Raw genomic sequence first — 144,179 nt, forward strand, 5'->3', positions numbered from 1 at the left:
CTAGTGGCATCCCCAGCACCTCATCCAGTTCCATCTCATGCCCTTCCAGCTCAGGCAGCAATCTATAAACCTCAAGCGCAGACTCCCAGACTAGAGATATTCTGCCTATGGTGTTCCAAAACCCGTCATACCAACCTTTGAAACGGCGTGAGAGTAACTTTGCACTGCTCAAAATGGCATTGGTCAATCTAATGAATAGCCAACAGCACTTAAGTGAACAGTACAAGTTTTAAGTGCTCCTAGGTCACTTAAAGCTTCCCAGTATTTTTCAGCTTGCCAAGGTGTATATGCACGATCCCCGGCTGTACACAGCTGTACAAGCACTGCAAAATAAATATGGTCAACCACGCCAGCTAGTCCCATATGAGTTAGGTGCCATACTGAATGCTCCTGCTGTAAAGTTTGGAGATGCTGAAGCTTTTGATGACCTATCCATCCATTCATTGTTAGGGATGCTCAAAACACTAGAGTTTCAACCGTATTGTCCTTATTGCAATAATAAGGACCATTTCCTGAACTCTTGCTCTAAATTTAAGTTACTAACCACAGAGCAAATAATGAATTGTATAATGGAAGGAAAACAGGGTTGTAAATGTGGAAAGGCACATGCTACAGACCACTGCACTCTGAAGCGGGGATGCAAGACTTGCAAAGAGCTGCACCTTACCATTCTCCATGAAGCAGCCTTGCAAACACAAAAGAGTGATCTTCTGGTCAATGTTTCCCCTTCCCAGGTGTGCTTAGATCATCCCAATCGATCTCCAAAGGTGATGCTAATGGTAGTCAAGGCTCTACTCCATCACAGAGATAAAGCCATGGAGACGTATGCAGTGTTAGACGATGGCTCTGAGCATAGCATAATACTTCCACAGACTGTGGAACAGTTAAACCTTAATGAAACACTCAGCCTACGTACAATACGTCAGGATGTACTTCACTTAAATGGACCATCTGTTTTCCTCTTTGTGTCAACTTTAAACAGACAAACTAAGAAGTTCCAGATTAATCATGCCTTCACTGCAGAGAATCTGAGACTGTCTGAACACTATCCAGTAGCTGCTCTCCAACGCATATATGCCCATATCCGGTCCTTACCATTGCCACAGATTGAGCGAAAACAGCCCTTGATGTCAGACATGCCTCACATACTCTTGCCAGTCCAGCCCATACGAATGAGACCTCCTAATGCACCCATAGCTGTTCACATTAGATTCGGTTGGACTGTCCAAGGCCCTGTTGGGAATAGCCTGCTCCTTGTGACCAATAATGTCTGAACACCTCTATATATACTCAGAATGCTGAGCTTCTTAAGAATGTTGAGGTAGATTGACACTCTACCTTACATTAACGAAACAACAGCCACTTGTTTCAAACAGGACCAGCACACTCTCACACTACTCAAATCCCACACTACTAGAGTAGAGGTAGACTGCATTCTACAATATACCACTTCTTTGCTCAGAGGTCCGAACGCTAACACCCTTAAAGCCCCAAAGGAAACAGTATTGGCATCCCTCCGCAGCACTGCACAGAGACCGAGACTTGCCAAAGACCCAAACTTCTCTGAGGCTGGCTATGTGAAAGAAATCTCCCCTCAGGAAGCTGAGAAGTCCACTGAATCCTGGTACATTCCACACCGTATGGTGAAACACAATGGCAAAAAAAGGGTTGTGTTTAACTGTTCTTTCCAATATCAGTGTCAGTCATTAAATGAACACCTTATTCGTGGTCCGATACTTGGTCCATCTATTCTTGGAGTTCTGCTTTGGTTCAGACAGCACACCGTTGCTGTGAGCGGAGATGTGAAAGGTATGTTTCACCAAGTTCACCAAAAAATAGGACGACGAACTGAAAAGAGATGGGGAATAGTCTTCAATTGTATGACCACCTGTTGCCTCCATCTGGATCTACTTGAGAGTTTCAACACTGATGCCTTCTTGATGTCTTTATGGAGATATATAGCTAGAAGGGGCAAGCCTGTTCTCATTGAAGTGGAAGGCATCATGAATGCTAAGCCTTTAGGCTATGTATCATTCGATATCGCAGACCCAGACCTAATCACACCTAACATCTTGCTCATGGGTCACCATGACTCCTCTCTCCCACAGTTAATGTATGACTTAAGCAATCTTTTGGGAACCAGGAGGTGGAGGCATAGTCAAATACTTGCAGACTAATTCTGGGCTAGATTTATTAATTACTACCTGCCAAGTCTTCAGGAAAGACAATGGCAAAGGGACAATGACAAACTCAGGATTGACCAAGTAGTGCTAATCATGGACCCACAACTTCCATGAGCCCTCTGGCTAGTGGGCAATGTGGCCCGTACCTTCTCTGGACAAGATGGATGAATAAGGACAGTTGCGGTTCAGGTTCAAGAACTTATGTTAGACTGGTGGCCCAGTTGATCCCACTTCCCAAGCTCGTGGATGATGACAACTTCAATCCTGCCACTTAGGAAGGGCTTTCTACCATGTTCAAATGTTCAGAGTAACATTTGAGGGCAGCTGTGTATGAAAGCCCAATGATGCCCCCTAGAGGTATCTTTATGTATATACATTTTTATTATTAAGTTAACATTTTACATTCTAAGCTGTTCAACTTAGATATTTTGTACATTTTGTTATTGTCATTTGTGAACTGTACTAGTTCAAATAATAATTTGAATAATATGTATAATTTTATTTACTGTACTACTGCTGTATATAATGTTATTTTTTTTCATGCCTTTTGTAATACTGTTTATATCAGCAAACTTATATTGTATTTTGTTTTCTGTTCATTATAGACCACACATACCCCTATTGGTGAATGCCTGTAATATTTCAAACATGCAGCTATAATTCGAATAAAATATTTTAAATGGGACCTTCTCTCTCGCTCCAGTTTCTCTAACTGGAAACTCCTACCACCATTTCTACTAGTGTCTAAACGAACCATATATTAATTTACCATATATTAATCTAGTGTCTAAACGAACCATACATATATTAATTTGGAGCAGTCATAAGCCTTATAATCAGCTGTTCATGCTGTAAATAAATTCCTGTTGTTTCTTTTCATCCTCAGTTAATGGTGAAGGTGCAGTTGGAGATCTGAGGATCGTCGTCTTTTCTTCTGAATTCATCTTCACTTTAATTCTGATGGTTTTACTGGTATTTGAACCCTGTGAGTATAACCTGCACTTAAAGACATTTAAATTAATTACATTCACTTCAGCTGTTTTGATGCCTCTTATATTTGTTTAAGGGATTTTCATTTAAAAATATGACTACATATGTGACCAATCATCTGTCTTTTCAGGGATTAAATGATCAGTTTTGTGTTTTGATGATTGAATCTCACATGTGTGTTTATTGACTGTGATCTTCAGTCTAATTCACTGACAGCTGCTCACAGTTTACAGCAGAAAAACACTCAATATATTACTCATTCACAACCAGCATTTTACTGCTATTTATTGCGGTCTTTGAGGGCATCATTTCATAAAGATATTTCTGCTGTTTTTATAATGATTGTGACTCATTGACTCATTCTAAACTGAATTAAACTGAAGCACTTGATCTTCAACACTCACTGAACACAATTGAATTCATTCAGATGTATCTAGACTGGATATATAGAGCCAGAGCACTCATGGTGTGAGTAACCTATTGGAATTGCTACGTTTATTATTGAAGGTTTATTTTTCTTTGTTTAAACCAGGACTCATCTATTATCAGATGTTTTTTGAATCTGAATAATCCTGTAAATCTCTTTTCCTTCTCTGTCTCTGACTCACAGGGATCAAACCATGTCTGGAGTCATGTCAGGTTAGTGTCATATTTAATGTAAATCAGATTTTATTAATTCACTTGATGTTAAAGGTGCACTCAGTGATTTATGTTCATGTTTCTCTGACTGAAGTTTTCATACAGACACACATCACTGTAAAAATATGTATTTATATAAATTAAAAGATCTTGTTCAGTACAGCTCTGTTGAGGTGTTTCTGAGATAAAGTGAGCAGTATTCAGCTGGTCATGTGATCTCAGTATGGCCACCATGAGCCGAGAGAAAACACCTTATGTGGAAGAAACAGTTTCTTCCTGACTACATCATTTAAACTGGATTTGTCAAATGTGCTATTCTTTACTTTAAACGTGGACAGAATTACTGACTGCACCTTTAAATAAGTGTCAGAAACACATTTAGTGTAGATCTGAGTAAATTAATGTCTTGTCGTGAACACAGAAGTCAATAAAGTCTCGTCAAACTCCAGCCACTGGATCACAGAATCAGGAATCTCAGGTCAGTGTCAGAATTATGGATGATTTCACTTTTCCAGAGATTATGTGTTTCTCAATCCTGCTCCTGGAGAACATCAGCACTTTATCTGACACAAACCACTTCAGATAATGACAGACATGTTCGCTTCACTTAGTTTTGTCGTGGTCATGAGATGTTAATGCATGGGAATTGGCTGCCTATAGCAACATTCAGATGAAGTCCATCACTGAAGCTTCAGAGCATGTATTGAGTACACAGAACAGTTTCTCATAAAGATCGGTGCCAGAGCGCATATCGTTTTCAGAGAAACACGTGTTCAAGGAAAAACAAAGCCTCACTTTCTTTCTAGTCACGTGAATGCTTCACTTTTGTGTCAAAATGTTTGAACCCAGATCAAACATGGCCTGACAAAACTAAGTGAACCGAACATGTCCCCTCCCGCAGCTTACTGACTCTAATACCTGAAATATCTGTAACACCACATCCTGATCATCTGACAAACAGTCCCACAAGTACTACAATATGTTATATACTAGAAAGTTATCGGCAGCAGGTCATGTGATTTTGAAACAACATTTCCTTCAATTTAAAAGAGAAAGTGCTTCTATGTGGTAAAACTGTTAAAATAAGGAGACTCCAGGAGCAGGACTGAGAAACACTTCTGTGATTCTGTTGAAAACATGTTAAAACATGTCTTATTCTGAACCCAGAATGCAGCAGCTTCTGATGAAACTCCAGCCGCTGGATCAAACCAGAACCAGAACACAGCAGAATCACTGGAGATGGAGCCTCTACCAAATGAACAAAACCAAGAGACTCAGCTGGATTCAGTGGTTTCACAAACATGATCAACAATCCGACAAAAACACTCCTGAAACAGTGATTTAAGAGTTCAATATCATTCTTCATTTGTTAATGAAACAGGATGTTTAACACTCATCACACTTGTTCTTTGTATTCATGTAATAGTGATTTGCTTTTATAACTATTTCTAGCTGTAAACCAACTTCAACAGTACAAATTGAAACTGAGACTCTTCAAGATCAACAGAATGAAAAATCAGTGTTATAATTTTTATTGTAAGAATCGATTGAGGTTTGAGTCTCAGTTCAGGATCAGGATGTCAGTAAATGTTCAGTTCTCTTACACCCTTCAGAATCACTGAGATTTAATATTTAAACCTTCAGATGACAGCTCAGATCCTTCATGTAATATCAAAACTCCTCTGAGTTTTTGTTACCTACCTCTTCCTCTTGTACTTCCTCTGCTCATGATCAGCCATTCTCCTCCATAATACTGACTCTGGAAATCAGATCAAGAAATTAATACATTTATAACTCTAAATTGTATTGTAATTTCTAGACGGCAATCAAAACATTAGATTCTTTATGTGAAAAAGAAAATAAGAGGTTTGGCTAAATGTCCACCTATTGTTTGCATTTATAGCAGAGATTGTCTTATTATAGGGAGATGAGAGGGTCTGTATCTCTTAGCATTGGAGAAAGTGTAACGGCTAACATGGATCACGTGCGGCACCTCTCTGCCTATCATGTAACGTCAGTGCCCGCCATTCAAAGTTTTATGACAGTCAAGTACAGTTTACAATAATCAGTTTCTTGTGAATAAATGTTCTATATTTGTTGTTATATCACTAGTAAATGTAGAGTAGGACTGCACTGTTTGTGGAATGTGCTTTACTTAAGAGTACACTAAAAACTTATTTGTAATTTAATTGTTGAAAAGGCCCAGTATTTTCCATACTGTTTTCTGATTTGATGTTGATATGTGATTGACAGTTTAGTTTGGCCCGCCCATAAGAAGGACGACATTTTAGTTCTTACAGCTCTGTCAACTGCTCTCTATAAAGTTGCTTTCATTGGGTGTGCATTCGAAAGAAGTACATGTTTTGTTCATATCATGCTTATATGATTCTATCATCTTGTTTCTTGTCTTTAGTGTGAGAATTTGAGTTTTAAGCTGTTTAAGCGAGTCCAGAGCAAATCCAGCCGTCTATAGTTTTTTGTATGTAATACTGCAAGTTTGTGTATTACATTATGATTATTTAAATTATATTAATTTGTTTACCAGCATATAGGGTTTTTGCTTGTGTATAAACCTCTTAGTCAGTATTTTATGGCATGTTTTTGACTGTTGTTTCTGCTTATGCACAGTAATGCACCATTAGAAAATGGAGATCTGTCTAATCGTCTTATTTAAATGTTTACTGCTGTTGATCTTATGTATAGTGTATTTATTTCAGTTGTGATTTATTATGTATATGTATTTGTTTAGACACCCCACATGTGCCATATGTATGTGAGAGCGTGCATAATAAATGGAGCATCAGTTGAGTACCAACCTCTGGCTTTGTCCGTTCTTACCGACACCCCCTGGTGATCACAAACCAAAACAACAATTCCAATGCAGTTCTTTAAAAACTATTCAACATGGTCCTTCAAGCCAGATTGTGTGTGATTGCCATGGAATAAGATGTCCAGAGCCAGTGAAATGACAGTCTGATCCTGATAGAACCATATGCAGGCAGAGAAGAGAATCAGCAACTGCATCAAACCATTAGATTATGAGATATAGGATAAAAAATGGTTGAAACAGCCTCAGTTCAGAGTCCCGTTCCTCTGCCCCGTACCAAATCAGTTGCTTCTTGTGGTTCCACCTACGCGTTTAAAATGTAAAGGTGATCGGGCGTTTTCTGTTGCAGCTCCTAGGCTTTGGAATGACCTTCCTCTGTCTCTAAAAACTTGTCCTTCATTGGGTGTTTTTCAGAGTGCGCTTAAAACGTATTTGTTTTCTCTAGCATTTGACAATGCTTTGTAAGTGTGTATGTCATATGTCTGTTTTTTGCTTTTTATGTTTCTCTTTTATACTTTGTGTACAGCACTTTGGTTCCACTTGTGGTGTTGAAAGTGCTTTATAAATAAAGTTGAGTTGAGTACAATCTATAATCTATAAAGAGGGAAAACATAAATAATAAAAAGCAGAGGGCCCAAAATTGATCCCTGAGGCACTCCAGATTGAACAACTTTAACCTCAGATCTAAATCCACCCATGGCAACAAACTTCTTCCGATCACTGAGGTAGGACTTAAACCAATTTAGAACAGTATCAGAAACACCAAAAACAATTTCACAGTCCAAAAACAATGAACACAGTCCATACAGGGTGAGGCACAATGACAAGCACGCTGAGGGAACGGCCACTGAGATCAGCCCAGGTTGTAAACAGGCCGGTGAGCATTGGCAGGTGTGCAGCATGAGGCCCAAAGATGTAGCGGGAGCCAGACAGGATCAAACAGCACACATAGTTAGATTCACGAGACACAATCAGGCACTGAACCGGCCTTGCTGCTTGGCAGGAGGAGAGAGCAGCCACAGGGATGCTCAGCCTGCAGGACAGGGCAGGGGGAGACCAGAGACACAGAACCAGGACTTGACATGACAGGTGGTTAGATGGTTTGGAACAAGGAATGACAACAGGGACAAAATGGATACAAGAAACTCCTACAAAAATGCTATGAGCTTAGGTGAACAAAAGAGTAGTATACAGGCATGAGGTTTAACGAACTGGCAAAGACATGAAGGAAAGAGTGCACAATATAAAGGAGCAAAGAACGTGAGGAACAGGTGACAACACTCATAACAAACGAGGACTGAACAATGACTAAACAAGAGGGCGTGGTGACAGCAAACAAGGAGGTGGGAACAGAGGAGCACATGGCAAATACAGACAAAGCCATGTGCTCAGACACAACATAAACAAAGACGCATTAAACAAAGACAAAACAAACAAGGCTGTCAGGGCAGAACCCTGACAAGGTGGCCTAAATTTTATTAATTTTGGCTCTCTAAATAACACTTAAAATAAACTGTCTCAGACAATATTTTTGAAACCCATTGTAGCAAATTAGCTCAAAATAAATATGAATAATTAATCATAACTCATTATAATTAATTATAAATATTTGGATCAGTTAATAAAATTAACTTAATGTAATAAAATTAATATTACAATCAATTAACCTGTTCGTCCAGTGGACACTCAGTGTTGATTGCTTATTAATTCTCAGAAATGTTAATTTCCATGTTATGGAAAAACAACATTGGTATTGTACAGTACTACTCAGAGCATGTAGTCAGGATCTAAATCACTAAAGAGGCAATTTATTAGCAGACGGAGTCAGAACCAAACATGTGTTGTGCACAATTCTTTATTAACTAACTCACAAACACATAACATACACACAGGTCACATACACACATAGGTAAGAATGAGCAATGATAGAGTTGAACCGGAAGGGGAAACATTAATGGAGCTATAGGAAAAAGTCAAAGACAATCTGGAAAAGAATCATCAGTTTCCTCAGTAATAAAACACCTTTGCTGACAAAGGTAAGTTTTACAAATCAATACTAAATCGCTGTTTAGTGTTCAAATGTACAATGCTTGCAAGATGCCTTTAGGCTGAGGAGCATCGGATCTGCAGGCTGAGGAGAAATCTTGATGATTCAGTCCGAAGTTTTTGCCAGTATCTTCTGCGTTAGATGAAGTACTATGAAACAACTTATCGATGAGCACATGGCTGGGTTGTAGGCCGAGGCCTGCAGCAAGAAGGGGGTCTCTTCAGTCGTCCAAGAAGCAAGGAAAGAGAGGGAGTGGCATTTTTCACTGGCTTTTAACCTCTGGTCAAAGTCACACCTCTTAGTTGTTGACCGGACCAATGAAGATGTTGTATTTCCGGGTGGCAATACGCCTCCTGTCAGGGCTTTTATGACCGAGCAACATTAACCGGCTGAGAAGAACTATTAAAGATTCTTGTAATACTGATGTGTTGCACAGGTATGGACATTTAAATCTTCTCGATACAAACCCATAGACACTAAACATGGCATAATTGAAGTTACCTTGAATTTCATAAAACTTAAAAATCATAAAACGTGAATACAATGAGTGCAATACAACAGTAATAATGGATACCATTTCCTGGGGATATGCAGGTTCATTTATAGAACAGTCTGTCTATAAATTAATGCAGGAACGTCTGTGTTCTGTGTGGATAATGCAGAGAAGATGCAGATTTTCTGTGTCTCTTCTCTGTTCTCAATGTGGCAACCACATTCTTTAGCGCAATAAACTTGTAACTGAGAACTTCTCGGGGATGGGGGACAGACCCCAGAGTGAGCTTTAAACAATTATTGGTTAACTATAACAAATAACTGTGTCTGATTTGTCTCAGTCGTTACACCATTGTCTGTCTGGAATGTAACACCCCAATATATTTTCTCTCACTTGGGTGGCATTGAATTCCTTTTAATGTGCAACTATAAAATTGAAAAACTTCCAATTGACCCTTCGCAAAGTTACTGTTGCTTTGTCCGACAAGCCGTGGCGCTGTCACACCACATGCAGTGAAAAATACATCGCAGAGCAAAGAGGACACTGACAACACGTCGACAGACAAACCAGGTTACTTATGATATTAAACAAAGTCCCAGCTTTCAAACCCAGCTTTCTGTGTAGTTTTTAAAGAAATTCAAACAACAAAAACAGTTTTGTGGCTCTTTAATTTGCTGTGACCATGGTCGTGACAGATTGCTGTAGCGCCTCAGCTCAAGAGGCTCGTAACCTTCCTACTAGTCCATTTATAGTATCAAATAAACATGAATGAACATGAGAATGAATGTTGTTTCAAACGCGAAACTTGTTGTTGTTTCAAGTGTTTCAAGTGCTTGTTGATAAATTTTATCAACAAGCACTTGCTGCTTGGAGTCTACAAACACAACTTCTCTCCCCAAAGGTTTTTTTTTAATTTTTTTATTTTTTATCTGGAATAATGGAAATATATTGTGTATGAATAAATGTTTATTTTTTCACATTAGGTTTAAGAGCAGGCTGATATTAGCCAATTATTCAATAATGATGGGATCTCAAAATACCTATTACACTAGAAGAATTCAATGTTACCAAGGCACAGCCAGCGTTCACCATTCTAATATGTTTTTAACTGTATAATATAAATTTTAACATCTTCCTCCACTATTTCCCAGTCTCTACTGTACTGTCCGTGACCTAATGTCCCAGAATGCAATGCGCTGCTGACGTCACGTTCCCAGACTCTATTCATTCAGATTGACCTGTATGATGCAGTTAGATCATACGACATACTGAGAGGTAAACACTGTAAAAACGTAGTAATGTATAATAAATTAAGATAATGTGTATGTGTTTGCAAATATAGTGAGTAGACTGCGTGTTTATATTTCGAGTTTACAAACCTTATAACGGATAGCCCAACAAACCGCGGATGCTGCGGCAGGCTTTGATGAGGGGAGCCGTTACTTTCAAATCCGATGATGTTGTTGATGATGAGGTGAGCAATATCGCGCGCGAGGAATCATTTTTATCCTCCTCTTGTTTCTTCTTCATATAATAATACTAATACTACTACTACTAATAATAATAATTATTATTATTATCATCATCATTATTATTATTATTATTATTATTTAAGCTTTAAATTAATCTATAAAATATAAAGAATAAATGTAGGCCTAGGCTACTTAATCAAATTTAAGTATAATAAATAAATAATTAAATAAATAAATAATAATAGGCTACAAGTTCAAAGCTGTACATCTTATTGTGGCCTCACTGAACTTCCGGGTTCCTCCAGATGCTGGCTTTTTTAAAAAAGATCTTCCAGGAACCATGTAAATGCTTACAGATCTTACAAGAACCCTTTTATAGAATTTGAGTTCCTCGAACTTCCCCCAAAGCACTTCAAGGTCTCGTGGTAATGAACAGGTGACTCCAGAACCTCAGAACTGAATACACAGTGCTTAAAGGATCCTATAAGTTCCTGCAAGAACTGTAAAGACTGTCAATGGTTCCACCAGTAACCCCGCTATTGGAGAAAGAGCTTTGAGGCACTTAAAATACATTTTGAAGTTCCTTGAGTATCCAAAAGGATATTTGAGGCACCTTTAGTTTTTACAGTGATACATATTGTGATTTTAGCTGACTGTTTATCATGATCATATTATAACGGTTATTAGGTTATTATAGTAGTTGGATTTGATAATAAGATAATGTTATATCCTACAGTGTAGGCATAAGTGTATAGTGTGGTATATTGCATATGATCAACATATTATCCATATAATGTCTAGGCTTGATAATTGCTGCTGTTATGATTATCATCGTCATTATTGTTATATCAATATATAACAATGTATAACAATCAATTTGTGATCAGGAGCATAAATTGAATCAACTTAAGAAAGTGGTGACAGTGTTGACGGTAATAAATATAGAGATAATTACATGGAAAAACAATTATAAATATCTTAATAATTGAATTTATTGCACACAACATAATTCTTAGATCAAGGCTGGCAAGTGGTGGCTCTGTTGCTCGGATAGCGCCCCCTTCTGGCAGCTGACTCGCCAAAGTCTTGTCTCTTTTAATGCACAGCATAGACAAACAGGTAAAGGGTGGTCCTGTTGTTTCTCTCTGACAGCAGGTTCACAAGAACACCTGACCTCCGTTAATGAACAACACACACAATTTAACTGATTATTATAACTGATTATTGTTTGTTTTTTTCTTTACCCAATGTGGGTATAATGTTTAATACTGTACAATGTATTCATTTTTCTGTGTACAATACTTTTATTTCTATGGCTCGAAATAAAGTAATCAATCAATAAATATATAAATGAGGTTTATTGTGATCTATAATCTAGTCTGAGAATCTCATCTACACTATATTTAGTTTTGGGACGCCTGCCTTTACGCACACATGAACTTTAATGACATCATTCTTAATCTGTAGGGTTTAATATGGAGTTGGTCCACCCTTTGCAGCTATAACAGCTTCAACTCTTCTGGGAAATCTTTCCACAAGGTTTAGGAGTGTTTTTATGGGGATTTTTGACCATTCTTCCCAGGTGAAAAAAAGTACACTTCTATAATATACTTAAAGTGCTCTATTTCTGTGCACTAATTTTGTATTTAATATACTAAAAATTCTTCTTTAGTACTTCTTAAGATCATCTAAGTGTACTCAACTGTGCTATTTCGAGACAGTATGAAATATGAACTAAAATGTGCTTTTAATAGACTATCTATTAGCTACCACTTGTAGCATGCATCTCTTACTGACATCTCTCGACATGATTAACCTTTTTTGGTGAAATATTGAGGAGACAGGAGCTAATGTGTGTCGCACATAATCCCCAGCAATTGTTTATTCAATGTCTTCCTTTACATTGTAGTTCAATAAAGCTTTATCAAAAGTATATTTCTTTTTTTTTTCTTATTAATGCACAAACGTCTTTTTTTTTTCCTCTGTCAAAACAATGCACAATGCACATTTCACATTTATATTTCCCCCCTTTTTTTCCACACACACACACACACACACACACACACACACACACACACACAAAAAAAAACACATTTGAGCTTTTCACTTCTTTAAATCTACTGAGACAATTCAAAAGTTATCTTATGTATATAAGATCATCACACATGACTGGAAATGTAAGGCCTAAGAACCGTAGAAATGTATGTAAACCATACACATTTAACAAGTTACTGATTTTTTTTATCAGATTTGCCATTATGTTACATTACATCTTCACAAACTGGAATATTCATATACAATATATTTGCAACATAAACATACGCATAGGAATTAAATGACTCGTGTGCATATTGTTTTGTTATTGACCTGTTAAAGCAGGAAAAATTGAGGAGATAGGAGCAAATGTGTGTGTCACAAATAATCCCCAGCAATAGAGTACCTCAGGGATGACGTGTTTTTGTAGGCAAAACCCGCATTTTAGGACTTCCGGTTCCATCGCCATAAAGTCTATGGGTTTTTTGAATGAGTTTTTGCTAAATCGCCTGAAATAAGGTCTGTGGTTAACAAAGCCTCTAAATATGTTCACATTTTGATCTATGACATAAAACACACCAGTTATAACCTGCTTGTGATTTTTTGACTGTGTCTTAAAATCGGCGGTTGCTAACAAAGTGCTAAAAGGGACTACTTCCTTTGGTGGGGACTTTAGGCGTCATCATTAAAAACGGGACATTTGGACAGCATTTCTCATGAAAAAGTGGATAAGTATTCATAACAGCGCAGATCATAATCAGTGAGCATGTTTTTAAATAAAGTTGTTTTCTAAATAAAGTTTGAGGACGCTTGGTGGTGACGACGTTGATCCGCAACCATGATGTGCTGTAGTCCGTTTATAGCCTACTGTTAGCCTTTTATATCTGACGACTTTATTTAGGCTTCAAAATCTATAAATGTTGTGTTAACTTGTAAAGATTATCTTGATAGACAAAACGTGTAAGTGTCATAACCCTTTGTTAAACACAGAGCTTATTTTCTGCGATTTCCCAAAAGTCTATGGAAAAAATGCATAGGCTTTGATCGCGGGAACCCGTGCGCCGCTAACTTCCGGGTTGGCCTACAAAAACACGTCATCCCTGTTGTGAGAGCGCCGGCGCACAATGCTATTCTTTACGAGTCCTCAGCTCATTTTCAAAATAAGAGTCCTGATCTCACTCAGCAAAAGACAATGATTTACACTTTACATTTTTCAGCTTCCTGTTACATTTGACATATCAAATATAAGCAAAAATGAAAAATAGTATATGGAAAATAAACTGTTTCTTCCAAAATCACAATACCCAAAATGTGTACATACTTTAGGGTGTCACACAAACAATTAAAATGCAGTTTAGTTTGTGAGGATGCCAAGGAATAATTGAATAAGAGTGTAAAAGTAGGCTACATAAAATAATTATTATTGTGTACCAAGCAAATTAAAATGATTCACATTTATTATTTACAAAATGGAAAAAGTAAATAAAACGTTTGTTAAGATCATGACTCAAACATTTACATTTTGGGCTTAATGGCAACATGCCATTAATGGGCTTATTCAAGTCCTCTTTTATTTTTGGAGTTATTTTTCCCCATTCCACATCTTCCACATGTGTGTTTCAGTCTGTGTTGCAAGTTGGTGAATAAAGATACTTGCCAGGTTTAGTGTCACTACTCCGCTTTATTAATTTATCCAGTGTAATACCCGGATGCCGCCACACAAATGTGGCTTTTTGTTAATGACTGTCTTACTACAGGATTTAACACAGAGTAACAGCTCACTACCAGTTACAAAATACACTGGAACAGTCCGTCACAGCCAATTCTAGTTGCATTTTTCATTAATTACTTTCTTAAATTATCCTTTGACTATGTTCTGGCTCGCCATCTAGTGAGTCAACATTTTTTTTTGGCCCAATGCCAAACTTACTTGCCAACCCCTGATGTAAAGTATAATTTAAACAATTCGCTTCTTCGCGTGGATTTCCTTTGCTGTACACAACTTGGTTCGTGCGAGACTAGCAAAAGGCCCTTATTAACCCCCTGGAGCTGTGTGGACTTCTTTTATAATAGATGAGTGCAATGTTTTGGACTTTTTTGCAATGCTAAAGAATCCAAACAGAACATCCTTACAAAACAGAAAAAAACAGTTGACGAACTTTGAAAATTCAAACCCCAGATGATCTGAAGAGCAGTTTCTTTTGGGGCACCACAAAAAGAGCAGCACATGTCTGTCTCTGACTTAAATCTTTTGAAAGTAGGCTTTAGCTGGGTGAAATAATCATTTGTATGAGATTTTTTTTTAAACTTGTCTTGTCTTATTTCCTGAATGACCTGTCAAGTTTCTTCTTCCCCAGCAAACACACATTTTCCAGCAGGTTCAGAGGATGAAACACTTTTTCTCTCTTTTCTTCACCGGCGGCCGGTACAGAACTGCACGGATGGTTTCATCAAACACTGTTTTAATTCCCTGCTGTGTTAATGCAGAGCACTCCAGGTACTTCACAGCTCCTATATCCTTGGCCATTTCCAAGCCTTGATGATATGTAATTGGGGTTTCATTGTACTTTTTCAGCCTTTCAATGGTGTCCTTGTTGCCTCTCAAATCAAGTTTAGTCCCGACAAGAATTATTGGTGTGCAGGGGCAAAAATGTCTGACCTCTGGATGCCACTTTTGACGGATGTTCTTAAATGAGAATGGACTCTCAAGAGAGAAACAGATCAAGAACACATCTGTGTTCACGTAGGAAGCTGGTCGAAGCCTGTCATAATCCTCCGTCCCTGATGTGTCCGCCAGTTCCAGTTTTATCTGTACTCACTCACTGCAGCGTACTGTCCCGTGTCCCGTTATTCCACACAATAAGTGGTGCAGTTTCTGTGAAAGCCAAAGGAAAATGCGAACTTCCTTTTGCTCTGAGTTAGTTGTTTGGCTGCATTCCAACACATTTCCTGTTATTCCGGTTAAACAAACAGCCACCACCCAAAAAATCAGATGTGAATCAGATCTCATACATTATATATTTACAACAAATATTTTTAATAGTGTTTATAATCTTCTTTAAATAATATTTACATTTAATATTTGTTTAAAAATGTAGTTTGGGTAAATCAGGAAAGATAATTACTCTTTTTAAAATATGCCAAACACAGATATGACTGCTCAACCCCATTATCATCCTGTCCTCGTGTGAACACAGACACTCCTGATATCCATCCATCCATTCATCTATTCTCCATACCACAGACAGATGTGGCCCCTGATGTGTTTTAAATCAGTGCCTTTCAAGTAAGAAGCAGATCTGTGTACTTTAGGTTTCATTTTAGCAGGAAAACTGCAGCATTAAAGGGTTTATTACAAATTTGACAGAAAAACAAATCTGTATTCTGTAAGTAATAAAGAGAGCAGAAAAGTAAGAAGTAACTGAAAAGAAATCTGAGACAGACACTTCTTTAGACTGAAACACATTAATATGATTTAAAATAATATAATTTTGTTGGTAATTACCTGGAGATGTTGCGTAGACATGATAACGGGTTATAGCGAGGGAAATGCTTGAAGAAACCACTGAAATGTGACAAAAAAAAAAAAAAAAATGACAAATTAAACACCACTCTGGGAATCTTGCACCTGATGGCAAACAAAACATGCACAAGACACAAGTATGAGTCAAAATGCTTTATTACGACAGCATAAAAATGCAATCAAATTTCAGAGAAGCAAAGACATGACTCAATATCACTTCTGAGAAGGACTTGTAGTGTGTTTCTCTATTTGTTGTGGACTTTTGCAGCGCATGTGTTGTCAAACTGATGAAGATGTTTTCTTTATTTGCTGGTGTTTTTTCTGTTTGCATGTGTTTTCTTCATTTGCAGCGCGTTGAGCTCACTCTGCACTGACAGAACGTGTGGTGTAAACTGCTTGTGGTCGGTGCCAACCCAACACTTCATCACAACCTTTCAATTCAACTTGGGTCGTCAACCATTACTCCTTCCAGGACAGCCAGAAACCTTGGAGTGGTGACGGATGATTGTTTAAGCTTCACAGATCATGTTGCGACAATGGATTTGCCTTGTACAACATCAGGAAGATTAGACCCTTCCTATCGGAGCATTCCACACAAATTCTTGTCCAAGCTCTCGTTCTATCCAGACTGGACTATTGTAATGCTCTCTTGGCTGGACTTCCAGCATGCACTGTCAAGCCTCTACAACTGATCCAGAATGCTGCAGCAAGACTGATCTTCAATGAACCGAAGAGAGCGCACGTCACTCCTCTCTTCTTCAGTCTGCACTGGCTGCCAGTAGCTGCTCGCATCCAATTCAAGGCTCTGATGTTTGCCTACAGAACGACCGCTGGCTCTGCACCGCTATACCTTAACTCACTATTTCAGACTTATGCACTCTCCAGAAACTTGCGTTCTGCAAGTGAACAGTGCCTTGTGGTGCCATCCCAGAGGGGCACAAAATCACTCTCACGAACCTTCTCCGGGTCTGTTCCTGGTTGGTGGAATGACCTGCCACGCTCTATCCGAGCAGCTGAGTCTCTAGCCATTTTCAGAAAAATGCTAAACACATATATTTTTCGTCAGCACTTGACCCAGTAATAATAGCACTTTTTATTTATCTTTCTTTTCTTCGATTTCTACTCTTTTTCCATCTATTTGTGACTTGACACAGCACTGTTGTACTCATGTTGATTTGATTGCTTCTACTGTTCTTATTTGTAAGTCGCTTTGGAGAAAAGCACCTGCTAAATGACTATATGATATGCCAATTTGATACTCAATTATTATCAATGTTGAAAACAGTTGTGTTGCTTAATATTTTTTGGGAAACTGAGATACTTTTTCAGGATTCATTGATGAATAAAAGGTTAAAAAGAACAGCATTTATTCAAAATAGAAATATTTTCTAACAAAAAAGTATCACGTAATTAAAAAAATATTAAGCAGCACAACATTAATAAATCATCATAATAGAATAATTTCTGAAGGATCATGTGACAGTGAAGACTCAGAAATGATACTGATAATTCAGTTTTGATCACAGGAATAAATTATATTTTACAATATATTATAATAGAAAACCATTATTTTAAATTGTAATAGTATTTTACAATATTACTGTTTTTTCTGTATTTAATCAAATAAATGCAGGCTTGATGAGTAGAAGAGACTTCTTTCGAAAACATGAAAAGTAGTAATGTTTCCAAACTTTTGAATGGTAGTGTATATTTTTTTGTGTGTGTTAGAAGTAGTTCTGTTCATTAAAATTGCAAAATGCAGTTTGTGTGTATTATATGTATAGATATAAATAATATAAATCATATAGTTAAGCATACAGTATTGTTTACATCTAATTCCTTTGCATAGCTACGCAATGCATGCGATCTCAAAATCAAATTTTGGCGGTTTCGTACAGCAAAGATATGGATTTAAGAAAGTGGTTTAAAGATTCATCGTTGACAAAGATCTCCACACAGAATACTTTAAAAGATATGTACATAATTTTGTCTTTTTCTTGGTGCATTAAGACACATGAACCATTCTTCTTTTTAAGCTTTTGAATGTCCCCGTTTAAGTTCTGCTAATTCACGAGCAAGTGAGAGTCAGACTCAATGTGATTCTTTTATTGAGTGATAAGCAGTGGGTTTAATCACTGACATTATTAATAGATTTGCCATCTGGCATCTTCTTGTCATCTCCTCAACTTGCTTCCCTTGGTGTTTTTACATGTAGAAAAGGCAAAAAAATGTCTTTCATTGTCCAGTTTTCTCTCAGAACGATGATCAGAGTTACATTATTAATGCAGCATTAATGACATACAATGGTGACATTTTTCAGAATCATGATAGAAAACAAATTACTGCACTAAACTCAATAACGGAAAGGCTGCGCAATCCTGTCAACATGGCAGATAAACAAAGAAGTTACCCAGAACTCAATGCGGCGTGACGTCAGTTTCGTATTCTCTATAGGCTAATACCAAATATGAATCAGTGATGTACCAGTACGAGCCTCGGTATCATTGCAGCTATGGTTTTGGATAATGCAAATAAAGAGGGTGCAATGCTGTATTTATTTTGAATGCTGTAAATAACTTTTACAATAAAAAACGTAAGTCTGATTCATCTGAAATATTTCAGTGTTTGACTGCTGGACATTTTACTTTTAAATGAATCTAGGCTATGTAATTCAATAACCTGTCACATTTAAAAAGTCTATCTTCTCTACAAACAATAGTAACATTAAAATGTTTAAAATATTATTTAAGGGCCTGTGAATGTTTAATAGCTGGTTTGTTGCTCATATAAACTGGGAAATGCTGTTGTTATTTGACGACAGTTTAATCTGTTTTGCAAACTTGCATGTTTATCACAAGGTTAAATCCAGTTAGATAAGTTAATATCTAATTATTGAGGCTTTCTGTTCAATCTTGAATAACGTGACACTTCCATAACTTATCTGTATACACACGTTCTCCTCTGCTCTCACTTGTTTCCTCTCCTCTAAACTTAGCTCTGTATACTCTCAATTTTGAATTGTTTATGTGCCTCTTTTCATGTTGCTTTGGATGAAATGTTTGTTAAACAATGGATTTGTTTCCAAAAATTAATATAATATAATAATAATATAATTAATATAATAAATATAAAATAATAACCCCACTGAGAGTCAAAAGCACAGAGTTTTCAGTTCAGTGGTCACACTTCTGAGAAATCAGAAATCTTCAGAACCTCTTTTAGTGAACGTGAACAACTTAGCAGGTTTAGATGGGTTGAATTATGTAAGCATTTCCGAACAATGTGAATCGTGACAACGTGTTCCAGACAGCAAATCAAAATACACCGGCCAATCTGAGCCCATTGCGTATTTTTGAGGGAGGGGCTTCATACCAGAAACTTGACAGAGCGTTTTTAAGAGAAGGGAAACCACAGTGTTGAATAAAGTTAAAATATATATATATATATAAAAATATATATATATTTTAACACATGTTAAACTGTGCCCCATAAACACGATCAAGCCTAGGGGAAAAAAAACAAACAGTGAACCACCCCTTTAAATGTTAACATTCCAGTGTTAATTTGTGGAAACATGCCTTGGCAGAGACATGAGTTTGAGATAAATGGTTAGCACTAGATCCAGCCACAGTATTATCATCACTCAAGGACATAGCAACTTGTGATGATGTGCGCACTAATTCATGGGTGCATTCTCAGTTGTCCAATTAAGAGGAACCAAATTCACAAGTGGCCATATTGGAGATGTTCGACATAGAGGAACTTTCACATGCAGACTCTATCTCATTCTGCTCATTATTTTCATGCTCTGCAGACTCAACACTCACCACTGTGTGTCAGTTAGACCACCATCAGACATCTGTGAAGGTGCACTGCAGCAAAGTGTTTCTGTATCCTCGTGATCAGAACTAACAATTTCTGTTTCAGGCACAGGGAGACAGTGAAATGACGGCTATTGGGTAGTAAAAGGAACAATTTTCATTTCCTTTGTCTACATTTTGGCAGCCACTGTACATTATAAAAGTAGCCCAAAAAAACCTGCGGCTCTGTAATTATTCCCACGACTGCATTTTTAGAATAGACCAATTGTGCGGGAAAACAGCAAACTAAGGGTAACTATGCACTGCTGCTATAACTTCTTGAATGAATTTCACGAATGGTGCGCGTCTTCAGGTAGGCAAGTGTAGCATGTGACTGGCTCTGTTGGTTGTAATTTAGTGTGTACACCAAAGCATTTTAGAAAAATTTCTATTTTTTTCAATATACAGTAGAGATCAAAATTAGAAAACAATTTATAAACACTTGATTTTTTCTGAAATATTGTTAATCTTCATCGCTCTACTAGCATGTTTTTGCAAAATAACTAATGCACTTCAACAAAAACCTTTATTTTGTGGAAAACACAGTGATCAAAATTAGAGATCAATAACTGTTGTAGCACTGAAGAAGACTACAAATATATATATCGCACTCTGACAGTGGAAGTGATGTCTGACACTCATTGAAGTATAAGCGCGAGACATCACTGCTGTTGTCAGAGCACGATCAGACATCACTAACCAAGTGCTGAACGGAGTTGGACATAGTGGTGTATTAGAGGTAAAAAATGATAGAAATACTGTTCGGTTTCTCGCACAAACAGATCGTTTCGTGTTTTAGGACATCAATGTGTCGTCACAAGCTGCAGGGTTTAATTTGGATTTGTCTGTGCATGTTTTTTTGACTCTTATAGATTGTGTCCCCATCCACTCGCATTATTTGACTGACAGACGGCAACGGTTGGAGTTAAAAATCATCATCTGTGTTCTACTGAAGAAACAAAGTCACCTACATCTTGGATGCACTGGGGGTAAGCAGATAAACATCAAATTTTCATTTTTAGGTGAACTATCCCTTTAAAAATATACTACACATGTCATGTATTTGATCATTTTTGCTAAAAACTCAATCTTGTTACTTTCAGTCCTGTTACTCATATGAAAAATAACAGGAGTGAGTAAAAGTAACATGAATGAGTAGAGTCCTCTATTTTGTTGATTTATTAGTTGATATAATACTATTCACCAGTATCATGAGTTTTACAGTTTAAATTACTTAAATCTTAGATTTTTAGGATTATTTTTACATAATCTTATGAGTCAAATTCTGTTCTGCCACTGGTGTCACAGTCAGCGGTATCCAAATTCTCAGTAAAGAGCAGCTTCCTCTATCTCTGGGACCCAACAGGGTATGGAGAGCAGTGCACTGCAAATTTTAAAGAGTGAATTTAACTCCCTCAGAGTATATATGAGGAACCACTGGTAAAGTGTTAAATTAACATTTTTTAAAAATTAACATTTTTAACACTCTGACAGTGTTAACTAACAAACTCTAAAAGTGTATAATTTTAACACCCCAATGGATGATCAGAACACCAAAGTTAACTTGTTGACCTGGTCAACACTTCTCCAATGTTCAAGCAAAATTTAAACTACATTAATGTTTAAAAGACCCCTAGGATTTACACTGTAGATACAACAGTTACCATCTGTTAGTGTTACCATCCCAATAATCAGACCATAAAGTGCTGCAATGAATACATTTTATTATTTTTCCTTTAACAGGGCTTCACATTAAATTTAGTCAGGGACAGGGCACTCAAAATACCCTGTACAATGACCCTGATCAACATTAAACTTCATAAAACAAAGCTCATGCCTGCTGCTTGCAGTCTATATGATGCAGCCGTCTGGTACAATATAAACTATGAGTCTGTACCTTAAGACACTTGAAAATCAAAGGGCTTAAAGTATCTCAAGTCAAGAGATGCAACAACTGAAACATTATGTATATTTTCAACAACATGAAAAGCATGAAAATGTTATACAAATGTAGTCTCCATTTCAGTTACCAAAAAATAAACTTTGGTTCTCAGAAGTAACAATCTTGTTGAGCACTGGCAATTCATCAATAAAATCTGTACAAACAACAAGACCTGTTTAATACTCAATGTCATTGTGTTTAACCTAAGTTGTGACACTTACTTCACTTGACACATCAATCTGAAAATTCTCCCTAATCAAATCTCCATTTTCAACATCAGTCAGTTTCTTTAATTTGATAGGCCTAAACTCAATGGCCCTCATTTATCAAATGATAGTATGCCAGAAAATTCTGCATATACTCATTTCCACGCAAAATGTGGCATTTATCAATTTGAGCGTGAGCGGTGGCTATATGATCAAATCTCACATCAAGTTTCAGCTCGTGTACGCACGTTTTTGAGTCAGCGGGAACTTGCATGCAGCAGTAAATCTGGTGGAGAATTGTTATGAGAACATTTAGATTATTTTCCTGACCGACAATCACTCACTAACCGATCATTTTAAGGGATAAAATAAAAATAATTGACTACAGGGGCACTTTCATGACTGTCAAAAGTGGCTACCAAACAAAATCTGTAAAATTAAAGTAAAATATCCTAATTTATAGTCTAATTTTCCTTAAAAGACTCAAAAACAAAATAACCATATTTCACAGATACCTCTTGGATTATTATTGTGAAGCATTTTTTATAAAATGTAAATCTTTTGTAATTAACCATTAACAGCACACATGCATGAGCTAATGTCACTACTGTATCACTGCATCAACAGCTACACAGTTACTGCCTTTAAATAAAAGATCAAGCAGCATAACATCAGTTTCACAGCTCAAGGGAGTGACAACACAGGACAAGAGACGCTATTTAAAAAAAAAAAAAACACAATACTTTTGCAACACAATGTGTTTTTTTCAGGTGTTTTTTTTTCTTTCCTTGCAGCCTGCAGCCTTTGCTCAAAGACAAAGCTGCCATGTTGTTTAATGTGTTGTTTTCTTCTTCATGCGAGAATGACGTCGATCATTACTTTCTGGAAGGGGTGGAGCTGTTTCATAATTAACCCAAAATTGAAAACATAGCTGAACATAAAAGGTCTCTAACGTTGTATTTTGCCAACAAACTAAAATCGAAACTGTGATATCGCTTTGTGCTTTTATAAAACAGCAAAATACAGTGATTAAGTATATATACAGTGTGTTTGTGCTGCGTGTTTTAAATAGAAGTGCGCACTTTGCTCACGCGATCAGCTGGTGATCACAATAAAAGCTCAAGGATTTATCTGGTGCAAGTGTAGAAAATAGTGCAAAAGTACTGTAATTTCCCTATACTGTTGTGTAAAGTAACTACTTATAAAAATGTATATAAATTGCAACAAGCCTATCAACTGTTGGCGGTGTAAACACAAGCCGGATCAGAAACTTTCAGAGGAAGACACGGGTAACAGCTATAATAACATATTCCTTCCTCTGGCAGCAAATCATGTCTAAATGACAATGAAGTAATTTGTCCATTGTGAAATTTGTCCCACACCCTTCTACTATGGCCTTTTTTCCTGAAAGTCATGTGATTTTCTGGAAAGAGTGAAGACCTTGGATTAACATAATAACATAATTTCTGACTGACTGACATGCATCTTGTGTAACAAGGGTACACTACTATTTAAGCCCCCACTGCAGTGGCAAAAGAGCACAGCAAAAGAACACACGATACATCTCTTAAATCCAGCAGAAAACTCAGTTTGCAGTTTGGAACAGATTTCAGGTTTGACTATTTTACATTTATTTTTTATTTCACTTTTATTAAAACTAATAGTTTTTGATTCATGTGACACTGTGGGGATATTAGTTCTATTGGAACATTTCCAGAACAGAGCCTAGAGAGACTTGATTAGTCAGAATTTTGTTTTATGTTTCACACAGGTTATAGGCAAACTAGGGATGCTCTAAAATGCTCAAAGAAAAGCACTTGGTTTAAAGCACTAAGAAAAAACTTTTACTGTGATGTAAGCTATTTCTTCAGACTGTTTAGATAGCATACATCTGCAATTGCAAACCGCAAAAGAAAAAAAAAATATTACAGCAGGGAATGAAAGCTGCATTTTGGTCATGACTCGTGCTCAAACTAAATCTTTTGATCAATTGATTGTTTTAAATTAATCAAACCAGTTCACAAAGAAGTGTGAATGATTCTTCTCACGAATCACAAAACTGATTCTAAATCTCAAGAGAAGCAAACGTGTAATAGATTTTCATTGGTGGATGTATAGAGAAAAGGCTAATCATGTAAGTTTTACTGGATAGGTTATCTAAGTTAACATTTCAGGTTTAAAATGTTAATTTTTCTTGTGTAATATTTATGATGAGCACTGCAATATGATATAACATACTGTAATACAACGATTTATTTAATGTATGCTTTTTCAAATATTAACTTTTATGCAATGTATAATATAGCAGTTTATTACTTTTACATTTTTAAACTTCAAAGTGCAGACAAACAAATTTACTGACTTTCCAAAAGAAAGAATCAATTCATCGATTCCCCTTTCATGGGAACATCGACACTGCATTGAATCGCATTGGGATCACCTCTGTGTGATTACGTCTTGAAGCACTTGTGAAATCGAACAAATAGTGTGACGGGACGTCAGAGTGGGTTACGTCACGGACCAGGAAACTATAAAGCACTCCTGAGAACAAAGAACGCCAGCTTCTGTGTCTTCAGCAGGGCTCTGTGTTATCGTGTGTCTTATTTGGTGTTGTCTGTCCATTACATATACAGTCTGAAAGTATCTCTTCATCCGAGGACAAGAGTATTATTTTCCCACACCCAAGCATATATATACAAGTTATTATATATATATATATATATATATATATATATATATATATATATACATATTTTATTTGATTTTTTTTGTTATGTGGCTGTGTAGTTTTTGTTTTAAAGACCCATAGGTGGCGTTGAGGTTTTGGATTGGTGGAGGCCGGATGACGTCACTGAGTTTCCGGCATAAATGGCGTCAATGGAGTCTCTCTCACTGGGCTGATCTCGCGGGTGTCTCTCTCTCTGCTTTTTTCCCTCGATGCGGTCCCTTTGAACATCCACCGTCCGCTCTCATGGGGCACTTAGTCTTTCTTTTGTTATAGTTTAGTTTGCATTCTTGATCTTTCTTTGTTTTAGTTCGATATGTTTTCTTTATATTAACAGTAACAGGTAGTGGATTTACTTAAAAAGGTCACTGTTTATTAATGTAGTAAGTATAGTGAAGGAAGCAGAGGCCCGGCAGACTCACTCCTTTTGCTTTATCGGAAGCTAGGTAAGAACTATTGGTGAGAATAGCCAGGTAGGCGTGTAACGAATGTAGCGGTTATTAATCAATTTATGGATGAAATATGAATATAATAATTCATAAGGTTATGAATAAATTATGATTCATATATCGACCCAACGGGGAATTAAACATATATTGTGAATCAATTACAACAAATTATAATCAATTACATATATGATTAGTTCTGGTTTAATAATTATTTAGAGAAACTGTTCGTTTGTCCAGCAAACTAAGTCCCTCACAGAATATTATAAACAGAGTTATTCTCTGGCCATGAAAATAACTTGCTATTATAGCATCAAAGCATAAAGCGATCGAAAAACGTTAAAGTGACTTGGTTTTCAGCTGAAAGAACAAACAGAACAATCGAGCGTGAATGACGTTTTAATATATGCAAACTACGGATACAGAGGTTATACGTCTAAATATATATACAAGAATATACACACCTATGTACAAGAGTGGAAGTAGAGAAGGAAAGAGAGAAGGCAAGTAGCAAACTCACAACCACAACCTGAGCGCGATGGCAGCGCGTGGTCACCGGAGATGTCCGGGAAAAACGTGCACGAGATGCTCGTGAGACAATCGGGAGAGAACACACAAGAAATTGTGCGTCTTTGCTTTTATGACAGATAAGCCGACACACCTCCTTGAGGTGGGGTAGCCAATAACATGGGTGCAAAGTTGGCGGGAAAGCTTTCCCTTTGTTTGGCCTCACGACTTAATCTGCATGATTTATGACTGTCAGATCAGATCTCCAAATGGAGTGCGTTCTTCACAGTATCATTAAACACATAGAAAAATGCATTTGTCAGCTGTGTGACATATCTCAGTGAATAGCTCGTGTCCGGAGCTTTACGGAGAGATCAAACTCGGTACATCAGAAATGCCTATAAAAGAAGTTATGGTTTACAGACAGAATTCTATCATTAAAATGCACACTAGCACAAATACACTCCTTTTGAAGTCACCAAAGTGAGGAAGTTGCAGTTTTCTGTTTACCCTCACAGGTCCACAAACCTGCCGAAAGTCACAGTCGTCCGGAGCCGAGTTAGTGATTAACAAACAAAGTTCATCAGGTTAAAAGCGTTCTGGAAACTCCAAAGTTTATTGACTCTGAACGGATCCATCCATACGTTACAGTCCCCCTTTCGGCCAACGAAGTTCCTGTGCGGACTTCGTTGGACGTTAACCAAGTTTGATGGCACATGGATCCGGATGGTCACGCAGCAGGTGGTTCCTACTGGTCCTTGAGGAAGGGCAGATAGGCACTTGTCCGTGGATTCTTGCATCCCTTTGGTCCCTTTGGATAGGATGAAGGCCAGGCCCAGGGCGAGTGCATACTTGATTGCCATGGAGAGGCAACGGATTGTGTTGGCAGCAGTCCAAGCTCGGGCTCTAGGTGAGCTGGTCAGGACAGGCAGTCGGGAGAGTGCTTGGAGGGCTGCATCGATGGGAGTACTGTCACTTAGCTGGGACCCCCCTTTGTCAATCCTCAGTTCCAGTCCTGGATCTAAGGTGTGATGGTGATTCCTGGAGGAGGATGGGATTTCCAGTTCTGACTGGTCCTCTTTGCTTGAGAGACAGTGCACTGCCAGATGGCTGCGATGAAGGATGGAACTCAGGGGTACCTGGATCCTCTTACTTGGATTGGGCAGGCTGACACGAGTGGCGGTGTTGTGCTGATTGTAGATTAGGATGGCAGCATGAGTGGGGGTGTGGATGAGCAGTCGATCACCCACAATCTCGGCTTGGGTTCTGATGACTGGGGTGCGAGGCTTGGCCTCGGCAGGGCAGCGTGTGTCGCTGGTCATGGGCTGCGGCCGGCCCATTCCTTCAGTGTGGCTTCTGAGGAAGAGCTGGTTTGGGCAGAAATACTGAAAGTCTTTGGTGAAACTACACCTGCGAAAGTGGGGAGCCGGGCACAGCTGTGGGTTGCTGTTGTGGTAGGCTACCGCAACTGAGGTGTGTTTCTTGGCATGGGTGTTACGTTGCCGCCACCTGACATTGACCGTGTCTTTGGGTCTGCCAGTAGCAAAGTCCAGCACAGTTTGTGTAGGATACTGAGGAATCCTATTAATAGCCACTCTGTCCATAGAGAAGCTAATTTCTCGCAGCAGGTCTGTCAACAGAGCTATAACCAGCTGATTTTGGGCAAAGTCATTCTGGAGGGCTGTAAACAGTTGCTTCCTTGAGTTCGCCGTTTGGATCAGCAGGAAACTGTGAGTGCGGAGAACCGCCACAATACCTTTCCGGGATTTGCAGGTGGTTTGCAGGGTTTGGCTCTGTGTTGCGAGTTGTTTTCTCAGTTGTAGGCAGAGCTTGTTGCGATGCTGATGAGGAGAGCAGGCTGTGATGAGACTCAAGTCTCCTGGTTGGTACAGGTGCAACGGCAGTGGCAGTGGCACCTGCCGTGCCATCAGTAGTTCCGTGGGGAACACCTGAGTTGACTCCTGTATGGTGTCTGTGATGGCCATGAGCATCAGAGGAGGTTTTACCGTCCCGTCTTTCTGGTCAACTGACCGTGGAAACGTGACTCCTCGGTTTTGCAGTGAAGCTCGGTGCTTTGCGTTTGCAGTCTGGACGTGACGGTAAACTTGACATCCTCTGGCGTGCTCTGCCACCTCTTGCTGCATGCTGGGCCAGTGCGCCACTTGTTTTAATGTCTCGTCCGTGGTTCTGGTACCATGGTGTTTGGCACATGGTGTGTCGTGGGTGTATATCAGTTCACCCCCCTTTTGGCCCTGTGGCAGTACAAGCTTTGGTGCTGTGAAGACATCAGGGACATATTTTAGAAAGTTCACTCCCACACGCAGCATGTGGTTGGTCTCATGTAGTCGTTTGTGGCCAGGGGCCGTCATGGGACCAGATGCCGTGAACGGGAGGTTGGAGGGGTATGAGTGGTGGTGCAAAACATTTCGCATGGAAGTGTTGGCAAGTTTGGTTGTCAGTGGCAGTGGCAGTAAGGCGGGAAATGTTGCAGGAACAGTCCGCTGGCTGTGGGTTGTTGTTGCCACACTAAGGGTGGGTGAATAGGGTGGGTGTGACCATAGCTTGTTATGCAGGGTGCCAGTCTTGGCAAGGGCATTAGTTTGGTTGTTCACGCCTTTGTCACGCCCTGGTTGCTTTAAGCGTCTTTTCACCTTTTCCCCGTAAGTGATCGTGTCGTGTGCTTGGGTGAGGTGATCACGTGTCTGGAACATGTGTTGATGTTTCACCGGCATGTTGTGTTCAGTTTTGAAACCAGTCTGTTTCCAGCTCGGAAGATGGCATGTGAAACCAAGTCTGGCATGGTGTGAGTCTGTGCACATGAGTTCTCTGATGTTATGGGCTGTGGAGACGTGGAGGGTTTTGAGGGTAGCTGCTGCTTCACCGTACTGACATGAGTGGGGACCCCACCTGCTGTTCTGTGGGTGGCAGGGTTGGTTGTTTAACCATCGTACCCCTGCACTTGCCTGTAGAATGCCCTCATGGATGTCGAATTGTCCATCGACGTAGGCCGTGGGCATTCTTTGGCATGCATTCTCTTTGAGGTACCTGTGACAGGTTGGTTGCTGTTGTTGGGGTACCTTTATCTTAAGTGTCAACGCTGGTGTGCTGTTATAGCAGTTTTGGCAGGCAGCTGAATCTCCGCTCTGTGCAGACTTGTGCTTTCTGGCACGACGTGGCAGTGGCACTTGCTGGTTTGACATCCTGAAGTCGATGGTGGGTTGCCACTTGTTGTCTGGTTTGACAATGGACCAGATGGGGACTGAATAGGTGCTGTTGCATGGGCAGATAACACCTTTTCCTTCTGTTGAATGACCAAACTCCTGCACTGGTTCATGTGGGGCGATGTGACCTTTGTACTGCCTGATGAAGGTGGGAGGAGCATTTGGGTGTGTTGCCCTATGCACTGTGTGAAGTTTAGTGAGACCACAGCATAAAGGGTCTTTGTCAAATGTCACTTTGAATTTGTTCAAGACGTTTCTCAGTCTTTGACAGTCTGCGTCATTCTTTAGGGCACTTGCATCTTTCTGGATCTGTTGGCCTTTAGGCTCAAACCTTGGGAATGGCTCCTCTGTCGTGGTGTTAGCTGTCAGGTTGGCTGTCAGAGGTGCAGCGCTTTCCTGAGTTTCACAGGCAGGCTGGTTAGCGACTGTGGGTACAGCAAGGTGTTGGTCCTCCATCAGCTCTGTTCTGTTCTGTGGGTACCAGTTTGATGGAAGTGATGGAGATGCTCTTGAAGGATGCTGTGAAACTTGTGTTGCTTAAGCTTCCTTCTGCGACCATGGTAGCTGGTATTAAGTTAATGACTGTTAACCTGAGTTTAAAGTCATAGGGGCCGTGGTCCACTATCCATTCTAGATGGTAGGCTTTGGGAATGCTGATGTCTGCGACCATGCATTCGCTGAGCCAGCTGTGAACTACGTAGGGTGACACTTCAGTTAGCGGTGTGGCTTTTAGAGCAAGTCCAAGTTCCACGCCTTCAGGTGAAAGTGTGAAGGAGCCCAGCATGTGGCTTAGGGTTTGACCACATTGCCTGTTGAGCCAAACAGCACCCCCTTTGGTGTAAGGTGGTACTACAATTTCCTGTATGCTGATCCAAACAGCACCCCCTTTGGTGTAAGGTGGTACTACAGGTTCCTGTATGTTGATCAGGATGCAGACCTGTTGGATAGTCTGGCCTGACAGGAAGTTGGCAGTGTTGACAGGAACAACAGGAAGCTGTACAGTCATCGGGGCCCACAACAACGCATTTGCACTGTCCGTATGAGCATTAGAGTGCATCAGGAGGTCTGGAAGGACCAGGAAGTGATGGGTTAAATGCCGGTTGTTCCATTTGAAGTTCAAAACGCAGATGTCCTTGACAGTCATCATGGTTGGCAGACGAAAGTCTAGTGGAAAGTGTGTTTGCTTGTTGACAAATGGGAGGTCCGGTGTTCCTTCACTGAGAGCACTTAACAGCGTGTGGCTGAAGGCTGAGTTGTCTGCCCAGAGTGTGAGAATAATGTCTGTTGTAGTTACATCATTCAGCTGTGAGTCTGTCGTGACCTTGGAGCAGAGAGAGTTACAGTCTATGGTGAGTTGAAGTACGCCGGGTGGCGACCTTGAACTGTGCTCTGAGCCGGGGTTCCCGCGGTTAGCTGGGAGATTTCCCGCGACCTCTGTGACCTGACCGTCTGGCTCAGGTGGTCTGGGTGACTGGGAAGGCAGAAGTTCACACGCTTGAGCCCAGACTTTCAGTGGTCTGGCGTTCAATAAGGGCTCAAAACAGTCTAGCAGGTCTTTGTGAGTGAACCAGGGAAACGTGTCCATTTGCGCTACGCCCACAGGAGGTACCAGGCTCACTCGACCAATGGTGTGGTGCATGGGAGCTGTGTGTTCAAGGTGGACCTCATTTGGACTGTGCGACTGCACATTCAGCTCACATCTTGGTGACTTGAGAGTCTGGCTTTGTCTTTCAGCTTCATTTCTCAGTCTTTCAAAAAGGTAAGGACAGGTTTCTGGGCAGTGGTCGGAGACTGTGTAACTGGTTTGATTTTCTACAGTCTTTTCAGGAGCAGTGTTCTGCTTGGAGTGAGCTTCGTCAAACAAGTTTTGCAGCTGCTGAGTAGACATACTGCGTGAGCAAGCCAAGGCTGCCAGGTGATCACTCACCGCAGGGTGCAGCTCTCGGAGAAGCAGAGTGTTGAAGATGAAATCTTCCTCCATCGCTGGCTGACCACATGCTCTGAAGTAGGCCATTTGCAGTCGGCTGTAGCAAGTGTATGGGTTTTTCAGTCTGCCCCGTTTTAGGTCCATGGCAGCAGGGAGCCCTTGATCTGATGCAGGGTCAGAAAGCTTTTGGATCAGAGCCTGTCGCAGGTGCTGGCAGTTGGATGTGACAGCTGCTGGCGAAGGTTCTTGGCCGCTGGACATTTTGGGCAGTGGACTTTTAACCCCATTTGGAATTAGGGCTTCTTGACTGGTTAGGGGAAACTCGGTGATGTGTGTTTTCCCTCCCATGCCACTTTTCAGTACTCTTGACACTAACCAGTGTCAAGTTCATTCACATAGTCTCTTTGTTGTTTCGGAGCCATAACTCCTTTCTGGGCCTGTTTGAGATGATTTTCACAGGTCAGGGCTTTAGTGTGTCTGTCTTTCAGCTTAGTCTCTGCTTTGGCTAGGGGAGCTTCGCTGTGTTGGAGTTTTCCAGTCAGTTCTCTACGCTCCACCTCCAGGTGGAGCTCTGCAAGGGCTTTTTGAAGTCTTTGCAGCTCCTCCTGCAGCTCGGGTTTGGATTCGTCCACTGTCCAACGCTGATCCTGGGTCTTGACGAGTCGCTGATCGTGGTGACGATGAATCTGGGCCTGATTCCTCCGGGCATCCTCCGCCTGGAGCTTGAGGTTGTGGGCGATGGCTCGGATGACTCTCGCCCATTCTTTGTAGCTCGGCGTTGGATCGTGGGCCATTAGTCGATTCAGGTTGCCGTCCAGCTGCTCGTTGCTTTGGTGCTGGGGATCCACAGCGTCGTTGGGCAGGATCGTGCTGGTCAGGGAGCCCAACCCGTTCTTGAGTCCGTCCCCATGGGTGCTGGGGCTGGCTGTTCTGAACACGTTAGCTTGCTGTTGGCGAGAGAAAGACAGCACAAACAGAACCAATGCAAGCACGCGCAGGGCTAACGACTTATAATAATGCATGATTATATAATTCTTTGGTTTGGTTCCAGTTAACTGGTGCAGACAGTTAGTGGAATGTAGGCTAGACACTTAATTGTCGATAGCCAAAAGGACCACGCGGGTCAATCTGTGTGGGTGAGTGCCGGATTTGAATAAAGATTTCGACAGGCGGTAGCCCTGAGAGTCCTTTGATGACTCTCGCTGCTCGGTCGTCAATCTATTACTCAGTTTTCCGTGATGGCTCTCACAGGCTCTGCTTTTACATGAACTGAAAGAAACAAACACAGTAGAGAAGCAAAACAGAACAGGGTGGATGCAATTAAATGAGAAATAGAGCAGTAACAAATAGAAAGGAATAAAAATAGAATAGCAATAAACTAAAACAGAAGGGCTAGAGGGGAGAAGTGAAACTTAAACTTCCTATTCCAGCTGGGTTTATGACGGTGTCAGGCGAGTGCACTGTTGCGTCATAAAACCTAGAGGGATGGTATGGATCGAGAGCATAAGGGTTGGCCCGCACCTGAATAATTGAAGAATATGTAATATTCTGTGGCTTTCAATTAGGTGAAGTGACTGTATGTCACTAATTTAGGCCTGGGTGAATCGTGGGTGCTCAGATAAGAACTCAATGGCAGGCCACCTTTCCTCGACGTTCAAACACTCTACTGCGGTGTCCGTGGCCACCTGTCCCCTTTGTACCACGGTGCAACCTCTCAAACAGGGAACATCAGCACAATTGTGCACTTCGGTAAGGTAGTTGCGCCAACGGCCCGAGTGACCGGTCAAAATTGAGTTTTCCCTAAACTCAGAGTCTGTCCCCTTTACGGGCAGAAGCCTGAGCAGGGAAATTAAACAAAATTGCCGTTTGTTGTCAATCTGGCTCGTTGCCTCCCTGTACCTGATACACAACTCGCTGATGTCCTTGCGTGTTGCCCGTGATACGAGGTCAGAATGTCCCCGATTCACACACAGTTAGTGCAAGAACCGCCAGGCCAGGCAGCTCCACTCACTGGAACTCACTGGGGCGACTGTCAACTCACCACCAGGCGGTGAAGGGCCTTATCTGCAGATACACAAGTGGTCACACAAACACAGCTTAATTGTAAATTTAAATCTCAGTTTAAATCTTGTTTAAACCAAATTTAAATAATCAAGTGTGTATGATAAAAGAGTAGGGGTCTAAAATGAACTAGCTAGAAGCAGAACAAAGGTAAAAATAAAATAAAACAAAAACAAATCAGATGCACTTGATTCAAATTTGAATTAAACTCTGTTCAATTAAATTTAAATGAGTGCATAGAATAACAGAATGGGAGAAAGAAAGGAGAAAGCCTTCCCTATTTGCAGATTCCCTAAAGAGAATTGCTTGTTGATGAGCAAAATGCCAACTGATTGACACTACTTAATTTTAAAATTCAATTAAATGTTATTTAATTAAATTCAAAGTAAGTGTATGAAATAAGGGAGGCTTGGGGGTGTGTGAATGTTATTGCCAGCCAATAACAAACAGGACCCAGAACTAAGAGTGAATAAAATAAAACATTAAGTAATAAAAGGGAATGAATTTCCAAAGTAAAACTAAAGAAATAACTTGAGAGAAAGAGAGAGAAAAGACAAAAAGGGAATAGATGAAATAAAACAAAGTAGAATAAAAATAAAATAAATAAACTAAAATAAAATAAAATAGAGTAGATCTGTGAATACAGGAAAAAAATGCAAGGGAAAAGAGAATTGACTTATCTGGCAGTGTCCACCAGGGGGCGCACTCTCAGAAAGTGAATTCTCTTGTTGGAAGGGAAACTTAATTTAAATTAAAAATTTAAACGTGTTTAAATTAAATTTAAATCAGTAAAACCCATTCCAACAACGATTGGAAAGCATAACCACCAAAAGCAAATTACTTTTACAACTCCCCGCAGTATAGAGAAGCAAAAGATAATTTGGAGATAATTTCAGTTCAAAGTATGGAGCGACTTTAACTCAGACAACCACGCGGTGGCGTCCATGAGTCCACACAACCAATAAGTAGGGAGGGGTGCCACACCTGAGCAGACTGCCCTCTGGCGTCGGGTCAGAGTTACTGCATCCCCTTTCTTTAATTCGTGATATAAAAACCAACGCGCTTGTGGGGTTCTGGCCCTTACGCTGTTTTAACTGCACGATCACGATAACACTATAGAGTCTCGCGGATTCTTTGGTGCCAATTCACTGGACACTAAACATGCACTCCTTATCGCGAGTACACAACTTTGGGAATCAGTCCCAAAGTTTTGTGCAGACTTAGTGCACACGAACATGTAACGCTTGCGGGATTCCTTCGCCGCGGGTTACAAATCAACATTGGATCAGGATGCTGATATAGCTCCAAACTCTCACACATCAATCGTTAAAGCAGATGAACTGCTCTCCGATTAGATTTGTAAGGGGGATCACGTGGTTTGGTTAGCTAGGCCGAACGACGTAACCCAGGAGCGCCAACTATTGTGAATTATTTGGATGACACAATTAATTCAGATTTAATAGTGGCAGATAATAATAAGGCCTTAAAAGAGATTTAGTGGGAATCTCGCCACTAAACTCGTTTCAAAACGCGTTGAATACGATTCAATTCGTTAATTCAAGCGGAAATTAATATTCAAAACTGTAACTTACTGCAAAGATTGTCGTCCTTCGCAGATACGAGCTTGAAATATTAATGGACTGCAGTGTATTTCACGTTCAACAATTTACTACCGTGTTTTTAGACACAAAGCAGATTTGTTAACGTATCTTCAAAGTGAGGGACGGCGTGTCAGCTCACTGAAATGGCGCGCGTTACACATTAAATCACACAAATTATTCTACATTGCTCTTCTACCAAAAACCAAGTTTAAAACGTTGCTCGCGAAATCTCCACCAAAAATAATATGTAACGAATGTTGCGGTTATTAATCAATTTATGGATGAAATATGAATATAATAATTCATAAGGTTATGAATAAATTATGATTCATATATCGACCCAACGGGGAATTAAACATATATTGTGAATCAATTACAACGAATTATAATCAATTACATATATGATTAGTTCTGGTTTAATAATTATTTAGAGAAACTGTTCGTTTGTCCAGCAAACTAAGTCCCTCACAGAATATTATAAACAGAGTTATTCTCTGGCCATGAAAATAACTTATAGCATCAAAGCATAAAGCGATCGAAAAACGTTAAAGTGACTTGGTTCCCTTTCAGTCGGTCACGTTCGACGTACGTCAGTAGTGACCGACGAATTGGGATATCGCTAGAGAGCCCTATCAGCTTCGAGTGAACTAAAACAAGCCAATGGAATTGGCGTGCGATATTTGCATAATGCGCACCGCCTCCGACAGGTGTATATAAATAGGAAGCAGATGCAATCGCACTCTGTCTTTCGCTTCGGAGCCAACAGTTGGTGTCCAGCTTCAGACTTCACAAGAGTGAAACTAAACAGCCTTGGAGATTCAGCGTCTGTTTGTGTTGGCGTTAAAGCACAACAGCGAGGTCGCGAGCTTCCCGGGGAGCCTGAGCTTAAGCTCTCAACTGCTGTTTTAACAGCAACTGAATTCCCATATAAAACGCAGTTGTCTGTTGCGATTTGGGCCGGTTCCTCCCGGTGTGTTCGGGGAGTGGTGTACCTGAACACATCGCGTCACTCCCTGTGTGCTTCAGCACGAGAGAGCTGACTCTTCCCCTTCTAAAAGAGCTTCACAGACAGACACTGCGTCTTTTTCAAGACGTCATTCTGTCCGTGCGTTTCTGGAGGCGGTCGTTTCCTATCCTCAATGACGGCCACAATCACTTTCTCTCATGTCTGCTTAGCGTGCTGAGACTGTGTTTGTGGGTGGTTCATATTCTCTTATGAGAATATGCCCACGTCGGCGCGTTGTTTGTCTCGCCTTTCTCGTAAGGGCTTGAGCGTTCAGCGCACCGTGTGCCGTCGAGCTGCCGGCTGACAGCGCGCGTTGCCATGGCAACCCTGCGCGTCGTCTGGCGCTCTAGATGCACGGTCGAGACTCGAGCGCCTTTAATGAGGTGGAGTCCCCTCACTTATTCCCCGATCTAGTTTATTTTTCTGAATAAGAATAATACTACTTTGGTTAATAAGCCTGGGTGACCAGAGGATCACAGTGGGGCTATACCCGCCGAGCCATTCTCCATGGGCCCCCCACTCCTCTAGTGCATCGCAAACATGTTGTGACTATGTCCGTGGGTGGTTCATGTTTAGTAAAACATGGCCACGTCGGCGCCCAGTGCGCCGTGTGTCGTCCAGTTGGACGGCCACGTTCACTGTCCAACATGGCTGGTAGCTTCTGCTTGGATTGCTGGTCCTTCTCATGAGGGACCTAGCGCCTTAGTCGGAGCTCCAGCAGAGGATCAGATGTCGACTGCTACATTGGAGAGAGTATTGTTGGGCTCTGAAAATGAAGATGATGCTGAGCATCCCACAGTCGTGATGTGCTCATGCTGAATCAGATTCAGACTTGACAACCATGCTTTCCCAGGCCCCTGGGGGCGTTGTGTGACGCGCACTCGCCTTGCCCCGCCCCCTGTGCCCGGACGTGCATGGAAAAACTTGGCAGTTTTGTGGCCTCTTTGGTGTTAAATATGGAGCGCCAAGGGGGCCATAATCTGCATTACAAGTTTTCTCTCTCACTACCCTTTAGGGGGGTAGTTCTGAGTCAGGGTTGAGCTACGCATGATGCAGGTCATAGCGCAGGCCTCTGGCCAGACAATGTCCACCATGGTGGTCCGGAAACACCCCTGGCTAGTCTTGCTGGGATGTGTCATCGTCAAGTACACTTTCTCGATGTGCTCATCTCACAAGCTGGCCTAAAACCCAGCCCGCTCTCCCCACAGCCAACCCAGTTGGTTAACAGGAGGCGGTCCTGGGGATATGGTGACCTGCAGCTGAAGGAAACAGTTCTTTCCCCGGAGGAGGGCCGGGTGGAGAATTCTGGTCTGTTCCGCCGCTGGTTCTCCGGAGTCCAGCGGTACCCACGAATAGAACTGTTGTCTGATCCTCCAGGTCCCAAGAGGGTGTGGCTGGTAGTGTGCAAGGCCCCGCCTTGCCACTCTCAGCCCTCTCTCACTTCACCAGCAGGTTCCAGTGTGGTGGTTCAGGCCGCACCCCATGTGCCGTCTCCCATTCACACTGCTACCTCGCAGAGTCTGATCACACTCCGGGCCGCTCCCATGCCGTCCGAGTCGGGTCCCCGTACTCTGCTTGCGGCTGTCAGCGTGCGAGGCCCTTCCTTGTCACGCGCAGCCCCCCCTCACATCGCCAGCAGGTGGCAGTGTGATGGTGCAGGCCGCGCCCCGTGCGCTGTCTCCCATACGCACTGCTGCCTCGCAGAGTCTGACCACACTCCGGGCCGCTCCCATGCCGTCCGAGTCGGGTCCCCGTACTCTGCCTCGCTGCCCCACCCCCGGTGCGTCTGTGGTGCCTTTGGTCCCGCTGGCTCAGTGTCTGGAAGCGTGGATAGCGCTCCCCAGCCTGTCCAGCTGGCTCATTCGTACCATCAGACTCGGCTATGCGATTCAGTTCGCCCGGCGTCCCCCGGTTTTCAGGGGTGTCCACTACACTCAGGTGTCACTGGACAACGCACCTGTTCTCCGGGCGGAGATTGCTGTCCTCCTGGCGAAGGATGCAATCGAGCCGGTCCCTCCAGCCGATATGAAGTTGGGGTTTTACAGCCCCCTACTTCATTGTACCACAAAGGGCGGTGGGCTATGGCCAATCCTGGATCTGTGCGTCTTGAACCGGTACCTTCACAAGTTGCCGTTCAAGATGCGCAGAAGCGCATTTTCGAATGCGTCTGTCCCCGGGATTGGTTTGCAGCGATCGACCTGAAGGACGCGTACTTTCATGTCTCGATTCTGCCTCGCCACAGACCCTTCCTACGGTTTGCGTTCGAGGGTCGGGCATATCAGTACAAAGTCCTACCCTTCGGGCTGGCCCTGTCACCCCGCGTCTTTACGAAGATTGCGGAGGCGGCCATTGTTCCCCTCAAGGAACAAGGCGTTCGTATTCTCAGCTACCTCGACAACTGGTTGATCCTGGCCAGCTCGCGAGCGCAGTTGTGCGAACACAGGGATATGGTTTTAGCTCACCTCAGCCGGTTGGGGCTTCGGGTCAACTGGGACAAGAGCAAACTCTCCCCCGGGCAGAGGATCTCTTATCTCAGTCTCGAGCTAGACTCGGTCGCCCATCGGTGTTGACCTGCCTGAGTACGCTCAGTCGCAGGACAGCGGCTCCACTGAAACTATTTCAGAGGCTCCTGGGGCATATGGCATCTGCAGCCGCGGTAACGCTGCTCGGATTGCTCCATATGCGACCGCTTCAACACTGGCTTCGCGGCCGGGTCCCGAGATGGGCGTGGCAGCGCGGTACGCTCCGTGTTCCCGTGACACCGAGCTGCCGACACACTCTCATCCGGTGGTCGGACCCCTTGTTCCTGCGGGCCGGAGTGCCCCTGGAACAGGTGTCCAGGCACGCTGTGGTCTCCACAGATGCCTCCGCCACCGGATGGGGGGCCACGTACAACGGGCATGCAGTGTCGGGTCTATGGACGGGGCCTCAACTGCATTGGCATATCAATTGCCTGGAGTTGCGCAGTACGTCTTGCACTGGGCCGCTTCAAGGAGCTGCTGTCAGACAAGCACATACTGGTCCGCTCGGACAGCACTGCGGCCGTTGCGTACATCAACCATCAAGGTGTTCTACGCTCCCGTCGCATGTCGCAACTCGCCTGCCATCTCTTGTTGTGGAGTCAGAAGCATCTGAGGTCCCTTCGGGCCACTCATGTCCCAGGTGTGCTCAACCGTACAGCCGACGAGCTGTCACGGCAGCCTCCACTTGCGGGCGAGTGGCGGCTCCACCCCTAGGTGGTTCAGCTGATTTGGCAGCATTTCGGCGAGGCCCAGGTAGACCTGTTTGCCTCCCCAGAAACTGCCCACTGCCAGTGGTTTTATTCCCTGACCGGCGGCACGCTCGGCACGGATGCCCTGGCACACAGCTGGCCCCCGGGTCTGCGCAAATATGCGTTTCCCCCAGTGAGCCTTCTCGCACAACTCTTGTGCAAGGTCAGGGAGGACGAGGAGCAGGTTCTGTTAGTGGCTCCGTACTGGCCCACTCAGACCTGGTTCTCGGACCTCATCCTCCTCGCGACAGCCCCTCCCTGGCCGATTCCTCTGAGGAAGGACCTCCTGACTCAGAGACGGGGCACCCTGTGGCACCCGCGTCCCGATCTGTGGAACCTCCACGTGTGGTCCCTGGACGGGATGCGGAGGTTCTGAGTGATCTCCCGCAAGCGGTCGTAGACACCATCACTTCCGCTAGAGCTCCTTCCACTAGGAGCCTCTAAGCGCTGAAGTGGAACCTGCTCGTCGAATGGTGCGCCTCTCGCTGAGAGGACCCCCGATTATGTTCGGTCGGATCCGTGCTTTCCTTCCTGCAAGAAGGGTTGGAGCGAAGGCTGTCTCCCTCCACCCTGAAGGTGTATGTTGCCGCTATCGCTGCACATCACCACGCAGTTGAGGGTAAGTCCCTGGGGAAACACGATCTGATCGTCAGGTTCCTGAGGGGGGCGAGGAGACTGAATCCTCCTCGCCCTTCCTCCGTACCCTCTTGGGATCTGACCCTGGTTCTCACAGCTCTCCGGGGTCATCCCTTTGAGCCTTTGCAATCAGTTGACCTGAAACTAATGTCTCTCAAAACGGTTCTTCTGGTTGCATTGGCTTCCCTGAAGAGGGTAGGGGATCTGCAGGCATTTTCGGTCGATGAAGCGTGCCTAGAATTCGGGCCCGGTGATTCTCACGTCATCCTGAGACCCCGGCCTGGATACGTGCCCAAGGTTCCTACCACTCCCTTCAGAGATCAGGTAGTGAACCTGCAAGCGCTGCCCTCGGAGGAGGCAGACCCAGCCCTAGCTTTGCTCTGTCCCGTCCGCGCTCTGCGTGTGTACGTGGACAGAACGCGAAGCTTCAGGACCTCAGATCAGCTCTTCGTCTGTTATGGAGGCCAGCAGAAGGGGAAGGCTGTCTCCAAGCAGAGGATGGCCCACTGGATAGTGGATGCCATCGCCTTGGCGTACGAATCCCAGGGCGTGCCTTGCCCCCTCGGGTTGAGAGCCCACTCCACCAGAGGGGTGGCCTCCTCCTGGGCGCTGGCTCATGGCGCCTCGCTGACAGATATCTGTAGAGCTGCGGGCTGGGCGACACCTAACACGTTCGCTAGGTTTTATAGCCTACGTGTAGAGCCGGTATCCTCACGTGTACTCGCATCCACTAGTCGGTAGACGTGTTGTACCCGCTCTAAGTGTCGGCTTGCAATGCCATTCCCGCCCCCTGGCCGGATACGTGCATACTTTCACTCCAGTCGTGTTCCCCGCTTGGCGAACCCTGTCGAGTTCCTCCGCCTCCCCCTTCGGCTCGGACATTGCGGAGTGTCTGATGCCAGGCCTACATCCGTCGCTGACGCTGTCTGTTGGCTGGGGCCCATATGCCGTGACCCCTCTACGTGAGCGGTCCCATATGTGTATTTTCCACGGTTTAAAACTCCCTACGGGCCGAGTCCGTGTCTTTCCCTTAGCAGAGCCAGCTCTGCTGTCACCTGTCAGATGAGTCTCCCCCTACCAGGTGGAGCCATCCCAGGGACTCCATATGCGTACTGCCCCCCGGGCCAGTCCATATGTGTATTCTCCACGTAAACTCCTCCCCCATTGGGTAGGTAGTGGCCTCCGCAGCGTCCCCTACGGGTTCGCTTTCCCAGTGTAGTCTAGTTTACTTAGTGGGTATGTCGGAACAGCAGTAGACTCTCTTGGTGTAAGCTCGCCCCCTTCACCGTCCAGCCGGTGCTATGGGCGGCTGAGCTTGCGCTGGGCACTGGAAGGGGTTTCGTAACTGTGGCGCTTTAGTTGGGATCCCAATTCGTCGGTCACTACTGACGTACGTCGAACGTGACCGACTGAAAGGGAACGTCTCGGTTACGTATGTAACCCTCGTTCCCTGAAGGAGGGAACGGAGACGTACGTCCCGTCGCCACAGTTTCTGTACCCTCGCTGTTGTGCGGACACCAGTTGTCTCCTCAGCGAAAAACAGAGTGCGATTGCATCTGCTTCCTATTTATATACACCTGTCGGAGGCGGTGCGCATTATGCAAATATCGCACGCCAATTCCATTGGCTTGTTTTAGTTCACTCGAAGCTGATAGGGCTCTCTAGCGATATCCCAATTCGTCGGTCACTACTGACGTACGTCTCCGTTCCCTCCTTCAGGGAACGAGGGTTACATACGTAACCGAGACGTTTTCAGCTGAAAGAACAAACAGAACAATCGAGCGTGAATAACGTTTTAATATATGCAAACTACGGATACAGAGGTTATACGTCTAAATATATATACAAGAATATACACACCTATGTACAAGAGTGGAAGTAGAGAAGGAAAGAGAGAAGGCAAGTAGCAAACTCACAACCACAACCTGAGCGCGATGGCAGCGCGTGGTCACCGGAGATGTCCGGGAAAAACGTGCACGAGATGCTCGTGAGACAATCGGGAGAGAACACACAAGAAATTGTGCGTCTTTGCTTTTATGACAGATAAGCCGACACACCTCCTTGAGGTGGGGTAGCCAATAACATGGGTGCAAAGTTGGCGGGAAAGCTTTTCCTGTGCTTGGCCTCACGACTTAATCTGCATGATTTATGACTGTCAGATCAGATCTCCAAATGGAGTGCGTTCTTCACAGTATCATTAAACACATAGAAAAATGCATTTGTCAGCTGTGTGACATATCTCAGTGAATAGCTCGTGTCCGGAGCTTTACGGAGAGACCAAACTCGGTACATCAGAAATGCCTATAAAAGAAGTTATGGTTTACAGACAGAATTCTATCATTAAAATGCACACTAGCACAAATACACTCATTTAAACACTAGGAAACATGCATACGCTTCAAAATACAGGATGGGTATATGTTGGCATAATTGTATCTTACATATACAGTCAAAAATGTATGTTTGTGTGTTTCTGTATGCGTCTGTGTGTGTGTTTTGTGTGTGTGCCCGTGTGTGTGGGGTGTTGGAATGTGGATCTGGTCAGTCTCTGGGGGGGGGGTGCTCCTTTTGAAGTCACCAAAGTGAGGAAGTTGCAGTTTTCTGTTTACCCTCACAGGTCCACAAACCTGCCGAAAGTCACAGTCGTCCGGAGCCGAGTTAGTGATTAACAAACAAAGTTCATCAGGTTAAAAGCGTTCTGGAAACTCCAAAGTTTATTGACTCTGAACGGATCCATCCATACGTTACAGGCGTTCTTTGTTTCCTTTGGCTGTTTTCCCTACCTGTTTGCTGTTAATTCATTTCTTAAGTTTTTGTATGTAACTTGATGTACGAATTGTTTTATTCTTTTTTTTTTTCTTTTTTTTTTTTGTATTATGATTAAATGAGGGCGATTTATTGTCCTGAACATTAATTACCGGCGTCTGTGGCTCTTGCATGTGTGCGGTCCATGTCCTTATTGGAGTTACTTTATTGAACGAGCTGGTAACTTGGACATGGGCCGTAACAATATTTAAGACACTATTAAGACACTCGAGGGAGCTGTCTGTATACATTGCGAAAAACTCTATATTGTGCCGGTATATATTGTAACTCTAAACTCTATATTGTAACTCTAAACTCTATATTGTAACTCTTAACTCTGCCACGACCTCGACATCTCGGTGTGGAGGTCGGAAAAGAACGGCAATCACAAAAGGTTGTGACCGTGCGGGCAAAAAGTGCTCATCTAATTTACTCTTTTGACGTGCTTCAGCTCTTTCTGGTGGCCACTCGATATTCAACTTTGCCACTGCCCTGGTCACAATCTCCAGCAGCTCCTCATATGCTGGAGAAAAGGATGGCGAGTCCTCATCTCCAGCCTCGACGCTCACCACATCCACCTCCTCAGAGCTGGATAGATGAAGCGCCGGTGTCTCTCTCCGAGGTAAAGAAACCGCAGCGTGTGCTTCCGCCATCAGAGGAGAGATACTGGATCTGACAGGTGAGGGCAGAGATAAGGCTCGGCCCGTCTCTAACCCCTCTGTCAGATCCATCTGTGAACCCCAGGAATGAAGCTCTGCCTTGGCAGCAGCGGGACCCGATCCCTGGGGAACACTGGCCGCGGCACCTTCCTTATCTTTTTTATCAAAGAGCACCTGGCAAGAACGCAGTGTTCTTAATGAATGTTTACAATTTTTATTATTACAACATAATAATTACAAAACTGCCTACCGAGGCTTGATTTATAGTGTTTTAAGACTCTGAAGTTTTAAAAACATACCACAGAAGTCTTATGAACAAATTGTAAGTCATTTTAAAATGCTTATAATTTAGGCCAGACTTATGAAGAAAGTGTAAAACTCTCGCAGTTGAAAAAGCTTACGATACGTCCTACAGCTTCCCCTTTTCACAAGTTTTTTTTTTTTGCTTCGCTTCATAAGGCCTTTATTAACCCTGCGGAGCCGTGTGGAGTACGTTTATGATGGAGACTCTTTCTTCAGCTCAAACTCGTTGATCCCGTTCACTGCCACTATAAAGCTCGGATGCGTCAGGATATTTATTAATATAAGTCCAATTGTGTTCATCAGAAAGAAGAAAGTCATATACACCTAGGATGGCTTGAGGGGGAGTAAAGCTTGGGATAATTTTCATTTTATAGGGAACTAATCCTTTAAGTAAAAGTGACACCGAATGAGATGATCTTTACTGACTTATAAGAGCCAAAACATCTCAAGAGAAGAAGAGCAAAGTGTCCAGTTTCAAAGATACCTTACATTTGCATGGAAAAATAAAGCATATTTGCATAATTTAAATCATAAAATATAATTATATACAAGAATAAAATGTATAAAAATAAAATTACATTATTAGAAATTTAAATTATTTGGAGAGGAACTTCATCTTTGAGTCGATCTGAATCTCACACTGAACTTTGACAGCTGGATGATGTTTGTCTGTCGTGTCTCTCGCTGCAGCTGATCAGGACAGGACTTTCATACATTCTTTCCTTTTGCCATAATGAACTCACTAGCAAATCTTTTATCTTTTTTATCAAATAAATGACAGAGAGACTTTGATTTGAACAAAACATACATATGCATCTTTCTGTTTAATACTTGAACAAATTCATTTTAAAATGACAATTAAAATAAAATTTATTGACATAGGACATAGCGTTGTCTAAGCGGTTCAACTACATACTTATTTAACTATATAACGTATTTAACTACTAGTTATTCCTTACATCAGTTACAGTTTTTCTGTAAGTCAACCATCTACTAAAAACTAGTAATTTAGTTTATAAATATGAATATAATTTTAAATATGAATATTTTTCTCACAAAAACCCACAGATTCGCTTCAGAAGAGCTTGGAAGAGCCAGGATGTATTTTAATATAACTCTGATTGTGTTCGTCTGAAAGAAGGTCTTGAGGGTGAGTAAATCATGGGACAATGTTCATTTTTGGGTGAACTTTCTCTTTAATGTGTAGTGAAGCGACCTTGAACTGAAAGGCACTTAATAATGATAATAAACCTTAACATTACCCGTGAAGGTGTCCAGGGTGTGTACTGTAAATACTGACAGAATAAAGTAATCTTCAAAAAGATGAGATGGTGGCAGGGGCAGAGAAGACTTGATGAACGTGGCAGTACCTGCTTTTACATCTCTCTATCCTGACAGCTGAAGAAACAGCAGTCTGAACCAGTCCAGAACATAAGTATGAAGTTTATCACAGCTTTCAGTGTTGTTGGAGTTACACTTCTCAGCATAGCAGGTAAGATCTTACACAAATCTGTTAAATTAGCTACAGTGGGGATTGAAAGTTTGGGCACCCCAGGTAAAAATTTGTATTAATGTGCATAAAGAAGCCAAGAAAAGATGGAAAAATCTCCAAAAGGCATCAAATTACAGATTAGACATTCTTATAGTATGTCAAAAAAAGTTATATTTTATTTCCATCATTTACACTTTCAAAATAACAGAAAACAAAAAAAAGGGCGTCTGCAAAAGTTTGGGCACCCTGCAGAGTTTATAGCATGCACCGCCCCCTTTGGAAAGCTGAGACATGACAGTGTCATGGATTGTTCTCAGTCATCGTCTGGAAAGACCAGGTGATGTTAATCTCAAAGGTTTTAAATGCCCAGACTCATCTGACCTTGCCCCAACAATCAGCACCATGTGTTCTTCTAAGCAGTTGTCTAGAAAACTGAAAATAGTTGACGATCACAAAGCAGGAGAAGGCTATAAGAAGATAGCAAAGCATTTGCAGATGCCAATATCCTCTGTTCGGAATGTAATTAAGAAATGGCAGTCATCAGGAACAGTGGAAGTTAAAGCAAGATCTGGAAGACCAAGAAAAATAATATAGCTGCAAGCAGCGACCCAAGCCCGGTGGCACCGCCACCCCGGTGGCTTCAGGGCAACTGTGCACAGTGGGCAATAGGTATTTAAAATGGTTAAACATCAAAGGACTATGTCAAATTCACACCACATTTAGTGCACTACAAGGTGGCGCTATAGAGCCCCTCCTCCCTGCCTCAACTCAACTCAACTTTATTTATAAAGCACTTTCAACACCACAAGTGGAACCAAAGTGCTGTACAGAAAGTATAAAAGAGAAACATAAAAAACAAAAAACAGACATATGACATAAACACTTACAAAGCATTGTCAAAAGCTAAAGAAAACAAATAAGTTTTAAGCACACTCTGAAAAACACCCAATGAAGGACAAGTTTTTAGAGACATTCCAAAGCCTAGGAGCTGCAACAGAAAACGCACGATCACCTTTACATTTTAGACACGTACGTGGAACCACAAGAAGCAGCTGATCATTTGAGCACAGAGATCTGCTGGATTGACAGCGGCTGATTAAATCAGTAACATACTCAGGGGCTAGACCATGCAGAGACTTAAAAACGTACAACAGTGCTTTGTATTGAATTCTGTATCGTGTGGGTAACCAATGTAGTTTAATTAAAACTGGAGTAATGTGTTCTCTCTTCTTAGTACCCGTTAAAAGTCTAGCAGCTGAGTTCTGAACGAGCTGCAAACGGGAGAGAGAAGCCTGACTCACACCCAAATACAATACATTACAATAATCCAAACGTGAAGACACAAAGGCATGAACAACCTTCTCCATATCATTAAAGGTAAGAATAGATTTCAATTTAGATATTGATCTAAGATGGAAGAAACTATTCTTAACAACAGCATTGATTTGCTGCTCAAATTTGAGCTCAGAGTCAAAAATGACACCAAGGTTCCTCACGCTAGACAGTTTTTTCCCAGGAAACAACCCCAGGCAGTCATCATCCACACACCCCTTATTTCCAAATAAAATGATCTCAGTCTTATCCTCATTTAATAGAGTGCCCCAGGGATGACGCGTTTTTGTAGGCAAAACCCGGAAGCGAGTTAGCATTTTAGGACTTCCGGTTCCAATGCCGTAAAGTCTATGGGTTTTTTGAATGGGTTTTTTTCTAAATCACCTGAAATAAGGTCTGTGGTTAACAAAGCCTCTAAATACTTTCACGTTTTGATCTATGACATAAAACACACCAGTTATAACCCACTTGTGATTTTTTAAACTTTTACTGTGTCTTAAAATCGGCGGTTGCTAACAAATTGCTAAAAGGGACTACTTCCTTTGGCGGGGACTTTAGACGTCATCATTAAAAACGGGACATTTGGACAGCATTTCTCATGAAAAAGTGGATAAGTATTCATACACAGCACAGATCATAATCAGAGAGCATGTTTTTAAATAACGTTGTTTTCTAAATAAAGTTTGAGGACGCTTGGTGGTGACGACGTTGATCCGCGACCATGGTGTGCTGTAGTCCGTTTATAGCCTACTGTTAGCCTTTTATATCTGACGACTTTATTTAGGCTTCAAAATCTATAAATGTTATGTTAACTTGTAAAGATTATCATGATAGACAAAACGTGTAAGTGTCATAATCCTTTGTTAAACACAGAGCTTATTTTCTGCGATTTTCCAAAAGTCTATGGGAAAAATGAATAGGCTTTCAGTCGAGGGAACCCACGCGCCGCTAATTTCCGGGTTGGCCTACAAAAACGCGTCATCCCTGGGGCACTCTATTGGAGAAAGTTATTTGCAAGCCAGCACTTAACTTCTGCCAAACATGCATGAAGAGACTGAATGGCACTTTTATGCCCATGTTTCAGTGGTACATACATTTGAGAATCATCTGCATAAAGATGATACTGAATCCCAAATTTCTCAAAAATAGAACCTAGAGGGAGCATATAAAGGGAAAATAAAATTGGTCCCAGTATTGAGCCCTGTGGAACCCCACACACAAGGGGGGCAATGGAAGAAAAATAATCCCCTAAGCTGACTGAAAGAGTCCTATTCTTTAAATAGGAAGAGAACCATTTCAGGGCTAAGCCCTGAATACCAACCTGATCCCTAAGATGATCAATGAGAATGTTAGGATCAACTGTATCAAATGCCGCTGTAAGATCTAACAACAGCAAGACAACACAGTTTCCAGAATCAACACCTCGTAGGATATCATTAGACACCCTCAAAAGAGCTGATTCTGTACTGACCAACTCTAAAACCTGACTGGAATCTATCGCAGATGTTATTCCTAATTAAAAAGTCATTAAGCTGTGCGTGCACAATTTTTTCTAATATTTTTGAAATAAAAGGCAATTTTGAAATCGGACGAAAACTACTCATGTCAAAGGGATCTAAGCTGGTTTTTTTTAAAAGGGGCTGAATAACCGCGTGCTTAAAACTAACCGGAACATCACCAGATGACAAACTAATATTTATAATAGACAGAATACTTGGGCCAATTGAATCAAGTACCTGCTTAAACAGAGAAGAAGGAAGCACATCATCAGGAGACCTGGTGGGCTTCATATTAGCAGTTATATCCTTAAGCTGCTGCAAAGAAACTGGAGAGGCATAAAACTAAGAAATTAGAGGCATAAAACTGGTCAAATGGTTCTGAGGGGCAACAGAAACAATAAAATCATTACCAACAGATGAAATTAGAGATCTAATTCCATCAACCTTACCAATAAAAAAGTTTAAAAACTCTTCACACATGTCAGCAGAAGGAGTGAGTGCAGGAGTAGCAGTAGGATGAAGAACAGCATTTACAGTAGAGAAAAGTACTCTAGAATTATTACAGTTTCTGGAGATGATGACAGAGAAATAATTTGATCTAGCCAATTTAACAGCTCTTTGATACTCATTCAAACGGTTCTTCAACATCTCATAAGAGACTTGTAATTTATCTTTAACCCATTTGCGTTCAGCCCTCCTACACTCCTGCCTAAGAGCACGGGTATTACTGTTCAACCAGGGCTGCGATTTGACTTTTCTTCCCCTGACTTTGACGGGAGCAACAGCATCTAAAATCTCTAAGCAAGTAGAGTTAAACTGATCGACCAACTCTTCTAAACCCATACAGGGAGAGTGTGACTCGATCAATGAAAATAAAGGAGAGACATTAAAAACAGCTGAAAAACTACTCGCTGTACATGGATTAAGTATGCGAGACGAAATCGAGGCAGAAACAGTATTACCCGGCACAACACAAGGAAATTTAGTATTTAAAATAACAGTCTTATGGTCAGAAAAAACAGTATCAACAATCTTCACGCTATCAATAGAAAATCCCAAAGATAATACAAAGTCAAGCGTATGACCACGTTCATGAGTTGGACCTGAAACACATTGCAAAAAATCAAACGACTCTAATAAATTTAAAAATTCTTTGACCAGGGGCTTTGAAGGACAGCACACATGTATATTAAAATCCCCCAAAATTAAAATAATGTCAAAAGAAGGGACAATACCAGATAAAAATTCAGAAAACTCCTGTATAAAATCCCCATGAGAGTTTGGGGGTCTATAAATCAGAACACATAACACAGATTTAAAAGAATTCAGCATAATTAACTGAGATTCAAAAGAGCTAAAGGACGCAGATGGTGAAAATCTACACTTAAACTTGTCTTTAAAAACAACTGCAAGACCCCCACCACGACCAACAGTCCTAGACTTCGGTAAAGTTGGTTTTATATTCGCACATTCGGACATCCGTATTCAATAGTCTTGTTAATCACACTACATTGGACATTCAGTGGACATTCACAAGTAAATATGCCATTAAAACAATACTTGCCTATTTTGATCAACTGTGAAAAATGTTGTAAGTTGACAATCGTTGGTTGTCAATATCATGTCGCTGCTTAAAATTCACAAACATTAATTTATTGCACATTTATTGGAAAGTCTGAATTTATCAGAAGTCCGAATGTGCGAATATAACACCAACTTTACCCAAGTATCTAACGTTCAGTTCAGAAAGAGAAGTCATTTCACCAGCATTAAGCCAAGTCTCAGTAACAAATAAAAAATCAATTTCATGAGAAAGAAAAAGATCGTAAAGATAATAAAGTTATGTGGATTATTATGAACATGAATGAATCATTTCATTATTAGTTTATCTTTACTCCTGTTCATCCTCACATTACAAGCTCATGAATCACCATATTTGTGACAAACATCTCAGGAAAGGAGACATATTAAACAATTACAGAGGTTTTATTAAGAAAATTAGTAGAAATCATTCAAAACGAACAAAGATGCTAAAAAACAGGAATGAAAAGACAAGATATGAGAATCAGCAAATCATCTTCATCACACAGAACAGAGAGAGGATTTTACAAACAGTCTGTCCATTACTGGATTTAATATTATATTTAAAGCAGTTTATATATGAAGCACAAGAAAATGACATTCAACACTGTAGGAAAATATCCATCAAACCATATAAATGAACATAAATCTGCCCTTTTATTTGTAAAAGATATTTGAATCTAATTTCACTATTTCTTCAGGGAGTTTTTCTCTGTTTTCTGAGAAGAGGAAAATCAAACAATGAACAATCCTCTGTGAGTTTCTGCTGTTTTAAATCTTGTTTCAGATGGTCTCCAAACTCAGCAGTATTTTATTGTAATCTTGTAGGCATCTCTATTTCCTCTGGGTGCTGCGAGTCCTTCCTCCCTGCAAAATAAAAGCATGGACTGACCTCTCGTATGTGTTTTTACCATGATTGATCCAGATCAGATGAGTGTGAATCATCAGATTGTGTGAAGCTCAAACTCACCAGCTCTTCTTGCACAGATGATCTGAAGAAGAATCACAGTAGGAGCAGCAAACACTGCCATCTCAACAATCATCACAATCACTGCAGGAAACATGTGTGGAAGAAGAAGAAGAAGAGAAACTGGACATGACTGAAGTCAAGGGGATTCAACTATGAACAGTTATTGATGAAGCATTTACAGACTGACTGATAGTTTAATGGTGTAAAGCTGTCAGTAGAAATGAACGTGTCGTACCTCTGAATAATGATCCAGCAGTCACACTGACTTCAGTTTCTGATGCTGTGTCAGCTGAACCTGTGGATCACGTCTGTTAGTTCACTTCAACACATCATGACACGTATAAGTGAAGTGAGAGACTGATGATGTGTGACAGTGATCATGTGATCATGAACCTTGTGTAGGAGCTGCTGCTGTAGTTTGGCTTGATTTCTTCTCAGAGTTTGAGAAGATGAATGTTCAGATGTTCATCTGTAGGACATTAACATCATATTTTACAGTAGTAATAGTTGTTTCTCACCTGAATACTTGACAGTGTATCTGACTGAGGTCTGGAGTTGATTTCTGTGAGTAAGCTGACATCTCCACTCTCTGTTGTCATCTTCATTCAGGAGTGTTGTAGTCAGAGTGATGATACAGTGATCTGATGAGAATAATATCTGATATCTGGAGTCTGTCTTCAGATCAACACCAGCCTGATTCACCCACAACAGATGAAGTCGCTCATAATGAACCCAATCATCACAGGAGAATCCAGAATACAACTGACAGGAGAGAGTCACAGAGCGACCTGGACTGATCTCAGTCTGTGAGGATGATGATGATGAGGATGATGATGATGATGATGATGATGATGATGATGAAACTGAACACAAGACACAAATCACAGACTCTTCAATCATCATGTGAGTTTAAAGGGAGAATCTGCCCTTTTTTAATTGATCACATAATCATAAACTCACCATGAAGAACATGAAGAAAAACATCTGCATCAGGTCCTTGTTTTCCTCCATTCACAGATTGTCTGCAGCTGTAAAATCCAGAATCTTCTTCTGTGACGTTCTTGATGTTCAGAGAGCAGTCAGACCCCAGACTCAGTCTATCATGTCTCTCTGTGTTTTTTTCCTTTATCCCTAATTTAATCAGTTCAACTGTCTCTGAATATCTGTTATAGTAGATCCAATGTGTTGATTTACAGTCAGAAAGAGCATTATTACAGGGCAGACGGGCATTTTCAGCAGAACTGATGAACACATGAGCATCATCCACTCCACTGGTACCTGAAACACAGTATATTTGACTGATCATTATGATATATTAGGGGCAGTTGTGGTCAGATTTACTAACAGCTTTCTCCAGCACAAACCCTCTTTTGGTGTTAGTTTTTTTCGATTGCTAAACGACAGTGAGCACAACTGGAGCTACATGTGCAAAACTCTAACTACAGTCTGCACTACCAACAGTCACCTAAACTAAACTCTTAACACATGGCTCAAAACAGGCTCAGTGCAGCCAAACACTGTGCACAACCCTCACTGAGATAACACACACTGTCACTCAGAACACACTGAGAGTAAAAACACTAGCATCAAACACCAACACAGAAAATACAGACTTTTCATCTTTACAGTTTGAACAATTTCAGTGACTTCATACAAAGTAATATTTTCTTCAAAGAAAAGAGTGACATTCTTTCACATGATTTATTTAAATTTTTAGAACATAACAGTTCTTTAAGATAAATGAAAATGAGCAGTTTGCTTCAATAGTCTGTAGTAATTTACAGAATTACAGTAATGAGAAAAAAAAGGTAGAAACTAAAAGTACATACTGTAATTCGAACAAATAATTGAGGGGCTAATCCTGCAAAATTGCAATCAGCAGTGTTTGAAAGGCACAAGGCTGAAATCTATTCTGTTTTCAATGTGTGGTTCACAGTTTTGACAGCAGTGTGTTAGCATTTGAACAAAGTGCTGTAAATCCACAGTGTTGTGCAGGTTGTGGTTAAAGTCATGGGATAAGTGTGTAGAGTTTTGAAAACTGTGTTCAAGCAATGAAAAACGAACTAGAGTTTGGTCCACATGAACTGCTGCTGTGCAGACTGTAGTTAGAGTTTTGCACATGTGACTCCAGTTGTGCCCACTGTCGTTTAGCAATCGAAAAAAACTGTAAAATCTACTGTCAGGATTTACTAAAGACACGCAGTGAGAAATTAGCGCTGAAAAGGTGTGGACACAGTTATCTTTGCAGTTGAGCTTATTGAATATGCATTTGTAGGAGTTTCCCTTTCAGAAGCCCTGTTCAGTAAATCTGGCCCCTAATGGTTAGAGAGTCTGTAACCTGAAGGTCACAGGTTTGAGTCTCAGTACAGCAGGAATGTAGGTGTGACGAGTGAATGAACAGCGCTCTCTTACACACAACTGATGTGTTTTTGAGCAAGACACTGAAGCCCCAATCACTCCCCAGTGCCAAAAACAGCTGCCCACTGCTCCAGGTGTGTGTTCACAGTGTGTGTGTGTGTGTGTGTGTGTGTGTGTGTGTGTGTGTCTGTGTTGACTCTGATGGGTGAAATACAGAGCATCAATTCTGAGTATAGGACACCACCATACTTGGCTACACTTCACGTCACTTTATATTTTGTATAAAAGGCTGGATGTCTTTACATTTTTTAAACTCAATGAAACCAATACAGACACAGAGATTATTATATTTGAACTAATGACTAATAATTTTAATCTTGGTCCTCTGGTCTCGTATAATAAAACGGTGGTGAAGAATCTGAGTGTTTTATTTGACAACGTTTTTAAATTTGATAAGCAAATAAATGCTGTTGTCCAATCCAGCTTTTTCCACTGGAGACTTCTGGATAAAGTCAAGACGTTTCTCTCTTTTAAGGAGCTTGAGAAAGTCATTCATGCCTTTATTTCTTCAAGTCTTGATTATTGTAATTCTCTGTATAGAGGAGTTAGTCAGACAGCGTTGTCACGTTTGCAGCTGCTTGATGCTGACAGGGACGTGAAAACAAGAGCATTTTACCCTGATTTGATCTTCTCTTCATTGGTCACCAGTGCGTTTCTGAATAGAGTTGAAGCTTTTGTTGTTGTTCTCAAATCTTTAAATGGGTTGGCACCACCTCACAGACCTTTAAAACAGCAGACATCTACTAGATCTCTTAGTTCCTCTGATCAGCTGCTTTAATTGACCCTTCGCCGGGTTTGATTGACAGGTGATCTAACCAATCGTAATGCCGAAACCGCCATTTTGTGTGTAATGAGTGTACTGACATCTTTCTGTGGTTGAAATGTGGTTCATTCCTGGTTATTCGATGATATAAATTAACTAGTAAGCAGAGATGATCGGTTCACGAGCCTCTTGATGAGCGATCTGTCACGACACATTAAAGAGTCACAAATGGTATTTATTGTTTAAATTTCTTAAAAATGACAAAATTTGAAATGTGAGACTTTGTTTGATATCAAAAGTAACCTGCTCTGTCTTGTCTGTCGGTGCGTTGTCAGTTTCCTCTTATTTTTCACTGTGTGAGAACATGATGTGTGTCGAGAGAGTGACATGGCTTATCAGACATAGCAACAGTAACTAAAGGGGGCGGGTCTTTGTGAACGGTCAGTCATGTCTAGATTAAAACTCAGGTTTGACCTGGCCTTCTCGGTGACTATGGAATCGACCTGAAGGAAAATGCTGAATCTGAATGCAGGTAATACACTCGGTCACTCGATATCTCTCTCACAATACTCTTCTCCATAATGCTGTAAGCTTCAGTTAACAAAATCAGACATATGGTTACGTTGCTAAGAGTGGTTGCTAAGACAGACGCAGCAACAAACAGTACACACTTACTGGCACTGAACGCAGCTCAACCAATCAGAGTCAAGAGCCGGAACTATCCGTTTATAAACTCACTTAAACTCATTTATCATCTCAGGCTTTTGAGGCACGTTTTACTTTGAATTTACCTCTGTATTTTCTGTTTTATTTTTATCTTTCTACAGCACTTTTTATACAACTGCTGTTCTTTTTAAATAAATAAAAGAATATTAATGAAAATATAAATTTTGCATAAAAAGCAGATGATTCAAATACCGTGAACACAAACATCAGACTCTCCAGAATAAAGTGTTTTTCTTGAAATCTCTGAATCTGAAGATAATTGTTGATCATCAGATGTTTGAGTGACTCTATGTCCAGTATCAGGAATAATACAGTATGATCTGTATGTATCAATACACAACTCTGAGATCACAACGTGAATGTGTGCAAGAATAAACTGAGCATGTTCAAATCAACTCTTTCCAGACTAATTCCACTAAATGTCTTTAGAGAAAATCCAGATTTCTTTACCTGTGAGAAGTGAAGAGAGAATGATCAGTCCCAGCAGACACAGATCACACTGATCAGCCATTTTCTGTTTCTGTCAGTCTTTCTCTTCATTATATAGTTATATATAGTTTCTTCAGACAGGAAGTGCTGGTCGTGTCTAAATAAAGAACTTCCTCTGATCTGAACTGAGTGTAGTTCTGGTATATAGTTGTTATTTAGTGACACAATGCCAATGCATAATGGAGAAGTGTTGATTTGTTCTTCATTGATGTTTAAATGTAATGTACAGTACACTTCTACTGTAACAGGAACAGTCCCTGAAGATCAACTCATGGTTGATGTTCAAGAGCACAATGGTAACAGCTCAGGGAGTTTAACCTACAGTCATTCTGTTTCCACACAGACTTTGACACGACAGCAGCTGTCAAACATGTTCTTCAGTGTGAGAAACTGCATATTATAAACCACACTGGCTCAACACACATCTGATCTGAACACAGTTTATAGGATATTCTATGCATTTGTTGTGTCGCTATATAAAGTAAATGTAAAGTAAATAAAGTTTTGTATAATCATCCATTTTTCAACACTATAGTGTGTCGAAAGAGTCTGTGTTGAGGTAGAATCATGACATAAAAAGGTTGATCACTGCAAACCAATTTTTGGGGTAAATACATGTGAGGATGAGTTCCTGCATTAACATCTTGAACGGAAGCTTGTGCAGGGCCTGATTCAAGACACGCAGATCCACTGCCTTTCTTGGATATGAGTATATAAGTACGGACTGTAAATCCCCAACCTCATCTCGGCTGGAGGGACCGGCCCTATTGCGTCCATTGCCAGAGTAAGCCAATGAAACAGGCTGGGAAGTGCTAGATAGGCCTTGAGACACTGTGCAAGCGGCACCAGCTGAACTCCAGACGCACCCGCAGAGGGGCAGCAAGGTGGAACACAGGGGCCCAACCCGGGAGGCATAGCGTCCTGCATGTGTTTGATCACTTCTGTCTGCTTCTGCACTGCCAAGAAATGCTGGGCAAACTCCTCAACAGTGTCGCTGAAGAGACTGGCCTGGAAGTTGGGGGAGTCGAGAAAGCAAACTTTGTTAGCCTCCTTTATCTCAGTCAGGTTCTGCCATTCCTGGACCACTAAGGTGAGCCTCGTCTGACCCACACGGTGACTTTCATTGCCCTGAGGGTAAAGTCCATCACTGTACACAGTTCCTGCATTAACCAGAGTTCAGAACTTCCTTCATGCAGCTCGTTTGGTGCTTCGGACTGTGTACTTGCAGGAGGGCCATAGCATGCAAGGCGGAGGCAGCTTGTCCGGAGGCACTATAAGCTTTGGTGGCCGAGACCTTACAGGCCTTACGGACATAAATGGACCGCAATTGCATGCTCCACCTGAGGATTACTCTGGGTTCAAGCCCAATTCCAAGATCGGAGCCCTCCTTCAGACAGCACACCAAATAAACACTATATCTGATTTCATGTATGTAGGAACTTGTGAAATGATGGGATTTTAAAAGTGTGATTTCTAGAGCTGGAAAAGTCATGGGAATTAATAAAATCTTGAGTTAAGCTGTAATATATTCTACCAGATTGAAATTGCTTATTTTTAAAAAAAAAAAAAAGAAAAGAAAAGAAAAACAACTTTTGCAAGGTTTTTGAATGACAATTTGACACACATTGGACTTATGATTGCTATTTTCAAAGTTGCATTAACACAAAAAACTATACAGCAAGCAAACACACTAAAGGAAAGTGAATCATTGCCTAAACATAAAATAATGAGTGTCCATATAAAGGTCATTTGTCTGCAATTATGATAATGGTGATTATGGAATCATCATCATACAGATTATTCAATAATCATTAAGTCAAATTCTGAGTCTGTATGAAGTTTTACAGTGACATTTTCATCTATTCCAGAGTCAAGACTTTCTCACAATATTAAGATGGCTGATAGCCGTCCTACACTTCCGTAACTAAAATAGTGAATTAATTATAGCAGTTGTGTTGTTTTCAGAGCTGTGATCTCACTGTTGAGGTTTGGAAACATGTTAATGTAGAGTATGAGTTAGTTTAAGCACTTCCTCTGTAGTGCCGCACTACATTCAACTCTATCTGTTCAGTTATCAATAGCATTAGTTCAGCCTGTTTAATAAACTGAATTTTAACCCAGTTTAGAAATGCATCAACAAAAACAAACTTCTGGAAGTATATTTTCAAGAGTCTGTTTGAGTGTCAGTGTTACAGTTAAAGTTTTACTATATTCTCATCTTCAGACAGCATGTACACCAACTCTGTCAGATAATAAAATATAGTGGCTGGATCTGACATCAGCTCAATCTGATTGGCTGCTCAGCATATGCAGCTTCCATTGGTCCTTTGTGTGTGAATGGGCGGGGCTTGGATAAAATTAGATGAGCATCAGACTTTGCCTGTATAGAGTTTACTGTAGTGTTGTATTGTATTAACACACAGTTTATCTACACTATCTCTGTATCTTTATACTCAAACAAACTAAGTTGGTGAAATTATTTTAAGTCAATATCTATAAGTATTTTTAAAATAATTGCACTTACAAGCCTAAACCAATAACTTTACTCTTGTAACCCAGATGAAGTGTGTTAAAGTCATTAGTTTATCGAATAATGTGAATCATTATGAACATGAATGAATCATTTCATTATTAGTTTATCGCCTTCCCTATTCTACTTACAGAATGAACGCAGCGCCAGTTCCATTTTTTCCGTAAGGAGAATAGGGAAGGCGTAAGACATACAGCGTAAGCTTTTTGAAGAATATGAAAGTGTTTTGGTGGAACCACTTGGAAGGTCTTTTTGAATGAAGAAAGAAAGACATGAACATCTTGGATGACATGGGGGTGAGCAAATTATCATGAAAATGTTATTTGAAAAAAACAAAAAACAAATTCTTTAACAACAGAGAAAAACAGTAACAGACAAAAACAGAAGGGATTTTGTCAAAGAGGTATTACAATATTTTAAGAACTTCTATTTTTATAACAACAAACTAATTTGAGGTTGAATTTTTTGTCCTCTGGTTTCTTTTGTTTATCCTCCACTGAGCCAAAACCTCTCTGATAGGTCAAGGCAAGGACTCCTCAAGATTTCTGAATGTGTGGTATCAGGGCCTCCATGGATCAGATTTTTTCATCAAGCACATCACATGTGATGCTCAGTGGAATTGAGATATGGGGGATTTTGAGGCCGAGGCAACGCCTCTTTGTCATGTTCCTCAAACCATTCCTGAACAATTGAACATGTTTCAAAGTAACATCCACATGAATGCCAGGACCCAAAGTTTGACAGCAGAACCTTGCCCTGAGCATCACACTCCCTCAACCGGCCTGCCTTCGTCCCATAGTGCATCCTGCTGCTATCTCCCGCTAAAACCTCACTGTTCCTACACATGATAACACATGATGTACATAAATAATGAACTCATGTCAAAATGAAAAACACAGATACTTACAAGACCAAAAGCAGGAGAGAATTTGCTTTAACATTTGCTGTTGCTTGCTCTCCAACAGTTGTAAAATGGCAGAAATGTTTATGTTAACTTAAAATTAAAGACAGTCATATATGTGTGTGGTATATGCCTTTATATATATTAACATCGTATAAAGTGTAGGATTGTGTGACAGCAAAAATATGCTGCTTCAAATGTATACATGGTATATCATGAATCCCACAAGATTTGTGGACGAAAACATTAAACACTATCAGGAGCATCCCTTTACTAAAATATACATTATATAACACCTAATTTCAACATTTATTCTCTCTATCCAGAGCGAATCCTGAAAAGCTCATTGTTTTCTATTTGGTTTCAATTGTTTTCATTAATTATTTTCATTATTTGTTTCAATTGTTTTCATCAATTGTTTTCTATCTTTAATGCTTTCTTTTTTTTTTTTTTTAGATATTTTTAAAATGTTATTTACTTCTAAACAACTAGATTTATTAATAATGTAATTTAATAATATAATTTCAGCACATTGTTTCATGTAAATACAAAATAACTCCTTAAGAAAATTTGTTACAATAACTCAAATGTCTCACACTGGGTGTCTCTGCTGACCTCTTGTGGAAAAAAATATATGACATGATATTTCATGACTTTTACACTAGTTGGCCTTTAGCTCTATATGGAGCAAACAAACTGTTCCTCTGGGTCCTAAAGTCAGATTTTCTTCAGGTTTTTTTCTTCTTCGGTTTATATTTATACATTATAAAATCATTTTTTGGTAAAATTGTAGCATTTTTACTTTTCATTTTGAGCATTTTTAGATTTGTATTCATACTGAAGTGTCAGATATTGTAATAATTCAAGAAAAACAAAACAACAACAAGTTAAAAACAAGAATATTTATTTGAAAGAGCTCATTTTAATTCACAATTTTAAAAAAATGCTGTTGCAGCTTTAAAAAAATGCTAATGCTGTTATAATTTCACCATTTATTTGTCATTTAATGAGAATGATGTAAGAGAGTAAAAGTGTCGTCATTTTCTAGTCCAAACCTGCAGCTCTGAATGAATAATAAAGACGCATTAACTGATCAACAAGCAGACAGAAACTATACAAAAAACATGCTGAACTGAGAAAAATAAGCAGTAACTACAAATAAATCAGAGCATCACTTGGGTTTGTTTGTGAACATGTAAAAGACATTGAAAGTATTTATAATGGCACTGAATGACACCATTAGGACTCAGTTCTATTAGATTCATATTCTTCTGCTCATGTGGTTTTTGTGTCATTATTTGACTGATTTGTGATGGTTCTTGTTCACAGAGGCATAAAGTTCACTGCAGTTTTCCTGAGATCCAGCTTTTGCTCCTCTGATGGAAGCATAAGTCACTTTATCATCACAGCGAACCTGAATGAACATCACAGTTATTGTTTCAACACACAATTATTACAGCATGATGTTTGAGCTCAATTCATGACACAAATTCAGAAGAAAACACAAACTATCATGTTGAGAGAAGCTGGACAACATCAAGGAAGTGTTTCTCACCTTCTTCTTTTGGTCTTGGTTTTTACTGTACGCAGTGACCTCAGAATAAGTCACATGATCATCTGTCTGCTCCTAAACACCAATGGAAATATGACAAACCAAGATATTGTAGTAGACTGAGTTCAATTCTGGCAGTTCCAGTTGTGTCCTCTAGGGGGTGTGTGTGCTTATGTTGAGTGTGAATTTACCTGTTGAGGAAGAGTGTTCTGTCCTGTTGGATAGACAGGTCGTGTTTGATGATCCTGTAAAAAGAATCATATTGTTCACTGGCAGTAGATGAATGTAAATGTTGATTGTGTCGTTGGTTCATCATATTTATTCTTATCTGTGAGTTTTAGAGCAGAAACAGTTCAAATACACTAACCTGTCATTATATAATCTGACTAATACGAGTGTCATATTTCAGGATCAGAGCTTATAAACACTAATAACTCATGGATCGACCTACAATACTCACCTCAGAGTCATCAGTTCCTCTTCTGTTATCTGAAACATAACGTCAAGAGAATATTGATGATCAAACACACAATACAGTCTCCAATTAAACTGATTTTAGGATAATTCTAGTGCTGTAGAATAGAAACATTAAACTCTGTCTGAGAGGAATTCTGTCTGAATTACACGTTTATTTCATCAGATGTTTTGGACTTTTTGTCTGTTATAAAATATGAGAAACTGTAAAAACTCACCGTCTCTTTTTCTGCGAATCATCCAGAGAATAAGAGCAGGAAGGAGAACAGCGAATGAAGCGACAACAATCACAATCACTGAGAGAGAGACGATATTACAGTCATATTAATACTGATGTCCACTGAGCTCATTTTCACTACAATGAGTTCATTTAGATCCTGATTCTAGAAAAACTCCAGAGTGTGAAAACAAGCACTGAAATGAGGATGATCTTCATACACACCTAGAGAGGTTGGGATCTTCTGATTCTCTGTACAAATGAAAGGATGGATGAATTAAAGCCAGTGTGAACCAGTGAAGTGAGAGACTGATGATGTGTGACAGTGATCATGTGATCATGAACCTTGTGTAGGAGCTGCTGCTGTAGTTTGGCTTGATTTCTTCTCAGAGTTTGATCTGCTGACTGGAATCAGAAGATGAATGTTCAGATGTTCATCTGTAGGACATTAACATCATATTTTACAGTAGTAATAGTTGTTTCTCACCTGAATACTTGACAGTGTATCTGACTGAGGTCTGGAGTTGATTTCTGTGAGCAAGCTGACATCTCCACTCTCTGTTGTCATCTTCATTCAGGAGTGTTGTAGTCAGAGTGATGATACAGTGATCTGATGAGAATAATATCTGATATCTGGAGTCTGTCTTCAGATCAACACCAGCCTGATTCACCCACAACAGCTGAAGTCGCTCATAATGAACCAAATAATCACAGGAGAATCCAGAATCCAACTGACAGGAGAGAGTCACAGAGCGACCTGGACTGATCTCAGTCTGTGAGGATGATGATGATGATGATGATGATGATGATGATGATGGAGAGACTGAAACTAAGACACAAGACACAATAATCAACTGAGTTTAAAAGGAAAATTTTAAATTGACCACATAATCATAAACTAACCATGAAGAACATGCAGATAAACACGTGCATCAGTTCCTTGTTTTCCTCCATTCACAGATTGTCTGCAGGTGTAAGATCCATAATCTTCTTCTGTGACGTTCTTGATGTTCAGAGAGCAGTCAGACCCCAGACTCAGTCTATCATGTCTCTCTGTGTCTTTCCTCTTTATCCCATCATAAATCAGTTCAACTGTTGAATGCCTGAATCTGTTATAGTAGGTCCATGTAGTTGATTTGCAGTCAGAAAGTGCATTATTACAGGACAGACGGACATTTTCACCAGAACTGATGAACACATGAGCATAATCCACTCCACTGGACCCTGAAACACAAGTACATGTAATGATCATAATGCTATATATTAATAAATGAAGGTAAAACATACCAGCATAAAAAGCAGAAGATTCAGATCATAGTCTTTTTTCCTCATGAACACAATCATCAGACTCTCCAGAATAAAGTGTTTTTCTTGAAATCTCTGAATATGAAGATAATTGTTGATCATCAGATGTTTGAGTGACTCTATGTCCAGTATCAGGAATAATACAGTATGATCTGTATGTATCAATACACAACTCTGAGATCACAACGTGAATGTGTGCAAGAATAAACTGAGCATGTTCAAATCAACTCTTTCCAGACTAATTCCACTAAATGTCTTTAGAGAAAATCCAGATTTCTTTACCTGTGAGAAGTGAAGAGAGAATGATCAGTCCCAGCAGACACAGATCACACTGATCAGCCATTTTCTGTTTCTGTCAGTCTTTCTCTTCTTTATATAGTTATATAGTTACAGTTCTTCCTCTAAACACTGTCAGCTCCTCCTGTGTGTCTGAACTTCCTCTAGTCTGACCGACTAAAGTGTGAAATCCTGCTAGACTTGATATATGTATATATAGTGACACTGTACCAGTGCATGATGGAGAAGTGTTGCTTGTCTTTTTCATTAATGCTCAAATGTAATTTACAGCACATTTAAACTGTAATAGGAATGTCCCTCAAGAGCATCTGATGGTGATGTGCCATAACCATAACCATAACCATAACTATAACCATAACCATAACCATAACTATAACCATAACTATAACCATAACCATAACTATAACCATAACTATAACCATAACTATAACCATAACCATAACCATAACTATAACCATAACTATAACCATAACCATAACCATAACTATAACCATAACTATAACCATAACTATAACCATAACCATAACCATAACCATAACCATAACTATAACCATAACTATAACCATAACCATAACCATAAATATAACCATAACTATAACTATAACCATAACCATAACTATAACTATAACCACTAACATGAGAGAGATCAGGCTTTGACAGGACAGCGGTTGTGAAGCTTGTTCTTCAGTGTGATAAAGTTCATATTGTAAACCACACTGGCTCAACACACATCTGATCTGAACTCAGTCTATAAGGATGTACTTTTGCACATGAGAACATTTGCTGTTAGTTTCATTTCTTTATTTTTAAATTTCCTTCATGCAGTTAAATTATAGAAATAAAATCATTCAGTTATTAGTGCTCAAACAAACTCTTTATTAAAAGTCACTGGACTACATAAAAACAAGTTGAAACGACGTGTTCATCCAAACACCATCCTCAGTTGTAAAATCACAGGAAGTGAAGGACCTGCTACAGTCACATGACCAGCACACAAATAGAAGTCACATGACTTAGGTTAACCACATAGTAGATGGTGTTCCTCTGCTCATGGTAGAGCCTCTTCTCCTCCCGCGGTGGAGACACTGACCCGTCCACACAGCGCCGTGGCATCGTTTCTAAGACAGCATTATATACGTGAGTCACATGATGTCTCAAACCCCTCCTCTATTCAATGAGGGACGCTCCACCCTCACATGAATGGCACATGAATCTCCTTAGTTTTCTCTGTCCAGAATCCTCCCCTCATGGATGTGAAAGCTGTGTTTCTTTTGGTGTAAGTGATGTAAACTGCTGAGTCCTGCCCTGAAGAGCTCGTCTGTGCTGATCCATGTGTCCATAAAACCTTCATTCATCTTCAGAACACAAATTAAGATATTTTAGTTGAAATCCGATGGCTCCGTGAGGCATTCATAGAGAGCAATGACATTTCCTCTCTCAAGAGTTCATTTTGAGCAGCAGTTAATTAGTCTAATGACATTCACCTGATTGAGCTACACAAGACAAACTGAAGTGAGGAAACTGAGGATTACATATCAAATTATATCAAACACAGTATAATCAATATATTAGTAAAGACTCCACAATTCAGTGAATATAATCAATAATATACATAGCATAACTTAAATAACTGAGGAAAAAAAAGTCATAATCACAATTTTAATGTCACATGTCACAAATCAATAAACATTGTTATTTATATTTCAAAAGAGGAAAAATATCACAATTTAAATAATGTCACATCACAAATCAATAAACATATATATATATATATATATATATATATATATATATATATATATTAGACTTAGACTTTGTACCTTTTTTGTAATATTTTCTCAATCTAACATATATTTTTTATTTTATATATATATATATGTTAGATTGAGAAAATATTACAAAAAAAAAAGGTACAAAGTCTAATTCCCCATTTAAGCCTGGAAATTTAGTTGCTTTGATTGATTGATTACTTTATTTCGAGCCATAGAAATACAGGTATTTTTCACAGTAAAATATAATATATTGCACAATTTTATACATCATACCCACATTGGGTAAGAAAAAAAACAAAAAACAAAAAACAAAAAAAAAGAAGAAATGCTCAGAATAAATGTATCTATAAATATATTTCAGACAAGTTCATGGTTTATATATTATTATTATTATAGCTCGAAAAGGAGTGGGAAGACGACAAACTTATTTAACCCCACCCCCTATTCATCTAATGACTGGTTACCAATATAAAGAACAATATATTTATATACAATATCTGACCTATATTGTACCTTATAAAGAACAATCTATAGAACATTATACATTACTACATTATTAACAACATTACGTACACTATATAGAACAATATAATTATATACAATATCAGACCTATGTCGTACATTATATAGAAATATATTATTATATACAATATCTGACCTATGTTGTACCTTATAAAGAACAATATATAGAACATTATACATTACTACATTATTAACAACATTACGTACACTATATAGAACAATATAATTATATACAATATCTGACCTATATCGTACCTTATAAAGAACAATATATAGAACATTATACATTACTACATTATTAACAACATTACGTACATTATAAAGAACAATATAATAATATACAATATCTGTCCTATGTCGTACATTATAAAGAACAATATAATAATATACAATATCTGACCTATGTCGTACATTATAAAGAACACTATAGAGAACAATATAAAGAACAATAGAATTATATACAATATCAGACCTATGTCATACATTATACCTATATACCATGTAGATGTTTCTTTCTATGCTATGATACTTGTCAATATAAATATTACTATATAACTCATATTACCATCATATATCATCATATATCAATATATTAGTTAAGAATTGTGAGTAATACTTTCAATTATGTCTAATATACTATATCTTATTATTTATGCATGACAATTGTATTAAATAATTATGATGGCTTAATGGTGTTGATGGTAATAACACTTACATTGTGTGTATAGTTCATTAATGAAGGCCAGGTGTTCTTGTGAACCTGCTGTCAGAGAGAAGCAGCCCCCTAACAACAGGACCACCTTTCACCTGTATGTCTATGCTGTGCATTAAAAGAGACAAGATTTTGGTGAGTCAGCTGCCAGGAGGGGGCGCTATCCGAGCAACAGAGCCACCACTTTCCAGCCCTGATCTAAGAATTATGTTATATGCAATAGATTTAATTACTAAAATATTTATAATTGGTTTTCCCTGTAATTATCTCTATATTTATTACCATCAACACTGTCACCACTGTCTTAAATTGATTCAGTTAATGCTCCTGATCACAAATTAATTGTTATACAATGTTATATATTGATATATGTTATATATTGATATAATAATAATAACAATGATAATCACAACAGCATCAAATATCGAGCCTAGAGACATTATATAGATAATAAGTTGATCATATGCAATACCCACATTACTCACTTATGCCTACACTGTGGGTTATATCATTATCCTATTAAAATGATATTAATATTAATATCAAATCTGACTACTATAATAAATTCATATCCATTACAATATATTCGTGATAAACAGTCAACTAAAATCACAGTATGCTTACAGAGACCAGTATTATAATATAGTCATATTAATTCATTGTATAATATATATGTATACATCAATATCATATCTACTTTGCTATTTATAATGTATTATAAATTTCCATCAATTAATTATTTACTTAAATATAAATTATGACCTTACTGTAGTAATAATACATAACCATTTTTATTAATGAATGACTAATTCCATTAAATCTTATAATACATATGAATACTCATAATAGTCAAACACCACCTTCCTCATTCATGTAGTGTGACAAAACCATTTCCTTATATCTAATTTTAAATTGACGAATATTTGGACATTGCTTTAACTGTAACCCCAATCGATTCCAGAGTTTAATGTATAGATCCAGAAAGACTCTCTTTGTAGAAGCTTATTAACTCTATCTCCTCCTCTTATTGACCTACAAACATGTTCTGTGCCGATTATCTTCAATGTTCCTGCTACCATTCCTTATAATGAAGAGCCATAGGATATAAAGGGTTACAGACTCGAATTGCATTCTTATGTTCTGCTAATCTAATCTTTAATTTCCTAGTAATCATCCCTATAAAAGCAACCAAATGGACACTCCAACCGATACACCACAAATGAGGTATTACAATGAATAAATGATTTTACTTTAAAATCAAAGCCTGAAGTTACATCTTCAAACATGTTAGTCTTAACCATATTGTCACAGTGATTACAATTGCCACATCTGTGATTTCCTGCACTCGGGCATTACCAAGAACTAGATTTCTTAGAGGGAAGATGATTTCTCACTAATTTATCTCTAATCGTAGGTGCTTTCTGAAAGACAATGGAAGGAGACTTATGACTTTCCTGAGATGACGATCACTCATAACAATTTCCCAATTATTTTTTACAATTTTCTTAATTCTGTTCGCTTCTGTACTAAACTGTGTAACCCAGTGTCCACTTTATGTCCACTTAAGCCAGAGTCCAGCGGTCTGGGTGAAGGTATAATGTGTGTACGTCATTTCAGCGCTCCTGCTAATCTGATTTGATAGGTTACATTATCTGTTGTTACTTTATCATCTGAGGTATTTGACAGGACTTTTGTGCATCGGACTTTTGTATGAATAGACATGTGCTGTGTTTAGATAAATCATTCAGATTGACCTGTATGATGATGTATGATGCAAAAGTGCGCTTTGGGTGGAACCACTTGAAAGGCGATCATTTGTGTTTATAAAGCATATATAGTTTTTTTTTTTTTTTTTTTGGAAAATGACCAATGGTTTCTCTAGATAAGACTCTTATTCCTCGTCTGGTATCGTTTAAAGCCCTCTGAAGCTGCACTGAAACTGTAATTTTGACCTTCAACCGTCTGGAGTCCATTGAAGTCCACTATAAGGAGAATAATCCTGGAATGTTTTCATCAAAAGCCTTCATGTCTTTTCGACTGAAGAAAGAAAGACATGAACATCTTGATTGACATGGGGGTGAGTAAATTATCAGGAACATTTTACTTGAAAGTGAACTAATCCTTTAATTTACAGTTTTTCTCATTGGACTGTACAATTTGCACTTTTCTCTTTGACATTGTTTTTCATTGTTTTTTTGCAGTTTGGTTTCAAAAATAAATATTCTCATTATTTACTTACCCTGATTCCATCCAGTATATGACTTTCTTTATCAGAACACAAATGCATATTTTTAATCTAGAGGAAATTCAAGCTTTGTAGGATGCATACAATGCAAGAAAATGGAAACAAATCAATAACTAAAACATTCTCAACTTTAAACTAGTGCTTCTCACCAGGGCTCTGATACTGATTCTAAAAATGTTTGTGTTCTGCTGAAGAAAGACAGTTGTGGGATAGCATCAGGGTAAATGAAAAAATTATAATTTAATTTTTGAACAAATTCAAAAATATTTGTGTTGGTTAAAGCAAGTGCTATTTTGAATTTTCTTAAAGGGTTAGTTCACCCCAAAATAAAATTTCTGTCATTAATTACACACCCTCACCCTACACACCTTACGGGTTTGGAACAACATGAGGGTGAGTAATTAATCGCAGAATTTTAATTTTGTGGTGAACTAACCCTTTAACTTATTGTGTATTTATGCTGATAATCAGTTTGGGTCAGTTTCAGCCAATTTGTCAATGCCTTTTTTTGCCTGTTTTAATAAATAGCAAATGATGCACCACAATCTATTTCTTCTTTATTTATTTTCTCTCCATCTAGTGAAAAGTAGTTTGACATGTCTGTTTGCAGTATACTGTATACTACATATACTAGAGATTTGTTAATTATGTATTGTTTTAATTTTTCTATATTGTAGAATTATAGCTGTAACCATTGCTGCAAGTACAATGTAAAACAGTGTTGAAACCATAAAATTACAGTAAATGGCTGGAACCACAGCTGCCAGTATTTTACTGTGAAATCACAGCGCAGCTGTAAAATGTAAAAAAAACGGTGTATTTAATGGAAACAAAATAAATGGTGATTTAACAGGAAAATAATGGTAACACTGCTGCCAGTTGTTTCCTGTTTTTTCTGTGATTCACAGTAAATTCCTGTTGAAGAACATTACAGGGAGTGCACTGTAAAAAAAAAAATAAAAAAAATAACAGGGATTAACTTTTAAGATAACAGGAAAATAATGGTAACCCTGCTGCCAGTAATCTCCTGTTATTTAACAAGGAAATAATTAACAGTGCAGGATGTATTTTAATATAACTCTGATTGTGTTCGTCTGAAAGAAGGCCTTGAGGGTGAGTAAATCATGGGACAATGTTATTTTTTCAGTGAACTTTATCTTTAATGTGTAGTGAAGCGACCTTGAACTGAAAGGCAGTTAATAATAAACCTGTACATTTCCACTAAAGGTGTCCAGGGTGTGTACTGTAAATACTGACCGAACAAAAGGCATCTCCAAAAAGATGAGACTCGTGGTGGCAGGAGCAGAGAAGACTTGATGAACGAGACCTGCTTTTACATCTCTCTATCCTGACAGCTGCAGAAACAGCAGTCTGAACCAGTCCAGAACATAAGAATGAAGTTTAGCACAGCTTTCAGTGTTGTTGGAGTTATACTTCTCAGCATAGCAGGTAAGATCTTACTTACAAATCTGTTAAATTAGCTAAATGTTTAATGTTTAAATGGCTTAGTTGAATTGCAGTTGTTGGGGACATTTGTAACAATAATCGACTACAAACACAAACATTACCAACTTTACTGAATTTGTGTTTCTCATAATCTCAAAATACTTTTTGATCTAAAGCCTTGTGCTTAAATTAATTAAACTTGTTTTGAGGATAAATATACAGCATGTTGTGCTTTTAGTATGAATTTATTTATGTATTTATTTATATCATTTTTTATTGGATGAGTTGCATATGGACTTATTCAGTAACAAATACATAAATTGGTTGGTTGAGTAAATGAAGCTAAATTCTTCTCAAATATGGAAAACCGTGATAATAATAAAGTATGAGTAACTGTCTATTTTACTACTAGTTTAGTACTGTAAATACCATTAATGTTAATGGTTTAATAATAAATATTTCATGTAAAATCAGAAATGGGAGTTTGGGGAGTGCACAGCGATGCCTAAGAAGAACTGGTTCCCCAAAGAACCTTTCAGTGAACAGTTTTTAAATAACCATCTTCTTTCTTAATGTGAAGAACAGTTTAATCATCTAAATAACATCTAAAAAATAGGGATGCACCGATACCATTTTGTAAGGACCGAGTACGAGTACCGATCCTTTTTTTCTAGTGCTCGCCGATACCTATACATTTATTATTTTTTATTTATTTATTTATTTATTTTTTTATTTTTTTTTTTGGTGATGTTGCAGTTTTCCAAGCATAACACAGTGAGACTAATGAATGGACAGCTGCTTTATTATTACTCTAATGAAAAAAGTAATCATTTTTATGTGCTTGTCACAAACTTAAAGAACAAAAAAATTCACCAATAACCTTTAAAGGGCATAATTACCAATATATATTGTTGTTATATAAAAAGAAATTCACAAACAAATTACAAACAATACAACACATACTATAGAGATACAAATTAAATTAACTTGTTTTTTCAGATACAGTGGGTTTATTTACCACGTATAAATTTATTTAACATAGAAAAATATAGGCTACGGTCCCTTTAAGACCGAATCCATGTTTATGTCCACTTAAGCCATATTTTTACGAGTATGAGTACAAGTACATGAGCTTGGTATCGGGCCCGATACCGATCGGTGCATCCCTACTAAAAAACAATAAGAACTGCAATTGTAACATCTCAAATTACACCAATCAGAAACGAGAGAGAACCATGAAACTCTTGTGCTCTGTGGAGATCCCTCTCTGTATGTCAAAGGTCAAGCTTCTGAATCATACTTGGTAAAGTGTTTCTAAAAAGACTCATTTTTGAGGTATAATTTTTTTTTTTTTTCATCTACAGTATTTTCTTCTTCCTGTCTTAACCATTAATGTCTATAAAACTAAATCTGTATTGTTTTGATGAAGTTATAACACTTCATTAAAATTAACCCAGACACCATCGAAACAGTGTCCAGCTTAGTGAGGACATCAAAATAGATTATTTATTTTTCAAATAATTTAAAAAAAAGTGTTTTTGCCTCTCAATCTGGGGATCCATTTTTCTGAGTAGGCTCTGAACAGCATGTCTAGGTTCAGACCAAGGAAACAGCAAGGGAATTGTTCTGAATAATATGGATGTAGTGGATATTGAATAGTTTTAACTATATCCATATTCTCTGGAGTTTATTGTGGTCATTGGTATTTACATAAAGGTATTATATGTTTTGTTACAATTGCTGCATGTGGTGCAGATGTAACATTGGACTTCCAATGTTTCAATCAATACTCTAACATTGCTTGTAAAAACATTGGTGTCTGTTAACAAGTAGAACACAGATACAAGTTACTGACATAAAAAAAACGTATCCAAATATTTCAAAAGGTTTTTGAGTAATGAGGACATGACCAAAATTAGTTTCAATTGCCCCCGGTCTCCCCTGGTCCAAGATCCAAGTGTGCCATACCGATACGTGTAAATACTGCAGATCACTGATTGGTCAGAGAGAATCGTCACTACCAGCGTCACTGGATTTGAAACACGAGACACCAAACCCATTCGATTTAAATAGTAACAGCCACCGCAGTATCATTTGTTCACAAAGCGACTTGATTTGAACTACTGTCGCACACAACTTGAAAAAAGAAATGGCTGTATCGTGGTCAGTAGACGAGGAGCGAATCCACGGCAGTAGAGGCGGTGCAACTATAATGATCAGTCTATAATCCCTCCCACTTTGAAGCTGTACTAAACCACAGAGGAAAAGCAATAAGAAAGTAAAGTGAGCTGAGCCGAGCAGAGCCATGCCGTGCCGTGGCGAGTCGTACCAAGCAGTGGAAAAGCGGCAAATGATGCCCTCTGTTGGTAGGGAATAGCAATATTGCCGCTCAAACACTTCCAGTGGCTTTGATGGAAGTTTAAAACTATATGAGTAATCAAAGTCATTTATAAAGGTAAGTGGTCCTAATGTGTAATAAATCAGGTGCCTTTACCAGTGCCGGATTTGTACTGATTCACAAGATCGAAGCTATAGGAAGTTGATTGAGATGCACCCAAAAACTGAGCTGCACATGGACGGTGTGTGCAGACATTAGAAAACACTCCTGATGATGAAAATCACATGACGAGGACAGTGAACTAACCATCGCAGAACACAGACAGCTGAAGTATACTTGATTGCAGGCTACAAACCAGTTTATCAGTTTCATACGTGTTCATCTAATTGTTTGGTCTCTGTTTCCCAGGTTCTCTCTGCCAGTTAGATGGTAAGTTATCATACTCTTAACGACCATAAGACATTTGTTCCACAATCTTTTTCATTTTAATTGGGAATTTCCTCATTGTCTTTCTCTCATCAGTGTGTGGTCGAGCCCCTCTCAGTGTCAGGATTGTTGGAGGGGAGGATGCGACGGCAGGAGCCTGGCCGTGGCAAGTCAGGATTCATGCCCATAAATATTTGTGTGGCGGGACTCTGATCAATAAAGACTGGGTTTTATCTGCAGCTCACTGCTTCAAGTATGTTGAAAGCTTAAATAAAACTAAAGATACAACTGTAGATTGATAATAGTGGAATTAATGCAGACTTTCTCTATTCACAACCAGGGAGTCTAGTAATGTCAGTGATCCTTACACTGTGATGTACTTTGGGCGTCTGAAACAATCCGGCTCAAACCCTCATGAGATAATCAGGACAGCGAGTCGAATCATCACCCATCCTAACTATGACAGTTCTACTTTCAACAACGACATAGCACTGGTTCAGCTCAACTCTTCTGTGACCTTCTCTGATTACATTAAGCCGGTCTGTCTGGCGGCGGCTGGTAGTGTATTTTCTGCAGGTACAGAGAGCTGGGTCACTGGATGGGGCAGGCTACAATACAATGGTGAGTGAACATGAATACAAAATGAATACAAACAATACTGTAAAACTCAATAATTTACCTAGAAATGGTTTTAAAAGCCATAAAATGTGTCTTCTGATCTGTGTCACAGATACCAAGGTTACTGATACACTGCAGGAGGTGATGATACCAGTTGTGAACAACAGTGACTGTGATAAAGCTTATAGAGGGCGCATCACAGGCAATATGATTTGTGCTGGATTGTTAAATGAGGGAGGAAAAGGATCATGTAAGGTAACACATCAGTCATTAATTTTAACACCTTTTAATCCAAAGCAATTTACAAGACACTACGCACCAGTTTTGGTCACCTGCAAACTTTACACTGCCAGCCTAGTTGCTTAATTAAGCCCTGTGTTTACTCTGACTGATTTTTGATGACTGAGTTCAAGATCATTTGTGATTTATAGATTTCACATCTACAGAAAGGCATACGCTTGTTTTCTGTGTGTACCTTCATTATATGAATCACATCTGAGAAATGATCATAAGATCAAATTTATGATGGTTTCTGCTCAACATTTTATAAACGAGGTCCGAGATGAATTATAAACTGCGTATTTCCGCTCTTGAAGGACACTGCTGGAAGGAGAAAGCCACACAAATATGTATATCAACACCGTGAACAATTACTCCATTACTCTCTTGGTTTTACCCAAAGTTGAACATTGTTCGAAACACACTCAGCACTCTCACTGCAAACTATTGAGAAAGGTTTGCTGGCCTCAGAGGAGGAAAGTACTTTGGTGGACACACGGCCGGCATACTTTTACCGTTATATCTGTAACAGCTGTTCACTGTATAATGTCAGAGATATAAATGCTGAATGTTTGTGAATACAGGGAGACTCTGGAGGTCCAATGGTCAGTAAGAAAGACTCCCTGTGGATTCAGTCCGGCATTGTGAGTTTTGGAAAGGGTGAAGGATGTGCTCAACCCGAATATCCCGGTGTGTACACCAGAGTCTCTCAGTACCAGGACTGGATCAAGTCTTACATGAGCAGCAACACACCTGGATTTGTTGAATTCAACACTGAAAAGCCTATGTCTAACTCCAACTTCAGAAGTGTGCCCAACCTCCTCTTATTTTCCCTTTCTCTCACATTCTCCATCATTCCTTTCACCTTCTCCCTCTATCTCTCTTCCTAAAGATCGTTTGAACAGAAACTCTCAGGGTTTCTTTGATGAAGTGGACAGTTGTGCTGTACATGATATTTATATGGTCATTTATTCTTTATCTTTTTAAAAATGTATGATTTATGAAAAGCTCTCTTATTGAGATTATAAGAGCATACACTAATGAAGTTCCTGCTTCTGCACTCTGAGATTCAGCATGTTTTCATAAATAGTAGAGATTGACCAATATTACTATTATTACAATATCATTTATTTCTATGTTTATATGTCTGATAACCAGCTTAACTGATTTAGGGTCTGGAGCTCTGCATTGGGTCCTGCTTGCAGAAAATGTAAGGTAACACTTTACTTGAAGGGGTGTGCATAAGACTGACATGACACCTTCATAATCATGACATGACACATGTCATGAATATGAAGGAGGTTGTATGAATGTTTATGACAACTGTCATTAAATGTCATTCGCTCAATTATGTCATTTTTAATGCAAAGATGACATTGTTTGAGATGTCCGAGTTATGACAACTTGACATAAACCAATACATCATAACCTGTCAGTGTCTTTGTCATGACAACTTGACATCATTTAGCTTTATGGGTTAACATTACATTAAACTGTCATGTGGTTGGTTTTGACATTGGCTGTCATGAGGCCATTATAATAGTGTCATAAATATGTATCTTGAGCTCAAGTACAGTGGTACAAATTGAACTTGTCATTAAAATGTCATTAAGTGACAATACTCTGACAAATAATTTTATAACAGCGTCATGACTATTTTTCATTTCATGTTTTTTTGTTTTTTTTTTTGTTTTTGTTTTTTGTTTTTTTAAGTTTCCTCCAACAGAAGGTCAGATAATAGACAATTTCAAATTTCTTAAAAAAGATGACACTGTTATAAAATAATGGTAACACTTTATTTTAGGGTCTTTTAACTAGTTGCTTATTACTATTAGCATTCATATGGCTAAAATATTGGCTATTTATTAGTACTTATAAAGCACATATTAATGCCTTATTCTGCATGATCTTATTCTACATTCTTAATCCTACCCAATATCTAAACCTAACAATAACTATAATAAGCAGTAAATTAAGAGTTTATTGATGGAAAAGTCATAGTTAATCGTTTATATATGTGTTCCCTATACTGAAGTGTAACCAAAATAATGTAATGTAATGTTAACCCATAAAGCTAAGTAGTTTTTTAAGTTTGATAATTAATCTGCTATGTCATGTTTATGACAGGTTATGATGTTTTTGCTAATGTCAAGTTGTCGTGACAAAGACACTGACAGGTTATGATGTGTTGGTTTATGTCAAGTTGTCGTAACAAAGACATCTCAAACAATGTCATCTTTGCATTAAAAATGACATAATTGAGCGAATGACACTTAAAGGTACAATTTGTGATATTTTTTCCGCTAGAGGTCGCTAGAAGCCTATTCAAAACAAAGGCGTAGTTTGATGACGCCAAGTTTTAGAGCGGAAACTTGGGACATGTGGTCTCCATCTCAATGGACGGTGCAAAAGAATAAGGATTGGAGTCTGGAAGAACTCATGTTCGTGGATGCGATTATTAACGTTACTGTTGTATGAAGCAGAGCAGGACCGAGTGTTGCGCGAGCTGAACGAGGAGCTGGAGCGATTGATCAACACACGCCTCACGAGCAGCGGGACTTTTATTATGACACAGCCGCAGGCGCCGCTTCCGCTTTTCCGCTTTTTTTTTTTTTTTTTTTTTTTTTTTTAATACTATCTTAATATTTTTGTGTAAACCCTGAAACTGTATTTCCAAGATTCTTTGATGAATACAAAGGTAAAAAAATAAAAAAAAAGTTAAAAAAAAGGTTTAAAAGTTAAAAAAAAAAATATTTTTTGACATTATAAAAGTGTTTCCTGATGAGTGTTTTTGTCCATCAGAAGAATCCGGATCATTGGATCATCTAGATCAGGAGTGACTAACACTGGTCCTGGAGAGCCACAGTCCTGCAGCTCCAACCCTAATCAAACACACCTGAACAAGATAATCAAGGTTTAAAGGTTGCTAGCAAGCCATAGGCAGGTTTTTATCAGGGTTGGAGCTAAACTCTGCAGGACTGAGTCTCTCCAGGACCAGGGTTAGCCACCCCTGATCTAGACTGGATCTGATCGCTGAAAGAGAAAGATAATATGGAGTATGATTGTGAAATAACAATCAAAACAAAGAGTATTGTGATTCCCCGGGTTCAGAGAAAAGCGACAGCAGACATGAACTTAAAATGTCACTAAAAATCATCAGTAGCCTACATGAATTCAGTGTGAAGCTGGATTGGATGGATTAATACAAACTCAAACAAATACATTTGTGTTTTATTATTTAAAGCGTGTAAACTGAGTTTCAGAAGGTGCATCTCCGGACGCCATCTTCACTGTATAATCTGAACACATAAAGCTCATAAAGACGGTTTCTAGAAAACAGATAAACGAAAACTGTCTCAGTATTTTCACGAAATGATTCATAAAAACACCGCGCTGTGTGGAATATAATCTCAAAGGAGTCGAGCTGCTGTTCAAGTTTGTTCACTTTCACTTTCGGTTCCTCTCAGCTGCGGTGACGTCATCCGCACAGCATCACGTGATCATATAGAGGAGACGCCTGATATTCTGGATGTGCCTTTATGACTGAAATCTCGTCATCAGTTTGAATGGAGATTTGGCGCCATCTGCTGGACACTCAAACATCAACTGGTTAAGTGTGCCGTTTTTGTTGGTGTAATTGTGGCCCAATGCTGGCAGTTTTGGCATTATTTCTTTTTTCAGTATGTCTGAAATAAAATTAAACCCATGATTTTTTTTTTTTTTTTTTTTTTTTTTTTTTTTTTTCATTTAGGGTCATGAACATGCATACAAAGTTTCAACACGCTGATGTGTTTTGAGATGCGCACAGAAATTTCATACGTTCTTACTGTTCGTGGGTTCAATTTTAAGCCATATAGAAAACCATTCAAAAGCATCTGTACAGACCCAAAATATAAAACACTCTCATGTTGTGTCAGAACTCCTCAACTCTAGTACTGAAGTGAACTCTATATTACTCAAAGTTTGTGAACATAAAAAAGTTGTTTTACCTGTTTGTCTGTCCCACTTTTTGAGTATTTTTGAGCAAAAACAAAAATAAGTTTGGTATATTTTTTTAAAGGCAAAACGTCACAGATTATTGCAGAAGTAAAAAAAAAAAATAAATAAAAAATGGTAAAAGTAAAATAAAAAATTTATAAAAGTTTAAATTGATTAAAATTGTAAATATTAAATATATATTTTATATAAAATATACATTTTACAAAACACATTCAACTCAAAAACTTCAAGAAAATCAGAGCTAAATATCTGAAAATTGTAGGTTGATATCTCAAAAATAGAACTTTAAGTAAGTTTTTTTTTTGTGCGCAGTACCAAACTTTTCCACTAGATGACATCCAGACTCCACCTGTGACCATATAAGCACTCTTTGATTTCCATATATGGTTTATAGTGATCTGAACCATATATTTCCATAATTTTCAACATATTTATGAACTAGTAGTAGCTGGCAGTAATGTTAATATTTGATTTGAATTCAATCCCTAAAACACAAAAACATTCAGAAAGAATAGTTTGGCGCCACATCACAAATAAAGAATCTATAGCTATTTCTCTATTGCTCTGTCATTTATTTTGAAAATCAGTCACCAAATATGAAAACTAGAGTCTGAAGTTTTCAAATGATAGTTTGTCAAGATTGCTTTAGGTTTAGATTAAGATGTTGTTGTTATAAATGTATAATGGCAAATGTCCCACGGATGCGGGGAGGGTCTTAAAAATAAATAAAACCATTTTTATACATCATAAATTCAGAAATGTATTATTTATATTGTTTTAAATGTATTGATATTAAAAGTTAAAAAGTATTTGACTGAATGTTTTTTTTTTTTTGTTTGTTTGTTTCATAGTTTTATTTATTTTTTTATTTTTTTTATTTTTTTTTTATGATCAATTTGACCCGGACCATACAGGCTGTAACCAGGCATTGAACAGTGCATGAGGGTTAAGTGACACTACTATGGAAAATAGTGACATTAAGTTTTCTGTTTAGTCTCAGTACATCTTGCTGATGTCTTTCTATCGATATGATGAATTAACCAATCAGAAGCCAATTAGAAGAATGTGCTTGGAGCTTTAGCCCTGCCTTTCTGTGTGAGGAGCAAACACAACGAAGCATTATCATCAGTTTTCAGCATATCAGACATCAGATGAGAGTAAATGTTTGTATGTTGTGAATCATTCCAGACTTTCATTAATTTTACTCATCTGTGAAAATTATATGCTCCACAATTTATTCAAACTTGATTCCATAAAATGACAGGAGTTAGTGCAACGGAAGTCTCTACAAATTACTTATGGCTTGTAAAATATTTTTGATTTGATTAAAATTTTGCAAACCACCTTACAAGACTCAACCGACAAGCAACGCTGAATCTGCAGACATGGACATCCAAGATCATGACCAATCAAGACCAGAGGTGTGGTCAAGAACAGACCCTCCAAGACCATTAAAGAGCCACTCCCAGTGTTAAAATTACTGGTCTGTGTTTGAGTCCCCACTACAGATTGTTAAATAACATCACCTGAAGCAGAGTTGCAGTTAATAAGATACAGAAATTAAGTGATTAATAAGTGATGATTGAGCATTAGTTATGAACACCTGCTGTTAACAAGCAGAATCACTGAAGAAATGAGAAACAAGAACAGAAAAAAAGAGAAACAGAAACTATAACTTTCTTCAGCCACAGCATTAGATGAAATCATCTGAAGATAAAAGACATTAAATCTCTCAAGATCTCACCAGAGGAGGATTGAACAACTCCACAAACAGCATTACATCTTCACTTATTACTAACCAGACTGACTTTATTTCATTGTTTGCTGGAGACATATATGATAAAGTATATGTACAAACATGTAGATAACATGTTTTTTAAAAGGTTTACTTGCAGATAATATTACTAAAATTAAAGGTCACTTAAATGAAATACACTTTCATTACTGTTTCTTAAGTGGCCTTTTTAAAAATGCACTTTGTAATGATATGTTAGTTTAACTTAAATGTGCATTTTAAATAATGTAGTAGTGCTTTAAAGAAGTACATTTATTTTGATATATTGACATTCTAAAGCACATGTAAAATAAAGGATTCAGTTTTAACTTAAGAGTGCTGTCCAATATTTGTTAATATACTTTAAATGTGCTTATTGTATAATATATACTTTATAGACTATTATATACTGTGTCATATTGCATTGTTTTTCTTTAAACTTAAGCACACTTTCTTATAAGAATATTCTCATATATATCAGAATAATTGTATTGTTTTTGTCTTTCAATTGTTTAGATACAGGTTTGACTTTAATTCATTTACACACATATCACTAAAACAATTTTAAAACACACCCCAATAAGTACATGTAAATCAACAGTAATCCATAAATGCTATAATTCATAATCAAACCTACACCTCTATTTAATAGAAAACACTTGAGTATAATGTATATACAGTGTCTGATTTATAGTGTTGTTTTCTTTTCTTTTTTTTGTCCATTCTGTCACCTGATGAAGTTTGGGGTCACTTGATATTCAACAATATTACTGATCCGCCTGCATTGACACTATTGAATGAGAATTGAACTGAGCTGGACAGTGACATCACCTTTCTCCAGAGCTGCTGTATAGATGAAATTAACTAAACTTTAAAATTAAAATGATTTCATAATTTCATAATTGTACTAAAACAATCAGTACATAAATACAGGCGCCTTATAAACAGTCATTATGGTTGTTCTGGAGCAACATATTAAATATTTAGATTGATTTCTACAAAAAAAAAACTTTTCCCTTCACTCATGCTCATGTATAATGTTGTCTGATTCTTTGACTGGAAGGTCATTGTGATTTTGTCAAGTAAGACATGTTCATCAACATATTTTGTTGATCCTGGAACAACATTCCAGTCTGAAAATTTAGTCTTAACCCTATTCCTACCCCTAAACCCAACTCTACCCATAACTTTTCCCAAAAATCAGAGCGGAAAGATAGGTGAATAACATTGACAAAAAGGGTAAACTTGTCCCTCAAATCTGATTGGTTGTTTGGAATGTTGTTCCAGGATTAACAAAAATGTTGATTCAGGAACATGTCTTACTTGACAAAATCACGGTGACCCTGATTGTCAACATATCTATATGTTTAATCTATTTAAATCATTGTCTATTTCTCTGTCACCCCTGGCCCATTCTATATAGTCTTTTAGTTCCTCTCTTGTTGTTTGTATTTCCTTCTGGACATTGCAAAGCTCATTATGTGTTCTCCTCATCTCTGCAATGGATTTAAGCACACTGGATTGGACCTTTTCTGGATCATCTACTTTTCCCTGTCTCATCTGGTGAATGTCTACAGAATCCATCACTATGAAGGCGACATCAAGTAAGACTAACAGTCCACTTAACACTCCTGAGACTGCTTCTGCTACAACTCGCCCTACTCTTGCAGTCTGAGTAGCAATTCTGCTAACATTTGCCAACAGACCCAAATTCATGAGTTGTGTGGCACACAAAACATCCCTTCTGTCTAAACTGCATGATATTTGCACATTGTCAAAAGCTGAGCTGCCGAAAAAAGCACTGAACTTTGTGATTTTTCTCAGTACCTTTCTCAGTGTATTCAGTGGTGTGAGAATTGGTTCGCTTACAGATTTATACTTCTGCTGAATTTGTTCAAGACTCTCTCTGAATGATTTTTGCTGTACAGTGTTAGTAATGGTGGATGCAGCACCTGTTACTCCACCTGCAACTCCTACTCCAACACCAACACCAGTAACAATCAGAGATGTCCCAAGAGTGAACGGTGCCAAAATTAAACCCACTAATGCAGTGATTCCTCCAGCTGCTCCGATCACCGAACCTGACAGACTCCCCGCTGTGGCGCTGTAATGTGCAGACTCCATCGAATCTGTTATTCTTCCCCACTCACTAACTAAAACCTCAATGTCTTTATAGTGCTTGTTGTAGGCCTCATCAAAGGCGGTGATAGACTTCTTAAATCTCTGTAGCAGTGCCTCTGGAGTTCTGCTGTTTCTGTCTACTGCATCTGTCAGGAACGGTTTAGCTAGAATCTCTTCAGCTGAAGGTCTGTCTTTAGGGTCACAACTGAGCATTTGACTGATTAATTCCCGAAGTTCCTCTGAGTATCTCTCTGAGATGGGAGGGGGGTTTCCTGTCATACTGACAGCATGAAGTATGTGGCGCTGCCTGCCATCTGCCTGTGGAGAAAAAAAAAGTAAAAAAAATAATCTGGTTAAAAAAATAAAAATAAAAAACTCACACTGATGCACAGAACAACCACTGTGCCAATGACAAGATCTGACAAAGAAAGGAACAAACACAGGGCTATATACAGGTGCTGGTCATATAATTAGAATATCATCAAAAAGTTGATTTAGTCTGGTGTCTCTCATCTTCCTCTCACAGATTTTCTATGGGGTTAAGGTCAGGCGAGTTTGCTGGTCAATTAAGAACAGGGATACCATGGTCCTTAAACCAGGTACTGGTAGCTTTGGCACTGTGTGCAGGTGCCAAGTCCTGTTGGAAAATGAAATCTGCATCTCCATAAAGTTGGTCAGCAGCAGGAAGCATGAAGTGCTCTAAAACTTCCTGGTATATGGCTGCATTGACCTTGGACCTCAGAAAACACAGTGGACCAACACCAGCAGATGACATGGCACCCCAAACCATCACTGACTGTGGAAACTTTACACTGGACCTCAAGCAACGTGGATTGTGTGCCTCTCCTCTCTTCCTCCAGACTCTGGGACCCTGATTTCCAAAGGAAATGCAAAATTTACTTTCATCAGAGAACATAACTTTGGACCACTCAGCAGCAGTCCAGTCCTTTTTGTCTTTAGCCCGGTCGAGACGCTTCTGACGCTGTCTGTTGTTCAAGAGTGGCTTGACACAAGGAATGCGACAGCTGAAACCCATGTCTTGCATACGTCTGTGCGTAGTGGTTCTTGAAGCACTGACTCCAGCTGCAGTCCACTCTTTGTGAATCTCCCCCACATTTTTGAATGGGTTTTGTTTCACAATCCTCTCCAGGTGTGGTTATCCCTATTGCTTGTACAATTTTTTCTACCACATCTTTTCCTTCCCTTCGGCTCTCTATTAATGTGCTTGGACACAGAGCTCTGTGAACAGCCAGCCTCTTTTGCAATGACCTTTTGTGTCTTGCCCTCCTTGTGCAAGGTGTCAATGGTCGTCTTTTGGACAACTGTCAAGTCAGCAGTCTTCCCCATGATTGTGTAGCCTACAGAACTAGACTGAGAGACCATTTAAAAGCCTTTGCAGGTGTTTTGAGTTAATTAGCTGATTAGTGTGTCACCAGGTGTCTTCAATATTGAACCTTTTCACAATATTCTAATTTTCTGAGATACTGAATTTGGGATTTTCCTTAGTTGTCAGTTATAATCATCAAAACTAAAAGAAAATCCTTTAAGTTTATTTTATTCATAACAGAACAAGAATGAAAAATAAGTAGCTATATATTAAAATGCAAATTAGGCTACAGTGGCATTCATTATAAAGCAGAAATGAATTTATTTAAAGGGGGTATAATGCTATTTCATGTATTCTGACTTATTTACACTGTTGAGTGTAAGAGTTGGATTCTCATGCTAAACATGGCCAAAGTTTCAAAACATGGGTTGGACGTATGACAGAGTATTTCTGTGCCAAAAATTCTCTTCCAAATCGTCACAGGTTTCAGATTTTTTTTTTTTTGAGCATCGGCCTGATTGACATCAACAGGCGCAGAATTCCTTGTATGGGCACCTCTCCTGGAAGGGCGCATGGACACACACGTCAACCAGAGCGAGAGAGCAAGAGCATGCCCATCAACCTGAATGCACGCTTACGTTATTTGTCATTAAAATAACCATAGAAACTGATCTTTACAGTCACTTTTTTATTGGTTAAAATGAATGAAGAATATCTTGTGTTTTTCCGTGGCTGCTCAAGCCCTCAGGCCGGAATGAGTTGGAACAGCAGGTGGAGAGTAAAATGTTTCAAATGTCTGTTTTGTTTTCAATAGGCGCCTAAGTGCATATAATTTAAACATCATGAACATAGTGAATTCATAAATTCATTATTCATCATTCATACACTATATTCATTATAGTGATTCAAAAGTTATCCAGGGATAATGCAATGGTGTATTGTGTGTTTAAATGTACATGTTCACATGTATGGGCTCACTCTGAGTACACATAAAAAAGTGGTGGGATTGTGCCTCTTGGTGGCACAATAATTGAACAAAACATGAAATTATCATTAAGTAAAATACAGGTGAGCAGACCCAGAGCAAGCATGTTGTGAAGCTGGTCTTGTGTTATAGAGCAGAGACGGCAGAAACAGAGACGTTGTGGAGGGTGGACTGAAATAAATAAAATGAGAAGAAATGAGGAAGATGATCATGCTTAAGGCACTAATTTTAGAGCATGAACAGACACACTGATTTACTGTGAAACAATCAGAGAACTTTCAAATTCTGCTCAGAAATATACAGTAAATGCACAGTTTGTGATTTTCACTTTGGTTTTCTAATACATGTGGTTTCACTTCTGCATCTGGAGCGAGAAGCAGGTTTTCTTCATAGTCAGAGCATCTCTGTTTTCTCCTGCTCCGTGATCATTCGAGGCAGGTTTCTCTCAATACTGAGTGGGAAGTTGGAAATAAACCCTGTCAAAGTAAGAGAGCACTTTGAAAAACATCTGTCTACGCTGTTCTCATCTCTGTGTTTCTCGGTGAAACTCAACTCAATGCTTTGGATTCTTTTCTTCTTTTTTGTGGTGGAGAAAACAAAATGTCTCCAACACTTGGGAGAAAGTGTGTCTAAAGGGGAAATGAAACGAGACTGCTGTCTAAATATATAAACTCATGACTTTTGAGTTACAAGCTGAAGTTATCAAGGAATTCAGATTTGCTTTTACAGAAGGGTCTGCTGAATTATAAATATGAAGAACCAATCATATTGTAGAAAAATGATTCAGTGAATCATGTCATCTTTGCCATGCTCCTATTCTATAAAAACTGTTGTACTCTTTTGCTGGGGGATTCTCTCTGAAATTGGTCATGTTCAAAGGTTTTGTCTGGAGTCTGTCTGGTTAGAGGAACGCTAGAGACCTTATTCCCACGTGATAGTGTGCTGTTCTCTATCAGAGCTTGAATATAGATAAACACAAGCCAAACTGTAAAAGAGCCAGGGTTTGAGTGTCTTACTCCTTTAATGATTCAACATGCAGTGCAGTTTAACATGGGCAGAAACGAGTAAAAAGCCAATGCTTTCGACAGGGTTTAGAAGGAGGATTGACTCAGATGCTACATAAACTGTATGTCGAGCATTTGCTGTGCCATGAGCTTGTGGAAACACGGCAAAATAAAAGTCCTCACATAGTAACCTACACAACAGCGGCAGTCAAAAACGAAACCTGTACAGAATATTAAACAGGAAAATATAATATTTATTAATGCAAATGTCCACAGATAATTTTTATAGGGGGTGAGATGTTATCACGTGATTAGTCTGTTTAACCAATGTGGTCAGAAGTGTTGGGAGTAACACATTACAAAAGTAATTATAGCTAATATTACAGTAATATTTTACTTTTTGCTGTAATGCAGTATAAAAAAATAAATAAATAAATAAAAAATCAGCAGGTAAAATAGTACGTCTATTTCCTGCCGCTGGAATTCATTGGTTGAGATGAACGGCAGAGACGGATTCTACATTTGTGAGATGGACATAGCTACTCCCATTATTTTCACAGAAAAGGACAAGAACGTTATAGTCAAGTGCAATATTGCAATCTATGTTCAGCACTGAGGGAACTTTCTAGAAATAGCTCTTGAAAAAACAGCTCGCCCGATGCAACAATAAGCTAACAATAAGATAAGTCGGAGAAGAGAAAGAAAGCAAAGATGCAGAAATATCAGTGAGCCACGACTCCTGTATGTCACTGTAATCATCTTTACCTTCATTACCATCATCATCCATCAAAACTTTAGCAAATCTGGTTTTCTTTATCCAACTGAGAGATGTAGTTTATGTTACAGATGCGGTTGGGTTTGAACCGTCGTTCAGTCTGTATTTCACACAGTGCGATGAGAAACAGTGTGGGCTGCTCTGAAACAATTGCAGAATATGCAGAGAGCTGGTGTTTGTCAATATCTAATTTAAAACATTAGTCACCTTCATGCCATGTCAGTTACACTTTTTCCGTAAGTTGAATACGTAGGACATAGCATAAGCTTATTTGCAAATTTGTGAACGGCAAGAGTTTTACACTTTCTTCGTACATTGAATAAGGAAGGGGGTCTGGCGGAAAGTACAAACCCGATTCCAAAAAAATTGGGACACTGTACAAATTGTGAATAAAAAAGGAATGCAATAATTTATAAATCTCATAAACTTATATTTTATTCACAATAGAATATAGATAACATATCAAATGTTGAAAGTGAGACATTTTGAAATGTCATGCCATATATTGGCTCATTTTGGATTTCATGAGAGCTACACATTCCAAAAAAGTTGGGACAGGTAACAATAAGAGGCCGGAAAAGTTAAATGTACATATAAGGAACAGCTGGAGGACCAATTTGCAACTTATTAGGTCAATTGGCAACATGATTGGGTATAAAAAGAGCTTCTCAGAGTGGCAGTGTCTCTCAGAAGTCAAGATGGGCAGAGGATCACCAATTCCCCCAATGCTGCAGCCAAAAATAGTGGAGCAATATCAGAAAGGAGTTTCTCAGAGAAAAATTGCAAAGAGTTTGAAGTTTTGAAGGTCAAAAAAGAAGCCATATCTAAACATGATCCAGAAGTTCAGGCGTTTTCTCTAGGCCAAGGCTCATTTAAAATGGACTGTGGCAATGTGGAAAACTGTTCTGTGGTCAGACGAATCAAAATTTGAAGTTCTTTTTTGGAAAACTGGGATGCCATGTCATCCGGAATAAAGAGGACAAGGACAACCCAAGTTGTTATCAGCGCTCAGTTCAGAAGCCTGCATCTCTGATGGTATGGGGTTGCATGAGTGCGTGTGGCATGGGCAGCTTACACATCTGGAAAGGCACCATCAATGCTGAAAGGTATATCCAAGTTCTAGAACAACATATGCTCCCATCCAGACATCGTCTCTTTCAGGGAAGACCTTGCATTTTCCAACATGACAATGCCAGACCACATACTGCATCAATTACAACATCATGGCTGCGTAGAAGAAGGATCCGGGTACTGAAATGGCCAGCCTGCAGTCCAGATCTTTCACCCATAGAAAACATTGGCGCATCATAAAGAGGAAGATGCAACAAAGAAGACCTAAGACAGTTGAGCAACTAGAAGCCTGTATCAGACAAGAATGGGACAACATTCCTATTCCTAAACTTGAGCAACTTGTCTCCTCAGTCCCCAGACGTTTGCAGACTGTTATAAAAAGAAGAGGGGATGCCACACAATGGTAAACATGGCCTTGTCCCAACTTTTTTGAGATGTGTTAATGCCATGAAATTTAAAATCAACTTATTTTTCTCTTAAAATGATACATTTTCTCAGTTTAAACATTTGATATGTCATCTATGTTGTATTCTGAATAAAATATTGAAATTTGAAACTTCCACATTATTGCATTCTGTTTTTATTCACAATTTGTACAGTGTCCCAACTTTTTTGGAATTGGGTTTGTAGATATTTTACATCATAACTTTCATCATCACTTTGCTTCATAAGGCCTTTATTAACCCCCCAGAGCCATGTGGAGGACGTTTATGATGGATGGATGTGGATGGATGCCTTTTCTTCAGCTCATACTCATTGATCCCGTTCACTGCCATTATAAAGCTTGGATGCGTCAGGATATTTATTAATATTTCTCTGATTATTTTCATCAGAAAGAAGAAAGTCATACACACCTAGGATGGCTTAAGGGTGAGTAATGCTTGGGCTATTTTTCATTTAATCCTTTAACCTAATAATACAATTAATGAATTATATTAATATATTTAAATTAAATTTTAAGCTGTCTCAAAAAGCGAGCACAACAACCACCCAGTAGAGCGTTACAGTAATCTGGCCTTACTACTAGTTACAGCAGCAAATAAACATGAATGAACAACAGAAGATACAGAACAACTAACTGAAATGAATCTAATCTCATGTAATCTCTTAATCAGTGTTTTAACCGCAGAAATCAATAAAAAAAAGCTTGAGAACAATAATGTCACACAACTTCACATTTACCTCAGAAAAGATATTCAGTGACAAACTAGAGAGGTGCATTCTGATAAGTATATGAACTATATCACATATTCAATATTATCATTATTTTTCTAACCTGTTGATGTCTTCATTATTTAATGAATGTTTGAATGAATCTGTCATGAAAACAAGTATTTAAAGGTTTATATTTCACCAAGGAATTGGAGTAGATAAACATATTTCATTAGAAGAATGCATTAAAGACTGCCCTAAATGTGCAATCAACTCAAGCAGATTTGTCTTTCTGCAAACTATGTGGACAAGATCTTTTTCTTAATTGTATTAAAGTAAACTGTACTCTTTTGCAGCAGTACTGACAGACTTTATTTAAAGACAGAGCCATCGTTTGTTCAGTGAACCACTGTTTAATTAAAAATAAGAAGCAATTTTATGTTTTGTTTTGTTTCTTTTTTTTCCCACTGTGAACCGAGACTTAAAAATCAAGATATTTCATTTTTGTGTTCCGTTACACTGTATTTCACTTCTGCTTCCGCTTGTTCCCTAATCTAGTGTATGAATATCATTGACTCTGTGATTTGATTGAATAAATGTAAATGAAGCTGCTGTTCATGTTTTTAATGTTGTTAATACAAGTAATAATAAACTAGTGAATAATTTATAGAAAGTTCAGTGTTGTTTCTGTGCTCCACTGAAGAAACTCACACAGGTTTGAATGAAACTCCAAATCTACTAATGTTAAAGGTTTCATCCTAACCCTAACACAAAGAGAGTTTAAGTCATATTTAACTTCACTTTTGCAGAATACAGTAGATTGAACGTAATGAAATTTAGTGCAGATGACAATCAAACAGAATATTCAGCTCACTTTATTTAGATTGAAAAACCGCAAGGATCATGGAGTTTCTCAGATCGTCATCTACTAGTCAACATGGTTTTGGAAGTTATGTTGATTCAGAGTTGGTGTCATTTGAAGTCATTCCTTCTTTTTTGTCTTTAGCTGATCACTTGCTTGAGTTAGAAACATCCCAAGATAAAACAAAAGCAAGTGGAAAATTGTTACAATATATGCCAGACGGAGACAGCAGGTAAAAGTTAAGGTTGTTTATTGGACATAAGCAGATGACAGGTAAGTGGATAGCAATGGTTGGAGTGATAGTAAAATGAATGGATGATAATACTGTCCTTTGTATTTGCAGGAAGATCACAGAAGCTGACTGGAGATGACGCTGGCGGATGACACTCACACACAGACTTGGAACACAGGAGGGAGCACGGAGACAATGGAGACAGGTAGATATCAACTGGAGTCCTTGAGGTAAGCATAGAGGTAAGTTCCTGTAACGAGACCGGACAATGTGGCTGTGTGTGTGAGTGTCTCTTTTTACTTTTTATTTTAAATAGTAATTTTCTTTTCCCTCAGATGCTGTGAAGAGCCCAGATGCTACAGACATTGATGCAGCAGTGGAGGAAAACCTTTATTCAGAAAACCTAATCACCGCCACCTGCACCTCATCAGCTCACTCATCACCAGCACTACAAGAGACACTCACACACACAGCCACATTGTCCGGTCTCGTTCGCATTACAGGAACTTACCTCTATGCTTACCTCAAGGACTCCAGTTGATATCTACCTGTCTCCATTGTCTCCTTGTTCCCTCCTGTGTTCCAGGTCTGTGTGTGAGTGTCATCCGCCAGCGTCATCTCCAGTCAGCTTCTGTCATCTTCCTGCAAATACAAAGGACAGTATTATCATCTATTCACTCTACAATCACTCCAACCATTGCAATTCACTTACCTGTCATCTGCTTGTGTCCAATAAACAACCTTAACTTTTACCTGCTGTCTCCATCTGGCATATATTGTAACACAAGCGTTCTGTGATGGAATTTTTGAACTAATTAATAATGAACTAACATTTCTTTACTTCTACAGGCCTAATAATAATAATCTAACTTTGAAATAGAGAAATAGTCACTAGGACTGAGTGTTGTGATTCAGGAACGTTCTGCTGTGCTGGCTAGACAGAGGATAAAAATAGTCTTTAAGGTTTCAACCTACTGAGTAATCTGAACTATTAATCCTGAGACATTTTTGATGATCTTGTGATTCAGTTGTTCTAATCTAAATGTATGCGGGACAGAGTAACTGAGATGTTTTTCTTAAATCTAAACCAATCGTATTGAGACTGATGATAATGAGTAATAGATACTGAAGTGTACCTGAAATCCTATAAAACCTGCTGTATTCCTTTGTTCGGAGAGAGATTCTCTGGGATTGATGAGAACTCTCCCGGCCGAGATTAAAGCTTTGAAGGACAAAAACTGGAGTCTCTGGTTATTGCTGCAGCAAGTCAGGTTAGAGAACAAGGTTTAAGGCGGTCAAGACGTTGACCCCAATATTATTGAGTGTCAATTTGGAGACGCTCCGAAAGATCAGGAAATTTATTGAGTGTCAATTAGGAGACGCCCCAGGAAGGTAACTTAAGTCAGGTGCGTCTTGGAAAATCTACCACAGTTCCTAGGGGCATAAAAAGAAAAGACATGCTTTCCAAATTCAGAGGATACCTTTGGGACTTTTAGTCGAAGATGCAGCTGCAATCTAGTACCATAACCATTAGCATAAACAGCTAAACATTTTGTAAGATGGTAATTTACCAAGAAGCGCCTTGGCAATAAATATATACATATGCTAATTCCTCCTATGATGCAAAGTGGACCATGATAAAGATTCATAAAGGATACTGAAGGAATGGATTCTGGAATCCACTGCCGCTTCAATATATATCTTTTAAGTTATTAATCAACATTTTTATTTCGGTTAAAATATTTGAATGACTTCTTCAATGTATGTTAAAGGATCTATTTTCCTCTGTACCTCTGAGAGATAAGAACATGTTATCTTGTTTTGGGAAAGTTTCATCTAAACATATACCTAAACATTTATAAGAACAGACTCTTTCAATTTGTGTTCCATATAAAGTTGAAACATCTTTATCCTTAAGTTGAGTGCGACTAAAAATCATATATTTTGTCTTCTTTGAATTTAAAATTTTAATTGAGACAACAAATATTGTATAACATTGACCTATTTAAGCCCACTGGCAACTATAGTTTTATAGTTTGTATAGACTTGTAAGTACATATATCATGGGGAAATGGGGTATACTGTGTTTAATGGGTTAATAAATCAAGGTTATTGGTCTTGTTTAGTGCTTTTTTTTCTTTCATAATATTTTATACTGTTGTATATTATATATTGTTATTTGTTAATTTATTTGTTTTTTTTTTGTTTGTTTGTTATATGTGACCCTGGACTATAATACCAGTCATAAGGGTATCTTTTTTTTTTTTTAAATTGAGATTTATACATCATCTGAAAGCTGAATATATATAAGCTTTCCATTGATGTATGTTTTGGTTGGATATGACATTTGGCCGAGAAACAACTATTTGAAAATCTGGAATCTGAAGGTGTAAAAAAATCAAAATATTGAGAAAATCACCTTAAAGTTGACCAAATGAAGTTCTTAACAATTTATATCCTATATTTTTTTATATATTTACGGTAGAAAAATTACAAAATATCTTCATGGAACATGATCTTTACCTAATATCCTAAATATCCTAATATCATAAAAAAAATTAAAAATCAATAATTTTGACCCATGCAATGGCTATTGGCTATTTCTACAAATATACCCATGCGACTTCTGACTGGGTTGGTGGTCCAGGGTCACATATAGGATTAATTTTTTCTAATGAATGATGTAATTTAACTTTTTTGATTCACAATGCTCTGTTGGAGCAACTTAATGGCTGCACTTTGTTCTGCACTATGTTCCACCACTTTAAAACAAACGGATTTGCCGTTTGTTGTGTTTTCATTTTCAAGAGATTATAAGCTAGATGCAACTTTTTTGTGTTTGCATCGAATGTTCATCGACTTTGATTGATCTGTTGAAAGCAGTTATTTTGAGTTAGATGCATAAATGTTATCCTCCTATTCAAATTTTACATTGAGGGGTGCATACAACATATCTGCCCACCGGCAACTATAGTTACTGCACATTCAAATAAGCTTTTTAAGAAAAAGAAAAAAAAAACCTGGGGAAAATAAATGCAGAACATGTTCACATAGAACACTATTAACACGACTATATGCATGAAACCAGCAGCTCCACTAATACCTATAGTTCTAAGTTTCTGTAATAATAAATTATGATCAACAGAGTCGAAAGCTTTTGAAAGGTCGACATATAATGCTGCACAGGACTTTTTACAATCTCAGGAATTGATAAGGTCATTAGTAACTAACAGAGCTGCAGTTAGGGTACTATGACCTGACTGATGATCATTAAGAATATTATTATCTGTTAAAATTAGTTTTAATTGATCGTTTGTCAATGATTCGAATACTTTAGCTAAAACTGGTAATCTAGAAACAGGATGATAATTACTATGATCTGAAGGATCTCCACTTTTTAATAATGGAATAACTGATGCCGACTTCCACGCTCTTGGTATAATATTTGAAATCAAACTTAAATTTAAAATAGATGCAATTGTTTCTGCTACAATACCTTCCATTTTTAGAAAATAAGGCTCAATTTTATTAACGCCTGCCAATTATTTGACATCTAGTTTCACTAAAGCATTATAAACCTGGGATGTTGTAATAGGAGAGAAATTAAACACCTGCCTGGGACAATGTTGATCAGGAACAGCTAATTCTGTAGAGGTAGAGACACCTAAATCAGTAGACTCTGAACTTGAGCCTAAAAAAAATAATAAAAAAAAATATGAAGAGTTTCAGCAATATTGGCTCTATTAAATAATCTGGAGCTTTAATCGATAAACTCGTTCCTGAAGTAGATTTTACTAGCTTCCAGAATTTAATAGGATTATTTAAATGTTAATTTACCATAGAAAGATAATAATCACGTTTTGTATTGATTTAGTACATTAATTTTGTAATGCTCTATAATAACCCCAATCTATACATCATTCGATTTCTTTGCCTTGGCCCAGGCAGCATTTCTCTGTCTAATAAGTGTAGAGAGAGTATCACTGAACCAAGGATTGTCTTTGCCACTTATCCTAAAACTTTCAGGTTATATGAAGTAACCCAGAGAGTGTGAGGAGACGGGGTGGTGGAGGGATTCTGGAAACTGTCGAGGATCCTTGGGTGAGTTTGACTGTGATTATATATAGGCCTGAACTCATGCTGATTGGGTAGATATGTTGATTACAGATTGTTGACAGCTGGTTGAGATGACGTAATGATTGTGTAGCTTATTTGACTTGTTCCTCCCGAACTATGTTAATAAAACATAATTTAGAGTCTAACTAACGTTATTATCTTCCAATAAACATTAACTAAAGCTGGTTACATCAAATACAGCTATTGACTAGATTCATGAGAGGTCAGGAAATGCGTTCAAATGTCAAAAATGCAGTAATTTCATCAACTTATCAGCGAGTGAACTTCAGAAACACTGAAAATGAATGAGTTCAGAGCTGGAACTGTCAGTGTCTGTAGCTGCTCCACGAGACGCATTACTTCCGCATTCATGCACAGTTCCTCTGGAAGCCTACGGGAGTGTCGCAACTCTGTTTTTCAACGGCTCTGGTCAGACTCAGTCAGCAGCTTTTTGTCCGGGGCTCTGTCTGGCTGTTCTTCTTAATGCACAAAAAGAAAAGCAAAAGTAAGGTATACAAGCAAACTACGAAGTCAAGATTATTCACACACAGTGAATAATACGGTAATATATTCAGTGAGTCAAAAAGAGCTTTGAAGATGCAGCGTGTTTTGAGATGCAGTTTTCTAGTGATCATCTGCTGCATCTCATGGACAGACTCATCCGTGACAGGTATGGTTACAGGCTCACATTGTGCTTTCCATTGTTACTTGCATGGATTATTTCGCTATTGGTCGGCCTGTGCCCTGTAGTAGTTAATGTTGTGTTGCATTAGTTAAGAAAAGTACATGTGTAAATGAAAGGTGTTCCCTTTCAGTCGGTCACGTTCGACGTACGTCAGTAGTGACCGACGAATTGGGATATCGCTTAGAGAGCCCTATCAGCTTCGTATGAACTAAAACAAGCCAATGGAATTGGCGTGCGATATTTGCATAATGCGCACCGCCCCCGTCAGGTGTATATAAATAGGAAGCGGATGCAATCGCACTCTGTCTTTCGCTTCGGAGCCATACACTGGTGTCCTGCTTCAGAAGACTCTTTTGTTTCTTCAAGAGAAAAACTAAAACTGCCTCAGAAGAGGATTATCAGCGAGCTGTTTTGTGTTGGAGTAAAGGCACTTCAGCGAGGTCGCGAGCTCCCGAGGAGCCGAGCTATAAGCTCTCAACTGCTGTTTTAACAGCAACACCCTGAAAGTTGTGTGTTGCGATTTGGGCTGGTTCCTCGGTGTGCTTAGGGAGTGGTGTACCTAAGCACATCGCGTCACTCCCTGTGTGCTTCAGCACGAGTGAGCTGACTTCTCCCCTTCTAAAAGAGCTTTACAGACGAACCCTGACAGTATGTCATTTCGTCTGTGCGTTACTGGGTGCGGTCGTTCCCTGGTCCCTGCTGATGGGCACAATCGCTGCATCGCGTGTTTGGGCATTCAGCACGCTGAAGCGGCTTTTGTGGATGGTTCGTGTTCCCATTGCGGGAATATGACTATCGCGGTGCTGAGGTCTAGACTCTCCTTCCTGAAGTCTCAGGAAGCGGGGGTCCCCTCCCCTATGCCCCGTTCGACCGTTTTTTCCGGCCCCGGGAACCGGAATGACGGTACGGCGGTGTATAGGAAGGGTGACTTGAGGATCACGGTCAGGGCTTCCCCGCCGAGCGGAAACGCTCCGCGGGCCCCTGCTGCCTCATCAGCACCGCAACCCATTGTGCCACCGTTGGTTTCCGCTGGGCCCTCCACAGACTGTCCAGCCGTTACCTTTGGTGCGCCGGCGGCGGATCAGATGTCGATCTCAGCATCGGAAGGTGAGCAAGAGTCCTCGGAGGAAGACCCGGACGCGTTGCCGCCCTCCGGGACGGTGGCGTTGCCCGAGTTGGATCCCGAGTTGACGGCTGTGCTTTCCCGGGCCGCCTTGTGCGTCGGGCTCGAGTGGAACCCTCCACCCTGTCCCGGCCCATCTCGGTTGGATGATTGGTACTTGGGGGGGGGTCGCGCTGGTCAGGTCCAGCGTCCCGCCCCAATGCCATTCTTCCCGGAAGTGCACGATGAGGTGACCAGGTCTTGGCAAACACCGTTTAGTGTTCGTTCGAGGCCCGGTCCTTCGTCCGCCTTCACCTCCCTGGACGGCGGGGAAGCCAGGGGGTACGCGAGGATCCCGCCAGTCGAGCGGTCCGTTGCGATGCAGCTGTGTCCAACGGCCACTGGCTGGCGTGGTGAGCCGCGTCTCCCGTCCCGGGCCTGTAAGTTCTCAGCTGGTCTGACTGAGAAGGCTTACAGCTCTTGTGGGCAGGCTGCCTCCGCCCTGCACGCGATGGCGCTTTTGCAGGTATATCAGGCAAAAGCACTGTCGGAGATGCCCCAGGAAGGGCCTGACCAACAACTACTTGGGGAGTTGCGCGCTGCCACCGACCTTGCCCTCCGAGCAACGAAGGTGACAGCACGCGCTGTTGGTCATGCGATGTCTACCTTGGTAGTCCAGCAACGCCACCTCTGGCTGACCCTGGCGGACATGCGGGATACCGACAAGCAGCGGTTCCTAAATTCCCCCGTGTCCCCGGTCGGCCTATTCGGCGACGCGGTGGAGAGCTTCGCCCAACAGTTCTCCGCTGCACAGAAGCAGGCTGAGGCTATCAGTCACGTCATGCCACGGCGGTCCGCTGCTGCCTCCACCCAGCCGCCCGTGGCTCAGCCTCAGCCCGCTCGTCGCCGAGGGCGCCCGCCTGCATCGTCCTCCGCCCCTGCTAAGCCGGCAAAGCAGCAGCCTACACCAGCCAGGCAGCAGGGTGCCGGTCGCGGGCAGGGTGCCCAGCCCGTCTCCGCTAAGCCCGGTGGTAAACGAAAAAAGAAAACACGGCACTGAGACGGGCAACCTGGAGGGGAAGGTTCTTGCTCTTCGGGAGAGAATACCATCGTCTCTCCCACCCCCGGAGGAGGGCCGGGGGGAATTTGTGATGTCTGTCCATTAACCGCCGCTGGCTCCCCGGAGTCCAGCGGTACCCACTTTTTCACAAAAAGAGCAGTTTCCTCAAACTCCAGGTCACAACAAAGGGTGTCTGCCAGTGTGCCAGGCCCCGCCTCGCCGCTGACAGCTCCCTCCCCATTCGCCAACAGGCGGCAGTGTGTTGGTGTAGACCGCGTCCCGTGCGCCGTCTCCCATGCACACTGCTGCCTCGCAGAGTCCGACCCCACTCCGGGCCGCTCCCAAGCCGTCCGAGTCGGGTCCCTCTCTGCCTTGCTGCCCCACCCCCGGTGCGTCTGTGGTGCCTTTGGTCCTGCTGGCTCGGAGTCTGGAGGCGTGGATCACGCTTTCCAGCCCGTCCCGCTGGCTCATTCGCACTGTCAGACTCGGCTATGCGATTCAGTTCGCCCGGCGTCCCCCGGTTTTCAGGGCTGTCCACTTCACTCAGGTGTCGTTGGACAGTGCACCTGTTCTCCGGGCGGAGATTGCTGTCCTCCTGGCGAAGGATGCAATCGAGCCGGTCCCTCCAGCCGATGTGAAGTCGGGATCCTACAGTCCCTACTTCACTGTACCGAAAAAGGGCGGTGGGCTACGGCCAATCCTGGACCGTCCCCAGGATTGGTTTGCAGCAATAGACCTGATGGACGCGTACTTTCATGTCTCGATTCTGCCTCGACACAGACCTTTCCTCCGGTCTGCGTTCGAGGGTCGGGCATGTCAGTACAAAGTCCTACCCGACATGGTTTTAGCTCAAACCAGCCGGTTGGGTCTTCAGGTCAACTGGGACAAGAGCAAACTCGCCCCCGGGCAGAGGATCTCTTGTCTCGGTCTCGAGCTAGACTCGGTCGCACGGACTGCGCGTCTCACCGAGGTGCGCGTCCAGTCGGTGTTGAACTGCCTGAGCTCGCTCAAGTGCAGGACAGCGGCTCCACTGAAAGATTTTCAGAGGCTCCTGGGGCATATGGCATCTGCAGCCGCGGTAACGCCGCTCGGATTGCTTCATATGAGACCGCTTCAACACTGGCTCCGCGGCCGGGTCCCGAGATGGGCGTGGCAGTGCGGCACGCTCCGTGTCCCCGTGACACCGAGCTGCCGTCGCACCCTTGTCCGGTGGTCGGACCCTTCGTTCCTGCGGGTCGGAGTACCCCTCGAACGAGTGTCCAGGCACGCTGTGGTCTCCACAGATGCCTCTGCCACGGGATAGGGGGCCACGTACAACGGGCATGCAGTGACAGGTCTTTGGACGGGGCCTCAGCTGCATTGGCATATCAATTGCCTCGAGTTGCTAGCGGTTCGTCTTGCGCCGGCCCGCTTCAAGAAGCTGTGGTCAGGCAAGCACGTTCTAGTCCGCTCACACAGCACTGCGGCCGTTGCGTACATCAACCGTCAAGGTGGTCTACGCTTCCGTCGCATGTCGCAACTCGCCCGCCATCTCTTGTTGTGGAGTCAGAAGGATCTGAGGTCCCTTCGGGCCACTCATGTCCCAGGTGTGCTCAACCGTGCAGCCGACGAGCTGTCACGGCAGCCTCCACTTGCGGGCGAGTGGCGGCTCCACCCCCAGGCGGTCCAGCTGATTTGGCAGCATTTCGGCGAGGCCCAGGTAGACCTGTTTGCCTCCCCGGAAACTGCCCACTGCCAGTGGTTTTATTCCCTGACCAGCGGCACGCTCGGCACGGATGCCCTGGCACACAGCTGGCCCCCGGGTCTACGCAAATATGCGTTTCCCCCAGTGAGCCTTCTCGCACAACTCCTGTGCAAGGTCAGGGAGGACGGGGAGCAGGTTCTGTTAGTGGCTCCGTACTGGCCCACTCGGACCTGGTTCTCAGACCTCATTCTCCTCGCGACAGCCCCTCCCTGGCCGATTCCTCTGAGGAAGGACCTCCTGACTCAGAGACGGGGCACCCTGTGGCACCCGCGTCCCGGTCTGTGGAACTTCCACGTGTGGTCCCTGGACGGGATGCGGAGGTTCTGAGTGATCTCCCGCAAGCGGTCGTAGACACCATCACTTCCGCTAGAGCTCCTTCCACTAGGAGCCTCTATGCGTTGAAGTGGAACCTGTTCGTCGAATGGTGCGCCTCTCGCCGAGAGGACCCCCGATCATGTTCGGTCAGATCCGTGCTTTCCTTCCTGCAAGATGGGTTGGAGCGAAGGCTGTCTCCCTCCACCCTGAAGGTGTATGTTGCCGCTATCGCCGCACATCACCATGCAGTTGAGGGTAAGTCCCTGGGGAAACACGATCTGATCGTCAGATTCCTGAGGGGAGCGAGGAGATTAAATCCTCCTCGCCCTTCCTCCGTACCCTCTTGGGATTTGACCCTGGTTCTTACAGCTCTCCGGGGTCATCCCTTTGAGCCTTTGCAATCAGTTGACCTGAAACTAATGTCTCTTAAGACGGTTCTTCTGGTTGCATTGGCTTCCCTGAAGAGGGTAGGGGATCTGCATGCATTTTCGGTCGACGAAACGTGCCTAGAATTCGGGCCCGGTGATTCTCACGTCATCCTGAGACCCCGGCCTGGATACGTGCCCAAGGTTCCTACCACTCCCTTCAGAGATCAGGTAGTGAACCTGCAAGCGCTGCCCTCGGAGGAGGCAGACCCAGCCCTAGCTTTGCTCTGTCCCGTCCGCGCTCTGCGCGTTTACGTGGATAGAACGCGAAGCTTCAGGACCTCAGATCAGCTCTTCATCTGTTACGGAGGCCAGCAGAAGGGAAAGGCTGTCTCCAAGCAGAGGATGGCCCACTGGATAGTGGATGCCATCGCCTTGGCGTATGATTCCCAGGGCGTGCCTTGCCCGCTCGGGTTGAGAGCCCACTCCACCAGAGGGGTGGCCTCTTCCTGGGCGCTGGCTCATGGCGCCTCGCTGACAGATATTTGTAGAGCTGCGGGCTGGGCGACACCAAACACGTTCGCTAGGTTTTATAGCCTACGTGTAGAGCCGGTATCTTCACGTGTACTCGCATCCACTAGTCGGTAGACGTGTTGTACCCGCTCTAAGTGTCGGCTTGCAATGCCATTCCCGCCACTGGCAGGATACGTGCATACTTTTCACTCCAGTCGTGTTCCCCGCTTGGCGAACCCTGTCGAGTTCCTCCGCCTCCCCCTTCGGCTCGGACATTGCGGAGTGTCTGATGCCAGGCCTACATCCGTCGCTGACGCTGTCTGTTGGCTGGGGCCCATATGTCGTGACTCCTCTACGTGAGCGGTCCCATATGTGTAATTATCCACGGTTTAAAACTCCCTACGGGCCGAGTCCGTGTCTTTCCCTTAGCAGAGCCAGCTCTGCTGTCACCTGTCAGATGAGTCTCCCCCTACCCAGGTGGAGCCATCCCAGGGACTCCATATGCGTACTGCCCCCCGGGCCAGTCCATATGTGTATTCTCCACGTAAACTCCTCCCCCGTTGGGTAGGTAGTGGCCTCCGCAGCGTCCCCTTCGGGTTCGCTTCCCCAGTGTAGTCTAGTTTACTTAGTGGGTATTCGGTAAGACAGCAGTAGACTCTCTCGGTGTAAGCTCGCCCCCTTCACCGCCAGCCGGTGCTATGGGCGGCTGAGCTTGCGCTGGGCACTGGAAGGGGTTTCGTAACTGTGGCGCTTTAGTTGGGATCCCAATTCGTCGGTCACTACTGACGTACGTCGAACGTGACCGACTGAAAGGGAACGTCTCGGTTACGTATGTAACCCTCGTTCCCTGAAGGAGGGAACGGAGACGTACGTCCCGTCGCCACAGTTTCTGTACCCTCGCTGTAGTGCGGACACCAGTTGTCTCCTCAGCGAAAAACAGAGTGCGATTGCATCCGCTTCCTATTTATATACACCTGACGGGGGCGGTGCGCATTATGCAAATATCGCACGCCAATTCCATTGGCTTGTTTTAGTTCATACGAAGCTGATAGGGCTCTCTAAGCGATATCCCAATTCGTCGGTCACTACTGACGTACGTCTCCGTTCCCTCCTTCAGGGAACGAGGGTTACATACGTAACCGAGACGTTTTTTATTGTATTTGAATTTTTTGCTTGCATCTTGTACTATATTTTGAAATTATTTGAGATGCAAGGCAGTTTGCAGATTCATCAGTGTATAAGTGTTTAAAGAAAAAAAGTCCCAATATTTGCCTTTTTTAAAACAGTTACTTTAATCAGAGAAATTGGGGATGATATCTTCATCGAGTGCGCTACAGATAAGACACCTCAGGATGGAGTGTACATGTACAAACAAGCAGCAGCAAGTAAACAACAGAAAATCTTCTACTTCTACAAAACAAACCATATTATCTATAAAACAATGAATGAATCCAAAATCAGTGTAAGTGGAGCCCTTCCCAACCTTAACGTCACCCTCTTAAAAGCAACTGCCGAAGACTTTGGGCTTTACTGGTGTGATTTTAATTTGGAAGAAAAAACTACCCTTGGCAGGTTCACTTGGTTATGGATAGGTAAGTGTGTCTTATGTATATCATTTTATTATAAAACACAGTCCTGTGTTTAGTATGTAAACGATGAGAATGAAAACATTCTATACATGCAAAGATTGAGAAGTACAGTCAGTTTCTTATTAAAGCTGCAGTCCGTAACTTTTGGCGCTCTAGCGGTTAATAAACAGGACCAAAGTCTAGTCCCAGCAAACATTTGGGCGTTTAATTACCGTTGAAAAGACGTCATTCCGACACGTCCCGTCATGGTTGAAAAATACTTCCAAAATGAAAGTCTGATGTCTTCCAGCCGTGTGTTTCGGGGGTGTGAGGCTGAGCACACTAATCATTTATTTTTACTGCGCATGCGTACCTGTGTATCACTTATGTGCACCCCTGTTGATAAACATGATGCAATATAACAATGTGCTACATGAAAAGATTAATTTTGAACTAATCTTAAAGGGGCTATATGTAAGATTTTCACTTTAATAAAGCATAAAAATACCCCAATATGTTTGCAGACAAACATGCTAAGTTCACCTACTAGTTTCTCAGAAAAACAAGGCTACGGCCAGACATTCTACTCTGAAATGTGCGTTCCTTGTCGGAATGTCTGTCTTTGTTTTGGTCTGTGCAAAACAACGTGATGCCTGTTTATCCAATAGTATTTCAACATCACAGGTTGCCAGTTGGCAGAAAACACTGCGTATTGCAGTCATGGAAACCAGCAAACAAACTGTGTCAGAGAATCACAGATTCTACTTGACCTAAAAAGCCTCTGCATCCATCTCATAAGTCTCCTCAGCTTTCTTTGTCAATCACGCTCCCTCTTGTTGCGTGTCCTCAAGCTGGCCACCCGCGTCTTTGAAGGAGGGGGCGGGGCAATCAATATTTTGAATTTGGACTGCAGTATCTATTTCAAACACTGGGTGTCATTCCTACATAGAGCCCCTTTACAGTTTTTTACAATCGCTATGACAGATTTTTCAATACATTTAACAAGTTTCCTAAACTCTTAACACGGTTAGCACAACATCTGTCTTTGTAGGCTATACAATTAACACATTTCTTGTTGCTTTGATACAAAATGCATACAGTTAACACCAATTTAAAATGCTTGAACTTCTTTTACACACAAGCTCAACCAAGACCAAAACAATATAATTTTACAGTCAAATTTACAAATGCTTTCACACTGTATGTCAGAACAGATAACATCATGTTCTAAACATAACTTATATAGGCTAAAGTCAAAGTGAACAGCTGTTCATATTGTGAATTAAAACACAAATATATTCCCTGTATTTTATTCCATTGCTAATGAGAAACAGCTTATTGCAATTATGCAAATATATAAATCACATCGCATTCGTGGCATTCCACCATTCCCGTGCAGTCACAGCCTGGTTTGACGCCCATCCAAGGATGATGTCCCATTTCCTTGCCCCTTACTCCCCTTTCCTCAACCCCATTGAGGAGTTTTTCTCAGCCTGGAGATGGAAGGTTCCCTTTCGATACTTCACTCGTACTGCGTATGGGGAAAGGTCTCCTTTTTCCCCGTTACTGAAGCCTTTTTCAATAACGCAGTGTAACTGCATCGTCATTGGTTCACTCATAGACAAGTTGTTGAACCAATGACGGCGCGGCATAGCTGCGCGACCTATGGCGAGAGAGCGCGCGAATATTCCCGCCGAAATGGGCGGGGTTTAGGGCTATATAAGCGGGCGTTTCGCCATAGGATTTCAGTTCTCTCTCCTTCAGCGACGACTTCACATCGCTCCTCGCTGATCTCCGGCTGAAGCCTTCGCCGCCTTGAAGAAGCTCGCCTGGAAAGAAGCTCTCGCCGCCGTCGAAGAGGCTCCCGCAGCGGACTGCTGAGCTCGCCGAGGAAGAAGCGCCGTCTCGAGCCGCCCGCCTCCCGCTTCCGGCCGCCTGCCAGCCCGTCTCCTGCCGCCATCCGGCGCGCCTAAAAGAGCGATTTTCCCGCGGTTTATTGCCGCTCTAAAAGAGCTTTCCAACAGCGGTTTTCACCGCTCTAGCGGCCCTCGCCGCTCTAAAAGAGCCCCTCAAACGCCGTTTTCACGGCGGCGGCGTTGTTACAAATGCCGCGGCACTCGTGTGGCACATGCAGAGCTCCTCTGTATGACGACGACGGACACGGTGAGTGCGTCGGCTGCCTGAGCAGACCCCATGCAGAGGCAGCGCTCACTGGGACCTTGTGTTCTCACTGTGAGAACATGAGTCTCGCCTCTCTGCGCTCGCGGATCGCCTTCTTCAGTGAAGGCGATCTCGCCGCTCGCGCCCTCCCGTCTTCTTCCTCCCGCGAGCCGGCTAGGAAGAGACAGCGGGGCAGAGCGGCCCAGCGCACGGAGTTGGATGACGTCACGCCGGCTTCCCCGTGTGCCTCATCCTCTCCCCCGAGAGAGCAGTCCCCCGTCCTGTTCTCCCGCCCTGAGCTGCGTCCCTCGGCAGATGCGAGCGACCTCATCTCTTTTGGCGGTTCTGAGGAGGAGCCGCTTGATGACTTAATGTCTCTCGCGGCCTCTGAAACCGAAGGTTGGGCCGGTGATTCTGACCCCGCCCGCCTTTCCTCGCTGGAGCCCATTGACAGCGAGCCGGGTATGGATGCCGAGCTCTTCCGCATCCTCTCGAAAGCGGTAGAGGTTTTGGACCTCGAATGGGCTCCGCCAGAGGAGCCATCACGGAGCAGGCTCGATGAGTGGTTCCTGCCGGGTTCCCGCCAGGCCCCTCGTCAACGCGCCGCACCGTTTTTCCCAGAGGTTCACAACGAGCTGACGAAGTCATGGCGCGCCCCGTGTTCTGCCCGCCTATGTACTACGAATTTTTTGGCTCTCACCTCTGTGGATGGCTCTGAAGAGAAGGGTTACGAGCATCTACCGCCCCTGGACGAAGCAGTGGCGGCTCACCTCTGTCCTCCCACGGCTGTGGGTTGGAAAACTAAGAGGGCCCTTCCATCCAAGCCCTGCAGGACCACTTCTGCCCTGGCTGGCAGAGCATATACGTCCGCGGGCCAGGCTGCCTCAGCGCTGCACACCATGGCTATTCTCCAGGTGTTTCAAGCGAAGCTCCTCCGTTCTCTGGATGAGTCCGGCGTCGATGCACCTGCCTTCCGTGACCTCCGCAGCGCCACCGACTTAGCCCTGCGTGCCACAAAGGCCACAGCTCAGGCCATTGGACGATCCATGGCCAGCCTGGTCGTGCTTGAGCGCCATTTGTGGCTCAACCTGACCGAAATTAAGGAGATGGACAAGACAGCCTTTTTGGATGCCCCGGTCTCTCCTTCTGGTCTCTTCGGGCCAGCAGTAGAGGGCTTTACGGAGTGTTTTACTGCAGCACACAAGTCGTCTCGGGCTATGCGACACTTCCTGCCTAAACGCTCTAGCTGCACGTCTGCTTCCAGCCGCCCCAAGTCTGCGCTGGCTCAGCAGAACAAACCTGCCCCCTCTACCTCTCAGGCAGCACCACCCAAGGAACAGCGCCATCGTAAGCGCTCCTCCTTCCCGAGGCAACGTCAGGGACCCCGGCCTAAGATTACGCTGGACCTGACGCCTCCTAAGCCCTCCTGATGTTTCAGGAAGGAAGAGGATGGGGCAAAGTCTCGCCACGGCCGGACCACCCCAAAAGCTCTTTCGTTCCACCCCCCCTCCACCTCGTTCAGCTCCGGGCGTGGGAGATATGTTCAGTGTTGTGCTAACTGGGCCCAGTGCTGTGTCCATGCAAAACGCCATTCTTATGGCGAACACTATGAATATTCTACCTTCTCTAAGAAAGAGCGAAGTTCCTCTTCCACTCTCTCCGGTGCACAGGCCCCCGATTGGCGGCCCGTCACCCGATACCATTCAGCCCCTTGTCATGCGGGCCGAGGCCTGGCGGGCCATCCCCGGAGTGTCAAGCTGGGTTCTGGGAACCATAAGTCGAAGCTACTCGCTTCAGTTCGCCCGAAGGCCCCCGCGCTTCAGCGGAGTGCTTCAGACTTCAGTCGACACGGACGACGTTCATGTCCTCCGAGCCGAAGTCACGTCTCTTCTGAGGAAAGGAGCTATAGAAATAGTCTCCCCCTCAGAGAGCAATTCGGGGTTCTACAGCCGTTATTTTCTAGTTCCCAAAAAAGATGGCGGTCTCAGACCCATCTTAGATCTCAGGCTCTTGAACCTCTCCCTCATGAGACGGAAGTTCAAGATGCTAACGCTGAAGCAGATCCTCACGCAGGTTTGCCCCGGGGACTGGTTCTGCTCGCTGGACCTGAAAGATGCATACTTTCACATCCAGATAGCCCCCCATCACAGGCGATTCTTGAGATTCGCGTGCGAGGGTGTGGCTTACCAATATACGGTCCTTCCATTCGGACTGTCCCTAGCTCCTCGCACTTTTACCAAGTGCATGAACGCGGCGCTTTCCCCGCTGATCCAGAATCTGGGTTCTCAATTATCTCGACGACTGGCTCATCCTAGCCCAGTCACAAGCCGAGCTGGAGCATCACAGATCCGTGTTACTCAGCCACTTGGAGTGCCTGGGTCTCAGGGTCAACTTTGCCAAGAGCTCACTGCTCCCCAGCCAGCGTATAACGTTCCTGGGTGCGGTTCTCGACTCAGTCCGTATGACGGCTGTAGTCTCTCCAGAGCGCGCTCTGGCCATTCAGCAGCTCGCAGCATCGGTCAGGAACAGAGCCTATTTCCCTCTGAAGTTTTTCCAGAGGATGCTAGGGCTGATGGCTTCCGCCTCCCCGGTTCTGCAGCTCGGCCTTCTTCGGATGCGGCCTCTGCAGTACTGGTTGAAGTTCCGGGTCCCTCCTCACGCCTGGCGGCATGGCCGCCTGCGTCTCAGGGTCAATCAGGCCTGTTTGGCAGCTCTGAAACCCTGGATGAACCCTGTATGGTTCAGCCAAGGGGTACCCCTACAGGCGGTGTCCAGAAGGACGGTGCTCTCAACGGATGCGTCCAACACAGGTTGGGGCGCTCTTTGCGAGGGCAGACCGGCCTTCGGCTCGTGGTCTCACGAGGAATGCCATCTACACATCAACTGCCTCGAGATGTTGGCAGTGATTCGAGCCCTTCATGCGTTCCAGGCACACCTGACAGGGCGCCACGTCTTAGTCCAGTCGGACAGCATGACAGTGGTGTCATACATAAATCACCAGGGCGGTCTTTCGTCCAGCCGCTTATGCGCTCTGGCAAAGCGTCTTCTGGAATGGGCATCACCGAGGTTTCAGTCGCTCAGGGCGACTCACATACCCGGGAGAACAAACTTGGGAGCAGACATGCTATCTCGGAGCAATGTCCCCTCAGACGAGTGGATGCTCCACCCCCAGACGGTTCTCATGATCTGGGAGTTCTTCGGAAAGACAGAGGTAGACCTCTTCGCTTCAGAAGGCAACTCTCACTGCCCAATTTATTTCTCCAAGGAGGAGGATGCGCTGGCCCCTATCTGGCCCAGCACCCTCCTTTACGCTTTTCCCCCGATCGCTCTGATCCCACAGGTCATCAGACGAATCAGGGAAGACAAGCACAGAGTCCTCCTGGTGGCCCCGCTCTGGAGGAGCCAAGTTTGGTCCTCAGAGCTGTTCAGGCTTTCCACAAAAGCTCCATGGCCGATCCCCCTGAGACGGGACCTTCTCTCTCAGGCGAACAGGACGATTTGGCATCCCCAGCCAGAACTCTGGGCTCTGCACCTCTGGTCCCTCGACGGGAGCCTGCTAACCTCCCCGGGGACGTGCTGAATACCATTTCTCAGGCGAGAGCTCCGTCCACGAGACGCCTCTACGCCCAGAAATGGTCGGTCTTTGTTGACTGGTGTTCTACACGCAACATAGACCCGGTGGAGTGTGACGTATCTCCGATACTGTCTTTTCTCCAGGAGCGTTTGAATCTGGGTCGCACCCCTTCAACGCTCAAAGTTTATGTAGCAGCCATTGCAGCGTTTCACGCCCCTATTGCTGGCCAGTCAGTGGGACGAAACAACCTCGTGGTGCGTTTCTTGAGAGGTTCTAGGCGATTAAATCCTCCTCGTCCTCTCACTGTTCCCACCTGGGACCTCTCTTTGGTCCTCAGAGCTCTTAAAGGGCCTCCCTTTGAGCCACTGCGTTCAGCTGACCTCAGGCCCCTGACGCTCAAAACCGCTCTGCTACTTGCACTAGCATCGGTTAAGCGAGTTGGTGACTTGCAGGCCCTCTCCGTGAGCCCTGCATGCCTTGAGTTCGGGCCCAACGACTCCAAAGTCGTTTTGAAACCTAGGCATGGCTACGTCCCTAAGGTGCTCTCGACTCCATTCAGAGCACAGGTTATTTCCCTCTCAGCGCTTCCTCCCTCGTCGGACGAGCGAGAGCTGGAACTACTACTGGCCTGGTCTAGTGGAGTTTCGATTAAAGACATCTGTGAGGCGGCCGGCTGGTCCTCACCGTCCACTTTTGTCAGATTTTATCATTTGGACGTCCCGACCTTACAAGCTCGGGTCCTCTCGGTATGATCCAGCGGCCTCTATCGAGCTCCGCTCCATGCCACTCTGGGAGTTAACTCCCTTTTTGTAGTGTAACGAGGGTTCGACGGCTCCGGCCTTCTCACTTGTCCCCTGGTTCCCTCACGGTGCCCAAGACAAGTCCAGTCGTTCCCTGCCGTGGCACGGCGCGGTTGAATTCGTTCCCCATACACAGTACGAGTGAAGTATCGAAAGGGAACGTACTCGGTTACTAACGTAACCTCGGTTCCCTGAGATACGGAACGAGTACTGCGTTACATGCCGTGCCACGAGGCTGCGGCTTCAGTGTCGTCGCTTCAGTCGAATGACCTGAAATCCTATGGCGAAACGCCCGCTTATATAGCCCTAAACCCCGCCCATTTCGGCGGGAATATTCGCGCGCTCTCTCGCCATAGGTCGCGCAGCTATGCCGCGCCGTCATTGGTTCAACAACTTGTCTATGAGTGAACCAATGACGATGCAGTTACACTGCGTTATTGAAAAAGGCTTCAGTAACGGGGAAAAAGGAGACCTTTCCCCATACGCAGTACTCGTTCCGTATCTCAGGGAACCGAGGTTACGTTAGTAACCGAGTACGTTTTTGACCATCGTCCACATGACCAAATGTCCCTCCTGGATGCTATGGATGCTGCATGCCAAGACATCACAGCTGAACACTGCCAGGGGTGGATAAGGCATGCCAAAAGATTCTTCCCACGGTGCCTTGCCAGAGAAGATATCAGGTGTAATGTGGATGAGAACATGTGGCCAAATGCAGAAGACCGGGCAGATTAGAAGATTACTTTGTTTTTTTTATTATAATTCCGGTTCTTTTTCTGTTTGCAGTAATGTCCTTTTGCAAATAAAGTCTTCACTGCAGCAATTCTGTGTCTGTATTTTTTTTTTTTTTTACATAAACTGTACATTTTATAAAGCTACTCTGAGATGGTCATTCATTTTTTGTATTGAATTTCTGCAGCAAAAGAAACAAAATGCATGCATTTACTAAACCCAACAAAACAAAAATGTAGAGAGGCTTCAAAAGAAACTACAATGCAAAACACAATCTATGATCAATACAATATACTGTCTATTGTATAAGGGCAGACCTGACACATAAAATAATGCATTTTTTGTAATTTTAGCTGATGATAGTGTTTTTTTTGTCATTGTGTTATGATTGACTAAATGTTCCTGTTGGAAGAGAACATGTGTTAGTGTTTTGAATAATTATTTGATTTTAAAACATGTTTGCAGTGTTTTGTTAGACATAGTGTATTGTGTTAGTTTATTATTGTATTTTGAAAATTAGTTTTGGGGTTTAGTTTTACAATGTGTGATTTTGAGCATGAAATTAACCGTTTTGCCAGTTGTGTGTTTTAGGTGTGTTGGTGCGTTAAGAGTTTAGGAAAATTGTTAAATGTATCGAAAAAACTGTCATAGCGATTGTAAAAAACTGTAATATGACCCGAGAACAACGAGTTGTCCCAGAGAGAGATTTGTTCATTTTGTGCTGACTGCGCATGCGCAACATCACATAGGTTCTGTATAGGAAACAGAAATGATTAGTTCACCTCTCGAGTCTTTCGGGTTCGAGTCGTTCGTTCATCCCGTCACAGCCCCATAGGATGAATGCAGAAACTGAATCATTAGTTCATCTCTCGAGTCTTTCGGGTCTGAGACCTTCGTTCTTTTTTCACGTGATGTGACAGCCATTCACAACCTTCCTTACAAACAAGTGTTATTTTTTTAGTTTAGTTTTTTTTTTTTTTTTTTTTTTTTTGCTAGCCTAAAAATTGATATTTTCCTATATCAGGCTGAACATATTGGTTTAATATTTTTATCAGAAAGATTGGTCAGAAGGGACATAGTGGCATAACATAAATGTTTATGCATGACCAAGCGGCAACCTCCCCCTGTCTCTCGTGAAGCCAGTACGGAAGTGACTTAAACTGCGATTCATCGACTGGCCGCTAGGGACAGGCTCCAAAAGAGAGCAGAATCTCATTGAGTCCCATGTTAAATTGGCCAAGTTTACAGCAGAAAAAAACATGTTTACAAGTTGGTTCAAATTGTGGTTTTGGTCTATACTGCTAATTTTGCCCTTCATGACAACTCTGAGGGGGGTGAATTTTTTTCTATCTCATTCTTTTAAATTATATTAAGCCTTAAAGTTCTGCATAATTAAGGGCGTGGTCACTTGAGTGACAGGTAGGCGCCGCTGTTGTCTGTGAGCCGTCACTCACTTTACCTCAGCTAATTCCAGCCGCTGAATTTGGCATCTCAGCCGTATTTGTGCTCGATTATTTTATACAATTATAAAATATGGCTTGCTGCATAATATTCAAGACTGATGTGTGTCTGTGTAGATGTGCGTGCATGCGGAAGAAACAGAACACACGTTGTTTGGATCGTGGCACTGGCTAAAAGTTTTGTTTGTGAGATTTAACGTTACTACAATGACAATACCAGGAGGAGGATGTACAACTCCGACAGCACTGCTTGGATATTATAACTAAAACTGCTGCACTATTTTGAAAGAATATACTTTGGACACGGGCTCATTTGTTGTTTGTTTTGCAATGGACATTTATATTTTGCCCAAGTGCTACAGATTGGATTCATCTCGCGATCTCTATTATAAAGGTATGAAGTCCCATTTTAATTTTCCATGTTGTTATTTGCACACCCAACACAAATTACTGGTGTTGGAGCATCTATATCTTTAAAAAAAACACCGTAGATTGACAGTAAACCTTTAGAACTTTCTGATGATAAAACTTATCTTCATTAATAATTTAGATAGTATCTAGATAGATAGCGCCTTTGCTTGCTAACATGGTCACGTCGAGCTAGGCGGGCGTGGTTTCAGTAAACAGTCACATCAGCTCAAACCACCTCCCCGCCTCTTTGCCCATTTTCAGTTATCCGGGAGTGACGTGCAATCACGTGCTGCTAAGATGGCCGCGGCCTCATTTTTGCCTCAAAACTGCTGTTCAGAACTCTATGGGTGACGTCACGGACACTACGTCCATATTTTTTTACAGTCTATGTGCATGACATACACACACCGGTACTGCAATTGCCTGTGGTGCTGTCACGTCACGGCACAATTTTATTAATTGTTTGGTTTATTTATGTCTTCTATGGAGCCATATAGTCACTCACCATATATATATATATATATATATATATATATATATATATATATATATATATATATATATATATATATATATATATATATATATATATATATATAGCTCGAGAGCGAAGGTTTCGAACAGACTGTGAAATATCAGTCAGCCAATCAAAATGCACGCAATAACCCATAGCAACGCGTTATGGCAACGCCTCAGACTGACGGAAATGTAAATATAAACAGGAATTTTCCGGCTTTTGAATGATTCCTTACTTTTGTACATTGTCATGATAATTATAATTAAATGCATTTTGTTTAATTGCGCGTCTTGCAGAAGAACATTGTAGCCGGAGCTACTTCTCTCTGTTTACGTCTATGGCGAGTCACGGAGGTGCTGTGCTGGTTCCTACCAGACCAGTCTAAAATAGTCAGAATATAAACACTGAGGTGTACCGTAGTAATAATGGAATCGTGACGCATATGCTCATTAGATCATTTTTGTAAATTTTGAACAAAAAAAAATGACGGACAGCAGCTTGAATATTGAAAGGAAAAGTATAGAGCTAATTCTCTGGCTTTGTTTTTTATTCTGTCATAGAAAAATCAGAAGAAGAAAAAAAAGAGTGCCCAGAAGAAGTTCTTCACTATGAGAAAAACTTACTAATTTTGTTTGCTGTCATATCCCTACTGTGCATCATTGGTTTCTTCTGTGTGATTCTGAAGGTACGTATAAATTGACAGCTAAAAGCACAAATCAAAAAAACAACAACAACAACAACAACAAAAAACCGAATAAAACGTATAGATGACATGCTGTCATGTACATGCTGTGAACAATTTGTACTATCACTAGTGCACTGAGGCACTTTGGGTTTTTCATGTTAAAGGGTCAGTTCACCCCAAAATGACAAATTCGTCATCATCTACTTGCCCTCATGTCGTCAAAACATAGATATGTCTACGTAGATTCATCTGCTTTAAGCCCGGGATACACTGCACGATTTTTGGCTGTGACCGACATATTTCCCGAAGAAATGGGATGACCTTTCACAGTTGAGAATGTGTTAGCTAAACCCTTCGTCTTATTTGTATTGTGTTAGTTTAGCAAAAAAAGTGTCTAACTACGGTTGCATACTGTCCACATTACCTGCCCCAAATAGTATTGAAAATGACTAATGTACATACAGCTGGTAGAATATTATTAGCGCAGTATTAACAGATTTATATTACTACATCTAACATATAATTTTATATTGTTTAATGAAAGAGAAAAGCAAGTAAATTAAAGTGATCTTGTTGTTGAATTCGTGACATGAGTAGTGAAATGTTACCAAGTTCTACAGACGCACAAATCCTCTCATTATAAACAACAAAGCGGAGACAGTTTGAAAATAAAAGATTAATTGTTAAGTTTAGTCAGATTCATTGTTTAAAACGGGAGTTTTCACATTTTACTAACAGTGTAATTCACAATTTAAAGAAAAGGTTTTGTTTTTTTAATTTGTGGCTTTTCCTACATATTGTGGCGACGGCACTGTTTATTCCCTGTTATCAATGAGTTTGACTTGATTCACCTGCTGTTGGGAGGAGGTGTCCGGGAGGAAAAAGTGTTAGGAGAGAGGGGCAAACACAGTGTGTGGAGTAAAGAAGAAGAGAGTTGAACGTTAGTCAAGAGGAAGAAACGCTAGTCAAGCTCTTTCTGCGTTTTGTTGTTCTTGGGGAAGTTAAGACACCTCCTGATACCTGCGTTTTAGTTTGTAAACCTTCAGGAAATAAACCACTGTCCGTTGGGTGCTTCAATCTGGATTCTCGTCTCCTGACTGTTTCTCCTGGGAAAGTGCAAAACGTCACAATATGTAATAAAGTGCCAAAAATAGATTTTAAATGCTATAATAATGATTCGATAATGTCTAATGATAAATTTGTTAATAAGTGCTCCTCTGATTTCATCTATTATTAGTGGTAATTTTAAAATTTTTAAATAAAATTTCTTAAGTGTTTGTTTTCTTACATCACACAACTTATTATTAAAGCAATAGGATTCATCTTTGGACGAACCACACACACACACACACATACGGTGGCTGCGGTCAGAACCACATACTCAATAAATAGGTATTTCATTTTAATAGGTACTTACTTATCGAGCGCTAAAAGAGTAGGTGCTTAATAGCCAAATCTCTATTATGAATGCGATCCGACATCATCCACCATGTTGATATTATCATGTGACCTACAATGTTATCACAAGCACAACAAGTTAAAAGATATGAGTGACAGGTGCACTGACACCTGACTGCATCAGTAACTCGACAGTCGACCCAGGTTTGTGTCAGCGTTTACAATGGTTGGAGTGTCTGCACAAAGGAGACATCGGGCAGCTGCTCGGAGAGATCTCGCCTTTGGAGAAGAAGTTCATTTTATACTAGAAAAATGTAAGTATCACTACTATAATGGATAAATTGTCCACTTTGGTGGCTGAACAAAAAAAAAGGCTTGACGCTCACTGTCCAAAAGATTCCATTGTCCACAGCATAAACCAATCTCAAGGTTGGAGATATTGTGTTGGTGGTTGACTCTACCTCTCCCCGATCTTCATGGCCACTTGCTAGAATTCTAGAAACAAAACCTGATTCAGATGGGATGGTCCGGTCAGTCAAACTACAGACAAGGACAAGTATTATGGAGCGACCCATCACAAAACTCTGCTTACTATTGGAAGATGATGATAACTAGAGCTCAGATAAAAGGAAAGTATATATATTTCTTTTCTTTTGTTATTTGATTAATTAGATTATTTATAGCTCCTTTTGTAAATGTATATAAATGTTTGATGTTATGATTAAAACATTTAGGGGCCGGATTTGTAGGAGCTAAAATAGGATTAATTTAAGTATTATGTTTATTAAATATCTTATGTGAGCTGTTATTTGAGTTGACACCATCTAGGGGTTGAAGTTGGAGATGTAAGGCCTCTGGAAATAAAGGACCTGTGACTTAACCTGAGGGCGTGGCCTGAACCGGAAGTGACAGTCTTTGACCTCACGGCCTGACACCATGCGAAATAGACTGATTCAATCTACCTGTTATCTCTTCAATCCTTTAGTTATTTGAAATTTTGATTTTTTGATTTTGCATACAGTTGCTTTTTTGTAATAAATAATACTTCAGTTTCGGAAAATTATGCTGTGGACAATGGAATCTTTTGGACAGTGAGCGTCAAGCCTTTTTTTCTGTTCAGCCACCAAAGTGGACAATTTATCCATTATACAACTACTTAATTTAAATGACCTCAAAATGAATTGAATTGCCAATTAACCCACCCCAACACTTATGCACAATTATAAATACTGACCAATACTTAATTTTATTACATATTTTCTTACTGAAAATGATATATTTTAGTAAAACAAGCTGAATTTTGTCATATGACATCGCTATGCATGAATACAAACTATACAAATGCAGCTGTGAATACTTCAATTTTAAGTCAAGCAATTTATTCATGAAATTATTATATTTTATTTACTGCCAGCAATAGGACACATGAATAAATTCATACACAATAAATCACAATAAATGGATGCATATAAAAGTCAACACCACATGAAACAAATCAAATGTGTTATTCTAACAAACTATCACACATCTACAGGCGGTGAACTTCACATCTCAACACAGCTGTGCCCGTTCAGCAGCTGACCTCCGTGCCCACCTTCGCCTGTCTTTGCTGTCCATCATGTCCCTCATTGGTGCACCCAGGCTGGAATCTGACCACGGATGGGAGAGGGACATCGAGGTGCTTGTCTTCCTGTACTGGCTGGCCCATGCAGCATCCTAAAGGGTGTTTCACAGACCTTCGGTATCCCCAAGACCTCTGTACATGACATTGTGCACAGAGTGAGCAAAGCCATCATGGGAATTTTGAGGATTTGTTTTCCAACTGTAGATGACCTGGAGGCAGTGGGAGCAGGATTTGCACAGCTGGCTGGGTCACCAGCTTTCAGCAGAGCCGTTGGTGCTACAGACGGCTGTCATGTCTGGATTAAACCCCCAGCAAATAACTCCCACTGCTCTTACAACAGGAAGCTGTTTCATCACATCCAGCTCCAGACCATCACTGATCACTGGGGGAAGTTCCTTGATGTCTTTGTGGGATATCCTGGGACTGTGCACGATGCCAGAGAGCTAAAGAACAGCCCTGTGTATGCCAGAAGCCTATATCCACCTGCAGGCAAGTGCATCCTTGGGGATGGTGGCTATCCCTGCCTGAGTGCACCCATCTGCCTCATCACCCCATACAGGAAGCCTGTACAGAACTCTGTATGTATTGTTAATTATTTTATTGGATTACCCTACTGGATATTAGGCTTGTTCCAGATGCATTTGCGCTGTGTCATCAGTTCCACCAGCCCTATCCCTCACGAGTCAGACAATGTTCCCATTTCCAGCAGCACAAAGCAGAAGAACCCATTGTTACCACTGTGGCAGCAGCGAGCGCTTCTCCACTGGCTGTAAGAGTGAAAGTGTCAGACCTCCGCTTGGAGCTCCGTTAAACAGGAGCGGGTTACCCCCAAGGATCAGGGTGTGACCCGAACGGCAGAGAAGTCCCAAAAACATGAGAAATGTAGCATGGGCCATCAGAGACAGTGTGAGTCCCAGTCGCTTGATAGTATTTTAACTGCCCTCGTCAAGTTAACAGTATTCTGCCATCACGTCCTTAGTGGGGAAACAGTGCCTTGTTACCTGTTATCTACAGGGAGAAAAGACCAAAGTATTATGGGACACAGGCTCCCAGAATGCATTATAGATGAGGAGTGGAAAAACAAATATGCACCTGAGATGACACTGAGAAATATTTTGGAGGTGACCGAAGCGGCCAATGTGGAATGAAATGGACACTTGAAACTGTTATTAACAAGCATTCCCGGACTGACTTTATATTTTTTTATACTTTATACTGGTTTTTTTTTTTTCTTTTCTTTTTTTTCCCAATTGCTTGATTTTGAAAATATATTCAACTGATCTGCATCCAGTTTTGTGTCATGATTTAAAGTGTTGTATTTTCTTTAATTTTATGTAATGGTGGTATATTTTGTACATGTTGACAGGTTAAATCCTATTGGGCACCAGAATTTAATAGAACTTAGTTAAAAATTGGAAAATTATTTTTGGATGGGCCACCACCGTTACAAAGGCGTTTTTCATTTGCCTTTATGAACAATTATATATCGCTTATAAATAATTAATTACATAATTAATTGTTATCAAGATTAATGTGGTTAGGAGATGGTAAGATGTGCCTGGAAAAAAACTAGACAAATAATTAAAGAAACAAAACATAATAAAATTATTGGAAGACAAAAATAAAAGCAAACTGGACAACTTGGTATTAATGTCTCAGTTTGCTTTTATTTTGTGTTCCAGTAATTCTTGTATATGTTTTGTTTCTTTACCAGTTACCAGGCTTTACACTTTTAGCTAAGGTTGAAGGCTCGCTCGAAGCGTAACGCCTGGAAACTCTGCACTACGCAGAGACAAGAGGCTGTTTCTAATGGGTGTCAATGGAGGAGAGGCTTCACTCCACTGAATAAGCTATTTCTGACATCAAGAAAAAAATGTTTTTTTATAAGAGAAATCCTGGACAATAGCGCGGATTCATTGATGATTCAGTTTACAGCACTTCTCATTCAGTGGTATCTGCAAACAGTGATTGACTGTTGCATAATTCACAGATATCAAGGCTGTAATCTGATTGGTTGTCAAGGCACACATGATGTGAGTTAGCCGTTAGGCTTAATCCAATGGTAGAGCCACAGACCCTTGTTTCTCCCAATGATAAGACCATCTCTGGTTCATTTATTCCCTGGGAATGGAATCCATGATCTTGGGTGGGAATCTTTTCTTTGCGGCATGAGTGGTGCACGTCTTTTACATCATTAAATTATGACCAGTTTATGCGAGCGTCAAGTTGGCAGATATTTAGAATCAAAGTAAGTGATTATCAGCTGGATCCGATCAGTGGACGATCGTTTGTGGTTAGAAATTTGTGAAGCGATTTTAATCGGTGGAAGATAGAATAGTTATTCATATGTAATCAATTTTTTCCTATTGGAAGAAATCAGTTTGAGTGAGATTCAGAAATTCAACAAAACATAACTGGTTGTGCTTAAATAAGGTCTTAAATACTCATAATAACTGTATAAACATTGTATTCTTTGTAGCATGTGAAAGTAAAGTTAAAGCTAAAAAACGAACAAATGTAACGAATGTAGCGGTTATTAATCAATTTATGGATGAAATATGAATATAATAATTCATAAGGTTATGAATAAATTATGATTCATATATCGACCCAACGGGGAATTAAACATATATTGTGAATCAATTACAACGAATTATAATCAATTACATATATGATTAGTTCTGGTTTAATAATTATTTAGAGAAACTGTTCGTTTGTCCAGCAAACTAAGTCCCTCACAGAATATTATAAACAGAGTTATTCTCTGGCCATGAAAATAACTTGCTATATTATAGCATCAAAGCAAAAAGCGATCGAAAAACGTTAAAGTGACTTGGTTTTCAGCTGAAAGAACAAACAGAACAATCGAGCGTGAATAACGTTTTAATATATGCAAACTACGAATACAGAGGTTATACGTCTAAATATATATACAAGAATATACACACCTATGTACAAGAGTGGAAGTAGAGAAGGAAAGAGAGAAGGCAAGTAGCAAACTCACCAACAGTCCTAAGCCAGCACGGAAATCAGTTTCATCATCTAAGATTGAGAAACGGCAGTATACTTGCATTGGTTGCGTGTGTCGAATTTCAGGTTAGCGCTGGTGCAGTTCGTTGGCTTCCTCCGTTCCGCGGGAAGGTTCAAACTGAGGACTTGAGAGTGAGTTTCGCTGGAAGATGGCGGTCCCGAAGCTGAGCGCGATGGCAGCCCGTGGTCACCGGAGATGTCCGGGAAAAACGTGCACGAGATGCTCGTGAGACAATCGGGAGAGAACACACAAGAAATTGTGCGTCTTTGCTTTTATGACAGATAAGCCGACACACCTCCTTGAGGTGGGGTAGCCAATAACATGGGTGCAAAGTTGGCGGGAAAGCTTTCCCTTTGTTTGGCCTCACGACTTAATCTGCATGATTTATGACTATCAGATCAGATTTCGAAATGGAGTGCGTTCTTCACAGTATCATTAAACACATAGAAAAATGCATTTGTCAGCTGTGTGACACATCTCAGTGAATAGCTCGTGTCCGGAGCTTTACGGAGAGACCAAACTCGATAGGTCAGAAAGGCATAGGAGAGAAGTTATGGTTTACAGACAGGATTCCCCTATTAAAATGCACACTAGCACAAATACACTCATTTAAACACTAGGAAACATGCATAGGCCCTAAAATATATCATATATATATTCCAGCATAGTGGTAGTTCACATATACAGTTAAAAATGTATGATTGTGTGTTTCTGTATGTGTCTGTGTGTGTGTTTTTGTGTGTCCCTGTGTGTGTGGGGTGTTGGAATGTGGATCTGGTCAGTCTCTGGGGGGGGGGTGCTCCTTTTGAAGTCACCGAAGTGAGGAAGTTGCACTTTCTGTTTACCCTCGCAGGTCCACAAAAGTGTCAAGTGGGCTCATCTTTGGCAGATCTGTTCAGAGCCGGGATGGTTTTACAACCCAGTCCAGCATGCTAAAAGCGTTCTGAACATTCCAAAGTTTATTGATTATCCTGATACGTGTGCATACGCTACACAAAATTAACTAAATAAAACATGTAGATCTTTATTTTCTAGATATAGCACATTTTCAATGTTTCCCTAATCCTGTGGTCTCAACACTGTACCGTACATGGTATTCCCACATAATTCCAGTCCGAAAGGAGAGCACATGTTCAGTTCAAAGAACCACTGCTCTGATCAGATATTCCAGATTAAGTCATCAGGTTTTAGGGATGAACTTTGTTCTGTTCTGCAGAGTTCGGCTCCATCCTGAATCAAACTCACCTGAACAAGATAATCACTGTCTTCAAGATCACTAGAAAGAGTTTTTATCAGGATTGGAGCTAAACTCTGCAGGATAGTGGGCTTATATCCCTGAGCTAATGAATAGACACTAAGATGGGTGTGTCAGACAAAGAGGACATTCACAATGTCCAGTGTTAAGAGATTTGAGCAGCAGGTTTGAGAAATAAACTGATCTATATGATCATGCTTTACTGGAACATTGTTTTCTCACAGTCAGTTTAAATGCTAACAAAATACTTGGATTCATGACATGAATGTTTGATATTTTAATTGAATCACTTCTTTTTGTCATCCTCAGATGAAAGGGTGTTGGGGGAACAGGAAAAACACACCATCAAATCCAGCCTCAGACTTATAATGAGATGAAATGGAGAACATTTGGATGTAATGCCTAAAGTACAGGCTTTCACCAAACCTGACTATCAATACCAAACTTTGATAAATACTGTGATTAATATGAAGATTAAGTTGTGTTACGCAAGAGAAATGTATGTATTTAATCAGTGTTGTTTATACATGATTAATTTTGTTAATCTTACACGAGTTACATAGATTTCCTTGTATGATCTTTGTTTTGTTGATGTGTATGTAACCATTGTTTGTTTTGAAAACAGATTTTTTTGTCTTTTATTGTGTTTAAGATATGACGTTTCTTACAGGACTTTTCAAAAGAGTGCTAACTGTCTAATAATGTCAGGGGACGAACCCAACGGAGGTTATGCTGTACATGTAAGGGTCAGATTTTGATTGATGAGCACAGAGATATACATGTTACCTTTTATATTAAGTATTGGGTTATTTACTGTCATACATTTGGTAATAAAAACTCAGATATGATGTTTTTATGCTTTTCCATTTTTCTTTGATGTTGCTAATCTACTGTACAGTTTCTGTGAGAAGCAAGAATAATGACCCGGTCAGTCCGCTGGGAAGAAGTTAGGGAGTTAGATAAGATGTTTCCAATTAAAAATGATTTACACACATGGTCAAGTGGACACAACTATTATGGGATGTTGGTGATCATTATGGGATGTTGATGGACTGAGGTGAAAGTGTACTTGTATGATAAAAGGAAGTAGGATGGTTTTATGATTATTTGCTTTTTTGTTTATCCAATCAATTTTGAAAGTCTTTGTTGGAAAATTAATATGTATAATTTGACTGAATAAATACTCTTTTGTTTAGAGCTCACTTTGTGTGTTTTGGTTGTACGAGAGACTACCCTGAAATTTGATTTTCAAGAAATAAATTTGGATTGATAATTTTACTATTGAGTGGTCTGACTTCAATCTCATTGGTGAATTTCCACCACAGTTACTCTATATTTCAATCTGTAAAGCTTTCAAAGACACATTACTTCATATCTGAGTTCATGTGTGTTTAGTGTGAACTCATTTTTTGACTTTCCTTAATGCTTACATGGACGTTTGGTAAAATGCTAAATTGTTATGAAGCTTATAGAAACAGTATGATATGGTTATGTCAGTTTATGTGGACTAAGTATTAAATTGATTCCAGTAATATGTTTTATGAATGTACTGTATAAAAAGTGAAAGCATGACAAGGGTTTGTTTAAGCAGAATACACTGTTTATTGATTTGACTGGATCACATGTAAGACGTAAGGAATTATTATAGCTGAATAGAGATTCATGAAGTTACAAGACACTGTGATTAAATGATTGTAATAAAGTCATTACTAGATTGCCTCAACTTTGAACAGCAATGCAATCTGACATTATGAATAATTATGTGACTTATACTTCATATATGCTGTCAGTTTATGCTTTGTGAATAATTGTTGTTTTTTATTTTCATTCAGAGGCACAGTCAACATCATCATCATCATCATCATCAACACCAGCAGAAACCCAGGACAGTTTATGGGAACTTTTTTGACAATCGTATCCATTAAGGGTGCACGGGACGGTTCAGATTTCTCACGGTTCGGTTTGTATCACGGTTTTAGTGTCACCGTTTCGGTACAGTTCAGTATGTGCTGTGTTCAGTAAAAGTAAAATAAAGATAAAGAAAATAAAAACAAATAATCTAACTACAAGAAACAGCACAAATAGAGAGCTAAGATACAAATAAAATAAACAATGCTTTACAGGTTTTTCAGGTCTCTAACAGATTTTGGGTATAGAAATTGAATAAAGTGATCAAATATAAAATAACACTGTATGAACTTTATTGAAACATTATTGAAGTTACAAAAGCTGTTTAGTAGTGATTTCCTCGTGCTTTGTCGTTCGATTTACATTAAAACCGGAATATTAGAATATTAAAGCAGGAATATTAGACTGAATATTAGACTGCTGTCCCTTTAAGACATAATTCAAAGTACACTGATACTGACACACTGTCTCGTTTTTCTCTTTTCCATTATTGTACCAAGATATGTCATTTATAAAAAATGAAGAAATCAAATTGATTGTAATTTTAAGCCACTCATATATGTCAGACCAAAAGTCTCTAAACAGTCAAAAAACAAATGTACTGCAGTTTCAATTTCAGAATCACAGAAAGAACAACTATTGTGATCTACTGTGAACATGTTTAAAGTGTACTTCCTTATCTTTGGGAGTATAGGAAAGGAAATAATTTATTAACGTATAAAGTTCCTCTCAAATTACTATGAAGCACAAAAACACAGACAGGCAGAGAAACATGAGTTTGTTCTGGAAACTTTATTCATTCTGTCACTGATAATCACAATAATGGAATTCTGGCGCCTCCTGCTGGACACTCAGAAAACAACATCAACACACACCAGGACAGAGAAACTGGAGAAACTTGAGGATATCTCTGTAAATCCCAGAAACAATAATCAAAAGAGAGGTTCCACTGCAGTCCGAGTCTGAAGTTTTCAGGAAGACTGTCCCGTCACCACAGTCAACAATTTAACAGTCGGAGGAAGCAGCAAGACAGATAAATGAATGTCCTGACCTTGATTATATTTGTTCTCATGTGTGGAGACACAGTAACAGCAGCAGGAGGAACGAAACGCCTGCTGAAAACCAGCGCTGGAAGAGGTTATGATGAGACGCTGAAGGAGGAGCAGATGTGTCCGTGGAAATACATTTACTCAATAATGGGAACTTGACCGACTGCTTCATTTCCACTTTAAGAGTGTCATTAAAATCCTCCACATCTGGATCACAGTATTGTGTAATAAACATTATTAGTGATGTTTTATCAATGTTTAAGTGATGCATTTGATCAAAGACTGAAATACTGTCAGAGAATGAAAATCTTCTTTAGAGATCTTCAGGTTTCTAAAGTCAAATCAAAGTTTCTCATAATACGAGTAAATATTAAACGAGTGTGAAAGGACACTTGACAAGGTCAATAAATTCATGATGTTGACAGTATTTGTGTGGAGTGAATCATATGAATATGAATCAATATGAATCAGATTGACAGGTCTGAGAGATTTGATTCACACATCTGTTTATTTCTCACACTTTCCTCCATCGTCTGATTCCAGCACTGAGCTTTAACAAACACACACTTCAGTCATATTTCATCAACAGTCTGTCATTAATGTCCTTATCAAAGATCTTTTTCAGTTCATGATAGAGATTAAGCTGTTTAGATTAGTAATAAACTATAAGGTTCAGAAATATGTTGTTTTGATCATCTGACAGACACTTGTATGAGGAACTGAATCTCTTCTGGAGTATTTGATGAAGCTCTGATCTTCTGAGGTGTAGATGAGCTCAGATTCACTGATGAATGTCAGAGAAACTCATTTCTGACTGTGATCTGAATCTGAGAGGAGACGCAAGAGTCTCAGTCTTCATCTGCTGCATTACATGTATTCCTCCAAACTCTCAATGGCATCCTGTTTCCTGTATTTTCTCCATTCATCTGGTATCTCACCATCACCCTCAAAAATCTCACTCTTCCCCTCAAATGTTTTACCGCAGTGTTTTTCCAGATCTTCCTGGAATCTGCACACAAACCACTTCCAGTAGGGCAGTTCAGAGAGATCAGGAGTGATTCTCCAGTTCGCATAAACTCCTCCTGCTCTTCTGTAGTCTCTATATTTAATAATTCCATCTGGTGTTTTAAAATTCTTACCAAATGCCACTAAGTGTGTGCACATATCAACACAGAGATTCCCTGTTGAACTGTAACATGTGCCATTAATTCCAATCACTCTGTGGAAAGGAACACTGTGATCTCCATCATGGTTTTCTATATCATTGGTGCAGATAGCTTTACAGAACGGACACTGAACCCAACAACACTGACAGAAGACATCAATCAGAAGCTCATCTGGCCTGAACTTACAGTCCAGCTTGGATGGAAATGTCCTTGTGTTGAATCTACTGCTGATCTCAGACATTATAGCAGGAAGTTCTTGTCTCATCACATCTTCTAGAAGGTTGAAATCAATAACACCATCATGTTTGACTCCACTGAGGTGTTTTTCAGAGAAGATCAGCTCATCTGAGATCTGCTGTGTGAAACTCTTCAACCACAAACCAACATCTCCTCTGTTCTCTTGAACATGTTCAGTAGATTCATGTGCTGCTTTCATGATCTTCTGCTGCAGGAGCTCAATGTTCCTCTTCATCTTGGGTAAAACACTGACACTGAGCTTATCAGAAATGTACCGACTGACTTCAGCTCTGATGAAACTCTTGTAGTGATCTCTGGGATTATGAATGTACTTCATGTATTTGTTAAAATCCTCCTCTTCTGCCAGTGTCTTCAGGATGTGTTTCTCCAGATTTGATCTGTTTCCATTCAGTGATTCACAGTTTGATCTCATTTCATCTGTCAGATCTCTGGCAGTCTTCTTGTAGACGCTCTGCTCAATGGACTCTTTTAGTTTCTGACAGATGATCTCACCATAAACAGCAGCTGATGTTGCTCCATGACAGTATTTCTGGAAAATACTATAGTACTCTTCTCTCTTCTTCTCAACATGTATTACAGGATCATTGGCTTCTCTGAACAGTCTGTGTTGGTCAGTGATCTTCTTGTTTGATCTCTCACAGATGGAAAGAACCAAATCAATGAAGAATTCATTCTGGAACACATAATTCACTCGTCCTTCCTGATGTTCTGTTACTCTCGTTTTGATGTAATCTGTGAGCTGTTGAATGTAGCTGATGTTGTAGCCCAGCTTTGAGATGTTAAATGACTGAATCATTCTGTATGTCTGCTGAACAACATCTGTGACTAATGATCTGATTTGAGCTTCATCCTCTGGAGACAGATCTTTCACTGATCTAATGGCATTTGATAAATATGCATTAATTCCTCTTAATCCCTTTAATTTCACATAATCTGAATAACTTGATACAGCAAAAATATCCCTCCAGTGATCTGCAGACACACTTTCATAGAGGTCACAGAGGATCTTTCTCACATCTCTCATTACATCAATGTCTCTGATTAGAGGAGCGTCTCTGATGATCATCTTCACACTCAGTTCCCAGAACAAATCAAACTCTTTCTTCAGTGTTTCTTCATCATTTGTTTTGTCTTTGAGTTTTAAGGCGAGTTCTTTGCTCTTTTCATAGAGAGTGTTTTCATGATTTATTCTCTGATCATCAATCTTTTTCTTCAGGTCTCGCTGCTGAAGAATATCATTTAGTTTCCTCTTTGTTTCTCTCACAATGTTTTCCTGAAGCTTTTTGATTTTGATTTCACATGATGTTTTCCACTGAATCAGTATATATTTATCAATGTCTTTCTCAAAGAACTCAGACATTGATTTCTCCACTTCTTCACTTGTCTTCAGTTCTCTTTGAAGATCAGTTTCCTCAACCTCATGAATAGCTTCATTTTCTATTTTGTTGTGAAGTTTGTTCTCAGTTTCCATCATGGCTCTGTAAAGACTCCAGGACCACTTCCTGTATTTTCTCTTCAGTTTCCTGCAGGCTGAGACCTTTTGGAGTTGAAACACAAATAATTCAGTAAAAGCAAAGACTCGACAGAAGAGATTTCTTAAGACCTGAAACACTTTTATTGGGTTTGGAGGAAACAGAACAAACACAAAGACTCACCTGTAGTGACTTATCAGTTTCAGAGCAGATCTTCCTCATCATCTTCTCTTTATCTTCTTCATATTCCTCTCTCCACTCCACTCGTCTTCTCTTCAGTTCTTCTTCATGCTGTTCTTCAAGGAGTTTCTGTTTCTCTTCAGAAGTCTTTTGTGGATCTTCTCTCATGTTTCTTTCTTCTGTCAGTCTCTTCTCTAGATCCTCTAGTTGTTCTTGTCTCTCTCTTTCTGTTCTCTCTTTCTCTCTGATTATTCCCTCCATTTCACTCCTGAGTCTCTGAATCTGTTCATCACTAATCTGTTTTTCTCTCTCTGTCCTTTTCTTATCTTCTTCTCTTCTTGTCTTTTCCTCCAGTTTCTGTTGCTCCCATTCCTCTCGTTCTCTTCTCATCTGTATATTATATTGTTCTTCTTTTTCTGTATATTCATCTTCTCTTCTTTTTCTCTCTTTTTCATGATTCTGTCGTTCAATCTGTATTCTATTCATTAGTCTGTCTATTTCCGTGTCGTATTTCATCAGCAGTTTTTCTTTTTCTTTCTTCAGTTGCTCTATTTTATTTTTAAATGTCTCTCGTTCTTTATTCATTTCTTCTTCCAGTTTCTTCATCAGTTCTTCTCTTTCTCTGACTCTGTCCATCAGGATCTTCATCTGTTGTTCTTGTCTTTCTCTCTCCATCTCTCTGAACATCTTACATGAGTAGAAACTCCCTCCGTTCGCTCTCACCATTTTGTCTATCTTCTCCAGTAGATCAGACACCTGTGTTCGGTCTCCAGTCTGATTATTATTGAACACATGGAATCTATTTCTACAAGCTTCAATCAGCTTCATCAAAGGAGATCCAGGTTTTCCCAAACACTGTTCAATAGTTTTGTTCTTCAGATCATCTCCTCTGGTGAAGAGCACCATGGTGAACATTAAGGATTTCTCACCAAACATCTCTTGGATGATCTTCACTGATGTTTCCTCATGTTTAGTGAATCGTTGTCCTAAATTGAGCACAATGATGAACACATGTGGTCCAGGCAGGATCATGGAGATGCAGTGTCTGATTTCTCTCTGGATCTCCTCATTACTCAGTTCAGTATCAAACAGTCCTGGAGTGTCGATCACAGTAATGCGTCGGCCGTTGATTTCAGATGATTCTCTCTGACTCTCTTTAGTCACTGACTCTTGAGATGTTTCTGCTGTAAACGTGTCTCTTCCTAAGATTGTGTTTCCTGTTGCACTCTTCCCAACTCCAGTTTTTCCCAGAAGCACAATCCTCAGTTCATCTGTGTTTTCTCTTGAACCTGAAAATGAATAAACAATTCATATTGAAATTTAAGAAAACATGACAAGATCAACATGGGGATCAGAGTAAGCCACTTTTCAATTTTAAATGTTTCTGTATATTGTATATTGATTTATTTATTTCACTAATTCCATTCAAAAAGTGAAACTTGTATATTATATTCATTCATTACACACAGACTGATATATTTCAAATGTTTATTTATTTTAATTTTGATGATTATAACTGACAACTAAGGAAAATCCCAAAGAAAATGGGATTCTCAGAAAATTAGAATATTGTGAAAAGGTTCAATATTGAAGACACCTGGTGCCACACTCTAATCAGCTAATTAACTCAAAACACCTGCAAAGGCCTTTAAATGGTCTCTCAGTCTAGTTCTGTAGGCTACACAATCATGGGTAAGTCTGCTGACTTGACAGTTGTCCAAAAGATGACCATTGACACCTTGCACAAGGAGGGAAAGACACAAAAGGTCATTGCAAAAGAGGCTGGCTGTTCACAGAGCTCTGTGTCCAGGCACATTAATAGAGAGGCGAAGGGAAGGAAAAGATGAGGTAGAAAAAAGTGTACAAGCAATAGGGATAACCACACCCTGGAGAGGATTGTGAAACAAAACCCATTCAAAAATGTGGGGGAGATTCACAAAGAGTGGACTGCAGCTGGAGTCAGTGCTTCAAGAACCACTACGCACAGACGTATGCAAGACATGGGTTTCAGCTGTCGCATTCCTTGTGTCAAGCCACTCTTGAACAACAGTCAGCGTCAGAAGCATCTAAAGACAAAAAGGACTGGACTGTTGCTGAGTGGTCAAAGTTATATTCTCTGATGAAAGTACATTTTGCATTTCCTTTGGAAATCAGGGCCCCAGAGTCTGGAGGAAGAGAGGAGAGGCACACAATCCATGTTGCTTGAGGTCCAGTGTGAAGTTTACACAGTCAGTGATGGTTTGGGGTGCCATGTCATCTGCTGGTGTTGGTCCACTGTGTTTTCTGAGGTCCAAGGTCAACACAGCCATATACCAGGAAGTTTTAGAGCACTTCATGCTTCCTTCTGCGGACCAACTTTATGGAGATGCAGATTTCATTTTCCAACAGGACTTGGCACCTGCACACAGTGCCAAAGCTACCAGTACCTGGTTTAACCCTCTGGAGTCTGAGGCTGATTTGGGGCCTGGAGAAGTTTTGACATGCCCTGACATTTGTGCTTTTTTCAGTTGTTCATAAACATATTAATGACACAAGTGTCATTACACTGTATTCAGCACAAACTAGGCTACAATAATATGTGAGGAACATGTATGTACATGTTTGTGTTTTTGAAGGAATAATGTTTATGCGTGGTTATTGAAAAAACAAAAAACTTAAGTCACTGAAATAAGGCCAAAAAAAGTATATTAAATCTGTGTTTACAATACTTTAGGGTATTGGAGGTTGTAGAGTAGAGTTTTTGCTTCAAAATTATGTAAAAATTATGCTGACTACTCTTTCATTTCTAACAATATATTGATTTAGTTTTTGTAAGACACTTTTTGCCAAGAAACACAATATGCGTGGAGGCATGAATCACCATGAATAATGGGTCATTCTCACCTGAGAAGATAAAAGAATCGCATAGTAATGACCTGAAATTACTTGCATATTAATGAGGCATTTCAGTCAGGTAGGCTGTGAAAAAAAACTTCTGTGATGTCTCAAGCTCATCATGGTATATGAAACATATTGTAATAATATTTTTCTGTATAAAATAATGGTTTTATATTATACTTTAAAATATAATGTATTTCTGTGATGCAAAGAGTCTGAATATAGGCTTTTAGTTTAAAAGCATGCACATTTGGAGAAATATTGGATTTATGTCAATTTTCTATACAGAGGAGTTATTTTTATTTAATATTCATTGTTATCTCTATGAGCGCTGGTATTTGCAATTCATACTGCAGCCAGAGGGTGCTCTCTGTGCATTTTTAGTCCACAAATTCATCTAAAGAAGAAGAGGCTATTCCATGAATGGTGTTTACAATTCATACTGCAGCCGGAGGGCGCTAAAGAAACAAAAACTCATCTAAAAATCATCTATAGAAGAAAAGAAAACAGGAACTAACTGCATGTCTTCCAGAGGTCGCTAACCTTTTACATCTAGATAAACACTTTTCAAGACAATAAATACACGATTGAGACGATGTATGCATGTGTTGCCTCTGAATTTGCCTCTGAATAGTGCTGGCTCCGTGGGCGTGGCCGCATTAGTGGGTAATGAGCTGAATCACGGACTTCTGACATGGCTCTCTTTTCATACAGATTACATAAACACAGAATGTTTGTTTTCGATTTGACTTACATGATTTAAAACCTGACATCTTAACGTTTTTTTAGACATAAGTGTAATTTTTTTGTGATTAGTATTCACTAAGTTACAGTTAATTTTCTGAGAACTATCAGATTGGACTTCGTTCAGAGGGAGACGAGAGATCACGCATCATGTTAGTTTTCTTTATTTTACAAAAAGCACAACATTTTGTTTTTACTCTGAGTGTACACAAATAAAAGAAGATATTCAACAGATTAAAATGGTGTATAACTCTTAATTGTATGTGCAACATTGACGGAGTATTTTGAGTCTCTTTCACAATGGTAAGAAAAAAAACGCGGTGGTATCGCCGGCGATACCTCAGACCTCAGAGTGTTAAGGATCATGGTATCCCTGTTCTTAACTGGCCAGCAAATTCGCCTGACCTTAACCCCGTAGAAAATCTATGGGGTATTGTGAAGAGGAAGATGCGATATGCCAGACCCAACAATGCAGAAGAGCAGAAGGCCACTATCAGAGCAACCTGGGCTCTCATAACACCTGAGCAGAGCCACAGACTGATCGACTCCATGCCACGCCGCATTGCTGCAGTAATTCAGGCAAAAAGAGCCCCAACTAAGTACTGAGTGCTGTACATGCTCATACTTTTCATGTTCATACTTTTCAGTTGGCCAAGATTTCTAAAAATCCTTTCTTTGTATTGGTCTTAAGTAATATTCTAATTTTCTGAGATACTGAATTTGGGATTTTCCTTAGTTGTCAGTTATAATCATCAAAATTAAAAGAAATAAACATTTGAAATATATCAGTATGTGTGTAATGAATGAATATAATATACAAGTTTCGCTTTTTGAATAGAATTAGTGAAATAAATCAACTTTTTGATAATATTCTAATTATATGACCAGCACCTGTATATAACACTAGCCTAGTGGTTTTTGGATATTTTACTGCGAATATCTTACAGATTGTACCTTTAAGACCCAAACTGATTTTCTGCTCCTTACCTTGTGACAGTAAATGTGTCTCTAGTGAGTCGATTTTCTTCTTTATCTCTTCATATTTCATCAGTTTTTCCATCTGTGCCTCCAGAAATGTCTCTGTGGAGTAAAGCTCTCCTCTGTTTTCTTCCAGCATCTTCTCAATGTTCTCCATCAATGTGGACACTTGTGTGTTGGGACCAAAGAAATGATGTCGTCCTCCAAATCTCTCAATGACAGACTGTGTTTCTTCATTGAGTTCTTCTGTCTGATGCTCTGAATTCTGCATTATGAGGATCATCATGTGTTTGTTGATTCTGGAGCTGAAGATCCTCTGGATCTCTTCCATTTCTGCTTTGTCTTCATTATTGAGTGGAGCATCAGGAATAATGAGGAGGAAAACATGAACTCCAGGATGACAGAGAGACACACAGTGGAGAGCCTGACGCATCACTTCCTCCTCTGAGAGACGAATGTTGAACAGAGCTGGAAGATCCACCAGACCGATCTGACGTCCATGAAGCTCCACGTCTGATCTTCTGTCTGTCTGCTGCAGGATCTGCTCTGATATGGAGGATTTTAATGTGCCGTCACTCCCACACACAACCAGATTCAGCTTCACACCCTCTGAAACTAATAGAAGAAGAACATTTACAAAAATATATATATTCATATCAGAGGTCACGTTAGACTTTGTCCGTTTAACATTGTCCGTCATTTTGATGGACAGGGTCGTAAAAAATCCATCATAATCTATTATTACCCGTCATTTTAATTTTCACATTTTAATTATAATAACACATTTAATTGCTTTTATATTTGAACAAAAATAAAAGCAATTAAATGTGTTATTATAATTAAAATATGAAAATTAAAGTGACGGGTAATTCACACGTGAAATTTCTCATACTGTAGGCTACTATAGGCTACGTGTTGGTAGCCATTAAAGAAACGTAGTTTCATATTTATGTTTAAATAGTCCTATGTTATGTTTTAAATTAATCTATTTGATTATGAAAAGTGAACATCATGAGTAAGATAAGATACATCATAAGATATATCGGGAGACATGTGTTACAATAGTACCAGGCAGGAGACAGAAGATAGGTTAACAGGTTGTTTATTGAACACAAGCAGAGTATCAGGATGATGACAGGCGAGTAAGCAGATGCACATTGGTGATATACGAATGATATGGAGAATGACACAGTCCTTTGTGTTTGCAGAGTGACAATGGAGAATGATACTTGCTGAATGGAGTAGATGACTTCAGACAACACTTCACACCAGATAGGAATCGAGGAGAGGAGCTCGGGTACACGAAGTACAGGTAAGTAGCAAGAGGAGTCCTTGAGGTAAGCATTCAGGTAAGTCCTTTGATGCAAACGAGAGTGTGAGTGTGTCTTAAATAGTGCTGGTGATGAGTGAGCTGATGAGGTGCAGGTGGCGGTGATCAATACTCAGGGGAAGGTGTGCGCTGTGATTGGATGGTGCTGGAGCCTGGCGTGTCTGTGACAGTACATACCACCCCCCCTCAGCTTCAGCTTCGTCCACACCAGGCTCTGTGGAAAGAGGAACAGAAGGGTGGTGAGGCTTCAGGAGGGAAACATAGAAGGTTGGGTGAATGCGATACTCAGGAGGTAACTGAAGACGGTAGGTGACTGGGTTGACCTGCTCCGTGATGGTGAATGGGCCAATGAATCTGGGACTCAGCTTACGGCATGGTAGACGCATGCGGATGTCTCTGGTCGACAGCCATACCTTCTGTCCAGGCTGGTAAGCAGGGGCTTCAGAGCGTCGCAGATCCGCTACCATCCTGCGTCTACGAAGGGCCCGTTGTAGCTGGTGATGTGCTGAGTCCCAGACCCTCTCGCTCTCTCGGAACCAGTAATCCACAGCAGGTACGTCGGAGGGATCCCCAGACCAGGGGAACAGTGGGGGTTGGTAGCCGAGTACGCACTGAAAAGGTGTCAGGCCGGTGGTAGATTGGCGGAGGGAGTTCTGGGCGTACTCGGCCCAACCCAGATAGAGAGTCCTGGTGGCTGTGGCAGAAGGTATGGAGGAAGCGCCCAACTTCCTGAATCTTACGTTCTGTCTGCCCGTTCGTCTGTGGCTGGTATCCCGAGGAGAGGCTTACGGTCGCACCTAGGAGGGAGAAGAAGGCTTTCCAGACCCTGGATACGAACTGAGGACCTCTGTCGGATACGATGTCTTTGGGGATACCGAAGTATCGGAAGATAGTGTTAAACATGATCTCAGCTGTTTCCATGGCTGTTGGCAGACCTCTTAGAGGGATGAGTCGGCAGGATTTGGAGAATCTGTCCACTACCACGAAGATACATGTGAAACCATCTGAAGCTGGGAGATCCGTCACAAAATCCACTCCTAGGTGTGACCAGGGTCGGTTGGGAACGGGCAGAGGAAGAAGTTTGCCAGATGGTAAATGGCGTGGGCTCTTGGACATCGCGCACTCCTTGCATTCCTGCACGTACCTCCTGACGTCGTTGGCCATGTTGGGCCACCAGAAGCGCTCTTTTAGCAGCGAGAGGGTTTCATTGACCCCTGGGTGGCCAGTGCCTAGTGAGGAGTGTGCAGAGTGGATCAGTGGGGTGCGTCGTGCTCGGGTGATGTATTGTAAGCCCTCGGGACAACCCGGCGGAGTGTTGGTGGAGGCATTGGAAGGAGGGAGAGTTTCTGGAGACCAGGTTATGGGACTTACAAACATTTTTTCAGGTAGGATGGACTCAGGTTCTTCGGTGACCTCATCGGGAGCATGAATAGGTGATAGAGCGTCAGCCTTGAGATTTCTAGGACCAGGGCGGTAGGAGATTGTAAAATTGAATCGTGTGAAGAAGAGAGCCCACCGGGCTTGCCTGGGGTTAAGTCTCTTGGCGGCTCGAAGGTACTCCAAGTTTTTGTGATCAGTCAGCACAAGGAAGGGGTGACGAGCTCCCTCTAACCAATGCCTCCACTCTTCCAGAGCCAGCTTGACGGCTAGAAGTTCCCGATTGCCGATGTCACAGTTTACCTCCGCCGGGTTGAGCTTACAGGAGAAGGCGGCGCATGGATGGAGACGGCTTGGGTTCCCCTACTGCTGGGAGAGGACCGCTCCAACTCCGGTGGCCGAGGCGTCGACTTCAACGACGAATGGTTTGTCGGGATCTGGATGTACCAGGAGTGGAGCGGTCGTGAAGGCTTGTTTCAGGGTGTTGAAAGCTTCTGTGGCAGCTGGGGTCCAGGACAGAGAATTGGGCTTGTTGTGGAGGAGACTAGTGAGTGGACTGGTTATGGAGCTGTAGTTAAGGATGAATCTTCGATAGAAGTTGGAGAATCCGAGGAAACGTTGGAGTTCTTTGATCATGGTGGGTGTTGGCCAGTTTCTGATGGCGTCCACCTTCCCCTCGTCCATCCGGATGCCACTGTGGTCGATGTTGTAGCCAAGGAACTGCACTTAGGGCTGATGGAAGGTGCATTTCTCTGCCTTGAGATAGAGCTGGAAAGCCCTCAGGCGTTGCAGGACCTCCGCAACGTGGCGTTGGTGGTCGGCCATATTCCGGGAGTATGTCAGTATATCGTCGATGTATACCAGCACGAACTTATGGAGGAACTCCCGGAGCACCTTGTGGATGAAGTCCTGGAATACGGAGGGGGTGTTGACCAGGCCGTACGGCATGACGAGGTACTCGTAGTGACCAGTGGGCGTGACGAAGGCAGTCTTCCACTCGTCCCCCTCACGTATTCGGATCAGGTTGTAGGCGATGCGGAGGTCTAACTTGGTGAACACAGTGGCTCCGCGGAGGTGTTCCAAGGCCGCAGGGACGAGAGGAAGGGGATAACGGAACTTGACAGTGATAGAGTTGAGTGAGTGGTAATCAATGCAGGGCCGCAAGCCTCCGTCCTTTTTGGCCACAAAGAAGGAGCTTGATGCAGCAGGGAAAGTGAATGGTCGGATGTATCCCTGAGCCAATGCCTCCTCGATGTACTCCACCATGGCCTTCTCCTCCGGGATGGATAAGGGGTATATCTTACCCCGTGGCACTGACTCACCCGGTCAGGTGTGAAGCAGGTCAATGGCGCAGTCCCATGGCCGGTGTGGAGGCAGCTTGGAGGCTCTCTTGGGACAGAATACGTCGCTGAAGGGGGGCGTAGCAAGTCGGGATATCCACGGATCGCTTCTCGAGGTGGCTCTCAATGGATGTGGCACAGACTGGAAGATGGTTGGAGCGAGGAGACTTGGGAACAGGCAGATTGGAGAAACACTCAGAGAAGCAAGTTTCGCCCCACTTCAGGACTTCCCCAGTGTTCCAAGAGAGGATGGGATTGTGGAGCTGCAACCACGGGCGCCCTAGAATCACATCAGCGGTGGAGCCCTCCAGAACCAGTAGTTGAATATATTCCTGATGAAGAGCTCTGACTTGAATATGGATGGGTTTCGTAATACGGTTGACTCTTCGCTTACTCACAGGTTTGCCAGTTATGGCCTGGATCTGGTAAGCTGTAGGCGTAATCTGGGTCTTGATGTTGAGTTGTTGACAGAGGGCGCCAGAGATGAAGTTTCCCGCTGACCCAGAATCGATGAGGGCACATACTGGAAGAGAGACATCAGCGGCAGTAAGAGTGATAGTCGTGGTGAGTGGCTTTAGCGTCTGGAGAGTTGAGATAATGGCACTCACCATTGGACTTGCAGGACGGGTAGGACATGAGGAGAGTACATGTCCTGGTAAACCGCAGTAGAGGCACAGATTCTGGGTCAGCCTTCTCTGTCTCTCAGCGGGACTCAGACGGGATGATTCAACTTGCATGGGTTCTGGGACTGGTTCTGGAGTGCTGACAGATTCTGGTCGGCAGAGGATGGTGTTATGGAGACTCTGACCCTGGTGCTCTTAGAGACACGACTGCATACGAGTGGCGAAGCGTATAGATAGCTGGATGAAATGTTCTAGCCTGATGGTATCCTCGTATGCAGCAAGATGCAACCGCACTTGAGGATCCAAACCTTGACGATAGGATGTCAATAACGCCTGTTCATTCCATCCGCTCCGGGCAGCCAGGGTTCTGAATTGCGAAGCATATTCATTAACAGATAACTTTCCTTGTTTTAATCTGTATAGTTTTTCACCGATGGATGAATCCCAGGATGGTTTTCCAAACACTTCCCGGAAGTGTTCAACGAAGCCAGAATATGTTTGTGTTACTGGATGCTTCTGTGACCAGATAGAATCGGCCCAATGCAGCGCTTTGCCAGAAAGGTGAGAGATGATGTACGCTACCTTGGAGTGTTCGGTGGGAAATAAGTGCGGTTGCATCTCCAGGATCAGAGATACTTGCAGAAGAAAGCCGTTGCAATCCTCCGCCGCACCAGAGTAGGGCGCCGGTTGGGCCATGGGACTGAAGTGCGCTACTGGCGAAGAAGAGGTGGCGGTGGATGCGGAAGTGATGATGGGTGCTGGAGCTGGTGGTGGAGCTTGAGCCGGTGGTTGCACCGTAAACGTACGATGAAAAGCATCCACCAGATCTTGAAAAGGGTCAGGTTGACTCATGCTTGATTTCCGCTGTTTAGGTCCGGACTTCTGTTACAATAGTACCAGGCAGGAGACAGAAGATAGGTTAACAGGTTGTTTATTGAACACAAGCAGAGTATCAGGATGATGACAGGTGAGTAAGCAGATGCACATTGGTGATATATGAATAATATGGAGAATGACATAGTCCTTTGTGTTTGCAGAGTGACAATGGAGAATGATACTTGCTGAATGGAGTAGATGACTTCAGACAACACTTCACACCAGATAGGAATCGAGGAGAGGAGCTCGGGTACACGAAGTACAGGTAAGTAGCAAGATGAGTCCTTGAGGTAAGCATTCAGGTAAGTCCTTTGATGCAAACGAGACCGGACAATGTGACTGTGTGTGAGTGTGTCTTAAATAGTGCTGGTGATGAGTGAGCTGATGAGGTGCAGGTGGCGGTGATCAATACTCAGGGGAAGGTGTGCGCTGTGATTGGATGGTGCTGGAGCCTGGCGTGTCTGTGACAACATGGAGTGTGTCAGACATGATTTTGACCACTTCATGAAGTGTTGTTTTGTAGAAAGCCTTTCTTTAAAGTGAATTTCGTTTTGTAAAAATTGTATCTTAATTTTAATCAATGTTTCATCAACCAATTTCCTGGGTGTAATAAATAAGAAGCAAATAGCAGAAAATATAATCATGACATGGAGGCGCCGGCGCGATCACTGGCGCGTGAACTGGAACGCGTCTTAGGCTAAATGACCCGAAACTCTGGCTGCTTGCCTCAGAGACATGAGCTTTAAATATCTACTTTAACGAAAATTAAATAATTCGAAACAAAAAGAAATAGGCTTCTCTGATTATGTAGAATAAACCGAATGAAATGTGCATTCTCTCTCTAGCGCATCCACTATGAGGAGATGATGAGAGTCAGTAATGTTAACTTCATCTTTGCAGCCGACATTGATTCAGAAAACATTACTTTATTAATAAACAATTCAAATGTCTCCTTGCTGTTTTGGTCACATTCAGAAGACCAATATCGATTCTTAAATCCCAGTCGATCTTTTGGCAGGCTATGCTGTTTTCAGTTGAGGAATAAACTAGGGATGCACGATAATATCGGCACAACATCGGTATCGGCCGATAAAAGCTTAAAATGACCATCATCGGCATCGGCCGATATGAATATTTCTGCCGATGAGCCAAACCGATAGGGGGGCGTCTTTCATGTGCGCGCGCGACGACCATGAACGTAGCTTGAGCGCCAAAAACTTAAACTTACAACATGTCAGCTGTGTGGAGGCATTTCGAGATCTGTCAAACAGATAACAAAGTTGCTATTTGCAATATTTGTAAAGCACAAGTGATGCGAGGAGGCGTAAAACAACAGTCTTTCAACACTACAAATATGATTACACATCTTAAGAGCCGTCATCCTGAGCAGCACCAAGACTTTTTAAAAAGTAAGAAGGAAAAAATGCCGGCAAAAACCCATCAGCAGCCTCTACTTCAGTCCTTTGACAAAGCTAGAAAATACAGCAGCGACCACCCAAAGGTAAAAGATCTTAACGACAAAATAATTGAATTTATTGCTCTTGATAACCAGCCGTTTAGCGTGGTGGAAGATGTTGGCTTCAGGAGGCTAATGATGCACCTAGAGCCGCGGTATGCTATGCCTAGCCGGCGCTATTTTTCTGACGTGGCCTTACCTGAACTCCAGAGTGTTGTCGCCAGTCAAATTGAAAAACTCCTTGCCGGCGCGTGTCACATTAGCTTCACCACGGACATTTGGACATCAAGCGTGAGTCCTGTAAGCATGTTGAGCCTCACTGCCCAGTGGATAGATGAAGATTTCACCCTTAAAAAAGCTGTCTTACACTCACAGGAATGCTCCGGTTCTCACACAGCAGCTGCAATTGCGTCCGCATTTGAAAGTATGTTTGGGAAATGGAAAATAGAAAGAGAACGAGTGCATGTCGTGCTACGTGACAATGCCCGTAACATGGCTAAAGCTATGATGGAGTTTGGTGTGACAAGTCTACCGTGCATGGCACACTCACTGCAACTGGCGGTGAATGACGGTGTCCTGTCTCAGCGCAGCGTGGCGGATGTTGTGGCCGTGGGAAGGAGAATAATTGGACATTTCAAACACTCCCAGCTGGCATACAGTCGACTGGCGGATGTACAGAAAGAGCTCGGAATGTCGGTAAAACGACTTCAACAAGATATCGCTACCAGATGGAATTCGACATTTTATATGATGCGAAGCTTGGTCGAGCAGAAAAGGGCACTAGGTGCTTATGCCGCTGATTTCGAGCTTCCTGCAACTTTGACGGCAAATCAGTGGGGAATTATAGAAAATATGATCACACTTCTCGCCCCCTTTGAGCAGCTGACCAGAGATATAAGTTCTGCAGAGGCTTCTGCTGCTGATGTGATCCCTGCGGTTGTGGCACTGACACGACTGCTTGGCCGGCCGAGTGACACGGACAGAGGAGTGCAGACTACCAAAACTACCCTGCTGGAAGCCATCAATCATCGCTTCAACGGTGTGCATTGTGAGGCACTTTATTCTGTTGCAACCATGCTTGATGCCCGCTACAAAGACCGGTACTTTGACGAGGAAAAAAAGAGGAGTGCTCGCGACCTGTTGCTCAAAGTTTTGGATGACATGAGCGGCAGTGCAGATGCCAGCACAGAGGATCCCCCAGAGAAGAGGACCCGAACAGGATCACTGCTGGATATGTATGACGAAATTCTGGAGGAGAATGTCATGTTTGAGGAGCAAGACAAGACCGCGTCAGCATCACAGGTAAGCATAAAACATGCACAAATGTAGGTTATTATTTAAAAAAAAAAAAAAATCACTTTTGGACCGAAAGCATCCTAATTAATGATGCGACTTTCGCTATTATTATTCTGCAATGTCATAACATAGATAATCGCCTATTTATTATCATAATTCGCTATGTGTACGGTAGTAATAATAAACATGCAACTAATAAATCATTTGATTTCTGGAAAAAAACGTTAGAGCTCTGTTAATGCCTAAAGCATAAAGTAAAAAAAATATATATATCCGTAAGTAATATTTTGGTATTCTGTTACTTCATAGGTCATCTCATACCTGGCCGAACCCACAATTCCCAGGAACCACAGTCCATTGGAGTACTGGAAGTGCAACCAGGCCCGTTTCCCTGCCCTCGCTCTTGCTGCACGCAAGTACCTGTGTGCGCCTTGCACAAGCGTTGACAGTGAACGGCTTTTTAGCGTTGCCTCTGATGTGATGGATGAAAAGAGAAATCGAATGGACGGTGAAAAGGCAGAGATGCTCATTTTTCTTAAGAAAAACCTACCTCTGGTATTAAAAAAATAGCTGAACAGAAGCCTACCGGTCAGCCGAAGTTGTCACCCTAGTTAGTTGGACTGAAAAGGTTTGCACCACTCAAGTTCAAGTAAAGGATAAGATGTCCTTGTATTTTTATTTTATTTTTTGTGGCTCACAAGATAATATGTGAAGCTTGGTTTTAAGTTTGATTATACTTTAAAGTGGGTCCTCAGGACTGAAGTGGAGGTCTGGACTACAGCTGCTTGTTTTGTGCACTTGAAGTGTTTTCTGTAAGTTTCAGTACAATGTCATGTTAACCACTATGTTGGGGGAGCATTTGGTAGACCTGTTCCAGTAGGAAAAGATGTAAAAAAATATTTGAAAATTTATTTGTATTTATTTTACTCTTAAGGACTGAAGTTTCAAAGTCTAAACTTAAAAATAAAATGTTGCACTGGCATATCATTTATTCTCCAAGTGAAATAATTGACCTGTTTTTCAGGTGTGAATGTCTGTCTACATTTGTAAAATAATACATTTATGGTAGAATCAGTACAGAAGAGATACATGGATTTCTCTTCAGTAAAATTAAAGTTTAAATATATCAGGCGAAAAATTTGTATATATATCGGTATCGGTATCGGCATCGGCCAAAATTATTTTGAAAATATCGGCATATCGAATATCGGCCAAAATCCAATATCGTGCATCCCTAGAATAAACAGTTTTGTGCCTCCCATCCAATAAATCGCAATAGGCTTAAAGCTTTGTGTTGCTTTTGATATGGAACAAAGTCTCAGATTTCAAATTCTGTCCATTTCATTACGAAATTCAAGCAATAAATACCGTTTTGGCGCTCTTTAATGTGGCGTGATAGATAGTTGTATCTTCTGGGTACTCGCCTGTGCGTTGTCAAGCGCATAGCAAAGGATTCGTGCCAGTTTCATTTTTGTTCTGGGTCCAGTGCTCTGCTGCTACATTGGAGCGCACTCGCCACCAACTGGACAGGGGTGGGAATTACAGTTACAACTTGCAATAGATCACCCTCAGTGTAATATGTCAACGTGACGGACTGCCTTCATATTTTTCCGTCATTGATAAAAAAATTCCGTCAATGACGGATAATTTTCGGTTAACGCGACCTCTGATTCATGTATCACTACAAACTAAGAAATATCATCACACTTACGTCTCTCTGTGTCCTGTTGCTTCATTGAGAAATACTGTGACTCTTCAGCACAATCCAGGTGTCGTCCATCATTAATTTTCACAATCTCCTCAAACGTCTGCAGAAGATCATCAGAAGAGCTGCTTCTCTGAAGACTGAAATGTCTGTTGAAGCACTTCTGAATGATCTTCTGTAGGATGTCATTGGTTTCAGTGGACTCTTGTGTGGTGAGCACCATGGTGTGTTGATAAACCCGCTCAGAGAACGAGTCCAGCACCTTCTCCACACACTGCTGATCTTCTGCTGAACACTGATCATGTTTGAGGAGCAGAACGATCACATGAGGTCCTGGATCAGATAGAGACACACACTCTCTCACTGTCTGTGTGATCTGATGATCTGAGATGTTTGTCTGGAGCAGCTGAGGACTGCTGATGACCATCACGTGTCTGTCCTTCAATCTTCCTCCGACTCTCTCTACAACATCTGGAGGAGCTTCACTGTCAAATGCTGCTCGTCCCAACAGGAAGTTTCCCACTCCACTGTTTTCTGACACACTCTTCCCCAGAAGAACAATCCTCAGATCACTCACTGAAACACACACACATCAAATGTACTGAAAAATTTCAATGCACCCCAAACATCACTAGCAGAAACCAGCATGAGCTGCTTTCAAGGTCTGAATTTGAGAGTTTGGGACAGTTTAGGAGTGACCAAAACAGCCCATAATAGTCACGTTGTTCATCAAGGTTAATCAGTGTTCATCTGAGTAAAGACTTACTGAAGGGGGGGCTTATGGATTTGCTTTTTCTTCTCCTGCGAGAAGAACTGCGAACAACATCTACAAAACACAAGAATGAGAACAGATGATAAAACAAAGATCAGATCAGATGAATTGACTCCTAAAGCAGACTGATGTTTCTGCAGTAATCACAGTACATTACATTTACATTTCTGTATTTAGCAGACGCTTTCATCCAAAGCAACAAACAGGGACGTGCAAGGATTTGACAGGTAATAGCTCTAACCAGTTAAAGGAGTATAATAAGATATTGAAACATCATCATCAGCATTATCAGTAGCAGCTCTTCATTCGGTACATGTGTGCTGAGGAGTTTGTTTTTAACAATTTAATTGAGTGAAACTTCTTCATTAAAAAGTAGACAAATCATCGATCATCTTATGAAAGGACAAAGACCGATATCAGCTGTACTAACCAAACTTTAATCTATCTGTTATTTTCTGTTTAAGCCATTGTGTTAAAGAGAGGACTGACTGATATTACTGATGTTGATTTAACTCTTAATAACATCCATAAACTCTGACCTCTGCTCTCTCTGCTGGACATGATGATATCCTGTTCTTTCTTCAGTCTTCAGTCCATCATCGTCTCCGACTCCTGATGTCTGTCTCTCCATCATCCTGTCAGAAATTACACTGATTTTATTCCATTAACACACACTAATGAGCTTTTAACCATACTGAGTGCAACAATTATGCTAATATGTTAATATGCTGTTGTTTAAATATTCTCTCTATGATAGTTGGTTTTCTCACAAAACTCACATAAATCAATAAAAACTGATTGTTTTGGGGTGTTTGTGTGTATCTGAGCATCTACTGTATAATAAACTCATATGCTCAAAGATATATTATAACTTAACATTTGAATTAATCACAAAAAAGAGAGCAGTTAAGAAATCAAGCAACACTCTTTTAATCATAATTAATACAACACTAGTGAATAGGCTACTTTACCTTTACACTTAATACAAAATGACTGCAATAACATATTTTGCACATTATATACGCAGAAACTGAATGTTTTATAATTTTCGCTACATTATATAACTTTTAGACATAGTTGTGTTTTTGAGAGGCTTACTCTCTGACAAAAACGAAAGTGAAACTAACTATTTCTGCAGCTCATAGAGTTATTAATTACACTCATAATTACACTATACGTGTTATTTTGTGTTATATATCATATGCATATTAGCCAGGGCTCCACAAAGAGTGCCTTTAAATTAAAAGTGCTACCTGCATGTCGAGGTTTGTCATTTCCTATTTCCTTGTGTGTGTGAAATCAGTGATGTCACACGTTTCTTCTTCTTTGTGTTTTATAGCGGTTTGCAAACCAGCTTAAGGTGTATTTCCGCCACCTACTGGAATGGAGTGTGAAGCTTCGATGAACGAAACAAATAAATTAATTAAATAAATAATAATAAAAAACAAAACAAAAAAACACAATCTTTCTAATTAAATCTGTATCTCTCAAATATATCAGCAGAATAGGCCTATCATACACCCTTAACTGTTTCTTGCATTCTGAAATATAGTCTTAACTGTTATGGCAATAATTTCCATATCTATTTCCATAATTTTTTAACAAGCTGATTTATTTTTCTTTTATATGCCTCACATTTATATAAGTGTAGTGAATAATTAAAGCTGCAGTCTGCAAGTTTTGCCTCTTTGTTGCCATATATATTTATTTTATTTATTTATTTAATTTTATTAAACACCAAGAACAAAACAAAAACAAAATATTATCTCTTTTTGAAACCTGCAATTGAAGCGATTTGTGGAATTATCATCTTTACGTGGGTTGGGCTTCGGCACGGCTCCTCAGCGCGGATTAATCTGTGTGGGCTGTCAATCAACACACCAGTGTGGACCCATGTGAAAAAAAAGTAGCTAATAAAAGTGTCAAAGTTATATATTATACATTAATTCAAAGTATATTTGTACTTCAGTAGTACTTCACTGCACTTGGAAAAGTATATGAAATACCACTACTACTTAAAGGAACACTCCATGTTTTTTTGAAAATAGGCTCATTTTCCAACTCTCCTAGAGTAAACAGTTGAGTTTTTCTGTTTTCGAATCCATTCACTCTTCTGACTCTTCTGTAGTTACATCGTAAGACTGAATATCATTGCGCCATGGTGCACCCAAGGTACAGCAGCAAAGTTCCATGATTATTACACTGGAATGATAGTATAGTTCCTAACCATCCCTAGTGAAAAAAAAACTATGCTAAGTATACTTGCAGCAAGACTAATTATTAGTATATTTCAAGTGTGTTAATGATTAGTTCATTTAAAGTGTGCTATTTTGAAACAAGTAATTTTGTACTAAGTATATTTAAGTTGAAATTAAGTAGTATTAAAATACAACTTTAAGAATATTTAGTATACTTATGTGTACTAAATTGGAACAACTTCAAGTATACTTAGTACACTTTAAGTATATCTGTGTAGGGACTAATTACATGCTTGATTAGTGATATTAAAGTGTACTTAATTTGTGTTATAAGTATATTTTATTTCTGTTATAAGTATATTTTTGTTATAATATACGTTGTATTATAAGTATACTTTATTTCTGTTATAAGTATACTTTTAGTTGTGTTTTAAGTATACTTTATTTCTGTTATGAGTACACTTTGTGTTATAAGTACACTTTATTTGTGATTTAAGTACATTACAAAATAATTACGAGTGTCTTCAGAACACACTTTGTTATTACTTATACTTTGTATAATATAGTCAACATCTGAAGCGGATCAAAAACTTTAATCAAAGCTGTCCTAACTTTTTTGATCCACTTCAAATGTTGACTACTGTACTTTGAATTACATAATCTCACACAATACAGTTGTGCTACTATTTAAATACAGTTTAACACATTTTCCCAAAGTTGAATGCATTTGTTTTCAAGGCCACTAAATTAAATAAAATGTAACAACATCACTAATGAAGAGACATATTTCATTGACAAATCCAAAAGTTTTTATTTAAATTTAGATTCAGCAAAACTTACCATGTTTTTCATTTAAGAAAAAAAAATATTGGACCATGGTGACCCTCTATACACAAATACAAATGACACATTATATTCCATTTTCTGATGAGCTTCTCATTGTGTCTGATGGCGTGAAGAACAGCATCTGTTGACAGAATATACCAAAGATATAAGACAGCATGTTCAACTCTTTATTCACGTTTACAATAGTCTGTCTGAATCCTACATTGAACCAATACTGTTGTTGAACAGTAAATGAGGATTAGCAGCAGGGAACTGTATCAGAATGGCATGTCGATATTGTTTTCGGTACATAAATCACTTTATGAATTAATATCGTACAGAATACAGGCTGATTTGACCGATCATATGAATGTTTTGGTGCTACATACAAACATGTGCCATAAACCACCACACACAAACTCAAAAAGGAGATATCAAGCCAAAATATCGCTGTCCGTTTGTTAAAGAAAATAAAATAAAGTTTGTTAAAGGTGCAGTATGTGATAATTTTGTCCGCTAGAGGCCTATTCAAAACAAAGGCGTAGCTTGATGACGGCAAGTTTGAGTGTGGAATCTTGGGACATGTGGTCTCCACCTCAACAGACAGTGCAATAGGACTTGGGAAGAAAACATGTTCATGGATGCGATTATTAACGTTACTGTAGTATGAAGCAGAGCAGGAGCGAGTGTTGTGGAGCTGAACGAGGAGCTGGAGCGATTGATCAACACACGCCTCACGAGCAGCGGGACTTTTATTATGACACAATCGCCGGCGCCGCTTCCGCTTTAGTCCACGACACTGTTGTCATGTGGTTTCTACGTCAGTAAAGGCGGTAACAAAGGGTAACTGACGTCATTGACAGGCGACTGCACTGCCCCGTGTCACTGTTTAGAATGGGAATTTTCTCATGATTTACAAGTAGTTGAAAACATTAGAGATATTGTTAGTAATCAGCTGGACAAAATATATAACACTAGCCTAGTGGTTTTTGGATATTTTACTGCGAATATATTACATATTGTACCTTTAATTGGTCGACTACAACTCACCTCCCAATAGCAGCACCTTTCTCCGGTTCTTTCAGGATCGTGTAGGACATTAAATTCCTAGCCGGTTGTCGTCATCTGTCAGTCTGCGATGTCACTTGATTGAACTGGTCAGAATCCCCAAGATTGAGCGATGTATTGCGCTTTCAGTGTTTTATTCAACAAATTATACATTGCGACATTATACTTCACCTGAGTGGCTGAGCGAGGGGATTCAGAGACGACGACCGTGATGTCAGCAGCTCTGATTGGCTGAAGGCAGTGAGCAACAAAATCTGATTGGTCACAGACCAAGCTGAAGAGACATTTGAATTCCGATAAGTTTAACCACTCGACATATTTTTTCGCATTACTTGTGCTGCTGGTGTGTTGTTTAATATAGATTTGTGTGTACGACTGTAAAATGATTCTGCCAGTGTAAACTTAATAAACATTTACACATATTTGGAAATTGTATAGGCTACACTGCATATATTAAATGGGCTTGTAATGCATTCATACTGAAATAAATAGCACAAGTAATATAAAGAATTCTAAGGATGAATAAGTAAACTTAAAAAATATACTCAAATTTAACATTAGATACACTACAACTTCAGGATATTAAATAATGTATTTTTTAATATACTTTCAGTGCATTGTTACAATGATCATTTTCAGATTAAAATATACAGTTAAAATATACCTCAAATATATGTTTATAAAGTGCAAATAAATACATTTTTAAAGAATAAACTGAACTTACACTTCAAGTATATTTTTTCTAAAATATATTTTTTAGAAAATATACTAAAATACAATTATTTTAAAGTGTGTTAAAAGTTGTATTGTGAAATTATGATACTAATATACTTTTTATATATTTAAAGATAGTACATTTTTTGTTAGTATATTCGCAATGTACTATAGAAAATGGGAATATATTTCAAATACAATAAAGTATACTTTTTTTTCACTAGGGTAGGATTACTACATAAAAGTCTACTAGATTGCATTGAAAGAAGCATTGAAAGCACACTTTTAACAAATACATTAATAAAACTCCTCTGTATATTTTTATTTCATTGCACTAAAAATCAATTTAAGTAGTAGTGGTATTTAGTATACTTTTCCAAGTGCAGTGAAGTACTACTGAAGTACAAATATACATTGAATTAGTGTATTTATAGTGTATAACTTTGACACTTTTATTTAGCACCAAAATAAAGAATGTACTACAAATGTACTTGCTTGTATTTAAGTATTTTTTTAATGCACTCAAGTATATATTTTTTTCTCCTGGGTATTACTAAGTGCAAATTTACAGTAGCTCCGTGGACAATTAACTTGTAATGTGATTGACTGGGTTCGAATCTGCCTTTTGCCGAGCCTGTATTTTCCCTTTTCCCATCACATATCACATCAGAAAGGCATTTATTTTCAATAAAAATGAAGAAAATTTTCTAAAAGTGGAAGTAAATTGCCTAACGAGTGTAACATATTGAACCGTCTATTAATATATTCATAATCCCTTACTAAAGGAGTTCAGACATCAGAAAAATGTCAGTCTACATTGTTATTTTAGGAATTCTGTGAATTACACTACGTGAACCAAAAGTAATACTGCCCACCGAATGTGTGTATGTGTGTGTGTGTGTGTGTGTGTTTCAGAGCGTTCTCGCAGACGTTTAATAATGATAAAATCATTTACACTCTTATTATTGCATTCTGCATCATATTTTTCTTCTTCTCTTTTTGCATGTGGGATACCATGAAAATAAATATTAGTTCAATAACTTAACATTCTACCAGTTTTCACCTTTGATAACAGTGATAGGAATTAAACTTGCATTGACACTGAAGTATGCGGATGTCCTTTTGTCGTGTGCTGTTGCCATGGTGAATCGTAATATTGGAGCTCCATTGATGATGGCTTTTCATAGTCGAGGTGCAATCGCTTAACTCCGAGTCAACCTACTCTGAGTCGACTGAACTAACTCAATTCAGCTGTTCTGAAA

The 144,179-nt window shown here is 40.6% G+C and overlaps 6 protein-coding genes and 1 long non-coding RNA gene across 16 annotated transcripts in view; 3 read left to right on the forward strand and 4 right to left on the reverse strand.

Annotated features, from left to right (window-relative positions):
* The window catches only part of LOC137015201 (uncharacterized), a 45,463-nt gene extending 38,842 nt beyond the window's left edge, over positions 1–6,621 (forward strand). For 4 of the 5 annotated variants that reach the window (XM_067380018.1, XM_067380027.1, XM_067379991.1 and 1 more), the window contains 4 exons: positions 3,070–3,168; positions 3,784–3,812; positions 4,234–4,290; positions 4,980–6,621. In XM_067380018.1, the coding sequence (XP_067236119.1) occupies positions 3,070–3,168; positions 3,784–3,812; positions 4,234–4,290; positions 4,980–5,117 (323 nt within the window). In that variant the 3' untranslated portion in view covers positions 5,118–6,621. The other variant, XM_067380009.1, reaches the window with a different exon arrangement.
* Positions 6,622–23,759: 17,138 nt separating this feature from the next.
* On the forward strand, positions 23,760–47,572 carry LOC137016959 (uncharacterized). Of its 2 annotated transcripts, XR_010894521.1 has the most exons (4): positions 23,760–23,829; positions 44,453–44,534; positions 44,783–44,876; positions 46,111–47,572. It is a non-coding gene; the product is annotated as an uncharacterized lncRNA (long non-coding RNA). The 2 variants fall into 2 exon arrangements; XR_010894520.1 differs by having other exon boundaries at positions 44,783–47,572.
* Positions 47,573–49,021: 1,449 nt separating this feature from the next.
* LOC137016951 (obscurin-like) lies at positions 49,022–54,495 on the reverse strand. The gene is made up of 3 exons (XM_067380826.1): positions 51,219–54,495; positions 50,777–51,121; positions 49,022–50,538 (listed from the first exon to the last, which is right to left on the reverse strand). The coding sequence occupies exons 1-3, from the start codon at positions 51,562–51,564 to the stop codon at positions 50,453–50,455; spliced, it is 777 nt and encodes a 258-aa protein (XP_067236927.1). The 5' UTR covers positions 51,565–54,495; the 3' UTR covers positions 49,022–50,452.
* A 6,170-nt stretch (positions 54,496–60,665) lies between these two features.
* On the reverse strand, positions 60,666–61,976 carry LOC137002524 (obscurin-like). Its single transcript, XM_067362233.1, has 4 exons — positions 61,916–61,976; positions 61,232–61,552; positions 60,816–61,157; positions 60,666–60,733 (listed from the first exon to the last, which is right to left on the reverse strand). The coding sequence occupies exons 1-4, from the start codon at positions 61,974–61,976 to the stop codon at positions 60,666–60,668; spliced, it is 792 nt and encodes a 263-aa protein (XP_067218334.1).
* Positions 61,977–68,244: 6,268 nt separating this feature from the next.
* Positions 68,245–76,478, forward strand: LOC137015588 (trypsin I-P1-like). Of its 4 annotated transcripts, XR_010894002.1 has the most exons (10): positions 68,245–68,294; positions 68,409–68,630; positions 71,374–71,394; positions 71,488–71,644; positions 71,732–72,012; positions 72,122–72,264; positions 72,873–73,095; positions 73,461–73,503; positions 75,756–75,897; positions 76,040–76,478. XR_010894002.1 is itself a non-coding variant. In XM_067380640.1 (9 exons), exons 2-9 carry the CDS (start codon positions 68,576–68,578, stop codon positions 75,829–75,831), a joined length of 999 nt encoding a protein of 332 aa, XP_067236741.1. In that variant the 5' UTR covers positions 68,246–68,294; positions 68,409–68,575; the 3' UTR covers positions 75,832–76,031. The 4 variants fall into 4 exon arrangements, 3 of the variants coding, with proteins under 3 accessions (XP_067236741.1, XP_067236758.1, XP_067236750.1); XM_067380640.1 differs by lacking the exon at positions 76,040–76,478 and having other exon boundaries at positions 68,246–68,294; positions 75,756–76,031; XM_067380657.1 differs by lacking the exons at positions 72,873–73,095; positions 76,040–76,478 and having other exon boundaries at positions 68,248–68,294; positions 73,461–73,498; positions 75,756–76,031.
* A 2,942-nt stretch (positions 76,479–79,420) lies between these two features.
* On the reverse strand, positions 79,421–101,018 carry LOC137002530 (apolipoprotein L3-like). Its single transcript, XM_067362247.1, has 3 exons — positions 100,835–101,018; positions 80,563–80,600; positions 79,421–80,500 (listed from the first exon to the last, which is right to left on the reverse strand). Exons 1-3 carry the CDS (start codon positions 101,016–101,018, stop codon positions 79,421–79,423), a joined length of 1,302 nt encoding a protein of 433 aa, XP_067218348.1.
* Positions 101,019–119,404: 18,386 nt separating this feature from the next.
* On the reverse strand, positions 119,405–139,415 carry LOC137015128 (interferon-induced very large GTPase 1-like). Of its 2 annotated transcripts, XM_067379846.1 has the most exons (7): positions 139,366–139,415; positions 138,652–138,747; positions 138,107–138,166; positions 137,347–137,916; positions 127,347–127,952; positions 122,742–124,027; positions 119,405–122,623 (listed from the first exon to the last, which is right to left on the reverse strand). In XM_067379846.1, exons 2-7 carry the CDS (start codon positions 138,671–138,673, stop codon positions 120,530–120,532), a joined length of 4,638 nt encoding a protein of 1,545 aa, XP_067235947.1. In that variant the 5' UTR covers positions 138,674–138,747; positions 139,366–139,415; the 3' UTR covers positions 119,405–120,529. The 2 variants fall into 2 exon arrangements, with proteins under 2 accessions (XP_067235947.1, XP_067235957.1); XM_067379856.1 differs by lacking the exon at positions 127,347–127,952.
* Positions 139,416–144,179: the final 4,764 nt, after the last annotated feature.

This window comes from Chanodichthys erythropterus, chromosome 3 (assembly GCF_024489055.1).
Source record: "Chanodichthys erythropterus isolate Z2021 chromosome 3, ASM2448905v1, whole genome shotgun sequence".
Lineage (NCBI taxonomy): Eukaryota > Metazoa > Chordata > Actinopteri > Cypriniformes > Xenocyprididae > Chanodichthys > Chanodichthys erythropterus.

What these genes read in the sequence shown, in the direction of transcription:
- LOC137015128 (XM_067379846.1), bottom strand. Translation starts at nt 138,673, where the DNA reads ATGTCCAGCAGAGAGAGCAGAG. An exon ending in GACACATTTACTGTCACAAG is followed by an intron (nt 124,028 to 127,346) that starts GTAAGGAGCAGA and finishes ATTCATTTTCAG; the next exon opens with GTTCAAGAGAAAACACAGAT. An exon ending in AAACTGATAAGTCACTACAG is followed by an intron (nt 122,624 to 122,741) that starts GTGAGTCTTTGT and finishes CAACTCCAAAAG; the next exon opens with GTCTCAGCCTGCAGGAAACT.
- LOC137002524 (XM_067362233.1), bottom strand. Translation starts at nt 61,976, where the DNA reads ATGGCTGATCAGTGTGATCTGTGTCTGCTGGGACTGATCATTCTCTCT. An exon ending in TCTCTCTTCACTTCTCACAG is followed by an intron (nt 61,553 to 61,915) that starts GTAAAGAAATCT and finishes CTTGTGTTTCAG; the next exon opens with GGTCCAGTGGAGTGGATTAT. An exon ending in ATACACTGTCAAGTATTCAG is followed by an intron (nt 60,734 to 60,815) that starts GTGAGAAACAAC and finishes TTCTGATTCCAG; the next exon opens with TCAGCAGATCAAACTCTGAG.
- LOC137002530 (XM_067362247.1), bottom strand. Translation starts at nt 101,018, where the DNA reads ATGGCGGCAGGAGACGGGCTGGCAGGCGGCCGGAAGCGGGAGGCGGGC. An exon ending in GGAGATCAGCGAGGAGCGAT is followed by an intron (nt 80,601 to 100,834) that starts GTGAAGTCGTCG and finishes TTTCTTTGTCAG; the next exon opens with ATCTTGTCATTGGCACAGTG. An exon ending in TGGTTGTTCTGTGCATCAGT is followed by an intron (nt 80,501 to 80,562) that starts GTGAGTTTTTTA and finishes TTTTCTCCACAG; the next exon opens with GCAGATGGCAGGCAGCGCCA.
- LOC137015588 (XM_067380640.1), top strand. Translation starts at nt 68,576, where the DNA reads ATGAAGTTTAGCACAGCTTTCAGTGTTGTTGGAGTTATACTTCTCAGC. An exon ending in TTCTCTCTGCCAGTTAGATG is followed by an intron (nt 71,395 to 71,487) that starts GTAAGTTATCAT and finishes TTCTCTCATCAG; the next exon opens with TGTGTGGTCGAGCCCCTCTC. An exon ending in GGGCAGGCTACAATACAATG is followed by an intron (nt 72,013 to 72,121) that starts GTGAGTGAACAT and finishes TCTGTGTCACAG; the next exon opens with ATACCAAGGTTACTGATACA.
- LOC137016951 (XM_067380826.1), bottom strand. Translation starts at nt 51,564, where the DNA reads ATGATCAGTCAAATATACTGTGTTTCAGGTACCAGTGGAGTGGATGAT. An exon ending in TTTTCTTCATGTTCTTCATG is followed by an intron (nt 51,122 to 51,218) that starts GTGAGTTTATGA and finishes TCTTGTGTTCAG; the next exon opens with TTTCATCATCATCATCATCA. An exon ending in ATACACTGTCAAGTATTCAG is followed by an intron (nt 50,539 to 50,776) that starts GTGAGAAACAAC and finishes CAGCTGACACAG; the next exon opens with CATCAGAAACTGAAGTCAGT.